The 132,861-nt window shown below is 41.3% G+C and overlaps 1 pseudogene; it reads right to left on the bottom strand.

The window, feature by feature from the left end:
- Positions 1–21,251: 21,251 nt before the first annotated feature.
- On the bottom strand, positions 21,252–77,951 carry LOC117529032 (annotated as a pseudogene).
- Positions 77,952–132,861: the final 54,910 nt, after the last annotated feature.

The following is a 132,861-nucleotide window of genomic DNA, read 5'->3' as shown; positions in this document are numbered from 1 at the left end:
CTGAATAAAAATGATTTTGCAATTTAGTTTGTGGTCACTGAAGGCAAAAACAAATAACTGCAATCAACAATTGAGGTTAATAGCTGCAATATGACGCATACATCATTGAGAAACATGTTTTGCAAGACATATTGCTCCAATCCTTTTGATGTTTAGTCCAAAGAGTCTTCAATTCAAATTTTCAAGATCCAAGATTCAAATTGCTTTACATCAATACACCACATAAGCAAACAAATCACCCAGTTTGGCACATTTCACATTCAAATACACATAAATGACCTTTGTGAAACAAATTCATATTATAAGACATGTTAAAGTAAAAAAAAAAAAGTCTTGCACGGGTTACGAAAAAAGAGTAGACTGCAGATACTGAGGAGAACCTGAACAAGGTTCCAGTTTTTAAAGTTATTTATTTTTTAAGCAGAGCTTCATTCCAAGAACAATGGAGGGGCTGAGGAGGGATTATGGGATGATTTGTCCCATTTTTATTACCTTGGGATAAGCAACAGCTGGAAAGCAGCTCCACAGCCGAGCATTTACAGCAGACTATACTGTCAGATTCCATCCACTGCTCTGAAATAATCAATCGACAGAGAACTCAAGGATTTGATTATTCACTATGAAACATTTTGGATGTATGTTTTTGAAAGGTGCTGTAGAAATAATGTTTATGTCATCATCATCACAATTATTAAATCATAATTTTTATCGGACATAAAAATGGAGCCACCAAATCGTTTCAAAGCCTTCAAATTATTTGTTACTAAATAAATAACCAATAGGATTTATAGGACACATTAATTTTCAGACAAATAGTTAAGTTGTTCTGTTTATAACACTGTCTCACAAGCCATTAGAGCTGCCACAAACGACTATTTTGATAGCTGACTAATCAACCATTATTTTTTGCGATTAGCCGACGAGTCGGATCATACGTAAATTGCAGCTTATTGCATTTTTATCGATATTGATACCATTATCGATTCCGTTTATCAATCCGATTCCCTTATCGAAGCCTCCTGTGAATTTGCTGTGTGCTACAAGTAGGCTTTACAAGTTTTCTATGTCAACAACATTTTATTGAGTCTTAAAGTAAAGAAATATGAAATTGGTCACTGGATCCTTGATCTCTGGACATAAATAAACGCTACATGGTGGATCCTTGATCTCTGGACATAGATAGAAAAGTTAGTCTGTTAGTCAGAACAACTACAAAATGGTTTCACACTGTAAATTAACTAGACCATGGATCATCTTGATACGAACCGAGACCACCTCTTTTACTCGCCAGAGGATACAAACTGATTTACCATAGTGGTGCTGACAATTTCAACAAAAAGTAGACATCATTAGGTGTTTAAGGCTGGCATTTATGGAACAATAACATGAAGCTACTGTGTCTTGTGGTGCTGCTAAGGTCAGGTGATTGCTCTGCATTCTTGCATGAGACCATTTTGGATGATCTAATGCATGCTGTGGGTCAAACACCCTCATGATATTTGCACAAGTGAGTTTGTCAAAAAATGCCATCACAGCACATTTTTGCAAATGCAGAGTGCACACTCCGGCTAAGAAAAGTGAGTGCATGACACTGTTGTAGAACACAGTCACAAACGTGAAAATCTGAAGAAATAAAATTCAAATAACTAAACCACCAGCACAAATTAAAGAATACCCAACAAACTGAGGGAAAGCCGTAAGAAGTTACACACACAATTTGCTTGTGCAAACACTTACACACAGTGTACACTATCACATCTTACAAACAGAAGTCAGCAAAGCTACGACGTTTTAAAACTATTTTCTTTTTAATAATGTGTAAACACACAAGGCAAATAAAGATTTAAATGAAAACTCTTACAGCCTACAAGCAACAGGATCACGCCGTGACTCAAATTGTTAGTGGGACCGTATGAATCTTGAATGTATTAAAGCTGAAAACTCTTTGTTGCTATACTGGAATGTGTAAGGTGTGCAAAAAAAGGTGAATGGTTCAAACCCCAACTGTGACCTGACATCCGTTTGTCCAACCTAAGTGATACTGATGAAAAACAGTGGATTTTGTTAAAAATCTGCATCCTTGTATTCTTGCCAAAACATCAACGTCAACCCTCATACTGAAGTTACTGATCAATGGCTGTTATACCCAATGAAATAAGCATGTATTAAGACATTTCTCCACATGAAGCCATGCCATAGTTCCATGTCACAATTTTATTAAAAGTACAATAAATATTCTGTCAAAGATATTGTCGTATAATCGTTAAAGCATTTGCATGAATGCCACCAGTGTGTATTGTTGGTTTGGGTGCATCATTTTTACAAGGAAGAAAGGGCCTGAGGGTCATCGGTGCTGCTGCTTATCATTAAATTCTGTTGGGCGGATGAGAGTCTACGACTCCAAGGCTGGTACAGCTGGGGGGGGGGACTGGGAATAAAGATGAGCATTTTGTCTTCATGTCATGTCAGATTTTCATGTGGAATGGTAAATAGTCCATTAAGTGAGGCATTAAAGGAAATACAGTAGTAAAATGCTGTTTTAAGTCATAAGAGGGAAAATAGAGCACCCTACTGTTTTGTGATGTCTGTTGTATGGCCTTGAAGGGGTTTTCCCCCTTTTTTATACTGTCTTTTCATCCAATTTTTATGTCATCAAATCTGGGAAACATCTGTGTCATTTTGCACCACTCTAATGGTATTCATATATGACAACAGTCCATTATTATGAAAGTTCAGATACAAATACTAGTGATCAAATTCAAGAATTGCATCACATATAAAAGCAATGCAAAATGTATTGGCCCAGAAATTAATTATTGAATTAAACAATTAAAAAAAAAAAAAAAAAAAAGCAAAGCATCCAGTTTACAGATGCCACTGTGCATCTTTTCCCCTTTCAAAACAAGACTAATGAGGCTGCTGAGGTATTAAGGGCAGAAAACCCCAGATTTCTCAAATATAGTATTTTTGTTTGTGACACTAACTATATAAATGCATACGTGAAAATTCAGTAAGGTATATCTTATATATTATATTCCAATTCTAAGATGGAACTATGCTAGTATACTAAGGTATATCTAAATATCTAAAAAGGAAGAGTAAAATAGAGTAGAGTAGAGCCACTTAGGTGTCTACTTGGCCATTCAATGCACAAAACTAGCTGTGTTTGTACATAAAAAAAAAAAAATCAATTTGGCTTCTTGAGACTAGAGCCTGACCGATATGGATTTTTAGGCCGATGCCGATAACGATATTTGGATGAAAAAAAAAGCTGATAATCGATAAATTGGCTGATTTGCCGATAGCCGATAAATCAGCCGATATTATTATTATTACTTTTTTTTAAATGAGTAAAATGTTCTTTTTTGGACCCTTAACAAAAAAGGTATGAGCTAAAAGCTGAAGCTTTGTCCTCATATTGATTAACTTTATAACAGAGAAGAATTTTCAAGTTCAAAAAATGCAATCAGAATTAAACCTTTGGGAAATTAGCAAATACATATCCTTAAAAAGAGTTGTGAAATACATCTGATCTTGTACCTCTTGTTGCTGCAACTTAGATATAGGTTCAGGATAAGGATATAGATCCTTATAAACTTGTATGCTTTTGTCAGCCGATCAGTGCAGTGTGACGGCGAACTACGGGGGCCGGTGATGAACACATTTAAGCAGTGGTGTAAGCAGCTCTCAGTTGAATGGAGTCAGAGCTCCATCTACTGGACAAACGGGGCAAGGACATTTACATTGCCGACACAAACATTATTTCAGTACTGTTCTGTTTATGAGAAATTATCAGCGTTCTATCGGCAACATTTCGGCCGATAGTGAGTACTTTGAAATGTGCTTATATCGGCCGGACGATATATCGGTTGGGCTCTACTTGAGACCTTTAAATGGGCTCTCTTTAACTAAATGGATACGCAACACAGAAAGACTGATGCTAACAAGCTCTTTTCAAACTACACCTAACTTCCACCAGCTCCTAATGTCCATCATACACATTATTCTCTGCAATGTCCATTCACGTTCAGCACAGAGCAGACAGTGACATGTATGTGGAATCATACTTACTCCCAATTTCCATCATCAATCCAGAATCCACCATCCATCCAGCAGATGGCACTATTCAGCAGGTAGCAGACAGGTCTATGGTGTACTACATAAGTAAAACTAACTTGCTTTTTAGACTGACCGGTGCATCAAAGGCAACCAATGTCGAAACAGTTTATCTTTACTATATGCTAACTTCATTTTGTGTGTTTCAAGATGATAGCATTTATTGTTCTTGAATTATTGTGTTATTGTGCAGCCATTGGCTGCATTTTATAGTGTAGGCTTTTCTAAAGCCTAAGGAAAATAGTTGTATCTGTGCTCATGAGAATCATATGAAGATAGATGTGTTTTAGCTAAACGCTGTGATCTGTGACTGTTTTGATCATTTGGAGTCATTAAAAAAACTTTAAAGTCTCCAATTTCTGTTTCTTAAATGTGAATATGATGGTTTTCTGGTTTATTTTACTAGCTTCTTTACTCCTCTGTTGCAGTAAACGGAATATCTTTGATATGTGGTGAAAGCAAGAGACTGGAGGGCATCATTTTGGGCTCTAGAAAACATTGATCATCATTTTCACCATTTTGTGGACCTAACAAGTAATTTAGTAGTCAGTTATTTTCTCAAGGTAGTTGATTATGAACATCGTGTTTGCAGCCCTCGCCTGTGGCCACCAATACCCCATGCATATTGCCCCCTTGTGGCTGTCATGCTGCAGGCATCAGAATGTGGCATTTCATAACAGTTGCACCTCGAATTCCTAAAGTTCCACAAACACCCCAATCGTACAAAACGGGAAACGGTTGCTGGCTAGCTCGTAGCTGCCGGTATATTGGGGACCACTCAGGAATGGGTTTACCAAGCCTTATCAAATTGCTAATGTGACTACTTGAGTCAGAAACACAAAAGGTAGTAAGTTCCTCGGCTGCTCTCTGTTTGCACTCGGGGTCGCCACAGCAAATCCAAGGTGGATCTGCATGTTGAATTGGCACAGGTTTTACCGCCGGATGCCCTTCCTGACGCAACTCCACATTACATGGAGAAATGTGGTAGGGGTGGGATTTGAACCGGAACCTTCTGCACTGAAACCAAGCGCATTAACTACTTGGCCACCACCCATCTTCATGAAATGGCATGTCACAAGTCAAGGGAAAATCAGACAACACGTAAGTTGCATGGCTGCATACCTTGCAGTTACATCACTCAAAAATGCAAATAATTGGAATGAACTTCAATTTACAAATGCTATGAATAAATTATGATATATTTCAAATCTGATCAAAGTTACTTATTGAAATGTCACAGTTAAGGAAAGAAGGAACTTTCTGAATTTTTTGTTTGTTAAACAGACTTACAAAAATAATGGCTACCAAAGTTTGGGGTTTGATGGCCATAGGTTCAGGTTTAGCACTGATTAAATTAAAATCTCTGCTCTGGATCCCAAAACGCAACATTTTCAGATGAGCTTGGCTTAGACTGATGGGAATCCAGCCCTGCACCCACACCCAACTCCTGAGCCAGCCAGTGCAGCGCTCAATATGAGCTGCCAGTATGTCCCTGAGCAACCACGAGATCCATTGTTGCTCAGGGTCAGGTTACAGCGTCACCATGGGGCCCCACCCGCTCTCTTGGCAGTTGACTGCTGTTTTGAACAAAGTTGCCTTCTAGTGCCAGGTTCCTCAAAATGGATATCAAGAGAATCCTTTCGGAGGAGGAGGAGGAGAAGAGAGGAATGCCCGAGGAGGGGGTGGGAGGAAAAAAAAAAGTCTCCTACACAACCATCTGCCTTGGCTGTGTCTTTTCAGCCAGTCCGTCCCAAGTAATGGGTGAGATTGTGTACTGCTTTCATCTAGTCAGCTGGGGCTCAAGCAGGCAGCGACTGAGCTGCTCAGATCCTCCTCTGAGCTGAGCTTGAAGGGCAGCCATTTTAGGAGCAGACTATGTGCGCTTAGGTGTTCAGCCAGTGCACAACATGGACCCGCAGATCCAATCCTCTTCCTCAAAGGCAGACAGCCTGTCACTGTCAGAAATCTATCTGCCAGATGTACAGTCCCGTACCCAAGCTGTCTGCCCACACGGCTCAGCAGAAAACATCTCTCTCTCTGACTTTGCTTTGTCCTTTCATTTCTCAGACATTTTCCAGACATTCCCGACTGCTTCTACATTTGCAGCTATCAGGAATGGCCACCTCCATTCCAAGAGGAGAGGGAAGGAAGGTCCAAAAAAACAAGCAAACAAACAACAACAACAAAAAAAGTGCAGCATTTCTCAACGCTCTTCAACCGTGAGGAGCTGAAGAAGTGCGGGAGCACAAATGACGAAAGCACCTGGAAGGACCTTCTGTGGTGAGGACAAAGCCACCGACTAGGCTCCCCAGATTCCAAAGTCTACAGACATTTGTTAATCACCAACCGGTCTCTCTGCATTGGTGAGCTCTGCCAGCAGTCACACCCTCTGCTCAAACTGGCTGACAGCAGCTGCTCTGTCTGAAAGAGGGCCTTTGAATAAGCCAGCATTAAGCTGATTAGGAGGACAGAGGTTTTGTCCCCAACTGTTGGTTAGTGCTACCATCTCAGACACAAAAGCACACGGCTAGCATCCCGGTTACAGATCCGGCAAACAAGCCGAGATCTTATCACCCTGGAAAGACACAAAAGGTAACGATCATCTAATTAAAAAAAAACACACTGTGGCATTGACTGCTGTGCAAATTGGACTTTTTTGTTTGTTTTGTAGAGATAAAATAACTTCTGAGACAAATAAATGTCCTTCAAGGATGTATATGTGAGTTTTGTTCTTGACATTTACCTGGCTTAAAAAAAAAGAACAAAAGACAGCCGGGAGAGGTTTCATTGTATCTGCACAGAATGTTGCATCAGAGTTCCACTGTGAATTTGGCTTCTTGCACAAACAGGAGATAGAGAACTGGAGATAAAGATGACCACTGTGTTCTGATGTCAGCAGCCTTGGAGCATTCACCACACCAGACCTGAGATCGCAGCGTAATAATATAACATTCAACTTACAGTAGCCAGTAATTGCTAACAACACCTCTCCAACACAAACACAGTCAGGAACTGCAGAGACCTGAGATCAGTACAACACTTCAGAACTTTCATCACAGACTGTATGTATACTGGTCAAAACCTCTGTGATGTCACTGATAGATTTTCTGAAAAATGAGTTTGAAGCTCAAGTGTATTGATTTTGGATGGCGCCACCTTGGCAGTGTTTCAATCCATCCAACTCCTGGGGAATCCATAAACAAGTAAAGGGGAGGAGTGTGGGCAAAAGCGATGTGACCTGGGCAGATCAGCCTGGGGTTGGCAATCCGACTTGAGTGGGATTCGAGCCGAATTCGGCTAGAGCTGGATAGGATTTTTCTAAATCTGAATGGCACTAATTTTATTTAAGATAGATTGTTTTCTATCTGGCCCAACCCACGACTTGGAGGAGGGTCGAGCCATCTGCTGCTTACTGCCGACATGTGAACGGAGGCACCTTCTCGCCAAGAAAATCCACTGGATGCACCCTGATGTCCAGACACACACACACACGGCTTGAATTCAGTTGAGCTGGATTGAGTTTGGACACGTGTTTAGGAAGAGCCAGATTTCAAAAACAGGTCTGAACGCTATCCACCTAGAAAGCAATCTGGATTGAATCTGGCTCAAGCCAGATTGCCAACCCCAGTCTTAATGTGGTCAAAGTTACCGAGCCAGCTGAGGCTAGTAGGTTAGGTAACTTTGGTTCAGGTTGGTAACACATTTTTGCAGAGTGAGCAGTGGGTCTTAGAACTGGTGTCTGCCAGTAATAAAAACTCTGACTGGAACACCTCAATAGCATCAAAGATTGTGGCACCATCAGTGTAGCTAATACAACCCCTGGCAAAAATTATGGAATCACCGGCCTCGGAGGATGTTCATTCAGTTGTTTAATTTTGTAGAAAAAAAAAGCGGATCACAGACATGACACAAAACTAAAGTCACTTCAAATGGCAACTTTCTGGCCTCAAGAAACACTATAAGAAATCAGGAAAAAAACTGTTACTTTTTTAGACCAAGCAGAGGGAAAAAAATATGGACTCACTCAATTCTGAGGAAAAAATTATGGAATCATGAAAAACAAAAGAACGCTCCAACACATCACTAGTATTTTGTTGCACCACCTCTGGCTTTTATAACAGCTTGCAGTCTCTGAGGCATGGACTTAATGAGTGACAAACAGTACTCTTCATCAATCTGGCTCCAACTTTCTCTGATTGCTGTTGCCAGATCAGCTTTGCAGGTTGGAGCCTTGTCATGGACCATTTTCTTCAACTTCCACCAAAGATTTTCAATTGGATTAAGATCCGGACCATTTGCAGGCCATGACATTGACCCTATGTGTCTTTTTGCAAGGAATGTTTTCACAGTTTTTGCTCTATGGCAAGATGCATAATCATCTTGAAAAATGATATCATCCCCATCCTTTCAATTGATGGGATAAGAAAAGTGTCCAAAATATCAACATAGACTTGTGCATTTATTGATGATGTAATGACAGCCATACATACATGTTCTCTTCAGGCAGTCATCTTTATAAATCTCATTGGAACGGCACCAAACAAAAGTTCCAGCATCATCACCTTGCCCAATGAAGATTTGAGATTCATCACTGAATATGACTTTCATCCAGTCATCCACAGTCCAGAGACATATTGCTTTAAGTTTTCTGTCTTGACGCTTTGATGTCTTCCTTGGTTTACCAGTATGTTTGCCTTTAACAACCTTCCCATGTTGTTTGTATTTGGTCCAGAGTTTAGACACAGCTGACTGTGAACAACCAACATCTTTTGCAACATTGCGTGATGATTTACCCTCTTTTAAGAGTTTGATAATCCTCTCCTTTGTTTCAATTGACATTTCTGGAGCCATGATTCATGTCAGTCCACTTGGTGCAACAGCTCTCCAAGGTGTGATCACTCCTTTTTAGATGCAGACTAACGAGCAGATCTGATTTGATGCAGGTGTTAGTTTTGGGGATGAAAGTTTACAGGGTGATTCCATAATTTATTCCTCAGAATAGAGTGAGTCCATATTTTTTCCCTCTGCTTGGTCTAAAAAAGTAACCGTTACTGACTGCCACAATTATTTTTCCTGATTTCTTATAGTGTTTCTTAAAGCCAGAAAGGTGCCATTTGAAATTACTTTAGTTTTGTGTCATGTCTGTGATCTGCTTTTTTCTACAAAATTAAACAACTGAATGAACATCCTCCAAGGCCGGTGATTCCATAATTATTGCCAGAGGTTGTATTACCAGGCTATCAATACCTGCAAATCAGTGCTAACTATGCCAACATACAAATTAAATACTACAATGTCACGCAACAGAAATACTGGAGCACAGACCTCTTAGATGGCCCGTTAGTACAATTAACCACATATACTAGATATTATCTCAGACTGCTCCTTCCCAAGTGCAGGACAAACAGACTGATAAACTACTTTGTCCCTCAGGCCATTAGACTGTACAACTCCTCAGTCAGGGGGAGGAGGAGTAACAGGAAGACAGAGGACTGGAAAGAGGAAAAGTAGTAGCCAGTAAACCATTATTGATCAGCAGGTCTGGTATTTATACTTGCAAACTGTTCTTTTTTTTTTTTTTCTTTTTACTTTCACTTTTGATACTCTGTGTGTTTCTTACCCTGTCGCTATACAATGCTGCTGGAACCTCAATTTCCCTGAGGGAGTCTTCCCAAAGGATTAATAAAGGTCTATCTAATCTAATCTACATTTTAGCATTCTAGAATCTTGAGGAGGGAGGAGGACAAAGTCACATTGTGATCTTATCTTTTGTCAATTTTTGAACCCTTCCATGCCGTTTAAAGAGGCATTTATCTTTGTGTATGTAAACTGTTGACCCACTGAAAAATCTGACAGTGAAGAAAAAAAAAAATCCATAAATCTGTCTTGGGACTATATTTATATGGAAATAAAAGTACATATTTAATTTATGGAACACAGATTGTTTGATAAAATGAAATATGCGCAATACCTCAAGTGTACCTCACAATCCAGTCCAATAAGTACAAAGTTGGATTTTGTTATAGGACAAATCTCTTTGCTGTGATTATTTTGTCAATCAAGGTGTAAATGTTGAGTTTTAATTCAAGGTGGTTTAACAAAAATGTTTCATTAGCCATTTAGGAATTTGTATCAGAGTCTAGAAGTCAATCTACAAACTAAATATAAGGATAGTTTTTTAATACAAATCATCACTTTTACGGTGTTCTTTAGAGAAGTCACTGAATATGTCTTAGACTTCATTTATATCAACCATTAAGAAATACAGAGCATGCTACTGTATAGTAAATCTGTCTGGAGTAGGCAGTTACCAAAACTGAGACTAGTGAGGGAAGCCACCAAGACACTTGTGACTATTTTGTGTCACTGTCCAGACACTTATGGAGCAGACTGTGGGTAGCAATACTAATGATAGGACAACTACAGTCATATCCAAGCAGACTTTGAAAGCTTGCTTGTCAGCTCAACCCCTGAACTTTTTTCCTCACATTCATTTACGTATGTGTTTGTCTTTAGTACAAAGTCATACTCTCCATTTTGCCATATCCTGCTTTCTGGTTCAGCTTTGACCCATTACGCTGACCAATTTCCTGCATGTACACACATTCTCTATGCAATGAGAGATTTTTTAAACATATTTCAGATGAGACGTGCCAGTGTTTTGACCTGCATTTTCCTCAACTTTACCTCTGTCTTTGTCACTTCACGTCAGGCCTACACTCCACACCATTAAACTTCAATGTAAAAAGATCAATAACTCTTTGTGTCTCAGAAGGAGAGAATCAGCCTCCTGCAATTCAACATGTGCTGATGCAAGTAAGGGCCAAGTCCAGCATCAGCGAAGAAATATTTATTTTGTCCCCAAACCTTTAATCATTCTCCTCACCAGATAAAACTGAAGTAAGGCTTTGGTTTCAAAGTCAAATATTCTCTTCTGACATTGAGTGAATGAATCATTGGGGACAACATTTTGTCTTATATTTACAGGTGTCCCATTGCGATTTTTTTTTTAACCTTTGGCATTTAACTCACAATATCGGGGTAATGTTGATTGGAACATTTTGGGTTTTTTTTAAACGCAAAAGGAGAGCTGTCTAAATAACAGCAGGAGAGAGCAAATACCTCTGATTTAAATTCTTGCTTTAACCACAGAGAAATCAGAGTGAAAAACATTGGAATCTCCTCATGTTGTACTTCCCTTGGCATGACAAGAACACTGACCTTAAAGCTGACTTCCTCACTGATAATTGCACCCCTTAAAATTCATATTGTGATCCATAAAAATCCAGATGATAAAAGGTATCGACACCAAATCTATTTACTAAGAGACAACTGTATGCATGTGTGTGTGTCTCTCTCTTGTCCAAATGGTACTTCTGAATTGAGCAAAATTTGGCACAATATTTTGACATACAGGGAGTGACATAGGCTATTGAGAACTTTAGTAGTAGCAGTAATAGTAGTAGTAGTAGTTAAGGGGAGAGATGATTTTGTACTGTATCATCACCGGTAAGTTTGCTAAAAAGTTGATGTTATACTTTTCTATTGTCTTCTTTTTCCTTTGAACTTTTTACCTCTTCATTTTTGCAAGTAACAGTAGCAGTAGCATAATTTTGTATAAATAATAATAATAGCAGCAGTTGTCTCTTCAAGAGGCAGCTTTAGTCGCACCCTAACAGTTCCCTGGAATCCGGGATAGGTGGGAGGTGATAGTTTTGTTGGTGAAGATAAAGTTTGTATTTCAGTCCCTGAGTCAAACCCAACCTGGTGCAGGTAAACAGCTAGTTACATATATTGTTGGAATGTCCAAAATGTGAAAACAGATTTTGTTTTCATGATTGTCTTCACATTAATGCTCAAGAAACACAAAAATCTTCTAAATTATCCTATCTCACAATGTTACAAACGTTTAAAAAATACATATACCCCGAATCTCTCCCAAAAGTTAAAGTTTTCCTCCTTGACCCATACCCCACCCTCCCACAAAGTTCAGTAGTTTTTCCATAATCTTGCTAACAGAAAAACATTACCACCTTTATCGCAGTAACAATGACAATAAACCTGAAGTGCCGACGCACACCTGTAATTACGCTTGCTGATCCTATGATCTAATTAATATGCTAATTACTTGCGGGTTTCTGAGTTAATAATCTCCCCAATTTGGATTACAAAATGCAGGAAATTTTCTTTGCAGCAGCATAGCTGTGGCAAAACGGTGCCAAATGCTTTGAGTGCAACTATGGAAACACATACAGCTCATACACACAGATCATACAGCTCCGAAGCAAGACTACTCAGAGGGAACACCAAAAATGTTCAGTCGGGTCGCTGCCACGACCGTACAAACTGCTGCAAACACAGACACTGGCTGGAGGGTCAGCACACCAGCACATCTGAGTCACCTCTTCCACATACGTGGGGAATCTGAAAACACTGTTTCTATTCAGGATGGAACAAAACTCACTCAACTTTGGCATCTCTTTTAACCACAGCAAAAAGGTTGATTTGTGCTAAAAATGTCGACGAGCCACTGTGTATTACGTTTTATCCAACCTCTGCTAAAAAAACACCTGTAAAATGTCCTCACGCCCCACACGTACTGTACAGACACCACAGCTTGTGAAAATTCCACCAAACATTCTGTAGTTGCTTATGGAATGCAGAGACCTGAGGCACCATAAAACTACCTAAGGAGTTTTATGGTGCCGGTAAAATAAAATAAGCAATAAGAAAAATGCTAACAAATGTAAAGCACTTCATTACAGATTGATTGTTCAATTAAATATATAAAATAAGAGTCATAAGATAAAATGATCTTGACATTGTCTATAGCTACTTAACCCAGTAAAAAAAAATATAAAAAAAAAACATTTAAAAAATTCATCAAAATATTTATGATTGCTTCATACGTATTTTATAGGTTTTCACCCACAAATATTCAAATTATCAGGAAAATTGCAAAGTAACTCTTTCATAGTAACTGTTTGGCAGTATCTGTTCAATAAAAAAATCACTTTCAGGCCAACACCTCCATAATCTTCTTACTTTATGGGGCTGGCACTGATTTTTGATCTTTGAAAAACTCAGCATCATTGAGATTACTCCATTCTTGGAGGTGGGGGTCCAAATTTGGAAGGAAAAGGAGAGCAAACCAAAAAACCATCTGTTTTATCTACCACCCCGAAGTGCAACCATAATCAAGGTTGACTTACACACATGTGCACTTAATATATTATAACTACACAATGAGTTGTGTTTGGTACGTCAGTACTTGGTGAGAATGGGTTCCGTTTTACCTTAACCCTCTGGAGTTGTCTGATGCATCTCTGCGTAAATCTCATAACCGAATTAAGTGGTCACCAGACTCAGAGTCTCTGTTTGAAAGTGGTGACTTCATACTATGTACTAGTTTTTAAATTCTGTTAAATCAGCCAAGTATAACTTAAATTATGATTAATATTTTCTGCAATGTTTTTTGTGAATATTATGGTCTTTTTGGTGTGTGTATTTGCAGAAAGCCATGGCAAAGCTCCGTCTTGCAGCAGCAGAAGCAAACTAACCACACCTTCCCCTTTATCAATGTGTGAAACAGATGACCTGATCACCAATCCACAAGGGGTGTACTGTAATACAGATTAGTTTGTTGTTGTCGTCACACCGAATGGGGTATGGATTACGTTCAGGCGGCCACGATTAGTCGACTAGTCACTAGGGATGGGTATTGAGAACCGGTTCCTTTCGGGTATCGTTAAGAATGATTCGATCCACCGACATCAATAAGCTTTGTGCTTAACGATTCTGTTATCGGTCCTTCAGAGTGGCCGTTGTTTTGGCGGGTGTTTGTAAGGAAAATGATCATTTCTCTACATTGATTACAGACCCTGCAGCAGGTCCTTAATCAACTTTTCTGCAGCGCGGCTTTGCTTTGAACCTTGAACCAATCGAAGCAGTGGTTCGCAGATTGAAGCAATGCTTCCATCGATTGCTTTGTTTATTTCTTTCTTTTGCTTAATTTTCCCCTGCTAAAACCCTAAAGAGCATACGTCTGAGTATTATTTACCTTTTCTATGTTAAACAGACCTGTTATGGTCTTCTCAAACAGTTGATAGATGTATTTTATAACTTAAAAACAGGAGCGATGCTAATGCGTTAGCATGTCTATGGCATTTTCAATGTTAAAAGTTAGCATTAGCAATTGCAGCCATCATCACGTTCGGGGCATTTGTTTTCAAATTGTAATATTCCTTAAATTTATTTTTGTTTATATATTAATAATCTAATGATTATTATATACATTTTAGAGAAAGAGACAAAAAGAACCTGAATAGAAACACAACAGAAAATATATAATAGCAACTAACAATGAATATATCCATCCAGCTTTTTTTGTTTTTCACCACTTTCATCCCTGAATATGAGTTGTGATTCACTTTTGTGCAGACTAAAGTTACTAACTGGGACTAATGTCTCGTTACGAGAAAGAAACGAGAATCGTCCTCCATTCTGTTCACACAGCTCCAAACACTGCGCGGCTCTCTGACAAGTCAAGATAGAACGATAGAATCCAGTCTGAATTAATAACTTCAAAGTGAAATACAGTTTTGTTTATTTTTATTTATGTCCAGAGATCAAGGATACAGTGACTAATTTCATATTTATTTACTTTAAAACTCAAGGAAATACATAGAAAACCTGTAAAGCCTACTTTTAGTACAAAATTCACGAGGTATCGATAAACAGAATCGATAATGGCATCGATAGATAAAATCTTATCAATACCCATCCCTACTAGTCACGTTTATGTGGGCTATCAAAATTGTCTGCGGCTAATTTAATAATCAACGTCATCATTTATTTTTTTAAGCTTTGATTTTCTCTCAAGACTGCTGCTGTATCTTCCACTGCCTTTCTGTCCTTGAAGCACATGCGCAGTAGTGGTAATCAGCTGTGATGTCACTGGAAAAATTATGCCCAAACAATATCATGGCTAGCTGGCAATGAACTCAAAAGTCTGGGGGCATTTTAACTAAATTAAAGAGAAAAACACGCAATGCAAAATCTGCAAGGCAGAAGTTGCATTCAACTGCAGTACAAAGTCGATACAGGAGCATCTGAGAAGGAAACGTGGCTGATTCTGACGAAGCGAGACAGTTGTCTCAGTAAGCTAACTGGCTAGTTACCCGCTAACATCAACGTCTATACTGAGCTACTTACTTAGCTGTAAATGTTAACATTAGTGATGATTACTTCATTAGCCTTTACATTACATTTATTTCATTAGCCTTAGCAAACATATGTTATGTGTTTGCTGTAATGTTGTAACAGTGATGTCATGTTTAAACAGGAAATGTGATAATGCAAATATTTTATAATGCTATGTTACAGTGCTAAAAAAATACGTTCCTCTTCAATGATGACTTTGTTACCAAGTAAAAATTGAATGAACTAACCTCTTAATTGTCTTCAGTGGTGTCAAAAGTACACACATTTGTTACTTAAGTAGAAGTATAGATACTGCAGTTTAAAACACTCTGGTAAAAGTTGAAGTATCAACTTGACCTCTTTACTCAAGTAAAAGTGAAAAAGTATGTGCTCCAAAACCTACTTAAAGTATAAAGTATAAAGTAACCTTTAAAAAAAAAAAAAAAAAAAAAAAAAGGTAGATGCCACTATATGAATTGAAAGCTTAATTTAAAATCTGATTCGTTCTACATGTGGCCCAAGACCCAAACCCAAATTACCCCCCAACACCACCTGCATGAAATGTTTCAATTCTAGAAGCTCTGAAATGCAATCTGGGACTATTCCAGACAATAAACTGCAGTGAGTGCAGCATCCATTTAGTGAAGAAAAAAAAAAAAAAAAACACCACAACTTTTCCTTATTCAAATTCATTCCAGTAGTATTCTGCTCTTACAAGGATGCAGCAGTTTTCTAGTTTGGCAGATAGTTCAGGAGGAAATCACTGAAGAAATTAACACACTGAAAATATGGTTGACCGAAACAAACTGTCATTAAATAAGACAGGGATGAAGTGGAGGTGTAAGAGTCACTAGGTGTCACAGGAAACACTTATTTATGTATGTATTTATTTACGTATGTTCATTGTTAGTTGCTTTTATATTTTCTGTTGTGTTTCTATTGAGGTTCTTTTTGCCTCTTTCTCTAAAATTGTATATAATAATCATTAGATTATTGATATATAAACAAAAATAAATTTAAGAAATATTACAATTTGAAAACAAATGCACCCGAACGTGATGAGAGCTGCAATTGCTTAATGCTAACTTTTAACATTGAAAACGCCATAGACATGCTAACGCGTTAGCGTCGCTCCCGTTTTAAGTTATAAAATACATCAGCTGTTTCAGAAGACCATAACAGGTCGGTTTAACCGTAGAAAAGGTAAATAATACTCCAGAAGTATGCTCTTTAGGATTTTAGCGGGGGAAAATTAAAGCGAAAGAAAGAAAGAATAACGAAGCAATAGGTCGAAGCATTCAATCTGCGAACCACTGCTTCGATTGGTTCACGGTTCAAAGCAAAGCCTGCTGCAGAAAAGTTGATTACAGGCGCACATGACGTGAATATATATTATATAAATATTAAACTGAAGCCAAGAGTAACGAGGCTGTTTGTTGTAAGGAATAGAAAGTACAGATACTTGTGTGAAAATGCAATGAGTAGAAGTCAGAAGTAGGCAGAAAAATAAGTAAAGGAGTAAAGTAACAGATACCTAAAAAGTGTACTTAAGTACAGTAACGAAGTATTTGTACTTCATTACTTGACACCTCTGATTGTCTTTATTTTTAGTTAGCACATACCTTAAACACAAGCTTGAAGCTAATGATGGTTTTATAAGAGCAGCTGCATGCTGGTGCGATAAGCCGCAATTTAAATATGATCCGATTAGTTGACTATTCGCAAAAATAATCGGTGACTAGTCGATTATCAAAATCGTTTGTGGCAGCCCTAGATCACGTTTTGAACTGGCACATGTTTTATACCAAATACCCTTCATGACATAACTCCAGAGGGAGATGGAGAATGGGGCACAGGAGGAATTGACCCTAAAACCTTCTCATTGGGAGGTATGCAGGCTTTTTATGATACTACTACTAGAATCATTTCCTGTGATCATACAATTTCCCATACAGAACAGAATGCTTTGAATTAATAAAATTCTAATATGTTAAAAGTACAACCACCCAAACCCAAAGACCCTAAGACCTTCTCTTTGGGAGGTATGCAGGCTTTTTACTATACAATTACTAGAATCATTTCCTGTGATCATACAAGTTCACATACAGTGACAACCATAATTATAAGCACGTATAATGTACATGTCTGCAATTAAAGGTTCTTTAGCGCCATTTTTTTTCTGATTTTTACCCAGATATGTCCCCACACAAACACTTTTGGGATTTCTGCTTTAAGAAAACCCTGATAATTAAACACTACAGTAGTAAATAAGACCATTCACTGCTTTAATGTAAGTCTAGATAAAATTAGAAAACTAATGAGGTGCTGACAATTCAATAGCATGGGTAATAAAGAAAAAAAAAAAAAAAGCAAAAGGACATTTTAGAATTGGATTTCTCACATTTTATATGCAAACCTGTTAGTTAACTAAACAATGTGGTTTAGAAAGACAAGAAAGCAGTGGTGATAGATGGAGCAATCTCAAGTGTCTGCAATGTCAGGAAGCAGGAACATGAGAGGCTTGAGACATACCATGAGCTGAAGGAGGATGTAGAGCAGATGTGGAAAGCAAAAACCAAACTAGTCCCAGTGGTAACAGCAGCAGTCACACTGTGACCCCCAAACTGGGGAAGGGGCTTCAACAGATTCCACGAATAACATGCAAGCACTCTGGCGCAGCAGTTTTAGAAACTATTAGGACACCACACAGAACTTCAAACTCATACAATTCATGAACTTGTATCTGTTTCATTACATTTCACTGGACGATAAGAACAAAAGCGAGCTGGACCTCATCTGGCTGTCATCACAGCTTCCTTAAATGATGTCATCACCCGGTGCTGCTTGTTTGAGGAACCCTGAATACACAGAGATGAGGCATCGATCCCACCAGGCCGATCATGCCACTGGCCTTTTTCAGAGGCGATGTGAGAATCGATAATATTCAGCATGAACGTTCTGTCATAACGTTCATCAGACGTGCCGGTGTGGAATGAAAGGGATTGAAAATGCACAAAATGGAGCAGAGCAAAGTTAAGCTGGGTGTAAGAAAGCCATTATGCATCCATCTGCAAATTGCTGCGTTTGATACCCCTGGAATATTTTATCTTAAAACGTGGTGGCATTCAGGTTTGGACATAAAAAGCCAGTATCCTGGGGAAGCATCTTTATCCTCTATCAACTGACACATTTGCATCCCAATCGTAGCCAGGCTGATGTTGTACTGTCCTTAATTTTGCTAATCAATGAAGAATGGCAAAAAGTTTAGAAAATGGTTTTTAAAATTACTTTTTTTTTGTGATTTAAGTAAGAACATTATATCTCAGACATCACATCTAAGACACCAAGTAGCAGCAGTGATATTGATTCTGCTAACACTGTTTTATATTGTGTATGAACAGAACTTTCATACAGAGTGTCACCAACAATCAACATCACAAGGTGTGCCCTTATTTTCTCACAATTAATTGGTCATTTCTCAAATTGTATTTCATCACTATTTATACCACCCTCCTTCTCCATCTTCCACTTTCGGTTCGCTGGACCTTCAGACATGTCCAGGGTACTCCAGCTCAGACCTGGGTCTTCATCTTTTGGAGATTTCCATGTCTGTAATATCCAAGCTGAGGTTCATCTTCCCAGGTTATATCTGGTTTTGCAAGCTTACAAGCCCTCCTCTCTTCTAAATTTTGTTGTATTTATACAGCAATAGTATTGTAGAAAATATAAAGCCTATTTAAACATTGCAATTCCAGGCTATATAAAATAAAATTGGATTTAAAAAAAAAAAAATCTGCACATCGTGCAACTGTTATCTGCAGGATGGTTTTCTGCAGTCCTCGCAAGTTGACAGACAATCACCATGACTTTTTCATTGCTTCTAGGAATTCTTTGTTTCTGGGGAAGGATCTGACCCTGCACTTCATACAGCCATAAATAAGATGTAGCATCCACTGGCCTGTCTTTACTGTCCTCTCTGCCAGCTTTGCACTTTCAGCCTGTTCCTCAGCCAACTGCACGACAAACCTCTGGAGTTGCATTCAAGCATTTCATTTAAACCTTCCTAATAGAGTTGGGCCAGACGTTACATACAGTCATCATGGGCATGAATGTCATTTTAATCTGGGGCTTTTAATGATGTCCCTGAACTGTTAATGACTTAAAAAAAAACAAAAAAAAACAAGAAACTGGTGCAAAAGTTAGATTTTTTGGGGGAGGGGGCGATGTTCTCTAATCCACACAAGGTCAAAATTATTAGTATAGGCTCAAATATATACATACACCCCACTAATATTTGTAAATGTCCCTTAGCAAGTTGCATCTCGACCAGATGCTTTTGGTAGTCATCAACAAGCTTCTTGCATAATTCTGGCTGGACAGATGATCACTTGTCTTGGCAAAATTGGTTCATTTAACTTTTTTTGGTTTCCTGGCACGGACCTGGCTTTTAAGCATAGTACATGAATTTTCAATAGGGCTGAGGTTAGGAATTTGAGAAGGCCATTCCAGAAGCTTAATGGTAGCCCGATTTAATCCAACCCACAACTAGTTTTGATGTGTGTTTGGACTCGCTGTCCTGTTGGAACACTCAATCATGGCCAAGTTTCAACTGTGTAGCTGTTGATTTGAGGTGACATTGAAGAATTTGGAGGAAGTCCTCCTTCGTCATTATTCCATTCACTTTGCGTAATACACCAGTGTTACTGGCAGCAAAACAGCCCCAGAGCATGATGCTACCACAACCACACTTGACAGTTGGTGCAGTGTTCTTAGGCTTTAAAGCTTCACCTTTACTCCTCCAAACATACATCTGGTCATTGTGGCCAAATAGCTCAGTCTTTGTGTCAGCTAACCATAAGCCTTTTCTCCAGAAGGCATTTAGCTTGTCCATTTGGGCAACTGCAAATTTCAGTCTGGCTTCAAGGTGTCAATTTTGGAGCAGGGGCCTTTGTTCTTGGTTGGCACCCTTTCAGCCCAATGACAATGTAAAACTTGCTTCACTGTGGACAGTAAGGCTGGTGTTCCAGCAGTTTCCAGTTCATGGCAGGCCTGAACCTTGATGGTTCTTGGTTGTTCCTGAACGTCCTAACCAATTTTCTCTCATCTGATGACAGTTTGGATCTTCTTCTAGTCCTGACACATCTGACTAACTTGCACTTATGTACAATTATTTGAACTGATGATCTTGGAATCTGCAGTTGTTTGGAAATGGCTCCCGCAGACCTTTCCGACTTGTGTAAATCTATAATTCTCCTCCCTAGGTCTTCACTGAATTCCATGGACTGGCCCAATGAATTGAGTATTTTTCAGTCCAATGGGTACTATTAAACACATCCTTTGAATGCCGAGAAAGAGAAACTATCAGGTGTAGTGAATTGTGATCACTAATGAGGAGTTACAGTAATTGGCCTTTTAAAATTTAAAAGACATTATTGAACACTCAGCACCATGTATTCAAAGACTAAGTGAATGTATGTATATATATTTGAGCCTGTATATATATTTTGACCCTGTGTGGATTAGAGAACACCCAAAAAAAAATTTAACCTTGTGAACCCAAGTCTTGCTTTTTTAAAGTCATTAATGATGTATGTTTCACAATCAATCCACCCTAGCAAAAGAACAGTTCAGGGATATCTTTAGGAGGTGATGGTCTAGTGGTTAAGTGTTGGGCTTCAGACCAGAGGATCCTTAATCCCCAAATTGCTCCTGGTGTGCAGTGAGCGCCTTGCATGGCAGCACCCTGACATCAGTGTGCAATTGCGTCTGTGTGAATATGTGAATGCGAGACATCACTGTAAAGCGCTTTGAGCGTCTGATGTGGATGGAAAAGCGCTATATAAATGCAATTTATCATTAAAAGCCCAAAATTACCATGACATTCACGGTCATGATGAGTATATGTAAACAGAGTATCGGTTCCATAATATTTGGACTTGTCCAAGTAAAAGATGAAGATCTTTATGTTAGAGGTCACAACTGCACACAGTAAACCCATAACTATTGCAAATGGAACAGCAGTAAAATAATCATGTTAAACTGCGCCAAATACACCAAACCATCATTTACCGACATGGTTACAGCATTAAATATGCAAATATGAACACTATTTACCTTAACATGCCCCTCTTTGACTTCTCCATATTGGACATGCTTCCTAAGGTGGTTGCAGATGGCTCTGAGTGTGGAGTGCACCTCAACGCAGAAGTTGCATCTGAATCCCAGGGGGGCTTTACTTATACCGGTTTCCTGTTCAGACAACAGGCATTGGCATAAGAAACTTCTATGATGTTTTTTTTCCCTTTACTCAATGCAATATTTTTCAATGTAGACAAAAAAACACTTCTGATAAATAAGCTTATTTTATATTACAATATATTATCTTTTGAGCAATGGTCTCAAATTTGAATTGTCAGAGGGCCGCTGGCCTGGTTCCATCCAACTACAGTGACCACTTGAACAAACGTATAATTAAAACCTCTTCTATAGAAGTGTAAATAATAGGTGCATACATCATGGCAGAATATTATCCTGTAAAGCACAAAACTGAATAATAAACAGCTATAGATGATATAATTAAGGCATTTAATCAAAGTGTCATAATACTTTGAATTTTAAATGCTGCTTGAGTAACGTAATGAAGACCTGCACAAGGACAGAAGCATTATTCTTCTAGCTCTCTCTGAATAATAACTTGTAATTTGTAGCCCAGTTATTGACAGAATACCATTGATAACTGTGAAGATGTGACCCGTGATAGGTCTTTATAGATGTCTCAATCATAATCACAACTGAAAAACGACTCAGGTTGGAAGCATTCTCATCGTCAAATACATGGTGTTTGTAGCAATTGCTAGACAGTAAAATATCCAATCAAAACATTGATTATGGAGGATTTAATAATACATGACAAGGTCTGAAACATCTGCTTTGTAGGACAATAAAATGATATTTGCTATTTTTAGATTTCTACCAGCTGAGATAAATAATTTAAACAGACCAATTGGCCTTTTAAAAGCTCCTACAATGATTAAAGTTTTTGAGGAATGATCAGATTTACAGATGCGTTAGCAGTTACCTGCAATTAACACTAACCTTTAGCATCAACCTCTTTAATATGCACCATCAATCATGAAATGTGTATTAACATAATATTATTCCATATATAGTGTACATATATATGGAAATACAGTAGTTGCTGGAAAACATATTCACTGCCACTTCATTTTCAAGAGATACGGTGCCCTCAAAAAGCATTGGAACATTTGGTATTTCAAACATTTTAATCTGTTTATGTTGTTTCAAATCTAAAAAAATCCAAAAAATAAAAATTTCTAAAATTATCTTCCTTAAACTCAAACTGGAGCGGCATGGTGGATTCGTCGTTAGCACTGTTGCCTCACAGCGAGAAGGTCATGGGTTCAATTCCTGCCTGTGGTCTTTCTGTGTGGAGTCTGCATGTTTGCGTGGGTTCCCTATGGGTGCTCCGGTTTCCTCCCACATCCAAAGACATGCGGGTTAGGTGGATTGGAATCTTTAAATTGTCAGTAGGTGTGCGAGTGGGTGTGAATGTGTTTGTTTGTCTGTTTGTGGCCCTGTGACAGACTGGCGTCCTGTCCTGGGTGAACCTCCGCCTTGCGCTCTTTGACTGCTGGGATAGGCTCCAGCCCCCCACGACCCTTAATTGGACTAAGCGGTTGAAGATGAGTGTGTGTGTGAAACTCAAACTGAAAGCAAATCTCTACAACTTGATGTAAATTAATTACAAATATAATAGCCAAGACGATGGGTTGCATAAGTAATGGAAAGCTTAGAGGTATAGAGGAGAATTTTCTTTCACCAAACATCAAATCTAGGCTTGCATTTCAGTACTTTCTGGCAAACTGTAGCTGAACTTTCGGCTCTTCTTTTTAAGAAAATCCTCCTCTACACCACTTCATCATGAAGCTGTATAACTGGGGATACAAGATACAAAACATGCATTGTGCACAATTTCTGCAGTTACAGGCAGAGAAGCCTGTAATTTCTTCTGGGTTGTCTGGGTGTCTTTCCTCACTCTTCTGCTTTTTGCACAGTCACTCAGTTTTTGAGAACTATCTACTCCATACTCCATAGTGTGCCCTACTGTTTGTATTTCTTCATAATTGATGTAAATGACGTTCAAGACATATTCAATGACTTGGAAATGTTCATGTATCCATCCCCTGAGTTGTCTGAAGAAAACTGGCTATAAAACTGTTTTTTTTACAGGTATTATACCAAAGTGTTCCATTACTTATGCAACCCATCATCTTGGCTTTTATATTTTAATTAATTTATATCAAGTTTTAATGATTTGCTTTTTGTTTGAGTTTAAGGAAGATAATTTTAGATTTTTTTTTTTTTGTATTTGAAATGACATAAGTAAAAATGTGTGAAATACCAAGTGTTCCAATACATTTGGAGGGCACTGTATTTGCATTTCCTACAGAACTGATACAATGCTAGCATTTGTGAGAATAAAGGTAATTTTCTTATAAGAAACATTAGAAAACAGGCAACATTCTCATGAATTTCCAAAAAAACAAAGAAAAACCAACTAATTATTACTTATAATACAGTATCTGGCAATTCAGGCTTAGTTTTTTCTACCTGCATTATATTTTTTCATCTTACACCACCTGTTATATCAGACATCCATTGATAGCATCTTTCTCAACCAGTCACTTCATTTCCCTGCCAACTCTTTTTTTCTCCTTCTTGATCCTAGTAGTATTTGTGAGTCATTCACATAACTAATATGCAAGAATGGTGCGTGAATCTGCCAGTCTAACCAGTCATTTCAGTTTTGCCTGACCTCTTCTTTTGAGTCCTAGCCTGCAAGGTATTTTTCACTCTTTAGTCTAGCCCTTGCACATATTCGCTAATGGACTGTGACATGTTGACCATACACTACATATGGACCCTGAGCTGAACACGCCTCAGGATTGCTGCATCTTTTCCTTCGACTTCAGTAAAGACTTCTTCTCATTTTACACACTGTATTTTTTGCACTGTATGCAAAAAAAAACCAACAAAAAAAATTCTGCCAAAATTGGATTTGTTTGGATAAAGAAAACATCAATGGCAGTATTTAATGAAGTCATGTCATGGTAAATGGACAGACTGTGAAGGATTATATTATGTAAGCAGAGCTAGAAGCCTATGACTACCAGAAATAGTGCATACCTGTCACAGAACAGTTAGTAGCCAATATGGCCATAAAATCAAGTTTATAATCCCTATAAGCATTTATACATTTTTCTGGGAGGATTGTTATTTTTACTCACCTTGTCACTTTTTGTCCCAGGTAGCTCTGAAGGTTTGTGTCTGCTGATGAGTTGCCTCCTCCTCTCTTGCCTCATGGCCCTCTTCTGAAACTCCTCATTATGATTCATGAGATGCTTGGCTAGAACTGGGAGAGCCAGGAACTTTAGCTCGCAGTGAGAGCACTGGTAGATCTCAGAGTCCTCATCTCCAGGACTTGGAGATACCACAAAGTCCCTCTTCAAGTCATTACTGTGGTGGTCATTGTAGTGCATAAAGAGCAGTTCAACTGTGCTGAAGGACAACCGGAAGCATTTTTGACACTTAAATGGCAGCCAGTCATCGTCTTGGTCCTGCTCAGATTCAAAGTCAGCCTCAAGCCCTTCTTTGCCTTCGTCCGTTGTCCCGCTGGCAGGTTCTTTGGCATAAATAACAGTGAAGTAGCGGCCAAGCTTGCTAGCGTGCTGCTTCTTAGGGAAGACACCTGGGTGGCGTTTAATGTAGTGTGAAACAATGCTCTTTCTGCTGAAGGCATGGAAGGAGCAAAGAGAACATCGTCGCCTATCTATCGCCAAACGTAGCTCTTCACTCATTTCTGAGTTGTCCCCTTCAGATGATAGGGGCACCATCACTTTATTAGGCTTTTCAGTCACCGTCTTGGAAGCAGCCAGACAATGGGTGTAATAGGCATCGATATCGTGGCGCTTCTGGTAATGTGCTGCCAATCCTTTCCGTATCGGGTTTGTGTATGAACACAGAGCGCATTTGAAGACATTGTTTTTACCCTCTGGCTGAGCACGAACGTTATTGTGCTTGATGCGGTAGTGGCGGGCGATGCCTTTCCTGGTGGAACAGAAATATTTGCAGAGCTGACACTTGAAGACAGCATGTTTCTCAGTCTTGTTCATGGGTAACTGGGAAAGAGCAAGGTCCAATTCACTGACCTCTTGGACTTTTGCTGTGCTCGATATATTACTGGCACTACACTCAGCTACCGGCTCGGTTTCTTTACTACAGCAGAAATTTGTCAGAGACGGAGAAAACATATCAGAGGCTGACTGATTGTGATATTTCTCATAATGGATTTTGAGCTTCTCCAGCGTCCCGTGTGTATATGGGCACATTTTACATCTGTATGCGCCATAGCCCTGTCTCTGGGTTTTGCATTTGTCATCGCCTTCATTTAAGTCAGTGATTTGTTCTATATCATCTGCAAAGTCTTCCGCAGTGACTTTCACCAACGGGTGCCTTTTCTGATAGTGAGTTAAGACACCATGAATACGAGAGTTAACATACGGACAATGGCGGCATTTATAAACAGAGCTGGGGTTTATGTCTGCTTCCTGTGCAAAATCTGCCGCCTTCACTTTCATGCCTGGGTGCTTCTTCCCATAGTGAGTAAGGAGGCCATGGAGACTGTTGTACTCGGATAGGCATACAGTACACTGATAAGGATTATTGGAAATGGAAAGACGTGGGTGCGAAGGATGAAGGCTGATTTCTCGAGGTGGGGTATCAATGACAAGTACGCCATCATCTTCTGCAGACAGGGAATTGAAAGTCACATGCTCTTTGGGAAGTGGATGGTGCACCTTTTCAGTTGAGTCATTTCCTTTGATAATATCCAGAAGTACAGATTCATCACCTTTAATGGCCCATGGATGAACTGCTTGATAGTGGCTGGTAATATCCCATATTGTGCAGCCTCAAATGCACAGTCTCTGCATTTGTAAATGTTTAGCTTCCAAATTGCTACCTTGTTGTGTAGTATCTGGCCCAGCCCACAGCTTGCTTGCCATATATGCGTATCACACATTGTGCTCTGGATGACGTCTTTGGTAATGGAGTAACACACCTTGGGGTTCAGCATGCGAGTAAATGCACCACTCACAATGATAGCCAGCCTCCAGAATACCATCTTGGTAAGCCCAGTGTAGAATGGTCATGGCTGTAGCTTTCACGGTGGGGTGCTCTTTCTTCAGATGCGTTCTTGAGGGCATAGACATAGGGAGATGTATAAGTACAGTGTTTGCACCTCAGGGTACGTAGTGGCCTAGCATTTTCAAGACTCTGAAGGAGCTGGTATTGCAGAAGAGATGCCGCTCGACTGAACCATCTGTGCGCGCTCACGCTGACTCCGGACAATTGCAGTATAAGGGCGACGTACCAACTCAGCATTGGCTTTGGTGTCCCGGTGTTTTTTCTGATAATGAATAAGAACGCCTTTTACAGTGCGGTTGCCATAATCACAGTGCTGACAAAAAAATAACTCATCCTCAGCTTTATTACCGCTTCCAGGTTTTGGGCTGGAGTTTGCTTGTTCCATCATGACCGTTATTTTGAAACTGTTTCAAAAACTGTCTTGGAGCTGCGATCTGCAATTCTTCCATTAATTTCATCAATCCAGGGGTCGGAGCACCATGCTTGATATATTTCGCTGTCACTTTAACCTCTGGATGTCTTTTTTGATAGTGGACTAACACACCAACAACAGATCTGTTGCTGTACACACAATGTTTACAGTAGAATGTCTCTTCAGCAGATCCAAGTAGTGATGTGCTTGATGGTTTTGGGGGTGTAGCCATGCTGAGGTTAAAGGAGTTGCTAACAGTGGTGATTGCTCTACTGAGATGACCTTCATGGTTTTCTGTATACGGAAATAAGATGCCTTTTGCTCTGGGTGTTTCTTCTGATAGTGGACCAAAACAGAATGCATGTTTGAGCTAGCAAATGAACATATATCGCAGTCATATAAAACAACATTTCCACCCACAGCGTCTTTCAAAGTGTCACTCTCAGTGGCAGCTTCAGGGGTCTTGGAGGCTGTTTTCATCACTGGACTGGAGGTAGACCTTGGAGTGGATGTTGCAGAATTGAAACTCTTGGGACCCGAGTTTAATATTTCCCTCAGTGTTTGTGATTCAGCCGTCTTGTGGGCTTGCTCCACTACATAGCTCGAAAAGATCATGGCATTGTTGATTTTTACTGTAGGGTGCATTCTTTGGTAGTGGGGCATTAGGCTCCTTACATTGGGGCTTGTATATGAACAAAAGCGACACATGTAAATCAGGTTTGGTTGGTTGAAGTTGAGCACGTTGCTTGCCTCAGGATGGTGATCCATGTAATGTTGGTGTAATCATTGTACTTGTGTATTCGATGTAGCATTCTAAGCACCGGAAGACAGCACTCTGGTCCTCGGGTCCAGGATGTACTTAAAGCTGAACTTGATGTAAGGGTGCATTCTCTGATAATGGGTGCTGACACTACGGGCTGACTTATTGTGGTAATCACAGTGTTTGCAATAGAAACGTGATGCTCCAGAATCATCTGCATATTCTGCATTGTCTTGGGTAATGTCCCTACCATCACTGAGGTCATTAGAGACATTTCACTGTCATCTGAGAGAGTCAATGATATAGGAATGCTCTTCAGTTTTGATTTAGGGTTGCTCTTTCTTTTTCCAATTCTGCCTCCATCATGAACTGTTGTGTGTTGTAAGCAAACACAGGGCTTGTAATGTCATGATTCCTTCCTTCTTTATCAGAATTTGGAGCACTTTCTCCAATGTCGTCATCATCGATATCATCCAAATTTATTATCATATCCTGTTGGCTTTGGCTTATCTTACTTTGAAGGTTACTAGCAATTTCATCAATTCTTGTTCTCTTCTTCACAGAGGACAAAATCCAAAGGCAAGTCATTAATAGACTTCCTGGCTCTTTTCACTGTTACTAGTGGCTTTTTTGTGGCAAGTCCTAAAATGGAGGTCTGAGTTTTCTGTAGAAAGATTGGAGAAGTGTCCACCTCAGACTCTGCCTGGTCATTAAGCTGGGCTTCAAAGACAGTGGGATCTAGGTCATCACAGTAGGAGTGTTTATGCTGCTGGTGAACCCTCAAACCTTTCAGAGTAGTAGTGGAGAAAGTGCAGAGAGTGCATCGGTGAGGGTACTGCTGTTCATTCAGTGTGCTTGCATTCCTTTTCCCGTTGACTCTGGAGCTCACGCTACCCCCATTACTGGCTCTGAACTACCGTCATTCTGAGGATCTGGACTATCATTTGTTAAGTCCAAAGTTTCCAAGTCTTGTGAATTATGGGCTTGCTTGTGTGCGGTAAGTTTGTGAGTGCTGGTACAAATAAATGGGCATTTGTCCACATTTATATACAGTAGCTTTGCCAGAAAGGGTGAATATTTTCAATGTGCCGAGAGATGCTCCGCCGGTGCATCGTGAGGAACGAGCAGAAAGGGCACTGAAATCGATTCATGTATTTTCTAAATGGTATTCCTTTTGTCTCCAGTAATTTATTATCCTCAGCACTTAAGAGTTTGCTTTACATCAGCTGACAGAGTCCCAGTGTAGCTAGGATCATCAATATCACCCAACTCTTCATCGTCATCCTCCTCCAAGCTGCTCCTAGAATCTTCTTCATTAACCAAGTTGGAATCCACATCTATGACATTGTTGGAGACATCAGACAAAGAAAACCTCCTGGATAAAATGGAGGAGCCTGTGCTGTTAGGAGTTGCAGTACTGATTTGTGCATATTGAAAAGATGAGATATCGGCAACCGACTTCCCCGGTGTGCCTTCCGGTGTTGGGGCTACCAGTTCGTCCTTTCCACGCATGTCACTAAAGCTACTTTTTGATTTAGGCGGGCTTTGAGAAGAGGATGGAGAATCTGTCTTGGGTGGTGTTAACCTTTTCTCTTCTTCCTTATCACAGGAAACTATCTTAACCTTGTCACTGTGTTCCTTCACCACATGACAAGTCCAGCTGTCTTTCTGGTCGGTCTGGTAGTCACACCATTCACAGGCAAATGTCCCCTTGGGGGGTCCACTGGTTGTGTCAGATGCCGTTCCAGTCTCGGCACGTTCCAAAGCTTTGCCAGTGTTCTCTGATGGACCTTTATTATGATACATAAGTTGATGTTTCATTATCCTTGCTTTGCGTGGAGACTTGTATGTGCAATACTGGCAGGAATAGACTTTTGAATGGTCATTGTGCATTGTAATGACATAGCCAGGCTCCTTCGCAGACTCTGAGGAGACGCTTGCATCAGAATCATCCTCTATGACATTATGCACCTTTCTGGTGTGGTTTCTTAAGAACGACTTTGATCTGAAGTAACGGACACAGAATTTACACTGGTAAAAGGCAGATGGGATTCGCCGGCCTGCTTTTGTGATACTTGGTTGGAATTCTCAGTTGAATTAGGGCCTAAAAGGGGAGAAAAATGTGACGGCTCAGATGAAAAAAACCCCAAAACTTGTTAAATTTTTACACTTTCTACTGTAATACAAACAGTATCAAGTTTTGGTGTGATATAGACACAAACATCACAAATTAAATGTCAATGCAATGTAAGTTGGTAGCCTTACTAATTCCAGCTTTAGGAGGTGTATAATCTTTGTCATCCACTTCATCATTTTCCTCTTCTTCCTCCTCATCTTCAACTTCGTCTTTTGAAGAGTCAGACTCATCTGCATCTGCAGGCTGCAGGAATGCGGTATGTACTTCCTGAATGTGGGTCTTCAGCTCATCATATGACTCAGCGCGGAAGTCACAGCCATCACACTGCAATACCTCCATCACTGAAAAGGGGGAACACTCCCTGGAAAATCAGGGAAACCTGCAAAGAGAGAGGAGAAAAAAAAATGTTCGGTGAGTAAATTTTTTTTTTTTTGCCACATTGCCCAGCCCTATTTAATAGGCAATTCTCTGTAAAATGTGAAATACTGTAACACAGCCAAAAGCAGAAACTTCAGAATTTTCAAGTGTATATAAAGTTATTCTTCCATAACACAGCCTATGCTGGATTTGGAGTTTGAATTCACACAGTACATTTGCAAAAATTTGCTACAATACAAAGGCATTTTTGAAAAACACATTCTTGTTAATGCCAAATGAAATGATGGCTGGAATATTGCCTTTTTACTGAATAAAATGATTTTGCAATTTAGTTTGTGGTCACTGAAGGCAAAAACAAATAACTGCAATCAACAATTGAGGTTAATAGCTGCAATATGACGCATACATCATTGAGAAACATGTTTTGCAAGACATATTGCTCCAATCCTTTTGATGTTTAGTCCAAAGAGTCTTCAATTCAAATTTTCAAGATCCAAGATTCAAATTGCTTTACATCAATACACCACATAAGCAAACAAATCACCCAGTTTGGCACATTTCACATTCAAATACACATAAATGACCTTTGTGAAACAAATTCATATTATAAGACATGTTAAAGTAAAAAAAAAAAAGTCTTGCACGGGTTACGAAAAAAGAGTAGACTGCAGATACTGAGGAGAACCTGAACAAGGTTCCAGTTTTTAAAGTTATTTATTTTTTAAGCAGAGCTTCATTCCAAGAACAATGGAGGGGCTGAGGAGGGATTATGGGATGATTTGTCCCATTTTTATTACCTTGGGATAAGCAACAGCTGGAAAGCAGCTCCACAGCCGAGCATTTACAGCAGACTATACTGTCAGATTCCATCCACTGCTCTGAAATAATCAATCGACAGAGAACTCAAGGATTTGATTATTCACTATGAAACATTTTGGATGTATGTTTTTGAAAGGTGCTGTAGAAATAATGTTTGTCATCATCATCACAATTATTAAATCATAATTTTTATCGGACATAAAAATGGAGCCACCAAATCGTTTCAAAGCCTTCAAATTATTTGTTACTAAATAAATAACCAATAGGATTTATAGGACACATTAATTTTCAGACAAATAGTTAAGTTGTTCTGTTTATAACACTGTCTCACAAGCCATTAGAGCTGCCACAAACGACTATTTTGATAGCTGACTAATCAACCATTATTTTTGCGATTAGCCGACGAGTCGGATCATACGTAAATTGCAGCTTATTGCATTTTTATCGATATTGATACCATTATCGATTCCGTTTATCAATCCGATTCCCTTATCGAAGCCTCCTGTGAATTTGCTGTGTGCTACAAGTAGGCTTTACAAGTTTTCTATGTCAACAACATTTTATTGAGTCTTAAAGTAAAGAAATATGAAATTGGTCACTGGATCCTTGATCTCTGGACATAAATAAACGCTACATGGTGGATCCTTGATCTCTGGACATAGATAGAAAAGTTAGTCTGTTAGTCAGAACACTACAAAATGGTTTCACACTGTAAATTAACTAGACCATGGATCATCTTGATACGAACCGAGACCACCTCTTTTACTCGCCAGAGGATACAAACTGATTTACCATAGTGGTGCTGACAATTTCAACAAAAAGTAGACATCATTAGGTGTTTAAGGCTGGCATTTATGGAACAATAACATGAAGCTACTGTGTCTTGTGGTGCTGCTAAGGTCAGGTGATTGCTCTGCATTCTTGCATGAGACCATTTGGATGATCTAATGCATGCTGTGGGTCAAACACCCTCATGATATTTGCACAAGTGAGTTTGTCAAAAAATGCCATCACAGCACATTTTTGCAAATGCAGAGTGCACACTCCGGCTAAGAAAAGTGAGTGCATGACACTGTTGTAGAACACAGTCACAAACGTGAAAATCTGAAGAAATAAATTCAAATAACTAAACCACCAGCACAAATTAAAGAATACCCAACAAACTGAGGGAAAGCCGTAAGAAGTTACACACACAATTTGCTTGTGCAAACACTTACACACAGTGTACACTATCACATCTTACAAACAGAAGTCAGCAAAGCTACGACGTTTTAAAACTATTTTCTTTTTAATAATGTGTAAACACACAAGGCAAATAAAGATTTAAATGAAAACTCTTACAGCCTACAAGCAACAGGATCACGCCGTGACTCAAATTGTTAGTGGGACCGTATGAATCTTGAATGTATTAAAGCTGAAAACTCTTTGTTGCTATACTGGAATGTGTAAGGTGTGCAAAAAAAGGTGAATGGTTCAAACCCCAACTGTGACCTGACATCCGTTTGTCCAACCTAAGTGATACTGATGAAAAACAGTGGATTTTGTTAAAAATCTGCATCCTTGTATTCTTGCCAAAACATCAACGTCAACCCTCATACTGAAGTTACTGATCAATGGCTGTTATACCCAATGAAATAAGCATGTATTAAGACATTTCTCCACATGAAGCCATGCCATAGTTCCATGTCACAATTTTATTAAAAGTACAATAAATATTCTGTCAAAGATATTGTCGTATAATCGTTAAAGCATTTGCATGAATGCCACCAGTGTGTATTGTTGGTTTGGGTGCATCATTTTTACAAGGAAGAAAGGGCCTGAGGGTCATCGGTGCTGCTGCTTATCATTAAATTCTGTTGGGCGGATGAGAGTCTACGACTCCAAGGCTGGTACAGCTGGGGGGGGGGGACTGGGAATAAAGATGAGCATTTTGTCTTCATGTCATGTCAGATTTTCATGTGGAATGGTAAATAGTCCATTAAGTGAGGCATTAAAGGAAATACAGTAGTAAAATGCTGTTTTAAGTCATAAGAGGGAAAATAGAGCACCCTACTGTTTTGTGATGTCTGTTGTATGGCCTTGAAGGGGTTTTCCCCCTTTTTTTATACTGTCTTTTCATCCAATTTTTATGTCATCAAATCTGGGAAACATCTGTGTCATTTTGCACCACTCTAATGGTATTCATATATGACAACAGTCCATTATTATGAAAGTTCAGATACAAATACTAGTGATCAAATTCAAGAATTGCATCACATATAAAAGCAATGCAAAATGTATTGGCCCAGAAATTAATTATTGAATTAAACAATTAAAAAAAAAAAAAAAAAAAAGCAAAGCATCCAGTTTACAGATGCCACTGTGCATCTTTTCCCCTTTCAAAACAAGACTAATGAGGCTGCTGAGGTATTAAGGGCAGAAAACCCCAGATTTCTCAAATATAGTATTTTTGTTTGTGACACTAACTATATAAATGCATACGTGAAAATTCAGTAAGGTATATCTTATATATTATATTCCAATTCTAAGATGGAACTATGCTAGTATACTAAGGTATATCTAAATATCTAAAAAGGAAGAGTAAAATAGAGTAGAGTAGAGCCACTTAGGTGTCTACTTGGCCATTCAATGCACAAAACTAGCTGTGTTTGTACATAAAAAAAAAAAAAATCAATTTGGCTTCTTGAGACTAGAGCCTGACCGATATGGATTTTTTAGGCCGATGCCGATAACGATATTTGGATGAAAAAAAAGCTGATAATCGATAAATTGGCTGATTTGCCGATAGCCGATAAATCAGCCGATATTATTATTATTACTTTTTTTTAAATGAGTAAAATGTTCTTTTTTGGACCCTTAACAAAAAAGGTATGAGCTAAAAGCTGAAGCTTTGTCCTCATATTGATTAACTTTATAACAGAGAAGAATTTTCAAGTTCAAAAAATGCAATCAAGAATTAAACCTTTGTGAAATTAGCAAATACATATCCTTAAAAAGAGTTGTGAAATACATCTGATCTTGTACCTCTTGTTGCTGCAACTTAGATATAGGTTCAGGATAAGGATATAGATCCTTATAAACTTGTATGCTTTTGTCAGCCGATCAGTGCAGTGTGACGGCGAACTACGGGGGCCGGTGATGAACACATTTAAGCAGTGGTGTAAGCAGCTCTCAGTTGAATGGAGTCAGAGCTCCATCTACTGGACAAACGGGGCAAGGACATTTTACATTGCCGACACAAACATTATTTCAGTAACTGTTCTGTTTATGAGAAATTATCAGCGTTCTATCGGCAACATTTCGGCCGATAGTGAGTACTTTGAAATGTGCTTATATCGGCCGGACGATATATCGGTTGGGCTCTACTTGAGACCTTTAAATGGGCTCTCTTTAACTAAATGGATACGCAACACAGAAAGACTGATGCTAACAAGCTCTTTTCAAACTACACCTAACTTCCACCAGCTCCTAATGTCCATCATACACATTATTCTCTGCAATGTCCATTCACGTTCAGCACAGAGCAGACAAGTGACATGTATGTGGAATCATACTTACTCCCAATTTCCATCATCAATCCAGAATCCACCATCCATCCAGCAGATGGCACTATTCAGCAGGTAGCAGACAGGTCTATGGTGTACTACATAAGTAAAACTAACTTGCTTTTTAGACTGACCGGTGCATCAAAGGCAACCAATGTCGAAACAGTTTATCTTTACTATATGCTAACTTCATTTTGTGTGTTTCAAGATGATAGCATTTATTGTTCTTGAATTATTGTGTTATTGTGCAGCCATTGGCTGCATTTTATAGTGTAGGCTTTTCTAAAGCCTAAGGAAAATAGTTGTATCTGTGCTCATGAGAATCATATGAAGATAGATGTGTTTTAGCTAAACGCTGTGATCTGTGACTGTTTTGATCATTTGGAGTCATTAAAAAAACTTTAAAGTCTCCAATTTCTGTTTCTTAAATGTGAATATGATGGTTTTCTGGTTTATTTTACTAGCTTCTTTACTCCTCTGTTGCAGTAAACGGAATATCTTTGATATGTGGTGAAAGCAAGAGACTGGAGGGCATCATTTTGGGCTCTAGAAAACATTGATCATCATTTTTCACCATTTTGTGGACCTAACAAGTAATTTAGTAGTCAGTTATTTTCTCAAGTAGTTGATTATGAACATCGTGTTTGCAGCCCTCGCCTGTGGCCACCAAATACCCCATGCATATTGCCCCCTTGTGGCTGTCATGCTGCAGGCATTCAGAAATGTGGCATTTCATAACAGTTGCACCTCGAATTCCTAAAGTTCCACAAACACCCCAATCGTACAAAAACGGGAAACGGTTGCTGGCTAGCTCGTAGCTGCCGGTATATTGGGACCACTCAGGAATGGGTTTACCAAGCCTTATCAAATTGCTAATGTGACTACTTGAGTCAGAAACACAAAAAGGTAGTAAGTTCCTTCGGCTGCTCTCTTGTTTGCACTCGGGGTCGCCACAGCAAATCCAAGGTGGATCTGCATGTTGAATTGGCACAGGTTTTACGCCGGATGCCCTTCCTGACGCAACTCCACATTACATGGAGAAATGTGGTAGGGGTGGGATTTGAACCCGGAACCTTCTGCACTGAAACCAAGCGCATTAACTACTTGGCCACCACCCATCTTCATGAAATGGCATGTCACAAGTCAAGGGAAAATCAGACAACACGTAAGTTGCATGGCTGCATACCTTGCAGTTACATCACTCAAAAATGCAAATAATTGGAATGAACTTCAATTTACAAATGCTATGAATAAATTATGATATATTTCAAATCTGATCAAAGTTACTTATTGAAATGTCACAGTTAAGGAAAGAAGGAACTTTCTGAATTTTTTGTTTGTTAAACAGACTTACAAAATAATGGCTACCAAAGTTTGGGGTTTGATGGCCATAGGTTCAGGTTTAGCACTGATTAAATTAAAATCTCTGCTCTGGATCCCAAAACGCAACATTTTCAGATGAGCTTTGGCTTAGACTGATGGGAATCCAGCCCTGCACCCACACCCAACTCCTGAGCCAGCCAGTGCAGCGCTCAATATGAGCTGCCAGTATGTCCCTGAGCAACCACGAGATCCATTGTTGCTCAGGGTCAGGTTACAGCGTCACCATGGGGCCCCACCCTGCTCTCTTGGCAGTTGACTGCTGTTTTGAACAAAGTTGCCTTCTAGTGCCAGGTTCCTCAAAATGGATATCAAGAGAATCCTTTCGGAGGAGGAGGAGGAGAAGAGAGGAATGCCCGAGGAGGGGGTGGGGAGGAAAAAAAAAAGTCTCCTACACAACCATCTGCCTTGGCTGTGTCTTTTCAGCCAGTCCGTCCCAAGTTAATGGGTGAGATTGTGTAACTGCTTTCATCTAGTCAGCTGGGGCTCAAGCAGGCAGCGACTGAGCTGCTCAGATCCTCCTCTGAGCTGAGCTTGAAGGGCAGCCATTTTAGGAGCAGACTATGTGCGCTTAGGTGTTCAGCCAGTGCACAACATGGACCCGCAGATCCAATCCTCTTCCTCAAAGGCAGACAGCCTGTCACTGTCAGAAATCTATCTGCCAGATGTACAGTCCCGTACCCAAGCTGTCTGCCCACACGGCTCAGCAGAAAACATCTCTCTCTCTGACTTTGCTTTGTCCTTTCATTTCTCAGACATTTTCCAGACATTCCCGACTGCTTCTACATTTGCAGCTATCAGGAATGGCCACCTCCATTCCAAGAGGAGAGGGAAGGAAGGTCCAAAAAAACAAGCAAACAAACAACAACAACAAAAAAAGTGCAGCATTTCTCAACGCTCTTCAACCGTGAGGAGCTGAAGAAGTGCGGGAGCACAAATGACGAAAGCACCTGGAAGGACCTTCTGTGGTGAGGACAAAGCCACCGGACTAGGCTCCCCAGATTCCAAAGTCTACAGACATTTGTTAATCACCAACCGGTCTCTCTGCATTGGTGAGCTCTGCCAGCAGTCACACCCTCTGCTCAAACTGGCTGACAGCAGCTGCTCTGTCTGAAAGAGGGCCTTTGAATAAGCCAGCATTAAGCTGATTAGGAGGACAGAGGTTTTGTCCCCAACTGTTGGTTAGTGCTACCATCTCAGACACAAAAGCACACGGCTAGCATCCCGGTTACAGATCCGGCAAACAAGCCGAGATCTTATCACCCTGGAAAGACACAAAAGGTAACGATCATCTAATTAAAAAAAAACACACTGTGGCATTGACTGCTGTGCAAATTGGACTTTTTTGTTTGTTTTGTAGAGATAAAATAACTTCTGAGACAAATAAATGTCCTTCAAGGATGTATATGTGAGTTTTGTTCTTGACATTTACCTGGCTTAAAAAAAAAGAACAAAAGACAGCCGGGAGAGGTTTCATTGTATCTGCACAGAATGTTGCATCAGAGTTCCACTGTGAATTTGGCTTCTTGCACAAACAGGAGATAGAGAACTGGAGATAAAGATGACCACTGTGTTCTGATGTCAGCAGCCTTGGAGCATTCACCACACCAGACCTGAGATCGCAGCGTAATAATATAACATTCAACTTACAGTAGCCAGTAATTGCTAACAACACCTCTCCAACACAAACACAGTCAGGAACTGCAGAGACCTGAGATCAGTACAACACTTCAGAACTTTCATCACAGACTGTATGTATACTGGTCAAAACCTCTGTGATGTCACTGATAGATTTTCTGAAAAATGAGTTTGAAGCTCAAGTGTATTGATTTTGGATGGCGCCACCTTGGCAGTGTTTCAATCCATCCAACTCCTGGGGAATCCATAAACAAGTAAAGGGGAGGAGTGTGGGCAAAAGCGATGTGACCTGGGCAGATCAGCCTGGGGTTGGCAATCCGACTTGAGTGGGATTCGAGCCGAATTCGGCTAGAGCTGGATAGGATTTTTCTAAATCTGAATGGCACTAATTTTATTTAAGATAGATTGTTTTCTATCTGGCCCAACCCACGACTTGGAGGAGGGTCGAGCCATCTGCTGCTTACTGCCGACATGTGAACGGAGGCACCTTCTCGCCAAGAAAATCCACTGGATGCACCCTGATGTCCAGACACACACACACACGGCTTGAATTCAGTTTGAGCTGGATTGAGTTTGGACACGTGTTTAGGAAGAGCCAGATTTCAAAAACAGGTCTGAACGCTATCCACCTAGAAAGCAATCTGGATTGAATCTGGCTCAAGCCAGATTGCCAACCCCAGTCTTAATGTGGTCAAAGTTACCGAGCCAGCTGAGGCTAGTAGGTTAGGTAACTTTGGTTCAGGTTGGTAACACATTTTTGCAGAGTGAGCAGTGGGTCTTAGAACTGGTGTCTGCCAGTAATAAAAACTCTGACTGGAACACCTCAATAGCATCAAAGATTGTGGCACCATCAGTGTAGCTAATACAACCCCTGGCAAAAATTATGGAATCACCGGCCTCGGAGGATGTTCATTCAGTTGTTTAATTTTGTAGAAAAAAAAAGCGGATCACAGACATGACACAAAACTAAAGTCACTTCAAATGGCAACTTTCTGGCCTCAAGAAACACTATAAGAAATCAGGAAAAAAACTGTTACTTTTTTAGACCAAGCAGAGGGAAAAAAATATGGACTCACTCAATTCTGAGGAAAAAATTATGGAATCATGAAAAACAAAAGAACGCTCCAACACATCACTAGTATTTTGTTGCACCACCTCTGGCTTTTATAACAGCTTGCAGTCTCTGAGGCATGGACTTAATGAGTGACAAACAGTACTCTTCATCAATCTGGCTCCAACTTTCTCTGATTGCTGTTGCCAGATCAGCTTTGCAGGTTGGAGCCTTGTCATGGACCATTTTCTTCAACTTCCACCAAAGATTTTCAATTGGATTAAGATCCGGACCATTTGCAGGCCATGACATTGACCCTATGTGTCTTTTTGCAAGGAATGTTTTCACAGTTTTTGCTCTATGGCAAGATGCATAATCATCTTGAAAAATGATATCATCCCCATCCTTTCAATTGATGGGATAAGAAAAGTGTCCAAAATATCAACATAGACTTGTGCATTTATTGATGATGTAATGACAGCCATACATACATGTTCTCTTCAGGCAGTCATCTTTATAAATCTCATTGGAACGGCACCAAACAAAAGTTCCAGCATCATCACCTTGCCCAATGAAGATTTGAGATTCATCACTGAATATGACTTTCATCCAGTCATCCACAGTCCAGAGACATATTGCTTTAAGTTTTCTGTCTTGACGCTTTGATGTCTTCCTTGGTTTACCAGTATGTTTGCCTTTAACAACCTTCCCATGTTGTTTGTATTTGGTCCAGAGTTTAGACACAGCTGACTGTGAACAACCAACATCTTTTGCAACATTGCGTGATGATTTACCCTCTTTTAAGAGTTTGATAATCCTCTCCTTTGTTTCAATTGACATTTCTGGAGCCATGATTCATGTCAGTCCACTTGGTGCAACAGCTCTCCAAGGTGTGATCACTCCTTTTTAGATGCAGACTAACGAGCAGATCTGATTTGATGCAGGTGTTAGTTTTGGGGATGAAAGTTTACAGGGTGATTCCATAATTTATTCCTCAGAATAGAGTGAGTCCATATTTTTTCCCTCTGTTTGGTCTAAAAAAGTAACCGTTACTGACTGCCACAATTATTTTTCCTGATTTCTTATAGTGTTTCTTAAAGCCAGAAAGGTGCCATTTGAAATTACTTTAGTTTTGTGTCATGTCTGTGATCTGCTTTTTTCTACAAAATTAAACAACTGAATGAACATCCTCCAAGGCCGGTGATTCCATAATTATTGCCAGAGGTTGTATTACCAGGCTATCAATACCTGCGAATCAGTGCTAACTATGCCAACATACAAATTAAATACTACAATGTCACGCAACAGAAATACTGGAGCACAGACCTCTTAGATGGCCCGTTAGTACAATTAACCACATATACTAGATATTATCTCAGACTGCTCCTTCCCAAGTGCAGGACAAACAGACTGATAAACTACTTTGTCCCTCAGGCCATTAGACTGTACAACTCCTCAGTCAGGGGGAGGAGGAGTAACAGGAAGACAGAGGACTGGAAAGAGGAAAAGTAGTAGCCAGTAAACCATTATTGATCAGCAGGTCTGGTATTTATACTTGCAAACTGTTCTTTTTTTTTTTTTTTCTTTTTACTTTCACTTTTGATACTCTGTGTGTTTCTTACCCTGTCGCTATACAATGCTGCTGGAACCTCAATTTCCCTGAGGGAGTCTTCCCAAAGGATTAATAAAGGTCTATCTAATCTAATCTACATTTTAGCATTCTAGAATCTTGAGGAGGGAGGAGGACAAAGTCACATTGTGATCTTATCTTTTGTCAATTTTTGAACCCTTCCATGCCGTTTAAAGAGGCATTTATCTTTGTGTATGTAAACTGTTGACCCACTGAAAAATCTGACAGTGAAGAAAAAAAAAATCCATAAATCTGTCTTGGGACTATATTTTATATGGAAATAAAAGTACATATTTTAATTTATGGAACACAGATTGTTTGATAAAATGAAATATGCGCAATACCTCAAGTGTACCTCACAATCCAGTCCAATAAGTACAAAGTTGGATTTTGTTATAGGACAAATCTCTTTGCTGTGATTATTTTGTCAATCAAGGTGTAAATGTTGAGTTTTAATTCAAGGTGGTTTAACAAAAATGTTTCATTAGCCATTTAGGAATTTGTATCAGAGTCTAGAAGTCAATCTACAAACTAAATATAAGGATAGTTTTTTAATACAAATCATCACTTTTACGGTGTTCTTTAGAGAAGTCACTGAATATGTCTTAGACTTCATTTATATCAACCATTAAGAAATACAGAGCATGCTACTGTATAGTAAATCTGTCTGGAGTAGGCAGTTACCAAAACTGAGACTAGTGAGGGAAGCCACCAAGACACTTGTGACTATTTTGTGTCACTGTCCAGACACTTATGGAGCAGACTGTGGGTAGCAATACTAATGATAGGACAACTACAGTCATATCCAAGCAGACTTTGAAAGCTTGCTTGTCAGCTCAACCCCTGAACTTTTTTCCTCACATTCATTTACGTATGTGTTTGTCTTTAGTACAAAGTCATACTCTCCATTTTGCCATATCCTGCTTTCTGGTTCAGCTTTGACCCATTACGCTGACCAATTTCCTGCATGTACACACATTCTCTATGCAATGAGAGATTTTTTAAACATATTTCAGATGAGACGTGCCAGTGTTTTGACCTGCATTTTCCTCAACTTTACCTCTGTCTTTGTCACTTCACGTCAGGCCTACACTCCACACCATTAAACTTCAATGTAAAAAGATCAATAACTCTTTGTGTCTCAGAAGGAGAGAATCAGCCTCCTGCAATTCAACATGTGCTGATGCAAGTAAGGGCCAAGTCCAGCATCAGCGAAGAAATATTTATTTTGTCCCCAAACCTTTAATCATTCTCCTCACCAGATAAAACTGAAGTAAGGCTTTGGTTTCAAAGTCAAATATTCTCTTCTGACATTGAGTGAATGAATCATTGGGGACAACATTTTGTCTTATATTTACAGGTGTCCCATTGCGATTTTTTTTTTTAACCTTTGGCATTTAACTCACAATATCGGGGTAATGTTGATTGGAACATTTTGGGTTTTTTTAAACGCAAAAGGAGAGCTGTCTAAATAACAGCAGGAGAGAGCAAATACCTCTGATTTAAATTCTTGCTTTAACCACAGAGAAATCAGAGTGAAAAACATTGGAATCTCCTCATGTTGTACTTCCCTTGGCATGACAAGAACACTGACCTTAAAGCTGACTTCCTCACTGATAATTGCACCCCTTAAAATTCATATTGTGATCCATAAAAATCCAGATGATAAAAGGTATCGACACCAAATCTATTTACTAAGAGACAACTGTATGCATGTGTGTGTGTCTCTCTCTTGTCCAAATGGTACTTCTGAATTGAGCAAAATTTGGCACAATATTTTGACATACAGGGAGTGACATAGGCTATTGAGAACTTTAGTAGTAGCAGTAATAGTAGTAGTAGTAGTTAAGGGGAGAGATGATTTTGTACTGTATCATCACCGGTAAGTTTGCTAAAAAGTTGATGTTATACTTTTCTATTGTCTTCTTTTTCCTTTGAACTTTTTACCTCTTCATTTTTGCAAGTAACAGTAGCAGTAGCATAATTTTGTATAAATAATAATAATAGCAGCAGTTGTCTCTTCAAGAGGCAGCTTTAGTCGCACCCTAACAGTTCCCTGGAATCCGGGATAGGTGGGAGGTGATAGTTTTGTTGGTGAAGATAAAGTTTGTATTTCAGTCCCTGAGTCAAACCCAACCTGGTGCAGGTAAACAGCTAGTTACATATATTGTTGGAATGTCCAAAATGTGAAAAACAGATTTTGTTTTCATGATTGTCTTCACATTAATGCTCAAGAAACACAAAAATCTTCTAAATTATCCTATCTCACAATGTTACAAACGTTTAAAAAATACATATACCCCGAATCTCTCCCAAAAGTTAAAGTTTTCCTCCTTGACCCATACCCCACCCTCCCACAAAGTTCAGTAGTTTTTCCATAATCTTGCTAACAGAAAACATTACCACCTTTATCGCAGTAACAATGACAATAAACCTGAAGTGCCGACGCACACCTGTAATTACGCTTGCTGATCCTATGATCTAATTAATATGCTAATTACTTGCGGGTTTCTGAGTTAATAATCTCCCCAATTTGGATTACAAAATGCAGGAAATTTTCTTTGCAGCAGCATAGCTGTGGCAAAACGGTGCCAAATGCTTTGAGTGCAACTATGGAAACACATACAGCTCATACACACAGATCATACAGCTCCGAAGCAAGACTACTCAGAGGGAACACCAAAAATGTTCAGTCGGTCGCTGCCACGACCGTACAAACTGCTGCAAACACAGACACTGGCTGGAGGGTCAGCACACCAGCACATCTGAGTCACCTCTTCCACATACGTGGGGAATCTGAAAACACTGTTTCTATTCAGGATGGAACAAAACTCACTCAACTTTGGCATCTCTTTTAACCACAGCAAAAAGGTTGATTTGTGCTAAAAATGTCGACGAGCCACTGTGTATTACGTTTTATCCAACCTCTGCTAAAAAACACCTGTAAAATGTCCTCACGCCCCACACGTACTGTACAGACACCACAGCTTGTGAAAATTCCACCAAACATTCTGTAGTTGCTTATGGAATGCAGAGACCTGAGGCACCATAAAACTACCTAAGGAGTTTTATGGTGCCGGTAAAATAAAATAAGCAATAAGAAAAATGCTAACAAATGTAAAGCACTTCATTACAGATTGATTGTTCAATTAAATATATAAAATAAGAGTCATAAGATAAAATGATCTTGACATTGTCTATAGCTACTTAACCCAGTAAAAAAAAATATAAAAAAAAAACATTTAAAAAATTCATCAAAATATTTATGATTGCTTCATACGTATTTTATAGGTTTTCACCCACAAATATTCAAATTATCAGGAAAATTGCAAAGTAACTCTTTCATAGTAACTGTTTGGCAGTATCTGTTCAATAAAAAAATCACTTTCAGGCCAACACCTCCATAATCTTCTTACTTTATGGGGCTGGCACTGATTTTTGATCTTTGAAAAACTCAGCATCATTGAGATTACTCCATTCTTGGAGGTGGGGGTCCAAATTTGGAAGGAAAAGGAGAGCAAACCAAAAAACCATCTGTTTTTATCTACCACCCGAAGTGCAACCATAATCAAGGTTGACTTACACACATGTGCACTTAATATATTATAACTACACAATGAGTTGTGTTTGGTACGTCAGTACTTGGTGAGAATGGGTTCCGTTTTACCTTAACCCTCTGGAGTTGTCTGATGCATCTCTGCGTAAATCTCATAACCGAATTAAGTGGTCACCAGACTCAGAGTCTCTGTTTGAAAGTGGTGACTTCATACTATGTACTAGTTTTTAAATTCTGTTAAATCAGCCAAGTATAACTTAAATTATGATTAATATTTTCTGCAATGTTTTTTTGTGAATATTATGGTCTTTTTGGTGTGTGTATTTGCAGAAAGCCATGGCAAAGCTCCGTCTTGCAGCAGCAGAAGCAAACTAACCACACCTTCCCCTTTATCAATGTGTGAAACAGATGACCTGATCACCAATCCACAAGGGGTGTACTGTAATACAGATTAGTTTGTTGTTGTCGTCACACCGAATGGGGTATGGATTACGTTCAGGCGGCCACGATTAGTCGACTAGTCACTAGGGATGGGTATTGAGAACCGGTTCCTTTCGGGTATCGTTAAGAAATGATTCGATCCACCGACATCAATAAGCTTTGTGCTTAACGATTCTGTTATCGGTCCTTCAGAGTGGCCGTTGTTTTGGCGGGTGTTTGTAAGGAAAATGATCATTTCTCTACATTGATTACAGACCCTGCAGCAGGTCCTTAATCAACTTTTCTGCAGCGCGGCTTTGCTTTGAACCTTGAACCAATCGAAGCAGTGGTTCGCAGATTGAAGCAATGCTTCCATCGATTGCTTTGTTTATTTCTTTCTTTTGCTTAATTTTCCCCTGCTAAAACCCTAAAGAGCATACGTCTGAGTATTATTTACCTTTTCTATGTTAAACAGACCTGTTATGGTCTTCTCAAACAGTTGATAGATGTATTTTATAACTTAAAAACAGGAGCGATGCTAATGCGTTAGCATGTCTATGGCATTTTCAATGTTAAAAGTTAGCATTTAGCAATTGCAGCCATCATCACGTTCGGGTGCATTTGTTTTCAAATTGTAATATTCCTTAAATTTATTTTTGTTTATATATTAATAATCTAATGATTATTATATACAATTTTAGAGAAAGAGACAAAAAGAACCTGAATAGAAACACAACAGAAAATATATAATAGCAACTAACAATGAATATATCCATCCAGCTTTTTTTGTTTTTCACCACTTTCATCCCTGAATATGAGTTGTGATTCACTTTTGTGCAGACTAAAGTTACTAACTGGGACTAATGTCTCGTTACGAGAAAGAAACGAGAATCGTCCTCCATTCTGTTCACACAGCTCCAAACACTGCGCGGCTCTCTGACAAGTCAAGATAGAACGATAGAATCCAGTCTGAATTAATAACTTCAAAGTGAAATACAGTTTTGTTTATTTTTATTTATGTCCAGAGATCAAGGATACAGTGACTAATTTCATATTTATTTACTTTAAAACTCAAGGAAATACATAGAAAACCTGTAAAGCCTACTTTTAGTACAAATTTCACGAGGTATCGATAAGCAGAATCGATAATGGCATCGATAGATAAAATCTTATCAATACCCATCCCTACTAGTCACGTTTATGTGGGCTATCAAAATTGTCTGCGGCTAATTTAATAATCAACGTCATCATTTATTTTTTTAAGCTTTGATTTTCTCTCAAGACTGCTGCTGTATCTTCCACTGCCTTTCTGTCCTTGAAGCACATGCGCAGTAGTGGTAATCAGCTGTGATGTCACTGGAAAAATTATGCCCAAACAATATCATGGCTAGCTGGCAATGAACTCAAAAGTCTGGGGGCATTTTAACTAAATTAAAGAGAAAAACACGCAATGCAAAATCTGCAAGGCAGAAGTTGCATTCAACTGCAGTACAAAGTCGATACAGGAGCATCTGAGAAGGAAACGTGGCTGATTCTGACGAAGCGAGACAGTTGTCTCAGTAAGCTAACTGGCTAGTTACCCGCTAACATCAACGTCTATACTGAGCTACTTACTTAGCTGTAAATGTTAACATTAGTGATGATTACTTCATTAGCCTTTACATTACATTTATTTCATTAGCCTTAGCAAACATATGTTATGTGTTTGCTGTAATGTTGTAACAGTGATGTCATGTTTAAACAGGAAATGTGATAATGCAAATATTTTATAATGCTATGTTACAGTGCTAAAAAAATACGTTCCTCTTCAATGATGACTTTGTTACCAAGTAAAAATTGAATGAACTAACCTCTTAATTGTCTTCAGTGGTGTCAAAAGTACACACATTTGTTACTTAAGTAGAAGTATAGATACTGCAGTTTAAAAACACTCTGGTAAAAGTTGAAGTATCAACTTGACCTCTTTACTCAAGTAAAAGTGAAAAAGTATGTGCTCCAAAACCTACTTAAAGTATAAAAGTATAAAGTAACCTTTAAAAAAAAAAAAAAAAAAAAAAAAGGTAGATGCCACTATATGAATTGAAAGCTTAATTTAAAATCTGATTCGTTCTACATGTGGCCCAAGACCCAAAACCCAAAATTACCCCCCAACACCACCTGCATGAAAATGTTTCAATTCTAGAAGCTCTGAAATGCAATCTGGGACTATTCCAGACAATAAACTGCAGTGAGTGCAGCATCCATTTAGTGAAGAAAAAAAAAAAAAAAACACCACAACTTTTCCTTATTCAAATTCATTCCAGTAGTATTCTGCTCTTACAAGGATGCAGCAGTTTTCTAGTTTGGCAGATAGTTCAGGAGGAAATCACTGAAGAAATTAACACACTGAAAATATGGTTTGACCGAAACAAACTGTCATTAAATAAGACAGGGATGAAGTGGAGGTGTAAGAGTCACTAGGTGTTCACAGGAAACACTTATTTATGTATGTATTTATTTACGTATGTTCATTGTTAGTTGCTTTTATATTTTCTGTTGTGTTTCTATTGAGGTTCTTTTTGCCTCTTTCTCTAAAATTGTATATAATAATCATTAGATTATTGATATATAAACAAAAATAAATTTAAGAAATATTACAATTTGAAAACAAATGCACCCGAACGTGATGAGAGCTGCAATTGCTTAATGCTAACTTTTAACATTGAAAACGCCATAGACATGCTAACGCGTTAGCGTCGCTCCCGTTTTTAAGTTATAAAATACATCAGCTGTTTCAGAAGACCATAACAGGTCGGTTTAACGTAGAAAAGGTAAATAATACTCACAGAAGTATGCTCTTTAGGATTTTAGCGGGGGAAAATTAAGCGAAAGAAAGAAAGAATAAACGAAGCAATAGGTCGAAGCATTCAATCTGCGAACCACTGCTTCGATTGGTTCATGGTTCAAAGCAAAGCCGTGCTGCAGAAAAGTTGATTACAGGCGCACATGACGTGAAATATATATATATATAAATATTAAACTGAAGCCAAGAGTAACGAGGCTGTTTGTTGTAAGGAATAGAAAGTACAGATACTTGTGTGAAAATGTAATGAGTAGAAGTCAGAAGTAGGCAGAAAAATAAGTAAAGGAGTAAAGTACAGATACCTAAAAAGTGTACTTAAGTACAGTAACGAAGTATTTGTACTTCATTACTTGACACCTCTGATTGTCTTTATTTTTAGTTAGCACATACCTTAAACACAAGCTTGAAGCTAATGATGGTTTTATAAGAGCAGCTGCATGCTGGTGCGATAAGCCGCAATTTAAATATGATCCGATTAGTTGACTATTCGCAAAAATAATCGGTGACTAGTCGATTATCAAAATCGTTTGTGGCAGCCCTAGATCACGTTTTGAACTGGCACATGTTTTATACCAAATACCCTTCATGACATAACTCCAGAGGGAGATGGAGAATGGGGCACAGGAGGAATTGACCCTAAAACCTTCTCATTGGGAGGTATGCAGGCTTTTTATGATACTACTACTAGAATCATTTCCTGTGATCATACAATTTCCCATACAGAACAGAATGCTTTGAATTAATAAAATTCTAATATGTTAAAAGTACAACCACCCAAACCCAAAGACCCTAAGACCTTCTCTTTGGGAGGTATGCAGGCTTTTTACTATACAATTACTAGAATCATTTCCTGTGATCATACAAGTTCACATACAGTGACAACCATAATTATAAGCACGTATAATGTACATGTCTGCAATTAAAGGTTCTTTAGCGCCATTTTTTTTTCTGATTTTTACCCAGATATGTCCCCACACAAACACTTTTGGGATTTCTGCTTTAAGAAAACCCTGATAATTAAACACTACAGTAGTAAATAAGACCATTCACTGCTTTAATGTAAGTCTAGATAAAATTAGAAAACTAATGAGGTGCTGACAATTCAATAGCATGGTAATAAAGTAAAAAAAAAAAAAAAAAGCAAAAGGACATTTTAGAATTGGATTTCTCACATTTTATATGCAAACCTGTTAGTTAACTAAACAATGTGGTGGTTTAGAAAGACAAGAAAGCAGTGGTGATAGATGGAGCAATCTCAAGTGTCTGCAATGTCAGGAAGCAGGAACATGAGAGGCTTGAGACATACCATGAGCTGAAGGAGGATGTAGAGCAGATGTGGAAAGCAAAAACCAAACTAGTCCCAGTGGTAACAGCAGCAGTCACACTGTGACCCCCAAACTGGGGAAGGGGCTTCAACAGATTCCACGAATAACATGCAAGCACTCTGGCGCAGCAGTTTTAGAAACTATTAGGACACCACACAGAACTTCAAACTCATACAATTCATGAACTTGTATCTGTTTCATTACATTTCACTGGACGATAAGAACAAAAGCGAGCTGGACCTCATCTGGCTGTCATCACAGCTTCCTTAAATGATGTCATCACCCGGTGCTGCTTGTTTGAGGAACCCTGAATACACAGAGATGAGGCATCGATCCCACCAGGCCGATCAATGCCACTGGCCTTTTTCAGAGGCGATGTGAGAAATCGATAATATTCAGCATGAACGTTCTGTCATAACGTTCATCAGACGTGCCGGTGTGGAATGAAAGGGATTGAAAATGCACAAAATGGAGCAGAGCAAAGTTAAGCTGGGTGTAAGAAAGCCATTATGCATCCATCTGCAAATTGCTGCGTTTGATACCCCTGGAATATTTTATCTTAAAACGTGGTGGCATTCAGGTTTGGACATAAAAAGCCAGTATCCTGGGGAAGCATCTTTATCCTCTATCAACTGACACATTTGCATCCCAATCGTAGCCAGGCTGATGTTGTACTGTCCTATTAATCCTTCAACCATGGATGGCCCAAATGTTCAAGACATCGCTGAGGCAGGTCAGAACCATCAACATTGTCACGAGATATTATCAGCCGTCTGACAAAGCTCCTGGCTTTAATCTGGCAACAAATCTGTCTCAGAAACATATGGCATTCAGAAAACTGGGTCACCCAGCTAACACAGCTTTGACTAGCAGCATTCTTCTAGCCAGTCTTCATGATGATATATAAGTTTCTCTGACAAACAGGATTTAAAGTACAAAGTACTGCCCAAGCCATGAAGGCCTCAATACACTTTACAACAAAGGAGATTTCATGGTAAAATGTTTCCCTGCATGACTTAAGATCCTATGTATCTTTTCAGATCCCTCTGTTTTATTTGCCCAAGTATCACATGAACACACTGGTAGGCAAATGGCGAGTTTGACAACTACGTCTTCTACATGTCTCTCAGCCCTTATTGTGTAAATATCACTTATATACATTATGTCTATTTTCTTTAGCCGCTTCGGTAGATAGGAAGAGTTCCCATGGGATAAAAAGCTTTTCAACCTACCATCCCTGGTTCTCAAGACCTAAGTGGCTCTACTCTATTCTACTTTCTTTTTTTAGATATACCTTAGTACACACTTGTAGAGTTCTACCTTAGAATTGGAATGTATTATAGAAGGCATACCTTACTGAATTTTCATGTTGTTAGCATGCTACAACAGAGATGTGCTAATTCCACTTACTAAATAAATAATTAAATCTTTCCAAATCAATTCAATTCACGCTTCCTAGTCAAAGTTCAGATATTTTTTTCAAATTGCAACAAACATATCACAGCGTATTTTTTCAGTTTTGAAATCCCAAACAGTGTTTTCCAATATTGTTCAAACCTTACTTCTTACGTTGGACCCCAGGTACAAACCTCTCAGCTGTCACTACATAAAGTTAGAAACTGAGATCGCACACTTTGCGAAAATGTACATTAGCAGCTAGTTTACTTTCTGAAAAAAAAAAAAAACCTGTTATCATTCATGTCCTTTTTCCCAAATACCCAAATGAAAATATGCACACCTGTTATGACAAATGTACGGTATTGTTCCTATCAAAAAAATTTGTTGGATGTGCACTAGTTGTATATTTTGTATTTTATGATGTAAACATTTCATCTAAATTTCATCAACTGATCAACATACTCGTAGTTTCCCGGTGTGGAATTTAACCATCACAAAACTTCAGCTGCTCTCGAAGAAGTCCAGAAGTGTGCAGCACATGTAACGGCGGGTATGTGCATGTTATGGATAGACTACCATCAGTTCTGCAGTTATTTTTAGCTTGCTGTTGGACTTCATGGAAGTTTTTCTTTTAGCACTTCCTCTTTCCTTGACCATCCATCATATAAACATGGCCTGATGCAAAAGAGGTCTTCATGGGGCCTGTGAGAGGAATTCTTCACCATGTTCCAGTAACTATTTAAATGTTCTGATTTCATATTTCCTGATGAAAAGCTTTCAGCAGTAATATCTGTAAAATCTCATTTTATCTGGCTGTCCCAAAGAATCTCTGTATCAGCAGATAATTACTGCTGATACTGAGTCCCAATTCGATACTTATATTTTGCTAGATAATACACGAACAATAGACACTATGGGCACTTTGAAGTTAAACAAGTATGCTTTGACAACTTAACAGCTTTTCAATCCATTCACATGCAATAAAAAAGTACTTGCAATTCAATTTACTCCTCAATGCTTTCATTTCTTTTAACAAAATACACACACACACACACACACACACACACACACACACATCAATTCCCCTTAGTGCAGCACTGTAGTTCTTCTATTCATTCGAAAGAAAGAGGCACATGATGCTTATATTTTACTTCTGACCACCAGGTGTCAGTAATGCCAGTTAAATGTGTGGTTAAGATGGAAGAGAAGGTACTAGAAGAAGACAAATCTGGATGGCACAAACAAAGAATCTACTGTTGAGTACAGAAACCATGGAGTGAAGTGGATTTTGGAAAAACAAATAAATGGACTGCATTTAAATAGCTCTTTTCCATCTGCATCAGATGCACAAAGCACTTTACACATCAATGCCTCACATTCACCCCAATGTCAGGGTTCTGCCAAGCAAGGTGCCCATTACACACCGGGAGCAACTAGGGGATTAAGGACCTTGCCCAAGGGCCCTCAGTGATTTTCCGGTCAAGCTGGGATTTGAACCGAGGATCCGCTGGCCTCAAGCCCAACGCTTAACCACTAGACCATCACTTCCCCTAAAAACAACAGGAGAATGGATGGCTTGAAGGCACTGGAGAATCTGAAGTTCACAGGTAAAGTCGACAACAATCAGCTCACATTCAAGCAGCAATTTTGACTATATATTGAGGTCATCGGAAGGCGCTTCAAGCCAGACGCAGTACCCATCAAGAATAGACAGGGTGTATTTGAAGTGAATCATAGCATAAATAACCTTTTGAAATACGTCATGATGCTGCTGGTGTGCTAGCAAATATTGGGTAGAGTGGTAGCTACTTCTCCAATGATACATCACTTAGGATCGATCCAGTGTTTAAGACATGACACTCATAATTAGTAAAGTCAATATCAATCATCCATCCATCCATTTTCTTCCGCTTTATCTGGAGTCGGGTCGCGGGGGCAGCAGCAAAGCAAAGCCGCCCAGACCTCCCGATCCACACACACCTTCCCCAGCTCCTCCGGGGGAACCTCAAGGCGTTCCCAAGACAGCCAAGAGATGTAGTCCCTCCAGCGTGTCCTGGATCTTCCCCGGGGCCTCCTCCCAATGGGACGTGCCCGGAACACCTCTTCAGCAAGGCGTCCAGGGGGCATCCAGAAAAGATGCCCAAGCCACCTCAACTGACTCCTTTCGATGTGGAATCTCTAAGGGAGCACCCAGCCACCCTGCGGAGGAAACTCATCTCGGCCACTTGTACTCGCGATCTCGTTCTTTCGGTCATGAGCCAAATCTCATGACCATAGGTGAGGACTGGAACGTAGATCGATCGGTAAATCGAGAGCTTTGCCCTCCTAATCAGCTCTCTCTTCACCATGACGGTCCGATACAGCGACCGCATCACTGCAGATGCTGCATCGATCCGTCTATCGATCTCACGCTCCATCCGTCCCTCACTCGTGAACAAGACCCCGAGATACTTAAACTCCTCCACTTGAGGTAAGGACACTCCACTGACCTGAAGAGGGCAAAGCACCTTTTTCCAGTCGAGAACCATGGCCTCGGATTTGGAGGTGCTGATTTTCATCCCGGACGCTTCACACTCGGCCGCAAACCGCCCCAGTGCACACTGAAGGTCCTGATTTGACGAAGCCAACAGAACCACATCGTCCGCAAACAGCAGAGACGAGATTCTGTGGTTCCCAAAATCAGAATCAGAATATCAATCAATAAAAAATAAAATACAATAAAATACTCTGAATGAGCCAAATAATCTTTCAGATCAGGTCATCCCTATTTAAAACCTTAGTGCATTTTAACTACATTTAAACATATTTTATCACAACCCTCAATTAATGAAAGTGGACTAGATGTAAAGTTCATAGTGCCAGCTGTTAATCAAGTTAAGGGTGATATCATTCGCTTCATTTGGCAACAACTAACAGAGTTTCATCCTAGAGATGATTACCGTGAGCTCCTACACTTGTCACTGCCGTTTCTGGGATCTGACTGCAATGGTGAGCTACACATTCAGGCTCTTGGGGCATTCCATTGAGCTAGATGATGGCAAAGCTCATATGCAGTCTGAAGATATGCATCTTTCATTCCCAGTTCCGACTGACTGCACGTAAACTCTCGTCTCTTGGCCATTTCAACACATTTGTGATAAAGGTCTACCTTAAGGCTTGGTTCACATGCATGAGTGCGTCATCTGCTCCACAAAATTATCTGCAACTACTGCGTGAGCTGGACAGCTACAAGAGGATAAACAAAGCTATTCCTAAAGCTGCAGTAAAGTCATTTTCTGAACAGTGCATTGTGACATTCTCAGTCATTTTTTGTGTTAATCTGTTTCGTTCAAAAAGCACTTAGAAGTTCTGAAGTAACTGCGAGCAGCTGCTAGTCTTCATTTTAAGTATTTCTCCAATATTGTATTTTGTTAAAACAACTGTTATTCATCATATCCACATTTCTCCAAAAATTACAAAAATTTGATGTTGTTGAGCTACCAGTAAATATTATTATAATATATCCAAATTTTGGCAGCTTTTTTCTTTCTGCATTAGGGACAAATCTGGGGGGTGGGACAATAAAAATTAGAAACTTTATTTTTGAGTGGCACACTAATGTTCATATAGCGGTCATGTTCGTCAGTTCTAACTTCCATTACTTTTTTTTTTTTAAAAGCAGCTCCTCGCATTTCTTTATTTTGCACGTTCCTTTAACTGTGGATTTTTTTTAAGTGAACATTCAAGAAACCGCCTCCATAATCCTAGATTGTCTCAAAGGACTAGGAAATACAGATACACAGCCTTTCAGATGCTGCAATCCAGAGAACTTTGCTGACCTGTCTGCAGGCTGACCTTCACAAGTGTCACATTCAGACGGCATTAAAAAGAGAAATACCTCACTACAGCAGGCCCAAACAAGGATTCTGAAAAACAAGTTCACTGCATGACCTAATCTAGGCTGCCCAAAATTGTCTACACGCAGAACTTAATAAGTTTGTATTTTATTTTCACAGTGTTCCCCATCGTTCAAATTGGCTGATTTAGTTTATCCATACTTGGGATTCCATTTGGTAAACATTCAAGTTTATGCTCTGCATCATGGGACCTCATGCCACCTTTGTAATAAAGGGCAAAGCACACAGTCTAGAAGGTTCAAGGGTTTTGAGCTTTGAACCTCAAAGTATCCTGCTGACTAAGGGTTCAACCAAGGCTTCACATCAAAAACAAGAGTAAAAGAACATCAGGAATGTCATGCTATGTTAATGAGTGATAAGTTTCCATTTTATGTCTGGGTTGCCCGTACTGCAAGGTCACACCGTGCCTGCGAGAGCCTCTCAGACCAATGGTTACCTGACATCACCCACCCAGACAGGCGAGCTTTAATACTTAATATCACTGCTCTCACTTCTTAGCAAACCAACACACATCTATTCTTGATCATGAAGATACAGGTTACAAGTTCCACTTTTCCTGCAAGGCTAAACCAAAATTCAGCAGGCTATTATGGTTAACCCCTTAATGCTCACAGGAGCAAGATATGTCCCATAAAATGATAACAATAGTTGTTATTGATTCATTCATTCATTTTCAGTCGTTTATCCGGGTCTGGGTCACGGTGGCAGCAGAGCAAGCAGCTCATTCCACACTTCCCTATCCTCGGCCAAGTCCTGTAATGCTTTCTGGGGGATCCCAAAGCATTCCCAATCCATCTGGGAAATAACAGTCTCGCCAGTGTGTCCTGGGTCTTCCCCATGACCTCCTCCCGGTTGGACGTGCCTGAAAGATCTCCTGAGAGAGACAACAAGGAAGCATCCTCACCAGGTGCCAGAACCACCTCAACTGGCTCCTTGAGATGCAAAGAAGTAGCGACTCTACTCAGAGTCCCTCCCAGATAATCGAGCTTCTCACTCTGTTCAGAAGTGTAAGTCCAGATACCCTAAGTTCTGCTGCTTGTATCCGCAATCTTATTCTTTCAAGTCATTACCCAGAGCTCATGACCACAGGTGAGGATGGGAGCATAAATCAACTGGTAAATTGCGAGCCTCGCCTCCAGGTTCAGCAACTTCTTTACCACAACAGCCTGGTACGACGCATGTTAAATAACAGTTATTAGCATGTGTTACATATTGGTGATATTAAATCTGTTGCAATAAAATGCGTCAGTTAAAAGTGGTCAGCCTCTGGATTGAAAGACTGTTCATACATAGAAAGTCCCTTCAGCTGCTCCCTTGTTTTGTGCTTGTGGCCGCCACCGCAAAATCCAAGGTGGATCTGCATGTTGAATTGGCACAAGTTTTACACCAGATGCCCTTTGTGACACAATGCCACATTACATGGAGAAATGGGGCAGGGGTGGGTTTGAACCGGGAACCTTCCACACTGAAACCAAGTGTACTAACCACTTGGCCACCATATAATTCAAAAACATATTTTTAAAATAACCCCACAACAAGTCAAATTATCTTCCCTTGAAAAAATCTGACCAGCATTATTTTCCTCCATGCACATTTTTGTATGGTGGATGTTTTATTGAAATTCGCCAACAGGTTTAGGAGGAGGGTAGCACTGTTGCATCAAAGCAAGAAGGTCATGGGATTGATTCCCACCTGTGGACTTTCTATGTGTGAGTTTGCATGCTTACCCCATGTTTGTGTGGGTTCCCTCCGGGTGCTCCGGTTTCCTCCCACATCCAAAGACGTGCAGGTTAGGTGGAATGGACACTTTAAACTGTCCACAGGTGTGCGTGCGGGTGTGAATGTGTTTGGCTGTCTATATGTGGCCCTGTTACAGACCGACGTCCTGTCTAGGGTGTACCCCGCCTCACGCCCTATGACTTCTGGGATCGGCTCAAGCCCCCATGACCCTTAACTGGAGTAAGCAGTTGAAGATGAGTAAACTGTGTTAATAATACAAGAGTGATGATAGCTTTATCTCAATTATGCCTGAGGTTGAGTGACCTGCTAAATCCATTTGACTTGCTAAAAATCCAAAGGAGTAGAAAATCTGAAATAAATCAGTTTTGAAACTTTTTGTTAATAACTACATGTGGCAATAAATTAGACATTCTATCTCACAGTGGGACTTTGATCACACGTGAACAACAGCAGCAACAAGGGCCTTTGTCATTGTACATCTATACAATGAAATTTGTCCTCTGCATTTAAACCGTCCTAATTACAGTTAGACACAATCCAACCACTAAGAGCACAGTCCAGCATCCAGGGACCAACTCCAGATGTAGAGATGCTGCCTTGGTCGGGGCAGAGAAAGAAGCAGACCCTAAATAAGCATGTTTTTGATTGTGGGAGGAACCTCCAGGGCCTGGAGGAAACCCACGCAGACACAGGGAGAACATACATCTCCACACAGAAAGGACCAGGCAGGAAGCGATCCCACGACCTTCTTGCTGCAAGGCAACAGTGCTAACCACTAAGCCACCACAAACATACTGTTACAAATATAATGTGTCTGAGAGTTCTAAATTTGTCCTCTCTTTAGAATTTTGTGGTTAGATGAGAAATGACTAAATACACAAGTTATTTCCAGCTGCAGTATTTGAAACAGTTTATGTTGAAGTATTTCACATTGTACTTGCATCTTTAAGTATTCCTTTGTTTGTTTTTTGATTCTTTCTTCTTGAACAGAGTTGCCACAGAAGATCCAATATGGGTGTGTATGTTGATTTGGCACAGGTTTTTATGCTGGATGCCCTTCCTGACTCAACTTGAGATCGACACAGAGAAAGGGTCACGCAGGTGCTGTTGAACTCGGAACCAAAATAAGATAAAATAATAATGACAAATATTCAACTGATCCTGGACTTTTGTCTTAGTTTTGTGCCAAAAAGCTGCTTGTGGCATTCGGCAGCAACAGGTTCTAAAGGTCCTGGAATGTTTTGGGGGATGGTTGCTGCATTTTTCACGGACAGGTGAGAATTGTTGCTGTATGTGCTCTGAAGAGATGTGTGTATTCCTTTATACCAAGATAAATACCAAGCATGATAGGCCATTCACACAGCATTCACTGGGAGGTGTAAATAAATGGTTCATGTGCATTGAAATAATTCATCCAGAATAGAAAGACTGATTCTGAAAAGGAATCAGAAGTGGACAAAGCACTGCAAGCATTAACCCCCAACCAATCCAACAGGTATTGCTTGTTGAAAAATAACCTTATAGGTCACAATTACTGATTTTCAGGTCTGGATGTCACAGGTAATACTGGTTCCATCCACAAATACCACTTAAGTACTCCTAGAAATTAATGTCAAAAGATGTGATTTAGGCACTGACAAAAGACAATAAAAACACCACAAATGAGTTCAGTTTTCAAAAGAACACCAATACAAAGGAAACTGAGAAAGTTATTGGCATATACCTGAAGACTGCCCGAATGCAAATATGTCTCGTCCTCAGTATGTAGTGAGAAAGACACATCGAAAAAAAAATGTGAATGAAAGAAACCTTTGAAACTCAAGACCTTGGCTTGATTCATTCAGAGAGAAATGCCTGCAGGTGGTACTGAAAGAGCACAACTCTGTAGATGAGATGATGATGAGTCCTTTCAAGGGGAAATTCGGCAGCATTAAGCAACATATCTGAGGCAAACCACACCCATGGTGGTTCAAACTGTGGCGAGGAACTGGAATCTGTGGTATGCTCTATGTTTTCGATGGGTACAGAAGGAATGTATTGGCAGTTTAATTGATTGTGTTCTAATCAAATTCAACATACCAAAGACATTGGAACCATTCTCAGGCAACAGAAGCCCAATAACAGAGTGTGACATCAAGGACCATGTTTGAATTCATTTTTTAAAAGCCTTATGTTAATGTTAAAGAAAGTGGAAAAAATAAACTCCTGGATGTGGTGCGTGAGTTGGATCCATTTTAAAGTTCAGATCAAGAATCATGAAAATCCACCTGGTAGGTTTTGTCTACAAGTCTACATTTACCATCTGTCAGCGAGAAGCTCAATATTTTCTATTAAAGCTACAGTGTGTAAGATTTTGTGCCGTTATTAGCAGGAATCAATTATAGCTGTTGATTTGTGTCTAATTAAATACCTGCAACAACAAATCAATTCATTTTCAGAAACGTGCAATGAACGTCAACATGGGAGTGCGCCCGCTCATGGAGGCCGCTAAATTGCACCTCCATGTTGATACAGTAGCCCAAAAAGGGACATATTTACACTGGATTGGAATTGCAACCAGAAGACTAAAGAAAAATTAAAAGTGAATCAGTGGCTGCTCGCCTATACACCGCCTACTGGTCCCTATTCAAAGCTAACAAGTTTGAGAACCATTTGCCTATCATAAGAGAAGGCAAGGGAGCCTGAAACCCTGTTGCCAAAAAAGTGTAAACAAAATCGTGACTGTTGACAAGCAATCTGTCACGCTACCACCAGATGACACCAATTCATACACACTGTAGCTTTATAGCAAATTACAAATTTAGCTTACATAGGTATTTTAATTCAACTTGCTGGATTCTGTTTGGAAAGACTAACAATACTGCACAACCGCTGTGTTCTTTCCTTAATTAAGAGGGAATGCGACAGGAAGTCCCCAGGCAGTTAGCTCACAACTGTAGCAATCACATGCCAGACGGTTAGCAACGGTGTTACAGCATGGTCACATTAGCTACAAGCGGCGACTTGCCATTCATTGAAAATTGATGGCAATGAACAGTCGCTCCGCCGCCAGCTAGGAAGGACCAAAATAGACCTGTAGTCCATTTCATGCAAGTACCAAGTGACGCGGCACGTGATTAGAGTGAATAGGCAGCGTAATGTCAGGTGGTTGTTTGCTCAAACAAAATTACCCAAAATGGCGGAAAACGCTCAGAAACAGTTGTGTTTCTGTATAACTCTCATACGTTTCTCATATGTTAAAGTTAGCAATGAATAAACACTTCTAAATCTGAAAATGCTGATTTTGTAACCACATTAACACCTCTGAAGTGATTTACAAGACATCTTAAGGAAATTTATGGGGCACACTCTGGGAGCGCCCATCAAGCAACAAAGCCAACTGCGTTTGTAGCTAATGTGACTGTAGCATTAATGTAATCTTGCACAGAGTTCAGCCTTTGGTTCTCGCAAAGTTCTTTTTAAAATGGCATGGCTGCTTCACAAAGCGCTAGGTAGTAACATCTGGCCTCTGTTCTACAAACAGGAGGACAGAAAGTAACGGACAAAGAGATTAAGATGAGACCATCTCCTGTGTGACTCCTGTTTTCAGGTTACCATGGTGAAAAGAAAAGAAAAAGCCCCATTCATAGTCCTTCCACTTTTTAACATCTCTTCCACATTCATAAGCATGAGCCTTCAGAGATATTTAAGTGACCTTCAAGCCTGAAATTTTCACAAAACAACAAAACAGAGGGCTGGTAAATCCGTACACAAAACCCCGCTGGGTGTGAAGGTTAGCTAGTGAAAACCCAGACAGTCACTCATTCAAAATCAAAAATGAATCTTTTTCATACGTGGAAAGAACGCCAAATGAGAAATGCATTCAATCACAGAAGTCCAAGCCCAGAAAATCAAGTAGGTCAGTGAGGCAGAATAAAAAAAAAAAACGTGCACAGCTTAAGTTCTCTAGAAGTCGACTGCTCGACCTTCTTTTAGTATAGTCACCTCACTTGGCTGCTCTCTCACTCTCGCTCTCCCGGGGCTGACAGAATTATCTTCTGCATCAGAGCTGAGGCTGAGCCAACGCTCTACACAGAGGACTCCATTTCACACTGCAGCCCCACTGTGGCCAAGGAGACGCAGCCAATCACACCCGAGTATCGGTGGCATGGCCATCCACCATTTTGTGCTCCTCAAGGTCTTTGACTGTCCTGCTCAGCTGAGTGGAGCTGCCTAGTCTCGCTCTGCTATCTTGTTACACAGATGGAAGTGTTTAGCTGTAAAGAGCACCGACCTGAGCAGACAGCTTCCCTCCTGTTGGTTCCTCTGCAGCGTGTCATGGCAGTCAGCGAAAGCAGAAGTGAGATGTGCTTTATTCACTGCTAAGATGGCTACGTGGAGAGCAGAGCTCCACTGCTCTTCATAAGATGAAGAGATCTGTGGACGGAGCCTCAAAATGTGAAAACGCTCAATGGTTTTTCCACTGAACGTCCACGGTTTTAAATGTGAGCAGTAAGGAGATATGTTTAAAAGGTCTCGTGAAGGAGTAGTCATGAAAAATTTGTTTTTAAAAATCACAATCTGGTGTTAAATATGTTTGGAGATTCACCTTAAACATTGTGCCATGTTGAAAACTACCCTCTGACAACATTTTGGCTTGAAACAATTCATTTTAAACATCTGTGACGTACGTCATGGAGTCCATATCTGGAAACCCATGTTCAGTTACACACGTCCACTTAGCTGGTCTGAGTTCTGTCCAACATGTCCATATCTATCAGGAGGCGTCACATGTTTCACATAATGGCCAGATGATCAATTTGACACTCAAGCGTTTTGGTTTTAGATGATGTCATCTTAGCGGTACCCAATTTTGTCTAACTTGCAGTCAACCCATAAATGGGTAAAGGGCAGAGACTGGACATACAAATGGACTGCATTTATATAGCGCTTCTCCATCAGCATTTATATAGCGCTTTACAATAATGCCTCACATTCACCTCAATGTCTAGGTGCTGCCATATAAGGCACTCACTACACAATGGGAGCAACTAGGGGATTCAGGACCTTGCTCAAGGGCCCTTAGTGACTTTCCAGTCAGGCTGGGATGTGAACCAAGGAGCCTCTGGTCTCAAGCCTTGCGCTAAACCACTACACCATCACCTCGCCATACACTGAATAATCCCCGTGTGACATCACCCATAGGCTTTATATACAAACACAGTAGAGTCAATTTGAAGCCAAAAAAAATAAATAAAAACTGGACAAAACCTGCAAGATGTCAACCATAGGTTTTCTTTAGTTTTGTTTATGACAGCAACAGCAGCGTTACTTCTGGCTATGTCAGGATTAATTTATTCATGCATAAAGGGGTGGAGCACATGGGTGGTTCAATGTGATGAAATATCTAAACCAGCTAAGCTAACATCTGTTCGGGTGTTTATTAAATCGTAATTTTGGGGACTGGGCGGTAGTTCTCCTCATGGCTTGCTTTGGTGTAGACATTAAACATCATGAGATCCTTATTTTCTCAGTAATAAAGGAACCTAACAGATCAACCTACCCACAGCTGCTAAAAGTGCTAACACCTTTAGCATACAATGTTTCACTCAGTACGAATATTGCAGCAGAGATGTTTTAGATGATCCCTTAGGATGTGTCACCACTGACTCAACAAGCCATATTATTCAAGGTGTTTGTCATGAAATACTCCAAATGATAGACGTTATCCACAACAGCTAGCAGCCACATCAAGCGGACACTGCATTACGGTCACAGTGAGAGTCATTCACTGAAAATCAATGGCAATGAACAGTCGCTCCGCCGCCAGCTAGGAGGGACCAAAATAGACCTGTAGTCTATTTCATGCAACTAAAAAAATAAATAATCGTTTGAATAATCGTGATTTCAGTATTTACCTAAATGATCGTGATACTGATTTTTTCCATAATCGAGCAGCCCTACTGTAAACATGGTTATTTCTGCTCAAAAAAGTTGGACTTTTTAACATGGAGTTAAATGGAAAGTGCTTGCTTTTGGAGCCAGTCAATTCCCCCACACAAGCACATTTTTCTCATTAAAAATCATGATGTTCAATTTGTCCCTTGACCCGGTTTCATAAAGCAACTTAATCTTTCAGTCTGCTAAACTTTCTTAGTCAACTACAGTTAGTTGCCCAACACCATCCGTCTAATGACCGTTTCACATTGATAGTTAAACTTGTAGATTAGCCGTCTTACCTTAGCTGACGGTTTTGACGGGCAAAACAGCCTCGCACGTGCCGTTGCCAAGAGACGGCTCCAATGTGAGACAGTCTGTTTACTTCCGGGTCTGTCTTTGTCATGAACTATCCAGCCTTTGTTTTGTTAACTGACTTTATTAACATTTTTGGACCCATATGAAAAGCAAAAAGACGTACTTAGCTCTTAGCCTAGCAGTTTCACTCACCAGTTTCTTCTTCTACACTTCTGTCAAGCCTTTCTGTGCACACAATGTTGCTCAGCATAACAGCGACGCCCGGTGGCTTGGGTGAGAACTGTCGCAAACATCACATGACAGTCATCTACTGAATCCACAGCCAAAGTGTTCCATCAAGTTTTAGTACATGATAGCTGCCATTTTTGAGGTAAAACACCGAAGCTTTTTTTTTATTTTTTTTTTTTACTAAAATAAGATTAGTCTCCTCTGTACCAGGCTAAAAACTTTAGTTGGGTAACATGAAACTTTAGCTGACTAAGCGTTTTGTGCAACAAATAACAAAAAAAAATTAGTCAACTAAGTGAGTTCATTTAACTAAACAAGATTAGACTGCTTTAGGGAGACAGGGAGACAGACACCCTCTCTACTTTTAAGATTAGGCTTAAAACTTTCCTTTTTGCTAAAGCTTATAGTTAGGGCTGGACCATCCCTTAGTTATGCTGCTATAGACGTAGACTGCTGGGGGGTTCCCATGATGCACTGTTTCTTTCTCTTTTTGCTCTGTATGCACCACTCTGCATTTAATCATTAGTGATCGATCTCTGCTCCCCTCCACAGCATGTCTTTTTCTTGGTTCTCTCCCTCAGCCCCAACCAGTCCCAGCAGAAGACTGCCCCTCCCTGAGCCTGGTTCTGCTGGAGGTTTCTTCCTGTTAAAAGGGAGTTTTTCCTTCCCACTGTAGCCAAGTGCTTGCTCACAGGGGGTCGTTTTGACCGTTGGGGTTTTACATAATTATTGTATGGCCTTGCCTTACAATATAAAGCGCCTTGGGGCAACTGTTTGTTGTGATTTGGCGCTATATAAAAAAAATTGATTGATTGATTGATTGATTTATGAAACCAGGCCCAGGTGACAAAAATCAAGCAATTAAAAGGACCACTTAGGTTTGACTTTAGAAACATAAGCCACTTTGTTTCATGTTATTCAAGGGTGATATTTTATGCCAATCTTTCTTTTGAATGCTCCCAATTTTTGACTGGGGTCGCCACATCAATCAGGTATGGACCCACATGTTGGCATGACAAATTTTTTTTTTTATGGTGGATGCCCTTCGTGATACACCTCCATATGAAAGTAGAAAGCAAGGTATACACGCACCGGCCACTTCATCAGGTACCGTGTGCAATTGCTTGTTAACACAAATAGCTAATCAGCCAATCACACAGCAGCAACTCAATGCATTTAAGCATGCAGACGTGGTGAAGACGACTTGCTGAAGTTCAAACCGAGCATCAGAATGAGGAAGAAAGAGGATTTAAGTTACTTTGAATGTGGCATGGTTGTTGGTGCCAGACGGGCTTGTCTGAGTATTTCAGAAACTGATGATCTACTGGGATTTTCATGTACAACCATCTCTAGGGTTTACAGAGAATGATCCAAAAAAAAAGAGAAGATATCCTGTGAGCGGCAGTTGTGTGAAAGACAATGCCTTGTTGATGTCTGAGGAAAATGGGCAGAATGGGTGACTGCGTGATGCCATCATGCCAACATGGACCAACGTCTCAGGAATGTTTCCAAAACCTGGTTAAATATATGCCAGGAAGAATTAAGGCCGTTCTGGTTGGAAAAAAGGGATGGTGAGGGTGGGGGTCTAACCCGGTGTTAGCAAGGTGTACCTAATAAAGTGGCTGTTGAGTATAGTTGGCGTTGAACCACAGACCTACTGTTTGGGAGGCAAGCGCGCTAACAGATGAAACGTGGGGCAACCCTCAGCAACCATGATTAAATATTCCATCTCAAAAAATGATTAAGTGCAAAATTTAATTACTAGCCCCCAGCATGATTATTTTTACAATTTTATATGAGAAGGAACAGGGAGATATATTTGGATTTCTCATGAGGTTCGTCCCTCAAGCTTAAAGATGAAAAAAAATTCTCAAAAATAGAATTCCACCAAGCGTATAAGTAGGCTACAGGAAAAATGGTTTTGCGTCATTACATAATTCTCTATGACACATTCACAATCAAACATATAAAGCTGGAACTCGTTCCTTCAGTTCTAAAAGTGAGCCAACACACAGGTTTATGCGACAAAAACTCTGACACATCAGGCAAGTGAGGGATGTCTAAGCACAGGTCTTGGAGAGAAACCAGGAAGTGTTTTTCCACAAGGACAATGACTCCAGGAAACCTTACATTCCATGCAGCCTTGAAGTCCATCTCTCCGAAGAGACCACTTCCTGACAAAAACCAATCTCCTGTAGGCTCAAATACATTCTACATTATTCCAAGTTGGACAAACGAATAACTTTAGCATGAGAGCACACGATACCACATCCACATTTCAAAGTATCGAGCAAGCAGAAAAAAAATGTTCCACTTCTTTTTAAAACAGTCAACTTCACCAATAATCAAATATCTAAATCTCTGAGTTCCCTATATAGTTGTATGGACTGGGATATTTTGACCTTGTCCTCTGACCTTGATCACTGACTGATCCAAAGCAAAATCAAGTCACTTCTTTGCATTCATAGGCCCAGTAAATCCACCAAGTTTTATAAAAATTGAATTAGGTGTTCTTGAGTTACCTTACACAAACAAACAACATAGTTACATAGAGACCAAAGTGATCACAACAGCGTACACCCCCCTGCCCCATTGTTGATGGGGAAAAAAAAAATACAACAATTATTTATAAACCGCTAAAGCCCTGAGCACTGTAAAGTCAGAAATACGTGAACCAGGGCCTGGTTTCATAAAGCGATCTAATCTTTCAGTCTGCTAAACTTACTTAGTCAACTACAGTTAGTCAACCAACATTATCCATCTAATCACTGTTTCACATCGACGGTTAAACTAGCCATCTTATCTCAGTCGATGGTTTTCACAGGCATAACAGCCTCGTGCGTGCTGTTGCTAAGAGACGGCTCCAATGCGCGACCGTTTTGTTTACTTCCTGGTTGACTGTTGTCAAGAACTATCCAGCCTTTGTTTCATTAACTGGCTTTACTAACATTTACGGACCCATACAAACAGCAGAGTGACTTGCTTAGCACTTAGCCTAGCAGTTTCTTCTTCTACACTGCCATCAAGCCTTTCTGTGCACACAATGTTGCTCATCATAACAGCGACGCCCAGTGGCTTATGTGAGAACTGTCACAAACACATCATGACAGTCGTCTGTTGCATCCTATGACCAAAAGTGGAAGAAGCTCTCCTTTTCAAGGAATACGAGTGACATAGGGGTGCTCTTGAGCGTTACAGTAAGTGGTGGTACATGACAGCCGCGGTTTTTTGAGGTAAAACACTGACATTTTGTCAGCTAAAATAAGCTTAGCCTCCTCTGTACCAGGCTAAAACTTTAGTCGAGTAATGTGAAACTTAATCTAAAAGCTTTGTGCAACGACTAATAAAAAAAAAAAAAAAAAAAAAAATCAGTCAACTATGTGAATTTATTCTAATAAACAAGATTAGATTGCTTCATGAAACCAGTCCCAGATCTATATTTAAAGGGGTGTAAGATTACAGTTTGGGTTTTTAGGGAAAGGGGGGTTGTTTGGTCTAAAAAACCTAATATAAGTTGCTGAGATCATAAAAATGGATCTTAAAGTTGTAATAATATTTGCAAATTGTGGCCACCAGGTAGCCAAGGCTTTGAAAACTATCGAAAGTGATAACTACACGGATTTCATGGGCTGTGATCAAAACTGCTACTACTATGTCGGTATCGCCCTTGTTCCACATAGCTGAGCCTCGATTATTATGATTCAAACTGAATAAAAATGAAATTTCATTCATCTTGTGGTCATCCCATTGGGTATTTGACTCTGCTTTATTCTAGAGGACAAGTAAAACTGTTAATGTCAAATCCTTCTATATATGTGGATCTGCGTGTCACAGAAGGTTTTTTTCTTAGGCTTAAAATTTGCTTACAGCAAGGTAATGTGCACATGCAAAGTCACAGAGATGTGCAACCTTGAGGATGTTGAACATGAAACATAAAACCCAAAGAACATTTCTGTTTTCACTTTTACAAAATATGACCCCTTTAAATAAATCAGACGTACTCACGTTGCCATGTACTGAAATAATTAAGCTTATCTATTGCAAGTTCTGGCTTCCTTCTTAACTGTATATAAATGGGGAACTCTGCATTCAACAGTATCTCATTCCACAAATTCTCCCAAAAATGAAAAATGATTACAAGAGAGGCCTGTGAGATGCACAGAAGGGTTTCTTGTAAGTGGCTTTCGGTGGACAACTGCCAGCTAACACTGCAGTGCTGACTTCCTTGTAAGCCTGACATGGCAGTTACTACAGTTACAGCAAGTGGGTGAGGTTACAAGCTAGCCAGGATGGCGTGTTCCAGACTGACCAAAAGAGGACAGAGAGGGAGAACGAATAAAGAAAAGTCTCACGTACTACTTCTAGATAGACCGAGATACTGTAGGTAGATGAAATGAAAGATGCAAGAGGTTCCTCTCCAGGTTTGCTGGACTGACCTCTTGAGACAACTTGTCAGCTTTGAGGAGGAAAGATGAGAGACCCATCAATATTAACTTACCACTGAGACCTCCTTTCCTAGCTCTTAAATATTTAATTGTCCTTGGACAGCTCTGTTGCTTCGCAGGCCAGTGGATCCCTTCTACAAGACCACTCCTGTTCCTGCTCAATGAAGGCCTTGTCCAGTGGCACCACACTGCCCAAGGTACGGGCATCTCCAAAGAATTCTGGACCCCCCCACCCCCTTGCAACCACAAGCAGCTCAAGGCTGACAGCGCTGGCTCACTAAGAACAGCATAAATCATGATTTTAGGCTGGAAACCTATCTTAATTTATCTCACCGGACAAACTGTCTGGTCAGCACAGCAACACGCCAGCGGTTGTCATTTATACAAACCTCGGCCGTGCTGCGTTGCGCTAAAAGGAGGATCCAAGCTGGGTAAAGATAGACAGCTGTGAGCTACAAGGTTTTTTTTTCTTTCCTTGTTTCTCCAGGCAAAGTTATAATGTTCTGCTGGAAAGCAGGGAGGAGGAACCAGTTTTTCAATAGGGCAACAACTGACAACAGAAACTGGAATGACACCTCCAGCAAGCCACTTCCTTGTTTGAAAAGTGGCTTTAAACCTCAATCTGACGATGCAGTTTAGTTTGACAAAACAGGAGAAATTAGATAAACGCGAGAAGGTGCAAGGAAAGAGGTTCTGCAGCGTGGTGGTCATGACTGAAGAGTTGCGGCTCTGTGCGTTTCTGCAGCCACGCCATCTCCTTTCTGGCTGCATCTCGTGAGCCATGCATCATGTCAAGAAAGCACTCACTGGAGCATTTCAATTTGCTTTTGTGCACCTCTCCAGCCTTCTTTACTGCCCCAGGTACAGAAGAATGGAGGAGTGCATCACCAAATGCGAGTGAGTGAATAAGAGAGCGAGACTTGAGGTGTGTGTGTGTGGTGAAGGAGTGCAAGGAATACAGTATCAGAGAGAGCGGTGAGCTTCACGGCTACTTCCTTGCAGCATATAAACTGCCACAGAGGTCCCTCTTCTTTAATCCTCCATCCACTGTGTTGAGTTTTTTTTTTTGAGTAATCCCCCCAAAAATACCATTCAAAAATGCAGTCACATAAATCCACCCCCCTTTTTTTTTTTTTTTTTTTAAATCGAAAAATATCTGCAACAGCATGCTTCACTTCTGCCTGGTCATCTTAATGCTAAACTGCAATGACAATGTGCTTTAAATGTTTTAAGCAGAGATCAATTCAAGCAATGTTCAACGCACCCAAAATGATCAGATGATTTGTTGAACATATTAAACTGAGCCAACGAGTTGCCACATCCCAAAAGGCGATGGCATAGACCCATACCAAGCATCAACCTCGGTGTTAAAAAATGAAGTCAACATGGAAGTGCCAAACATTGCAGTTCCTTGAATCAATTCCTACCCTGACGTCAGGGTTCTCGGCAGCGCAGTTGAGCATAGGGGGCCCCATGCTGTGATTTAACCAGCATAGACAGGCTTTTGTGTGTACCCCCCCCTTTTTTAAAAGGATACGTCGCATGTTATTTAACGTCCCAGTTAGCAACACAAAGTGGCCCTCAAAATGAAGGAAATAGTGTTCCAAAGTGTTATAAAGTTCAAAGTTTTCTGGGGAGGGGGGGACCCTCCTACAATACTCACACTTGCAACGCTCGTCGCGCAGCTAGGCCCCACTAAGTTCCCCCCTATGCTGTGAAAAAAATCCTTGTGAGAACCCTGGATGTCATCAAACCACACCGCAAGACGGTATACCTCCATGTTGAATGGAAAATGGCGTAAAGAAACAGATTATTTACAGCAGTTGAACGTTCCAAAATTCTGCAACCTAACAGCAAAATTGTTTTTTGTGGCGAAATCAGCCAAGGATAGGTATATCACGAGCATTGTGTGGACTGGCCTTCAGGACCCGGATTTTTTTTGCAAATGTTTTCGTAGCTGCTGGCATGCGAATATGTCCCTGATATTCAGTACACGGACATCTACAACTATTTTGTCAGGGATACAAATACTCTGTTGCGGGATCCGTGAACAACAACATCATAAAACGTGTCTCAGATCATCACAGCAAAGGTGAGTTGTTTTGTGCACAGTTTTTGTTTTTGTAAAATGGGGGCAATGAAAATCACACGCATCCACAGTGCACGGGTTAACGTGCCCTGACACTTGCACAACTTTGATCCGCACACTTGCACGCACATCGTAATGATGATCTCCATCCGCTGTGTTCCCAGCTGGATGCCATGCACTGTGCGCTGAACGCTGCATATATAAAATAACTCTTAATAGCGGAATAATCATTTTCTTTCTGAGTTGGCTGTTGAAAACACCTCTAAATGCTTCCGGAATCACAGAGGGCTTTTCCAGCTGCAGCTTTTCTCTCTGACGCGCTTAATGAGGTGGACAAAGCATTAGGAACCGTCTGAAAAGTTACTTATTTGTCATGTTTACATTGGCATGGCTTGGTAAAACAGTTGCATGTTCATCCCTTCTTGTGTGCAGCTGTAAAAGTATGTTCATGATAGATTTAAAATTATAATCGTTTAGACAAGCTACGCTCTGATGCGGTGCGCTGATACAATCACTCGCACGCTGTGTTTTTTAATTGTTTGCGTAATGTTCAAGTGAAGTTCACGTTATTAATGCGTGATGGTGATTTTGAACATTTCAAAATTTTCTTTGCACACATGCACGAACCTGCACACAGTTTGCACTGGTTTCCAGGAGTTTGAGATGAGTATTTTCTTTAAAGGATTGCCATTGTCACAAATGCAGGAGTTAGTGTGTTTACCTGCGTTCATTCACAAAATGCCGGTTTGCCTTAAACAGCCTCAGGGAGCTCCAACAGGCTGAAAACAATCTAAAACAGTTTGATTCATGACATTTTTTCCTGTTTGAGTCTAGAACTGTTTAATTCCTTCTCTCACAATGTGGACTGTCCCATTATACACACTATGAGAGCTGACGACACAGCATACAAATGAGTGCAAACAGCGGCTATCGCTTTGTTTATCATCCAGCATGCCAGTATACTGCTGGCTTCCAGGTTTGACTATGTCACATGCATGCCCTCTATAGAGCTCCATGTTAAAATGCCATACTTTACAACAGAAATAAACATATTTACAGCCTGGTACAAAAAACAGTTAAGTCTCGGTCCCACAGAATAATAAGCCATAAATAATGAGCCACGCATGGGTGTGTCAGCGATTATTTGAAGAATGGTCCATGTTTTAAGCTAGCACGTATCCGCTACTATACTCAACAAAAATATAAACGCAACACTTTTGGTTTTGCTCCCATTTTGTATGAGATGAACTCAAAGATCTAAAACTTTTTCCACATACACAATATTACCATTCGCTGGCGTTTGGCACGTTGGAGAGGTGTTCTCTTCACGGATGAATCCCGGTTCACACTGTCCAGGGCAGATGGCAGACAGCGTGTGGGTGAGCGGTTTTCTGATGTCAATGTTGTGGATCGAGTGGCCCATGGTGGCGGTGGGGTTATGGTATGGGCAAGCGTCTGTTATGGACGAAGAACACAGGTGCATTTTATTGATGGCATTTTGAATGCACAGAGATACCGTGACGAGATCCTGAGGCCCATTGTTGTGCCATACATCCAAGAACATCACCTCATGTTGCAGCAGGATAATGCACGACCCCATGTTGCAAGGATCTGTACACAATTCTTGGAAGCTGAAAATGTCCCAGTTCTTGCATGGCCGGCATACTCACCGGACATGTCACCCATTGAGCATGTTTGGGATGCTCTGGACCGGCGTATACGACAGCGTGTACCAGTTCCTGCCAATATCCAGCAACTTCGCACAGCCATTGAAGAGGAGTGGACCAACATTCCACAGGCCACAATTGACAACCTGATCAACTCTATGCGAAGGAGATGTGTTGCACTGCATGAGGCAAATGGTGGTCACACCAGATACGGACTGGTATCCCCCCCAATAAAACAAAACTGCACCTTTCAGAGTGGCCTTTTATTGTGGGCAGTCTAAGGCACACCTGTGCACTAATCATGGTGTCTAATCAGCATCTTGATATGGCACACCTGTGAGGTGAGATGGATTATCTCAGCAAAGGAGAAGTGCTCACTATCACAGATTTAGACTGGTTTGTGAACAATATTTGTGGGAAATGGTGATATTGTGTATGTGGAAAAAGTTTTAGATCTTTGAGTTCATCTCATACAAAATGGGAGCAAAACCAAAAGTGTTGCATTTATATTTTTGTTGAGTGTATGTACCTCACAGGTGCCACATAGCCTCTAGTGAGCCACGACCGACCCGTCATTTGAGCCCCGTCCAGCCTTGAATGGCTTGTGTCGCCACATATGATCCACATCAAGCCACATATGATCAACGTAGCACCATGTAATGCAACGTTGGTGCACGTTTAGAGCATGGGTTTGGGGCCACACCTCCAGCCTCCCACACTTGGTCCCTTTAAAGTGTGGGTTTCAATTCACAACATCCATTCAAGATTGTCACATTTTTAAACGCAGTCCAAAAAAAGACACTCTTGCACAGTCCGGCCGGTGTGCACCGCGTAGCAGGCTGCTGTTCACCTGTTGTTCCATTGTCATTTAATACAGTCAGTTCTTGTGTTTACCCAGCTCTGTGAGCAAAAAAAAAAAAAAAAAGGTCACTTTAATCATATACACCCACAACTATGTGGATCAATCATCCCCCCCCCCCCCCCCCCCAAAAAAAAAAAACACAAAACACATCCATAACCATAACAGCTTGAACCAAACCACGGGCTCCTAGACAGTCGCCTCTGTGCTTCTTCTTGCAGGCTTTATTTCTTCTGCAGCTTACTGTCATTTTGACACCGTGATCCAACATTTAACTTTGTGTTCATCCGTTAATGTCTGCAAAATTGCTCTTTTGCACACTGGCGTTCTGCGTAAATGCTCATCTTGAGTGCGAGTCATTGCGTCAGCGCGCCTCATCTGATCCATTATAACAAGATGTTAAATCTAACATAAACATACTTTTACAGCTGCTTATAAAGAAGGAATGAATATGCAACTGTTAGGCTGTTCCAAATATGTTCTCCACCTCAGCGCACAAGAGAGAGGCAAGAAAAAAAGCTACAAATGAAACGTCCTCTGTGATTCCAGAAGCGATTAGAGGTGTTTTCAACATCCAAGCTCTGACAGAAAATGATTAATCCGCTACAAAATAATTATTTTATTTACAGTGTCCGGCGCACAAAGCAGGTGGAATTGTAGTGCGCAAGAGGGCAGAGCCAAAATAGCCTGTTCTGTCCGTGTAGCCGCCAGGTGTTCGGATAATGGGCTTTTAACAGCCTCGTCCTCACCACAAACAAGCATCTAAAATCCTCATAGTACCTCGTACACAAACTGCCCCACGCTGTTCTTACTAAATTTTGAACTTCCAGCTGTCATCCCACAGCGATGCTGCCTACTGAGTGACGAAAAGTCAAGTGAAATTTTGTTCTTTAAGACAAGCAAGCGTACCTTGTGAGGATATGAGGATTTCCTCTTCTATGTATATCTGTGTCTTTTTCAAATCATTGTATTTTGTCCAAGCAATTTATATACTGTATGTGGTTTTGGTATTGAAAAACAAAACTGCACATTTTTCCTCCTATTTTCTGATGTTTTACAGGCCAAACTGGGAAACAATGAAAATAATCCTTAGTTGCAGCCCTACTTCTCACAGATTTAGACCATGAAATTAGGGTTAATCCAACAATTGTTGATGTAAAACAATGTTCTCAATGGGTTCCACAAAGAGCAGAGAGGGTGCAGCTTTTTGCAACCACAGACCTCTGCAGGTGATTTCACAGATTAACACCAGGGGACATTGAAATCACCTGCTGATGGGCCTGCACAAAATAAAAACCTGTACCCTTTCAGGATTTTAGAAAACCCATTTCACAACACTTAATATAACAAAAGCCCAAGTAGAAAAGTATTTGCTCAGACATTTTAGGCATTATTTAAAAATATATATCACAGAGAAACGATGCTGCAAAAATAATGAAACACTTATTAATAGAAAATAATGTACAATCAAGAATGCTTAGCACCAAGGCAGAATTTTGACATTTTTCAACCTAAGCTCTTTTTTTTTTTTAAGATGTTTTGGGGCTAATCTTTTCAATTGGGACAAAACCTACTTTAAAGCAGTACGGTACTGATTTGTTAGAATCCTAACCGACTAAATGTCCTTCAAAAAGAACTATCAAAGCACATTCTTGATGGTCCATTACAATTATCCACACGTAAAACCATATGATCTCAGATATTTGTACTAAAGCTAGAAAATATGGTCAAGTCCACAGCAGGTAGCAGCCACTGCTAACAGGTGGCAGCTTTAAACCGCTAGCATACTAGCTCTGTAGTTATGGCTTAAAGAAAATGCAAACAGTCACTCAGAAACAGGCTAATCAATGTTATTATAGAGGGCAAGATAAAAAACAATGTCAGTAAACTGCTTCTTGTCACCACTGAACAAGTGAAAATGTTATTTGAAGTGTTTGGTAGCATAGAGAGGGTTCCTAAATGTAGAAAAACTTTTTGAAATAATTGATTAGTCAGTTAGCCGCTTCCTTTAGCCTCACCATCGTAGCCTCTACTGAGCCATTACAAGTTGATTACCGATGAGGGACTCATTCTGAAAAGCTTGGTATTAAGGCAACAGCGAGACTAAGGGAAGTGGCTAACTGTGTAATGTGTCATCTTAAAAATTTAGTAAGGTAAGAGTGTACATTTACCTCCGTAGGGATCATACAGACATATCATGGAAAATTCAAGTACCTGCTCAGGTCTTGTACCAACCAATGCTCAATAGTAAACGGCTTGGATCCAGAATGGAGGCACATAAACGTGACTGTTTCCTGTTTTTAAAAATCTTCTACTTTCCAATGTAGAACTGCTACAAATGTCCAAATTAAGAGAAATATCTGATAATATAAATTACTGCTCCAGCAACTGCAAACAGCCTTAATCTGTGACCTCAACTGACACGTAGAACTTCAACCAGAGACCTCAGATTACTAGTGTAGCATGAATAAGATGTTCACTGAGAAATGGCTAAGAATTTGTTGAAGACCTGGAACATTGTAACAGGAGCTCCAACTGCAAAACACAGACTGCTCAGTCTGTTCGTATCCCAGAGACAATCTGGATAGACAGAGGTTTCTTTCCCAAAATACATCACAATCCCCTCTAGGTTTAAACACGGGACTCATTTGCGGAACATCTTCCGCCAGACTATCCAACGTGCCCATCTGTAAACAAATGTGTCAACCGCAGCAGATTCCTGCTACTCGCTCCTCCTTGAGAACCTGTTTGTCCTGCCATGCCAGGGAGAAGGAGCGCTGCCACCATTTTGATTGCTCTTCTCAGCATTGCGCAGCACACTGTGTCAAGCTCACAGTCTCCTTGTCAGCAAGATTGCACACAGTGGCCGGGGGTACTGCAGAGCATAGCACAACCACATAAAGAAACACATCGCCCTCGATGCTCTGACAGGCCGGTCACCACCATCCTTTGGGACAGGGGTGTCAAAAATCATCGCATCACAGCCAAAGCTGAGGTCTGGCCATCATCAACCTAAGAATCAATGTTGTTTAATGAATAGTGAAGGCACAGGTTTAGTTTGCAAAATGAAGACACGGTGAGGATCCTTCTGATACTCACAGCAGGAGAGTGTGTTAAAAAAGAAATTAAGTGGTCTCCTTCGTTTGTATGTTGCATAAATAAACAGACGCAAAGGCAGCAAAACTAGTGGAATCACCGGATGAATTGTGACACGAGTGCAAATGCAACCGCATAGTGCTCCTGTATTTAACATTGGCACTACAAATTCATGTGCCATATCATATTGTTATCGATACAGCAGCAGAAATTTCCTACATGTCATGTGCGCACAACAGCATCTCGAGTGCTACATTTGTTGGTTCCCCTCTGGTGCTCTGTGGGTAAGTATACCTTGCTGTGCACACCATGTAAGTCTGGCCTTTTAAAAGAGCACAGGTTTTTCCTTTTTCAGATAACTGGTACTACTTTCATACATTTATATTGCAAAACTACTATGAAATATTAGTTTTAAATTATGTGCCCATGCTGAGTACTGCATTTCATAATCATGCAAACATATCTTCACAGAATACATTAATGAAATCAACTGCAGTACTTGGAGTACACATGCCAAACAACTTTTTATTATTTGGAGCCAGATGTTACAATACACAAAATCTGTCAACAACACCACTGTCCAAATTGATGGCTGAGTGCAACAGATCAATTGGAGGAGTGTTTGTCTCAACGTATGGGGTTTCTACCTCCTTCATTTAAAAAAATGGGATTTCAAAAGAGCAAATTGCTCTTAATGGCTGATTTCAGTACAAAGAACTAAGTCAGCCTAGGCACTAGTTTTTACGTCACATGGAGGTGGACTTGGCTTGTGAGGAGTAAAAACTCAGCTCAACTCCGCCTAAGCTACAAGGACCCAGAGTTCATACTTCCACCTAGAAAACACATAAAACTATTGATACCTCTGTAAACTACAAGGGCCCAGAGTTCATACCTCCACCTAGAAAACATGGGAAACCATTGATACCTCTGTAAACTACAAGGACCCAGAGTTCATACCTCCACCTAGAAAACATGGAAAACCAGATACCTCTGTAAACTACAAGGACCCAGAGTTCATACTTCCACCTAAAAAACATGGAAAACTATTGATACCTCTGTAAACTACAAGGACCCAGAGTTCATACCTCCACCTAGAAAACATGGAAAACCATTGATACCTCTGTAAACTACAAGGACCCAGAGTTCATACTTCCACCTAGAAAATACGTAAAACTATTGATACCTCTGTAAACTACAAGGACCCAGAATTCATACCTCCACCTAGAAACATGGGAAACCATTGATACCTCTGTAAACTACAAGGACCCAGAGTTCATACCTCACCTAGAAAACATGGGAAACCATTGATACCTCTGTAAACTACAAGGACCCAGAGTTCATACCTCCACCTAGAAAACATGGGAAACCATTGATACCTCTGTAAACTACAAGGACCCAGAGTTCATACCTCCACCTAGAAAACATGGGAAACCATTGATACCTCTGTAAACTACAAGGACCCAGAGTTCATACCTCCACCTAGATAACATGGAAAACCATTAATACCTCTGTAAACTGATAGTGGAGGGCGATCACAACTCAATGTTAAAGATACAAAAAGCTACACAGATGTGACTCACCACCAAAATTTAACCAAATAAATTGTCATCTTCTCACAAAGTTTCATCAAAATCCATCCACCACTTTTTAAGACATCATACCTCCAGACAAACAGACTCTGGACTGGACTGAGATCACGCAAAAGCAACACTGCTGTAGTTTTATAGCTGATGCTCCACTGTGAGAAAAGAAGCTTTTCTGGACCAGTAAATGTTTGCATACATCACAACAACACAGACACACACGCGTCCATTCCTTGCACAAAGGTAAACAGTAAATGCCCAGAAAGACGTATGCATTTCAGAGAAAGTGAGGTTATCCCTTAACCTAAGCCTAAAAACCAAATAAGTAATTTCAAAGGTTGCTCAGCACCTGACACATCAGGTTTAGGGCTTTGTTGGAGTACAAAATCACCCAATTTGCATATGTTGAACTGTTAGAAGCTTGATTTTTGACTCAAGTTTTATGTGGTACCGTCTAAAACGGGGTTACGGGGATCCCTACATTATTGGCAACAGATCAGAAGGTTGTCCAGGGCTGTATCTGGCCCCCAGGCCTCAAGTTTGACACATGTGACTTTATATGCTTCATACCCTACCTACCGATAAACTCCAATTACCTTCAAAAGTAATTAAAGCACCATAAAAAAAAGCTCCATCTCGCATTAACACACACTTAAATTGACTAAAACAAGCTCCAACACTTTCATTTCAAACAAAAACCCCTTCAAAACAAACATCTGGAGAACTTCCATTAGGAAACTATCTACGAGAACCTCGATCCTCCCCTCCTGTGAAGATATTTTTGTTAAAATTAACTAGCTGAAGCCTGCATGAACATTCCTGGAAAAAAAAAAAACTGACACAAAATCCTCAAATCTATCCTCCAAAAAGCAAATGATCCTGGATGGAAAACAAACCAGAAGCAACCCAAGTCAACCTCACTTTTCAGACTTCTGCTTAAAGTTGAGCAGAAACAACAACACGAGGTTCTGAATGCTTGAGAGCAACCTTTGTTCTGGGGGGGAGGTGGTGGTGGTGGGGGCTCCTGCTGGGCTCTCCTTGGAGACTCATCTGCCTTCCTCCATTTTATGGTGAAGCCCTGCTAGCAATGACACTACCTGACTTGAGATCAGTGACAGCAAAATGTGCATCAAACCAAAAATTTTTGTAAAAGCAGTGCAAAAAGGGGGGAAGACAATGAGTCTACAATTCACCAGCCGCGAGAGATCTGAAGCTCCAACCCCATGGAGAAGCAGATTTCTTTAAAAAGAAAAAAAAACCAGGAGGAGGAAGAAGAAGGAGGAGGAGGGAGCACACACTGGACATGGCTTCTTTCATGGAGAGTGTGCCAGCTCCTGTTTGTCGCTAATGGAGGCTGGTTGGAAGAGAAGAGAGCGAAACGCGCAATGGATCCTCCATGAAACCAGCGCGCAACAAACACGCAAACAAACACAGGAGAGGTTTGACCGCACAGCCAAACCAATAAATCCCCTGACCCAGACATGTCAGAATAACAAAAACACGCAGGCACCATTTCCTTGTGTCACTTTGAACCGAAAGGCGACATGGCGAGGAAGCACGGTAGGATACAAAGTGGGAAGCGAGGAGGAGATCCACTTGACTTTGGCTGCTGCGTGGGTTCCAACCGCAGCTCACCGAGTTTAAAAAAAAATTAAGAGAAAATCTCACCCGGCTTCCGCTCCTAAGTGGACCTGGACTAAAAGGAGAAGACCAGCTCGTCCAGATCGCTCGCGACGCGGCGCTCTCCAAAATTATATCCCATGATCTACCACGGCGACGTTCTCGCAGACCTTGAAAGCCCCAACCGACAAAACTAAAAAAATAAATAAATAAATGAAATACACACACGCACAAAGGAGGAGAAAAAGGGGCAAAAACTCACTGGTACGATCTTCTTCTCGAGCGATCCAAGCCCAGAAGTTGATTTTGACGCGTGCGCCCCGGTCGCTCTAATGGATGATCGCCATCTTTCCTGCTTCTCCTTCGCTGCAGCTGCAGATGACCTGAGATCCGTCTGTCTCTGAGTAATGAGCAACCACCAGCGCACAGACAAGGAAGACAATCTGCAAAGCGAGCTGCAGCTGCACAAAGAAGTTTTGGAGACGAGCAAGCACCAGAGGGTGCACAAGAGTTTGCAATGAAGCGAGAGCGCATCAGCGGCATGGACAACGTCTGCGCCCGAGAAGAAGCTCATCCTTCATCTGGACTTGGAGGCAGATCCTGATCAGACCACCACGGCAAACACATGCGTCAATTTTCTATATGCAGGCTTTCCATAATGTGGCATGCGCGCGTCATGGGGTTATCTGCAGTTCACTGATGATGCTCAAGATGCTGCTGCACACATCACCCGCAGCCACACAGCTGATTAAACCCGCTTTTAATTGTGATTAATTTCAAAATAATAATATAAAATTATATATATATATATATATATATATATTTTTTTTTTTTTTTTCCTGATTCCTGTCTCCAGCTTTTCCACATTCCCAAACCAAAGTGAAACAGTGAATAAAGCTTGATGGCAGCATGTGTTGAGGGAAACATGCTTGTGTTTGATTACATATGTACATATGATTGTGCTCCTCCTGCTGCTCCTCCTGAGTCCACCAGCTCCTGTAACAAAGAAGGAGCCCCAGACAAAAGGTACAGCGGGGTCCTGCTTGACATGGGGTGGGGGTTGATCAGCAACAATGTGCACGTGGGAGGAGAAGTGCATCATGGAAGCACCTCAGAACACCTATATATATATAATATATATATATATATATATATATATATATATATATATATATTATATATATGATATATACACTCATGAGCACCTTGCAGAGGTTGAGATCAGTGCTGTGCAAAAGTTTTTATGCACACTAGTTTTTTTCCCCCCTTCATCATCCAAAAATAAATTTGAACTGACCAATATTACTATTGCACAAATAAATAAACAGCAGGTTATTCATCTCATTTCTACATTTAAGGGGGAAACAAATTGTGGGTGTACTGCTCACTATGAGATAATTAGAATTACAATCCTAGCTATATATATATATATATATATATATATATATATATAATATATATATATATATATATAGATATATATATATATATATATATATATATATTTTTTTTTTTTTTTTTTTTTTTTTTTTTTTTTCTAGTGAGCACCTTGCCAGAGGTTAATTGAGATCAGTGCTGTGCAAAAGTTTTATGCACACTAGTTCCCCCCCTTCATCATCCAAAAATAAATTTGAACTGACCAAATATTACTATTGCATAAATAAATAAATAAATAAACAGCAAGTTATTCATCTCATTTCTACATTTAAGGGGGAAAACAAATTCTGGGTGTACTGCTCACTATGAGATAATTAGAATTACAATCCTAGCTATATATATATATATAGACACACACAACATACATTGGCAGCACGGTGGCTGCAACTATTGATTGCTTTTGTGGTGACTTAATGTGTATCTGTCAGTTGCCCCCTTAATCGTTTAGTCCATAATAAATGTCAGGTTTATTTCTATTTAAGAAGCTGTAAATTGAGTTCTTTCAGGTTTTTGTTTCGCGTTGCCACAGCAGATCCAGCACGTTTTGGACTACTTGCAACTCCATGGAAAAGACCATCTTGAACCACTTTCAGCTTTGAAAGCATGTGCGCTGACCACTGAGACACAATGCCAACATGCATGAAAACTGTGAAGAATACTGGCATTTTTCCTTGTTGACAGGTTTTAACAGACACTTCCAAAAATTTAAAGTAATCATTTTTCTTTTAAATGATTAATCAGTTAATCATTGCAATTGCAGCAAAAATAAATTCTCTTGCCCTCTTATTGATATGATTGTCTTATCATCTGTATGAAAATGGTAATGTTATATTTTAAAATATGTATATTGAAAATTTTATACAACTTCAAATCAGAAAAAGTTGAGAAAATATGGAAAATGCAAACTGAAAAAAGAAAGTGTAGTTATTCTCACATTCAATTTGATTTATATTTCACTGAAGATGTATGAACCCAGTTTCATATTTTGTGGGGTCAACTATATTTCATTTGGCAACATATATACATCCTTGCAATTAAGGTGTCCAGCCTATTACAAAAAAGCTGAGAAAGTGCAATTTGGGGCAAGTATGTAGGTTAAAAATAAATAAATAAATAATGATGCTCTTTTAAACGGGTCACGTCAACAGCTGATTGTAATCATAACTTGGTACAAAAGTAGTCTGTAATTAGCAAAGATGGGTAGAGGATCTCCAGTTTGTCAACAAAGGACCATCCATGTTGTTATCAGCAACAAATCCAAAAGCCATGGGGTTGTGTCGTACCCTTGGAAAAGGTCATTTAAACTTCTGTATGGCAGCAAACTACATTGAGTTTTTAGAGCAACATAAACCCTCAAGATGATGATATTTCCAGGGACATCCATGCATTTTTCAATAAGACCAAGAATGGAGGAACTTAAGGTCATTCACACGTTCCTCTGCTTCATTAATTATGTGTAGGGGGAGGTGATGTCTTCTTTTTGTTCTCCTCTTGGTGTGAAGGACCATGTTGTTTTCCTGTATCACTCAGCATGTAGCCTGTCTCCTCATTGTCTGAAATCAGCCCCACTACAGTTGTCATGTGCAAATTTTATGATGGAATTGGAGGGCAAGATGGGACTGCAGTCTTGGATGAACAGTGTGAAGAGCATGGGACTCAGAACACAGCCCTGTGGTGTGCCTGCATTCAGGATGGATGGTTTGTGAGAAAGTCAAAGATCCATGCACAGTGAGGAACCAAGGCTCAAGGAGAGGAGTTTATGGACTACCTTACGCAGGATGATGGTGTTAAATGTGGAACAAAAGTCCACGAATAGCATCCTTACATAACTGTTTGGATTCTGTAAGTGTGTGGGGCACACACAGAGCAGCGTGGGGAGCTGTTCTCATGGCATCTTCTGTGAAGTGGTTTGGTTTGCTAAACAGGCAAACTGATGCTGGTCCACATCAGGTGGGATGATGTCCCTGATGTTTGAGAACACCAGCTTCTCAAAGCACTTCATGGCTATCTGTGTTAGCGCCACTGGGTGATGGTTATATATATATATATATCTGTGTGTCAGATAAATGAAAAATAGCACATGGCTTAGATCCTGTGGCTTTGTTTTATCAATTCTGAATGGATTTTTAAAATAATCATAAATATTATTGAGTCATTTTCAACTTTATTACAAAATTTAAAGTTAAAACCATTTTTATTTATTCACTCACTCACTCATCTTCAACCGCTTAGTCGGGATCGGGTGGTAGGGGCAACAGCTCCAGTAGGGGGCCCCAGACTTCCCTTTCCCAGGACACATTGACCACCTCTGACTGGGGGATTCTCTCCACCTAGTCCTGGGTCTTGCCCGAGGTCTCCCCCCAGATGGACGTGCCTGGAACACCTCCCTAGGGAGGCGCCCAGGAGGCATCCTTACCAGATGCCCAAACCACCTCAGCTGGCTCCTTTCAATGCGAAGGACTCTGAGCTCCCCACGGATGACCGAGCTTCTCACCCTTTCTCTAAGGAAGACACCAGCCACCCTCCTAAGGAAACCCATGTCAGCCGCTTGTACCTGTGATCTAGTTCTTTTGGTTATGACCCAACCCTCATGACCATAGGTGAGAGGAGGAATGAAGACTGGCCAGTAGATTGAGAGCTTCGCCTTTCGGCTTAACTCCATTTTCGTCACAACATTACGGTAAAGTGCATGCAATAGCGCCCCTGCTGCGCCAGTTCTCTGGCCAATCTCACACTCCATTGTCCCCTCACTTGTGAACAAGATCCTGAGGTACTTGAACTCATTCCCTACTCGGAGTCTACAATCCATCAGTTTTCTGCTGAGCACCATGGCCTCAGATTTAGAGGTGCTGATCCCCATCCCAGCTGAGCCACACTCAGCTATGAACTGACCCAGTGATTGCTGGAGGTCACAGGCTGATGAAGTCAACAGGACCACATCATCTGCAAAAAGCAATGATGAGACATTTTTATTTCTGTATTTTTAATTACCTCTGGGGCAGATGTGGTGGCCAAGTTCTTAGTGTGCTTGTTTCCAAAAGCAGAAGGTTCTTAGTTTAAGGCCACATTCCCCATGGAATGTGGAGTTGAATAAGGAAGGGCATCCGGTATAAATCATGCACCAAATCAACCAGCAGCTCCATCTTGGATTTTTTTTCTTTTTTTATGACCCTGAGTGAAAACAGCAACATGTTGAAGGGACTTACTGTTTTTAATAGTCTCTTACGGCTCACCTGCTGTACGGTCACGGCCCACCGAGGGGCCACGGCCCACACGTAGAGGGTCACTGTTGTGTTTGATTTTTTTCTTCATCAGTGAGTCAACATAAAATAAACATGAAACACAGTTTTTATAAATGTAATATTCCCATCCAACCTAAAATGTTGATCCACTGAAGCAGAAGAAAAAACCCACCTAAAGTACATTTGTATTCATTATAGAGTCTGTGACAGAGTGATGAGTGTGAAGCTGGAAATGAAGGGGTGATGATGACTGTCATCCGTACATATGCTCTGCAAGTTGGGTGTGAGATGGAGGAGAAAGAAGATTTCTGGAATGTGTTAGATGAAGTGGTGAAAATTGTACCCAAGCAACATTAGAGTGCACCTCAGTGAGCATGTTGGCAAGATGACAGAGGGTAATGACGAGGTATCGTGTAAACAAGAGGAATATAGAACAACAGATGACGGTGGATTTTACAAAAAAAAAAAAAAAATCTGAAATTTTAAATTGTAATTCTGCATCTTCAATTCAACCTCAGTTCAAAATACAACTCAAATCCAAGAAATGAAATTCAGAGTCATTCTGAATTTTGTCTAGTCCTGATAGATACCTCGTTTAGTATTACCAACACAATGCGTTCTGTGTAGGTTCTTAGTCATCCAGGTGAAGATCAGAAGCTAGAGGTGGGCGGATCGATCCTAATATCGATACCATCGCTGGTATTGATATTGAACGATCCTCATGTAAAAAGATCGATACTCAAGCTTTTTTTCACTTCTGCACGCACTGACTGCTGCGCACGCAGATTCATCAAAGTCTGCTCTCTGTCTGTAAGAGCAGCGCTGCGCTGTGTCACATAACACGGAGCAGCGCACCCTTGTATTGTGGTTTGTCAGCCCTCTACCACAGGAGATTTTGTTTTAAGTTGTGTTGAGTGATTTTTTTTAAACAAAAATGTTGATTGTATTTTGTTGTCAAGTACAATGTTTGGCGAAATTCTATCCTTGGTCTTTTGGATCCTTTGGATCTATGAAGCTTAAATATGAAAAAAGTATCGGTATCGATATCGGCGAAACTGGGCCTGTATTTACTTGGTATCGGATCAATATCAAAATTCCCAGTATCACCCACCTCTAACGGAAGCTTCCTCAAATTTAGCCAAGGCAACTGGACCTCTTGTTTAGCTGGGAAGTGCTGCACCACTCATCCAAATGGCTTCATCAGTCTGCGATAAAGTGCTAAAGGAACAACCTGGGTGAAGCTAAAGATGCATGATATGCAAGCCTTTACTGACCATATCAACACTTTGACCCCAACATCACCAGAGAGGACAATATGCTTTTCCTTTCTGGATTGCGCTGTATATGTCAAAATGAACCAAAGTGCAGAACCAGGACATAAGAATCTGACAATCTCATATTTAGTCAGAAAAGCTAAAAAGGATTTTTAGGGAACTCCACATTTCTGTTTTCTTCAAGCCCGCCCACAGACGGAGACAGAGACTAGACCACCTGAAAGATTCCGTTCCACTGCAGAAGAAGTGCCATGTGGTGTATGCTGTCCAGTGAAGTGAAGAGTGCTCTGACCTCTGGAGAAACCAAGCAGGCATTACACAAAAAAGGGTTGGCCCAGTAAAGTCCGTGCAATTCTCCTGGACAGGACTCAGCTGTATTCCTTCCACTTAATGACAAAGGAGAGTCCTTTGGCGATGATCAAGTTCATATTTTGGACTGGGAATATAGATGGTTTGTGAGAAGGGTAAAGGGAGCCATCCATGACAGAAATGACCCATTGTTGGAGCGGACCTGTTACTACAGTATCACACAAACCCAAAACATCAACATGAAACTGTTTAACAATTTACCTCGGTCACATCCCACACGTCCATTGATGAGAGAGGGAAAGATGACCAGGACTCAGTCCAGTTCTCAGATTGACCTTGCCTTTAACACAGAGATTGAGCCAAAGTAACAATAACAGAGAGTCTCTGGGTTCACGCTGAGTTTGCCCTAGCAATCAGGCTCTGAGCAGGAATCCCGTCTACCTCTTCCTGAACCCATATATACTATCTGAGTTTCTTTCTAAACATTGCGCCACTACGCTAAGATGTTGTATTCTTTCTTGATTTGTACACATCTCCTCCTGCTCGCAGTGCAGTCTTTTTTCTTCTTGTATCCCAGTGCTGATCATGACCTAAAAAGTAAATATCATACACACACACACCCCCCCTCCCAATTGCCGATTGAGCTGCATGTGTCACCCCTGCCTGAAAAAGAAAAACAACTTGACCTCATCTCCTGATTGCCCAATAAGACAAACAAACTTGGCCGTGTCTCAGTTACATGAATCATCAGAAAAATAGAAAAAACATATTTTCATATCACATCTCAATACTGGTTTATCAGCACTTTTTAGCACGTAAAGGTACAGTGGTTTGATTCAGGTCACAATAGAAAGACAAGCTAGCATAAGAAAAAGAAAATGTAACTAATATAGACTAAAATCTGTTGTGTGGGCCGCTGAAGAGGAGGTACTGCTGGCCCACCACCACCAGAGGGCGCCCTGCCTGGAGTGCGGGCTCCAGGCACCAGAGGGCGCTGCCGCCTCACAGGAGCAGCCAGGGTGACAGCTGTCACCCATCACCTGCGACAGCTGTCATCAATCACCGGATCTGCAGGGATATATCAGCAGGACGGCATCTCCACCTCATTGCCGAGATATCGCACTACCAAGGAGGTAACGAACTCAGCCAATCATTCTGTTGATTAAAACCTTAATACCTTGTTGCTTGTGTATAGGACAGCTGAAGACTGTGTTGGACGTTATTGGATAAGTACTCACATTCCTACACTGCAGTATTGTATCTGACGAGAGGTGGAGGTGGTGTTTCCACCCTACGTGTTGCTGGGTGCAGCCGCACCCACATCTGACTGTTTCTGTTCCTCGCCAGCAGTACCGGATCCGACGAGCGGAGGCAGTGGCCACCTGGGAGTTCGGGACTTGGCGGCTCCAGTATTCCCGGGGTTCGGTGGCGGTGGAAATCGGGTGGTTCCGGTTCGACTTGGACAGACGTCTCCTACCTTCGAGCCTGCCCACACGACACCATTGGAATTCGGCTTGTTCCCGAAATTGTAATCAGTTGTGTTTGTTGTGCAAGTTTCACAACAGTAAAGCTTTGTTATTTGACTTTCTCCATTGTCCGTTCATTTGCGCCCCCTGTTGTGGGTCCGTGTTCCTACACTTCACAACAGGATATCTCGGCCAACGTCATGGATCCCGAGGGGAGTCAACCGGCTGTTGAACGGCCAATGGAAGAACAGGGCGCACAGGCGTCCGCAGGAGGAGTGATCGGTGAGTTGCAGCGAATCCTCACTACTTTCACGGCTCGGTTGGATTTAATGACCGAGCAGAATATCCTCCTTAACCGCAGGGTGGAGGCTCTCGCCGCGCAGGTGGAGGCGCGCCCTCAGGGCGCTGCTGCAGCTCTTCCTCCTGTCGATCCTGTGCGTAACAGTGACGTTCCACAGGTCGTTCAACGACCCCCCCCCACCTTCCCCGGAAGCATACATAAGCCCTCCAGAGCCGTACGGAGGTTGTGTGGAGACGTGCGCAGACTTTCTTATGCAGTGTTCGCTCGTCTTCGCACAACGTCCTGTCATGTACGCGACCGATGCTAGCAGGATAGCTTATGTAATAAACCTGCTTCGCGGTGAGGCACGCGCTTGGGCTACAGCGCTCTGGGAGCAGAATTCACGGCTCCTTCAGACATATGATGGGTTTGTGAGGGAGTTCAGAACAGTGTTCGATCACCCTAATAGAGGAGAGACTGCTTCAGCCGTGCTACTGTCAATGAGACAGGGGCGCCGGAGCGCAGCTGCCTATGCAGTAGACTTCCGCATCGCGGCTGCGAGGTCCAGCTGGAATAGCACTGCCCTCCGCGCGGCCTTTGTAAACGGACTGTCATTGGTTCTTAAGGAGCACCTGGTGGCTAAGGACGAACCGCGGGATTTAGATGGGCTTATCGATCTCGTCATACGATTAGACAATCGGTTAGAAGAACGCCATCGGGAACAAGACGAAGGGCGTGGCCGGGCACGCGCCGTCCCTCTCCCTTCCGGTTCCGACCGTGCTCCGCCTTCCCCACGCTCCACAGCCCCTGCATTCCGTGTGGTTACAGCTCCCCCTGCTGACGAAGCTATGGACACGAGCAGGGCCACATTTAGGGCACCAGATACACAGAGGAGGCCGGCCCGCTGAGCTTGTTTTGTTTGTGGCTCGATAGAGCACCAAGTGAGAGACTGCCCCGAGCGATTAAACACCAACGCCCGCCCCTAGAGACTGGGCTGGGGTGGGCCGAGACATTCACGTGGGACACACCCACATTGCCACACGACTCCCAGTTACGATCCTTTATGAGGATTCAACCCTGAAGGCCCCAGCACTGGTGGACACGGGCTCTGAAGGGAATCTGTTGGACAGCAGATGGGCCAGGGAGATAGGGCTCCCTCTGGTGGCGCTTACCTCGCCTGTGCAGGTACGAGCACTAGATGGCTCCCTACTCCCTCCAATCACGCACAAGACACCACCTGTAACTCTGGTGGTGTCAGGAAATCACCGGGAGGAGATCGAGTTTTTTGTGACTCCTGCCACCTCCTGTGTGATTTTAGGGTTCCCCTGGATGTTAAAACACAATCCCCGGATCGATTGGCCGTCCGGGGTAGTGGTTCAGTGGAGCGAGACCTGCCATCGGGTATGTTTAGGTTCCTCGGTTCCTCCCGGTACCCAGGCTAAGGAGGAGGTCAGAGTCCCGCCCAATCTAGGGACGGTGCCGGTGGAGTACCACGACCTTGGAGATGTGTTCAGTAAGGATCTGGCACTCACCCTTCCCCCCCACCGTCCATACGATTGTGCCATTGATTTGGTTCCAGGCTGTGAGTTCCCGTCTAGCAGGCTGTACAACCTCTCACGACCTGAACGCGAATCAATGGAGACCTACATCCGGGACTCGTTAGCCGCCGGGTTGATCCGGAATTCCACCTCCCCGATGGGTGCAGGTTTCTTTTTTGTGGGTAAAAAAGACGGTGGACTTCGTCCATGCATTGATTATAGGGGACTGAACGAAATCACGGTTCGTAATCGATACCCGTTGCCCCTGTTGGATTCAGTGTTCACGCCCCTGCATGGAGCCCGAATATTCACCAAACTAGATCTTAGAAATGCGTATCATCTGGTTCGGGTCCGGAAGGGAGACGAGTGGAAGACGGCATTTAACACCCCCTTAGGTCACTTTGAGTACCTGGTCATGCCGTTCGGCCTCACAAACGCCCCCGCGACGTTCCAAGCTTTGGTTAACGACGTCTTGCGGGATTTCCTGCACCGATTCGTCTTCGTATATCTAGACGATATACTCATCTTTTCTCCGGATCCTGAGACTCATGTCCGGCATGTACGTCAGGTCCTGCAGCGGTTGTTGGAGAACCGGCTGTTTGTGAAGGGCGAGAAGTGTGAGTTCCACCGCACATCTTTGTCCTTCCTGGGGTTTATCATCTCCCCCAACTCCGTCGCTCCTGATCCGGCCAAGGTTGCGGCGGTGAGAGACTGGCCCCAACCCACTAGCCGTAGGAAGCTGCAACAGTTCCTCGGCTTTGCTAATTTCTACAGGAGGTTCATTAAGGGCTACAGTCAGGTAGTTAGCCCCCTGACAGCCCTGACCTCACCAAAAGTCCCCTTCACCTGGTCGGATCGTTGCGAGGCCGCGTTCAAGGAGTTGAAACGGCGCTTCTCGTCTGCACCCGTTCTGGTGCAGCCCGATCCTAGTCGCCAGTTAGTGGTTGAAGTGGACGCCTCGGACTCAGGGATAGGAGCTGTGCTTTCCCAGAGTGGGAAGACCGATAAGGTCCTTCACCCGTGTGCCTATTTTTCCCGCAGGTTGACCCCGGCCGAAAGGAATTATGACGTCGGCAATCGAGAACTCCTTGCGGTGAAAGAGGCCCTTGAAGAGTGGAGACATCTGTTGGAGGGAACGTCCGTGCCATTCACGGTTTTCACTGACCACCGGATCCTGGAGTATATCAGGACCGCCAAGCGGCTGAACCCCAGGCAAGCCCGCTGGTCACTGTTCTTCGGCCGTTTTGACTTCCGGATCACCTACCGTCCCGGGACCAAAAACCAGAGATCGGATGCCTTGTCCCGGGTACATGAAGATGAAGTCAAAACGGAGTTGTCGGATCCACCGGAACCCATCATCCCGGAGTCCGCTATCGTGGCCACCCTCACCTGGGACGTAGAGAGAACCGTCCGGGAGGCCCTGGCACGAAACCCGGATCCCGGAACCGGGCTAAAGGATAGACTTTACGTCCCACCAGAGGCTAGGGCTGCAGTCCTGGACTTCTGTCACGGCTCTAAGCTCTCCTGTCATCCAGGGGTGCGAAGAACCGTGGCAGTTGTCCGGCAGCGCTTCTGGTGGGTGTCCCTAGAGGTCGACGTCCGGGATTACATCCAGGCCTGTACCACCTGCGCCAGGGGCAAGGCCGACCATCGCAAGGCTTCGGGACTGCTACAGCCGCTGCCCGTGCCTCATCGCCCCTGGTCTCACATCGGCCTGGATTTTGTCACGGGCCTCCCGTCGTCCCAGGGCAACACCGTCATCCTCACGATAGTGGACCGATTCTCCAAGGCGGCCCACTTCGTGGCCCTCCCGAAGCTCCCAACGGCCCAGGAGACAGCGAACCTCCTGGTCCACCACGTCGTCCGGCTGCATGGGATCCCTACAGACATCGTCTCCGATCGCGGCCCCCAGTTCTCCTCGCACGTCTGGAGGAGCTTCTGCCAGGAACTGGGGGCCACGGTCAGTCTCTCATCCGGGTATCATCCCCAAACCAACGGGCAAGCAGAACGGGCCAATCAAGAGATGGAGCAGACCCTGCGTTGCGTGACAGCCGCGCACCCGGCGGCCTGGAGTACCCATCTGGCCTGGATCGAGTATGCCCACAACAGCCAGGTGTCTTCAGCCACCGGCCTCTCCCCTTTTGAGGTGTGTCTGGGGTACCAGCCCCCGTTGTTTCCGGTGGTTGAGGGAGAGGTCGGTGTGCCCTCGGTCCAGGCCCACCTGCGGAAGTGCCGTCGGGTGTGGCGTGCCGCCCGTTCTGCTTTGCTGAGGGCCCGGATGAGGACAAAGGCCCATGCAGACCGTCGGCGGACCCCGGCCCCTACGTATCGTCCTGGGCAGGAGGTGTGGTTATCAACTAAGGACATTCCACTTCAAGTGGCCTCCCCGAAACTACAAGAACGGTACATAGGTCCCTTTAAGATTCTCAAGGTCATCAGTCCCGCCGCAGTGAGGCTTCAGCTTCCGGCCTCACTGCGGATCCATCCCGTGTTTCACGTGTCAAGGATCAAACCACATCACACCTCACCCCTCTGTACACCGGGTCCGGCACCACCTCCTGCCCGGATCATCGATGGCGAGCCGGCTTGGACTGTGCGCCGGCTCTTGGATGTCTGACGGATGGGCCGGGGCTTCCAGTATCTGGTGGACTGGGAGGGGTACGGCCCCGAAGAACGCTCCTGGGTGAAGAAGAGCTTCATCCTGGACCCGGCCCTCCTGGCCGACTTCTACCGCCGCCACCCGGACAAGCCTGGTCGGGCGCCAGGGGGCGCCCGTTGAGGGGGGGGGTCCTGTTGTGTGGGCCGCTGAAGAGGAGGTACTGCTGGCCCACCACCACCAGAGGGCGCCCTGCCTGGAGTGCGGGCTCCAGGCACCAGAGGGCGCTGCCGCCTCACAGGAGCAGCCAGGGTGACAGCTGTCACCCATTACCTGCGACAGCTGTCATCAATCACCGGATCTGCAGGGATATATCAGCAGGACGGCATCTCCACCTCATTGCCGAGATATCGCACTACCAAGGAGGTAACGAACTCAGCCAATCATTCTGTTGATTAAAACCTTAATACCTTGTTGCTTGTGTATAGGACAGCTGAAGACTGTGTTGGACGTTATTGGATAAGTACTCACATTCCTACACTGCAGTATTGTATCTGACGAGAGGTGGAGGTGGTGTTTCCACCCTACGTGTTGCTGGGTGCAGCCGCACCCACATCTGACTGTTTCTGTTCCTCGCCAGCAGTACCGGATCCGACGAGCGGAGGCAGTGGCCACCTGGGAGTTCGGGACTTGGCGGCTCCAGTATTCCCGGGGTTCGGTGGCGGTGGAAATCGGGTGGTTCCGGTTCGACTTGGACAGACGTCTCCTACCTTCGAGCCTGCCCACACGACACCATTGGAATTCGGCTTGTTCCCGAAATTGTAATCAGTTGTGTTTGTTGTGCAAGTTTCACAACAGTAAAGCTTTGTTATTTGACTTTCTCCATTGTCCGTTCATTTGCGCCCCCTGTTGTGGGTCCGTGTTCCTACACTTTCACAACAAAAATCACCATAATATTTTTACACCATCTCAGAGGGGTCACCTCCTAGCACATGTCCATATTGTAGGATAGAAAATGTAAGCATAGAATGAGCGCAGGTGAGCAGTGAAGAGCCAGTTATCACTAAATGAGACTATGGTTAAGTCATGTGTGGTGTTTGGGTGTACAAACCATGTGTGACCGCAGGACCTTTGTGGCCTGGACGGCGGTGGGATCAAACCCAGATGGCTCGCACTAAAGACCATTCCTCTACCAGGTCAGCCAAAGGGGAATTCCCCGTTAGCCAAGCTAGCAGGGACGTCTTTTCAATCAGGACCCGGGATGTTCATCCCGTTACATATCTCCCCACCATTTTTGACTTCGTCCTGAAGTCACAGGTGCATTTAAGCATGTTCTGTGACCACCCACATCCTGTTTGTGACACCAGATTGTGACCGCAGGACCTTTGTGGCCGGGACGGCGGTGGGATCAAACACGGGCGGCTCGCACTAAAGACCATTCCTCTACCAGGTCAGCCAAAGGGGAATTCCCCGTTAGCCAAGCTAGCAGGAACGTCTTTTCAATCAGGACCCGGGACCTTCAACCCACTACACATGGAAATGCAAGGGTAACATACCAGTTGGCCTACTCCCATTTCATCTACTTTCATACCATCCATTTTGTCTGCTGCATATATTGCACCCATTCCCATGTTACATAAATATAAAAGACAACTCAAGGAATAATTGTGTAAAGAAATTTCTCATAAACACAGGAAGAGTGTTATAAGTAACATAAATTTGGCGTATTACTTAGGAGTAGACATAATGGGAATAAATGAAATATAGCAGATAGACAAAATTGGAACAGACCAATTGGGAGTAGGCTAACAGGGAATGTGTGCTGCTAGGAAATGGGAATTTCTGAGTAGGCGAAATGGGAGTAGGCCAACTGGGCATAAATCAATGTAGGCAAGAGGTCACTAAGATTTTTTTGGCATCCTGACAGTCATAGAAAGGATGGAGGAGCTTTCATGCTAGCTTCACCAGCTGTGGTTAGTTTAGATCAATGGAGAAAATTTCAATCCTGGCCTGAGCAAATGGCATTACAAAGTCTGCGGTGGGAATTTTCTCTCAGGTAAGTTTGGTGAATAATTCTGGAATGAGTTAGGTCATGTAAAATGCAATAACGCAGCAATTGCGAGCACTGAAATGGTGAAATTTCGGCCATTTGTCTCTCTATTTTACATTGCATTTTGTAGACTTTGATTTCTTTTTCTTCACCTATTTCTGATCATCAGAAACATTTGCACAAATAATTTACTGTTTTCTAATATCTTTACAAATACTGTGAAATTTAGCTCAATTTAATTTTAAGATGCCCCAAATATACCATAGTGAAGGCATCATTAACTTGGCTAATATAACAGGCTCAATGGTCCACGGCACAGGTCAAACCTTAAACATAAAATATCTTCAAAATAATCCACAACAGTTTATCTCAAACAACATATAAAGTGATTTTAATCCTCAGACTTTAATTGTGATTGTGGGTTGATAATGCAATGCTTCCGTGATGCAATGTGACTTGCAAGCTGTTGAACAAAAAGTGGTGATTTTTTTCATACTTATGAGCTGGCAATCTGTTGGGAATATAAAATTGAACATTGTCTGCAAAACACATTGCTTTCAAAACTTAAAATATTTTTTCATGACAAAAAACAAAACAAAACAAAACAAAAACAAAACAAACAAAACCATCCAAACTCCAGTCAAGAGCTTCTACATCGTAAGGATTGATGCTGTCAAACGACTTTAACTTCTCCTTGGAGTGAACAAATGTTGCTTCATTCGCTGTAGCGTGCATGGGGCATTGAAACAGAGGTGTTTACCGTATTTTGAAAAGACTTTTTGAATGTTCCTGCTTCGTCTTTGGTGTTCGTGTGCAGCGGCTTGCCTGACAAAATGGTGCTTCATGGGTAACCCAGAATGGAAAGGGATCTATTGAGAGGCAGGGCAGAGGTCTGAGACAACACCTTTCCACAACTCACAATGTTCTTCTTTCATCTCTTCCCAGAAAGATCAGAACCATTTCACGCCTCCCCCACAGGGACATTAGAGGAACAACCCTCTGAGGATGGAGTGATTCTGACAACCTCCAGTGAAACCAGGACCATTGTTCACTCTTACAATCCTTTGCAGCTAACAATGGAGGACCCCACCCTGGAGAATTACGCTGTTATCCAAGACTGATGAAATCTCTTGGATGACTGGTGAAATGCTTCCCGGCTAAATAAAAAGTCCAGTTGCCTTGACTAAACTTAATGCATTGTGCACTGCACCAGTGTCACACATTCATTGTTCACTTGCTCATTATTCAAGCTGCCAGCGTGTCTTCATTGATTCTGAAAAAGTTCAAAATTACTAGTTTCTGGAAATGGGTTTACTGGGTTTTGTGAACCATCTAAAAGGTAGACATAGTAATGTATGCAACTTCCATCAGATAAAAATCCTTATCATTTGAACTTCTCAAATGTTAACAAGAATGGCGCACATAGGAGGACTATATCTAGTGCTGGAGATGTAACCTCAATTTAATTTCAATTTATTAAACTTATAGATCACCAAATCACAACAGCGTCGTCTCAAGGTGCTTCACATAAAACTCAACAATAAAAACTGCAACAAATTAAATAAAAATAAAAAAATCAAAGAGCATGATCAAAAGGTTAAAAGCATGATAAAAACTTTAAAAGATAAAAAATAAAAGAATAAAAGCACAGTAAACAATATATTAATCATATAAAATAGAAAACAAATGTGTCTTCATGCGTGACTTAAAAGTCTGCACAGAGTCGTACTGCCTCACTAGTACATGGAGATCATTCCACAGGGCATGATAGGAAAAGGCTCTATTTCCCACAGACTTTTTATTCATCCTAGGGACACAGAGCAATCCTGCGTCCTGTCAGTGCAGAGCCTGGGCCGGTACATAGGGCTTAATTAGATCCGCCAAGTAGTGTGGTGCCAGTCCGTGAACAATTTTATAGGCCAGTAGCAGGACCTTAAAATCTGATCTCACAGAGACAGGAAGCCAGTGAAGAGACGCCAAAATGGGAGTAATGTGGTCAAACCTTCTGCTTTGTGTCAAGAGTCTGGCAGCAGCGTTTCAAACCAATTGAAGACCCCTAATTCTGGACTGCGGCAACCCAGAAAATAAAACATTGGAATAATCCAATCTAGAAGAAACAAATGCATGTATCAGGGTCTCAGCATCAGCCATAGACAGGACAGGATGGATCTTCACTATATTTCGCAGATGGAAGAAAGCGGTCCTCGTGATGTCTTTAATGTGGAGGTCAAAGGACAATGTAGGATCAAAAGTTACCCCAACATTCCCCACTTTGTCCGTATGATGTATAACATATGAACCTAAACTAAGTACTATCTGGTGCAGATGTCTCACTGGACCAAGAACCATCATTTCAGTCTTATCAGAGTTCAAAAGCAGGAAATTGCTAGACATCCAGCTTCTCACTGAAGCAAGGCAATCCTCTAGGGATTTTATATGAATGAGATTACGAGCAGTTATCGGCATGTACAATTGAGTGTCATCAGCATAGCAATGAAAGGCAATCCCAAAACACTGCAGAATATGACTGAGGGGTGCAGAAAACAGGTATATATATATATATATATATATATATATATATATATATATATATATATATATATATATATATATATATATATATATATATATACACACTCAACAAAAATATAAACACAACACTTTTGGTTTTGCTCCCATTTTGTATGAGATGAACTCAAAGATCTAAAACTTTTTCCACATACACAATATCACCATTTCCCTCAAATATTGTTCACAAACCAGTCTAAATCTGTGATAGTGAGCACTTCTCCTTTGCTGAGATCCATCCCACCTCATCCCACCTCATCCCCCCCCCCCCCTCACCAGTTGCTATATACATATACAGTATATGTGCACTCATAACAAAAAATACCAAAAAAGAAAAAAAAAAGACAAGACAGACAAGCAGAGACAATATAGATCAATCAGTAAACTAAAATATCTGTACACAGCAGAACAAACAGCAGTATAACGCACAGATAAAACAGAAGAACAGTAACAAAGTCAGTTAACCTAATTTATCATACTATAATAAGTAATTATATTGTTTTTATAAAGTCTTTTTATGCCAGACAAAGTACCAGATAATTTAATACTTTCAGAACAGTTATTCCAGATTTTAACACCTTATACGGAGATGAAGTGACTTTTTCCAGAAGTTCGAATCTTTAAGCTGTCAAAAACTAATGTTCCTCTCAGATGATAACAGGACTCCCTCATTTTAAACAGTTCCTGGACATGCTGAGGCAAGAGTTTATTGTTAACGTTATACATGGTCTGTATCGTAACATAATCAACCAAGTCCAAAAATTTCAAAATGTGTAAACAAGCAAAGTGGGTTTGTTGGCTCACAATATGGTTTTTCACTTATAACTCTTATAGCTCTCTTTTGTAAGAGAAATATTGAGTTTGTATTTGTTTTATATGTGTTTCCCCAAACCTCAGTGCAGTAGGTCATGTTTGGGACAAGCAATGAATGATACAGCGTAACCAATGAATGCTGGGAGAGGAAGCATTGTGCTTTGTACAGAATCGTGATAACTTTTGACATTTTGGATTTAACATAATTTATATGAGTTTTCCAACTTAATTTGATCGATAAAAACTCCAAGAAACTTGGTTTCGGTTACTATTTCAATTTCAGCATCATTCAGTCATTAACTACTTTAGTGAGTGCTGTCTCCGTGGAGTGATATTTCCTAAAGCAGACTGCAGTGGCTCAAAGAGATTATTCTCAGCAAGGTGTTATGTTTCGGACGCGGTCGGAGCACCGACCCAGCGTTTGAAGGACCAAGCATAAAATAAGCAGAGCACAGTTCAAAGGATAACAGAATTTAATAAACATAACAGTGACATGCAGTGCTCAAACAACTAAAAAAGTCCGCGGTCTGGTGAGGTGGAAACACGGCGCGCTCTTAACAGCGCAAACGGTCCGGAGCCACAGCAGTTCGGACCCAGGGACCCCGCCGACACCCCCCAGGTGGCCGCGACAAACCGAGTCTGTGAAGAAAGAAAACATGAGGTGAGTCCAACTCCACACAGAGAGACACAACTCAAAGGTGCACGCAATCAGCAAACACTTCCTGGCTTAAATCCATACATCAGCTTCTCACCCTGCAGGCACGAAACAACTCAGTTCAAATCTCCACTGCAGCAGAAGCTGATTAGACAATTAGCATAACCTGAGAGCTCAATAACACAAGGTGTGAGGGACACCCAATCCACTGTCATTACTTCATAAAAGTCACCAAAACCAAATTACCTCAGGAAGTGTGCTGAAGAGCATGAGACCTCACCCAATCCTCCTTCACAGACTGTGGCGTCAAACCTGGAGCGGTCTCTGCATCCGTGATGGTGAGATTGTTCTCCTGACGTCGATCTCACACGTCTGCTCACAAGGTCGAGTCTCTGGCAATCACACACTGTGCATTCAAGGTTTAAATGCAGCAATCTCTGATTATGACAAAATACACCACAGCTGTGAGTCCTGATGACCTGCACGTGATAACAAGCCTCAGGTGTTCAGGGTGAGGTCCTGATGCTCAGCCACTCAGTCCTGAATGCATACCACCTGGAGGGAGAAACAGAAAACAAAAACCAAACCAGCCAAACACCCCAGCCCACAACACAAGGTGGTCCACGAGATGCCCCAATACCACTTTTTCCAGAATTTTAGAGCAAAATGACAGATTTGATATCGGCCTATAATTTTTCAATACACCAGGGTCAAGATTAGATTTCTTAAGTAATGGTTTAATCACTGCAGATTTGCAACATTTAGGAACAGATCCAGAGGTTAGTGAGAGAATAATCATTTCCAGCAGGGCTGGATCCAGAGTGAAAATCTGACAGATGTATTTTTGCCCAGTGATAAAAATAAAAATAGTACGCGTCTTGTTATTCAATAATCTTCATTCTTTTATTCGTGTGCAACATACACTGTCACACTTCTTTTAATATATTTATTATACTTCATGGACCATAGTGAACTCTTTTTATTTGTATAAATATGATGTCCTAAAAAAAACCAAAACACTATAACAAAAATTGACTGTAAACAGGATCAAATTTATTGCCAAAATCTTTCAATTATACCTGAATCTATATATGATTTTTTTTTTCAGTTGATAAAATCAATAAAAATATGACTGCATATATTCTTAATAATGTTGAGATACAACAGTTCACAGAAGATATTTTCCATTGATACAAATCAAAATTAGAAACAGTCCAACAGGTAACAATATGGTCTCTCTCGCTCTTCTAAGTCCCTGTTAATAAATGATATAATAATTGATCAACATATTGATTTATTCTGCCTTACAGAAACCTGGTTACAGCAGGATGAATATGTTAGTTTAAATGAGTCAACACCCCCGAGTCACACTAACTGCCAGAACGCTCGTAGCACGGGCCGAGGCGGAGGATTAGCAGCAATCTTCTACTCCAGCTTATTAATTAATCAAAAACCCAGACAGAGCTTTAATTCATTTGAAAGCTTGACTCTTAGTCTTGTCCATCCAAATTGGAAGTCCCAAAAACCAGTTTTATTTGTTGTTATCTATTGTCTACCTGGTCGTTACTGTGAGTTTCTCTGTGAATTTTCAGACCTTTTGTCTGACTTAGTGCTTAGCTCAGATAATTATAGTGGGCGATTTTAACATCCACACAGATGCTGAGAATGACAGCCTCAACACTGCATTTAATCTATTATTAGACTCAACTGGCTTTGCTCAAAATGTAAATGAGTCCACCCACCACTTTAATCATATCTTAGATCTTGTTTTGACTTATGGTATGGAAATTGAAGACTTAACAGTATTCCCTGAAAACTCCCTTCTGTCTGATCATTTCTTAATAACATTTACATTTACTCTGATGGACTACCCAGCAGTGGGGAATAAGTTTCATTACACTAGAAGTCTTTCAGAAAGCGCTGTAACTAGGTTTAAGGATATGATTCCTTCTTTATGTTCTCTAATGCCATATACCAACACAGTGCAGAGTAGCTACCTAAACTCTGTAAGTGAGATAGAGTATCTCGTCAATAGTTTTACATCCTCATTGAAGACAACTTTGCATGCTGTAGCTCCTCTGAAAAAGAGAGCTTTAAATCAGAAGTGTCTGACTCCGTGGTATAACTCACAAACTCGCAGCTTAAAGCAGATAACCCGTAAATTGGAGAGGAAATGGCGTCTCACTAATTTAGAAGATCTTCACTTAGCCTGGAAAAAGAGTCTGTTGCTCTATAAAAAAGCCCTCCGTAAAGCTAGGACATCTTACTACTCATCACTAATTGAAGAAAATAAGAACAACCCCAGGTTTCTTTTCAGCACCGTAGCCAGGCTGACAAAGAGTCAGAGCTCTATTGAGCCGAGTATTCCTTTAACTTTAACTAGTAATGACTTCATGACTTTCTTTGCTAATAAAATTTTAACTATTAGAGAAAAAATTACTCATAACCATCCCAAAACATATCATTATCTTTGGCTGCTTTCAGTGATGCCGGTATTTGGTTAGACTCTTTCTCTCCGATTGTTCTGTCTGAGTTATTTTCATTAGTTACTTCCTCCAAACCATCAACATGTCTATTAGACCCCATTCCTACCAGGCTGCTCAAGGAAGCCCTACCATTAATTAATGCTTCGATCTTAAATATGATCAATCTGTCTTTATTAGCTGGCTATGTACCACAGGCTTTTAAGGTGGCAGTAATTAAAACATTACTTAAAAAGCCATCACTTGACCCAGCTATCGTAGCTAATTATAGGCCAATCTCCAACCTTCCTTTTCTCTCAAAAATTCTTGAAAGGGTAGTTGTAAAACAGCTAACTGATCATCTGCAGAGGAATGGTCTATTTGAAGAGTTTCAGTCAGGTTTTAGAATTCATCATAGTACAGAAACAGCATTAGTGAAGGTTACAAATGATCTTCTTATGGCCTCAGACAGCGGACTCATCTCTGCTTGTTCTGTTAGACCTCAGTGCTGCTTTTGATACTGTTGACCATAAAATTTTATTACAGAGATTAGAGCATGCCATAGGTATTAAAGGCACTGTGCTGCGGTGGTTTGAATCATATTTATATAATAGATTACAATTTGTTCATGTAAATTGAACAAACAAATGAAGGAAGCAGTTCTACAGAGTTTAGGTCAGAGCTGCGTGTCCTCAGAGCGAGCTGCAAAAAGTTTGTACCTGAGTTTTCAGAGGTGGTGTTTGTGGTTGCCATCTGCCACGCCGGTGTTTGCCAACCCGGACAGTGGGAATACCACCTCAACCGGCAACTTAGCCCCGCGACTGGACAGCAACAATGTCCGAGGCCCGCCCAACGTGGTGAATTCACTGAGGCCGCGCGCTGCGTCATTAGAGCCGCGTGTCACGAGTGCCGCTTCCCCGAGGCCTCGTGCAGCCACCGTGGATCCATCAGCGCGGAAACACCGAGGCCGCGCGGCACCAGCGCAGTGCAGATCCATCCCGGTGACAAACAACGCAGGCTGTTAACATCGGCGATCGACAAGCTGCTCATAAGCCGACCATGGGGCCTAAGAAGGTTCTGACAGCGGAGGAAGGTGACGATATTAAAAAATCTCTGGACTTTCTATCAGAGGAGATTTCTGTTGTGAAGCAGCAACAGAAATCAATCATGGATCTGGTGGAGGAGGTGAAGGCATACGGCTCCAGAATGCCGAGAAAGACCGGCATCTGGTGCAGCTGGAAAATAGAGTGGCTGAATTGGAGCAGTACACCAGAATTAACGACGTCATCATCACAGGTCTTCATATCAAACCACGGTCCTACGCACGGGCGGTAACAGATGAGAGCGGAGGGGAGCCCAGTGAACAGGAGGTCAGCTCTGTGGAAAAACAGGTTGCTGATTTCCTCCTATCTAAAGGTATAGAAATGGATTTAAATAACATTGAAGCGTGCCACCCTCTGCCCCGGAGAAATGACGGTGATAAACGAACCGTCATCATGAGATTCATCAACAGAAAACACAAAACAGCACTGTTAAAACAAGGAAGAAAACTGAAAGGGACAAACGTATTCATCAATGAACATCTCATCAAACGGAATGCCGACATCGCCAGGAAAGCACGCTTCTTGAAGAAACAGGGAAAAATCCAGCACACATGGACTTCAAACTGTAAAATATTCATCAAACTGAACGGATCACCAGAACAAGCAAAAGTCATGGCAATAAGGAACATCGAGGGTCTGGACAAATATGACCAATAAGGTATGAGGACACAAACACATCACAACACCATGACACAGACCAGAGGAACCTATTCATCTACTACATCATCTACATCTGGAGACAAGAAGGATATAACTCAAAGGATTGCTGATCATGGAAAAGTAGAACTGAGAACATTTAAATACACAGACCACAATGTACTGGACTTGGAGCACGATATAGACCCGGACAATAATTTCTTCTCAAATATCAATGACAGTTGTTGCTATTATACAGATGAACAGTTTAATCGGATCATTAGAACGGATAACAAATTATCAATAATCCATTTCAATAGCAGAAGTCTATATGCAAATTTTAACAACATTAAAGAATATTTAAGTCAGTTTAAAAAAATATTTAACATAATTGCTATATCAGAAACATGGATCAATGAAGATAAAGGAATGGATTTTGAACTGGATGGATATGAATTTAATTGTGTAAACAGAAAGAATAAGAGTGGAGGAGGAGTGGCTGTGTATGTGGATAAGAACATGGATTATAAAATAGTAGACAATATGACAACTGTGATTGATAACTTATTAGAATGTATAACTATTGAAATATGTGAAGAAAAAAAGCAAAAATGTATTAGTCAGCTGTATATATAGAGCACCAGGATCTTGTATTGAAACATTCACTGACTGTATGGGAAAAATGTTCTCAAAAACTAATCAAAAAACTGTGTTCGTTTGTGGTGACTTAAATATTGATCTGCTCAATCCAAATAAGCATAAAATAACAGATGAATTTATCAGTATAATGTACAGTATGAGTTTATATCCAAAAATCACCAGGCCAAGCAGAATTACATCCCATAGTGCTACCTTAATTGATAATATATTCAGCAATGATATTGAGAATAACACTGTGAGTGGATTATTAATCAATGACATTAGTGATCATCTACCAGTTTTCATCGTTTATAATAGAAACCATCGGCGGAATCAGCCAGAGGAGAAAATAAAATACAGGCGAGTGCGGACAGAGGAAAACATGAACACACTAAAGAAGGATTTACAGGAGCAAAACTGGGAAAAGGTATACAGTGAAAGTGATGTTGATAGTGCATATGAAACTTTTTTTACAAATATTTACATCATTATATGATAAAAATTGTCCAATTAAACAAGACTACAGAAAACAAAAAATCCAAGCTCGACCATGTATGACGAAAGGGTTACGAAATGCATGTAATAAGAAAAATACACTGTATAGAGAATTCATAAAACTAAAGACTAAAGAGGCAGAAAATAGATATAAGAAATACAAAAATAGATTAACTAATATTATATGAGTATGTAGGAAGGAATATTATAGTAACATATTATATAATAACAAAAACAATATTAAAGGAATATGGGATATATTAAATAGCATTATCAAAAATGGTAATAAAAAACAGAGTTACCCTCAGTATTTCATTGATAATAATGTCAAGAAGGAAAATAAGGATGAGGTAGTCAACGGTTTTAATAATTTTTTTGTAAATATTGGACCAAGCTTGGCAGAAAAAATTCCCGATTCCCAACCTGAGGATTGGGATAATAATCTCATAGAAAGAAATCCCTGTTCAATGTTCCTCACAGCAGTGGATGGAAAAGAAATTATAGACATTGTGAATAATTGTAAATATAAAACATCTACCGATTTAAATGAAATTGATATGGTGGTGGTAAAACAGGTCATTGAATGGATTGTAGAACCATTAACATAATCTGTAACTTATCATTTCAAACCGGTAAATTTCCCAATCAAATGAAAATAGCTAAGGTTGTGCCGCTGTATAAGACTGGGGATAGACACCACTTCACAAATTATAGACCTGTTTCTTTGCTTCCACAATTTTCCAAATTATTAGAAAAGTTATTCAATAATAGATTAGACAAATTCATAAATAAACATAAATTACTTACTGATAGTCAATATGGATTCAGAGCACATAGTTCAACATCACTTGCATTAATAGAATCAGTTGAGGAGATTACAAACGCCATAGACCACAAATTACATTCAGTTGGAATATTTATAGACCTTAAAAAGGCTTTTGATACAATCAATCATGACATATTAATCAATAAACTTGAACAGTATGGGATTAGGGAGTTGGTGTTGCACTGGGTGAGAAGCTACTTAAGTAACAGAAAACAGTTTGTGAAGTTGGGGGAATATACATCATCATGCTTGGACAATGCTTGTGGCGTCCCACAGGGGTCAGTATTGGGTCCAAAACTGTTTCTAATTTATATAAATGATATTGTCAATGTTTCCAAAATATTAAAATTAGTATTATTTGCAGATGACACAAGCATTTTTTGTTCAGGGGGGGATTTGCAGGAGTTACTGAGGAGGATCAGTATAGAAATGGGAAAATTGAAAATATGGTTTGACAGAAACAAATTATCATTAAACTTAAGTAAAACAAAATACATGTTATTTGGCTATTGTAATACAGACATACAGGTTCAGTTACAAGTCGAGGGGGTAGATATTGAAAGGGTACATGAAAATAAGTTTCTAGGGGTGATAATAGATGATAAGATAAACTGGAAGACTCATATAAAACATATACAAAGTAAACTGTCAAGAAGCATTTCAGTTCTAAACAAAGCGAAACATATTCTGGACCACAACTCACTCCGCATTCTTTACTGCTCACTGGTTTTACCATATTTACAGTACTCTGCAGAGGTATGGGGTAATACTTATAAAGGTACAACACAATTACTATCAGTAATGCAGAAAAGAGCTATAAGAATTATTCATAATACTGGCTATAGAGATCATACAAATCCACTATTTTTACAATCCAAATTCTTAAAATTCACAGACTTGGTTCATTTTCAAACAGTACAAATTGTGTATAAAGCAATAAACAATTTACTTCCAGCAAATATTAAAAATATGTTTTTTAACAGATCAGGGGATTACAGTCTGAGGGGGAAATTTAATTTAAAGCATCAGTGGGCACGAACAACATTAAAAGGTTTCTGTATTTCTGTCTGTGGGGTGAGGATGTGGAACAGATTGGGAGTGGGGCTCAAGCAATGTCCAAGCATGAACCAGTTCAAACAGCGGTACAAAAATATGTTTTTTTCTAGGTATAGGGAGGAGGAAGGGTAATGAGGGTTAGGGTGTTTTTGTTTTTTGCTTCGGCTTGTAAATATATAGTATTTTGTATGTAAGTAGGTATGTGTAGGTGTATATTTATGTTTGTGTATATATATGTATATATGTATATGTGTGTATATGTGTATGTATGTGTATGTATATGTGTATGTATGTTGATGTGTGTATGTATATATATATATGTGTGTGTATATATATATATATATATATATATATATATATATATATATATATATATGTATATGTGTATATATGTGTATATGTATGTGTATATATATATATATATATATATATATATATATATATATATATATATTGATATCGGTTTAGGTGTGTAGGAATCTATGTGTATATGTGGCAAAGGGTATTACTGGTTGTGGGGAAGAAGGGGTAGGGATAAATAAGCTGATGCTTCACCCTACCCCTTTTCGGACATGTTGGGTACACAGTAGGAACTTTTTTGTTGTTGTCTTTACTGATCTATCTTGTAATTGTTGTTGTATCAAATGTTCGAAATAAACAGTTTTCATTCATTCATTCATTCATTCATTAAATGGGGAATCTTCTTCATAGACTAAGGTTAATTATGGAGTACCACAAGGTTCTGTGCTAGGACCAATTTTATTCACTTTATACATGTTTCCCTTAGGCAGTATTATTAGACGGCATTGCTTAAATTTTCATTGTTACGCAGATGATACCCAGCTTTATCTATCCATGAAGCCAGAGGACACACACCATTTAGCTAAACTGCAGGATTGTCTTACAGACATAAAGACATGGATGACCTCTAATTTCCTGCTTTTAAACTCAGATAAAACTGAAGTTATTGTACTTGGCCCCACAAATCTTAGAAACATGGTGTCTAACCAGATCCTTACTCTGGATGGCATTACCCTGACCTCTAGTAATACTGTGAGAAATCTTGGAGTCATTTTTGATCAGGATATGTCATTCAATGCGCATATTAAACAAATATGTAGGACTGCTTTTTTGCATTTGCGCAATATCTCTAAAATTAGAAAGGTCTTGTCTCAGAGTGATGCTGAAAAACTAATTCATGCATTTATTTCCTCTAGGCTGGACTATTGTAATTCATTATTATCAGGTCGTCCTAAAAGTTCCCTGAAAAGCCTTCAGTTAATTCAAAATGCTGCAGCTAGAGTACTAACAGGGACTAGAAGGAGAGAGCATATCTCACCCATATTGGCCTCTCTTCATTGGCTTCCTGTTAATTTTAGAATAGAATTTAAAATTCTTCTTCTTACTTATAAGGTTTTGAATAATCAGGTCCCATCTTATCTTAGGGACCTCATAGTACCATATCACCCCAATAGAGCGCTTCGCTCTAAGACTGCAGGCTTACTTGTAGTTCCTAGTGTTTGTAAGAGTAGAATGGGAGGCAGAGCCTTCAGCTTTCAGGCTCCTCTCCTGTGGAACCAGCTCCCAATTCAGATCAGGGAGACAGAGACCCTCTCTACTTTTAAGATTAGGCTTAAAACTTTCCTTTTTGCTAAAGCGTATCGTTAGGGCTGGATCAGGTGACCCTGAACCATCCCTTAGTTATGCTGCTATAGACTTAGACTGCTGGGGGGTTCCCATGATGCACTGAGTGTTTCTTTCTCTTTTTGCTCTGTATGCACCACTCTGCATTTAATCATTAGTGATTGATCTCTGCTCTCTTCCACAGCATGTCTTTTTCCTGGTTCTCTCCCTCAGCCCCAACCAGTCCCAGCAGAAGACTGCCCCTCCCTGACCCTGGTTCTGCTGGAGGTTTCTTCCTGTTAAAAAGGAGTTTTTCTTTCCCACTGTTGCCAAGTGCTTGCTCACAGGGGGTTGTTTTGACCGTTGGGGTTTTTACGTAATTATTGTATGGCCTTGCCTTACAATATAAAGCGCCTTGGGACAACTGTTTGTTGTGATTTGGCGCTATATAAATAAAATTGATTTGATTTGATGTCCATGACTAAATATACTAAAACAAATACATCACAATTGTACACATATCACAGTTGTAATATGTGCACACTTTCTCTGCTTGTCTCATTATTTTCCTGTTATTTACAGGACAATTAATCTGGCAACAGTCCTCTCGTGAGCCTGTTACACTGTCATGGTTTAAAATCCTGCAGGGCAGCAAGGTCCCCCTGCTCAAGCCAACACATGTCCAGGCCCGTTTGAAGTTCACCAGTGACCATCTGGATGATCCAGAGGAGGCATGGGAGAAGGTCATCTGGTCAGATGAGACCAGAATAGATCTTTTTGGAATCAACTCCACTTACCATGTTTAGAGGATGAGAACAACCCCAAGAAAACCATCCTAACCATGAAGCATGGGGGTGGAAACATCATACTCTGGGGGTGCTCTTCTGCAAAGGGGACAGGACGTGCTGGCATCCTGTCCAGGGTGTAATCCGCCTGACGACCTATGACTGCTGGGATAGGCTCCAGCCCCCCCCGTTACTCTTAATTGGAGTAAGTGGTTGAAGAGGGATGGTCGGTAGCGAGTGAAGTCACCCCACTGCGGACTCACCCTAGGTGAAGTCACCCCACTGCGGACTCACCCTAGGTGAAGTCACCCCACTGCGGACTCGCCCTAGGTGAAGTCACCCCACTGCGGACTCGCCCTAGGTGAAGTCACCCCACTGTGAACTCGCCCTAGGTGAAGTCACCCCACTGCAGACTCGCCCTAGCTGAAGTCACCCCACTGCGGACTCGCTCTAGGTGAAGTCACCCCACTGCAAAGCCCCAGGTGAAGTCAACCCACTACAAACTCACCCCAGGTGAAGTCACCCCACTGCGAACTCGCCCCAGGTGAAGTCACCCCAGTCCAGGTGAAGTCACCCCACTTTATTCGGTGAGGTCACCCCTCTCCAGCTATCCATGCTTATTTTTTTAAATAATTAAGAATGACTAGATTACAGTTAGGGACGTATTAGAACTGGCGAGTGCTCCCTGCTTCTCCCATCACTACCTGACAGTTACATTCCTCTACCTTAAAACATCCTCTCACTAACAGAACATGAGTAAGAACAGTGTATTATGCCACTGGTGTGTATAAATAATTTATTATATGAACATATCAGAACTGAAATATTGTGTTACTAGAGTGGGGTGACTTCACTATGAACTGTTGAAGATGAGTGAGTGAGTGGGTCCTATTGTTCGGTCTCACAATGCTATTGGGTCATATATATATATATATATATATACATATATATATATATAGGTTCTGCCCTCAGCTCAGGACGTCACACAACCTTAAGATTTTTGATTGAGCATCATCCCTTCGACAATTTGGCTGACTGAAGTAAGTAAAACGCTTTCAATATTTTTTGTTGCGTTTATTACAGTGTCTAGAACATATACATATGTAGTTATTGTGGAAAATGTGCCCTACATTTTTTATCTAGAGCTTGTTTTGTAATTGTTGCAATAGTATAACATTGGGTGAATGTGGTAGTAAAAACAAATGTGACCGGAAGACCTATCTTTGTGGCCAGGACGGTGGTGGGATTCGAACACCAGACTGCTCGAACTGAAGACCAAAACTCTACCAGGTCAGCCAAAGGGGAGTTCCGTGGGATTCGAACACCAGACTGCTCGAACTGAAGACCAAAGCTCTACCAGGTCAGCCAAAGGGGAATTCCCTGGTAGCCAAGCTAACAGGAACATCTTTTCAATCTGGACTTCACCTTGCTACATATTTCTCCACCATTTTTGACTTTGTTCCAAAGTCACAGGTACATTTAAGTATGCTCTCTGACTACCCGCATCCTGCAAACAACGCCAGTTAGTGACTGGAAGACCTATCTTTGTGGCCCGGGACGGCAATGGGATTTCAAACACCAGACTGCTTGAACTGAATTCCCTGCTAGCCAAGCTACCAGGAGCATCTTTTCAATCTGGACTTCACCTTGCTACACAAGCCTGTTTTTGAGAGCTTGTTTTGTAATTGTTGCAATATTATAACATTGGGTGAATGTGGTAGTAAAAACAAATGTGACCGGAAGACCTATCTTTGTGGCCGGGACGGTGGTGGGATTCGAACACCAGACTGCTTGAACTGAAGACCAAAACTCTACCAGGTCAGCCAAAGGGGAATTCCCCGGTAGCCAAGCTAGCAGGAACATCTTTTCAATCTGGACTTCACCTTGCTACATATTTCCCCACCATTTTTGACTTTGTTCTGAAGTCACAGGTGCATTTAAGTATGCTCTGTGACTACCCACATCCTGCCGACAACGCCAGTTTGTGACTGGAAGATCTACCTATCTGGCCGGGACGGTGGTGGGATTCGAACACCAGACTGCTTGAACTGAAGACCAAAACTCTACCAGGTCAGCCAAAGGGGAATTCTGTGGGATTCGAACACCAGACTGCTCGAACTGAAGACCAAAGCTCTACCAGGTCAGCCAAAGGGGAATTCCGTGGGATTCGAACACCAGACTGCTCGAACTGAAGACCAAAACTCTACCAGGTCAGCCAAAGGGGAATTCCGTGGGATTCAAACACCAGACTGCTCGAACTGAAGACCAAAGCTCTACCAGGTCAGCCAAAGGGGAATTCCCCGGTAGCCAAGCTAACAGGAACATCTTTTCAATCTGGACTTCACCTTGCTACATATTTCTCCACCATTTTTGACTTTGTTCCAAAGTCACAGGTACATTTAAGTATGTTCTCTGACTACCTGCATCCTGCAAACAACGCCAGTTTGTGACTGGAAGACCTATCTTTGTGGCCCGGGACGGCAATGGGATTTCAAACACCAGACTGCTTGAACTGAATTCCCCGCTAGCCAAGCTACCAAGAGCATCTTTTCAATCTGGACTTCACCTTGCTACACAAGCCTGTTTTTGAGAGGAATGTCTTGAGAAGAACAATTAAAATTTTCCCAATATAACTTTAAACTACACATGATTCTTGCTCTTAGGCTTACATTAGATTACATATATTATTGTATTAGAAACTAATGTGCAAAGATGTATTGCCAAATCTAATCATTTTCATTTACGTGGAATGATTTCTAACCACATTCACCACTCAGTATTTTCCCCTTATTACAGAAAGCAGGACTTTCTAATGAAGAAATTCTATTTGTGCATGTCTGCCCTGTGTCTTGACTATTGATAAGAAAATGTTCCCATCAGAATCAAAGTGGTTGTGGGGGCTGCTTGGAGAGGCATTTGTTGCATTGTTCTGGAACAGGTGTTCATGAACGTAAGGTGTGGTTAAGTTGGAGGCTACAATTGGTCTGTGTGTGACCAGTAGCGAGGATGACCATCTTCAGGCAACGCGAGCCCAGTCACAGCAGGTAGACCTGGGAAGAGACCATGCTCAGGTGATGGGAGTCCAAACGGTCCCTCTTCCAAGAAATCATGTGCACACTGCCCCACTGGATGTGCGCAAGGACCTAACTGGACATTTCAAGTGACATGTCTCTCGGTATCTTACAGTATGTCATCTCATTAAGAATTTTGTCATGGGGGGCATATGTTGTCCTCCATGTGATTTTAGGTTGAGAAATGACTTGTACAGAGTTGTGTGGGGTCTACCTAAAATATAAAATTACAATGTAGTACTTGACAAATGGGTGATTCTTAGACTACGACTAAGAATCGACTACTTATTATGTCCTTTGATCATATTGTATGAAAAACAGAAAAAAGGGGAAATTTCACACTTTTATAGTTATCTTTACAATGAAAGTGTGTTAAGAAATTTGTTCTAGTAGTCTATGATGACTTTTTCACCTTTTTTCAGCATCATTATATGCAAATATTGCCGTTTTGTGCTTGTCCCACACCCAGACTTTTGATCTTCAATGATAAAAATGAATGGTAAAGAAACGTTTTTTCTAATGTTTTAAAATATCTCTGAATAAAATATCAGTAAAATAATCAAAACATAATTGGTCATACAACTGTTGTGATTTTTTTAAACAAAATGTAGTTGTCCCACACTATTGCCGTAATTTCCACCACAACACTGTAATGTCCCTTTAAACAGTTTGTATGAAAGATTGTTTGGGTAGTTTCTATGGAGATAAACAGTGACATCAGAGCACATGTATATAGCGCCAAATCACAACAAACAGTTGCCCCAAGGCGCTTTATATTGTAAGGCAATGGTGTGGTGGAAATTACATTTACAAGGACAATAGTGCCCGTAGTTAAAGAATCACCCAAATATATTGATAAGGAGTTATGTTTTTGTGCACATGTGTGTTTAGAAAGCTCCAATTTTTTGATTGATTGTATTTTAGATTTTATTTTTTAGCACTTTGTGAAATGTATTTCTTCATTTACATTTTCAGATGAGAGGATGTTCGCTCTCCTTGAGAAGGTCATGGAGAGTCTGGACCGGCATGAACAGCTGCTCATGCAGATGTCAGAGCACCAGCAGGTCGCGTTGCCTGTAGATGCGAAAGTTGGTGAGGAGACTCTTCTACCACCATCACCCTGCCAGAGACGGGATGCTCTCCAGGAGCTCAACACCATCCTGGAGACTTCTCTCCAGAAAGAAACCGGTAAGCAAAATGTTTGAAAGCTATGTCTCTTAATATGTGTTATTTTTCTGTCCTATTGACATCTGAATACTCGAATCCTGTTCAGTAAGTTTGAAGATGACAAACATACTGTGAATATGAAATTTAGTCACACAAAAACTGAGAATATGGTTTGAATTTTGATCCAACAGATCAGATGATGATGATACCTAAGTTGTATGTATACAGAGCCAATTAATTCTCTTATTTAGCGATGTGATTTTTTTCACCTCTGTTTTTCAGATAAGCATCAACAGCCTCGTTGGTGGGGCCGTGACAGCAGTGTGCGCCAACTCTTTGAAGAAGATTGTGGGCCATGAGGTCAGTAAAGGTGCACTGACACTAGCTGAACGCACTTGCACGCACGTCGTTGTGATGATCCCTTAACTACACCTTACTAAAAAATTGTTCATGGACTGGCACCTCCCTACCTAGCTGACCTAATTAAACCTTACGTACCGGCCCGGGCTTTGCGTTCTCAGGGTGCAGGATTACTTTGTGTCCCCAGGGTGAATAAAAAGTCTGCAGGTCACAGAGCTTTCTCTTATTGTGCCCCTGTTCTGTGGAATGATCTCCCTGTGTCAATAAAACACTCAGATTCTGTGGAGACTTTCAAGTCCAGACTTAAGACGCACTTATTTTCCCTTTCGTATGGATAGCATACTGGCATAGTATAGTTCTATGCTTTTTACTCTTTTAATTCATTTTATTAGGAAACGGAGCGTGCCGCGGCCTCAACTTTACCTAAATTCTGGGTCTGTTTGTGAAGCTTAGGGCTAGTGGCCGGCGATCACCTTAGTATTTCCTGTTTTTCTTGTTGTTTAATGCTGGCAAATTATACTGTTTTTCTTGTCTTTCTGATGCCTGATTCTGTTTTTCTCTCTGTTTAAGGCGCAGCTCCATCCAGAGATGGGTGTGGTAGTTGTGCTGGAAACCCTCCTGTCCTGTGCACCAACAGCATTTCTTGTATATTAATTTTGTGAATTGTTCTGTAATTTGTGTCTGTAGCATGGCCCAACCGAACTTACAAAAAACTGGCACAGATGTAACGAGATGGCGACCTGGAGATTGTTCTTTGATTTACAGGCGGAGACACATGAGAGGAATCAAATTTGTTCATGACACTGACACAGTTAATCACGTTTGACAGGTGTTGGTGTTGCCTCTTGCGAGGATCAGTTATGAATTATGGATTGCGCGAGGCCTATTTTTGTGGAATTTAATTGAATGCTTCAGATCAGAAATTATGTTCAGTCATTCTTTGTGTTGCACTCACGATGGATGTCACCCATGCTCGTGCTCAGCCACAGAATGTCATTAAAGCGGGACGCAAGCGGCGGATATAACACACACATACATGCTCATTTTCAACTGCTTAAACAAGATCGGGTTGCAGGGGGACTGGAGCGTATCCCAGCAGTCACAGGGTGTGAGGCAGGGTACACCCACACACACACCTACGGACAATTTTAAAGTTTCTAGTTCACTTAACCTGCACATCTTTGGATGTCGGAGGAAGCCAGAGCACCTGGAGAAAACCCACGCAAACACGGGGAGAGCATGCAAACGCCACACAGAAAGGCCACAGGTGGGAATCAATCCCATGACCTTCTCGCTGTGAGGCAACAGTGCTAAGCACTAAGTCACCGTGCTGCCTGCAGCGGATATAATACATGACAAATATAAAAAACATTGTGTAATGTGCATAAGGTGACAGATGGAATCCCATTGTAGTGACGTACACAGCAACACCTATTCCCAAAACAATGTGGCAAATGATCCAACAACGTCCTCCTCCTTTATCGTTTCCATTTGATGATTCAGTGTTGGTTTAAATCACAAAAACTACCTGCAACCTTCTTGCTGTGAACGTTTTTTGATGTCTCCACAAATCTATGGAGGAATTTCTCCAGAGGGAACCATGTGTGAAACACACCACAGTGTGTCGTGCGTGTGCCAGGTAGCAGCCGGGGTTTATCACGCTGTTAGGACATATGGTCGCTGCCGCAAATCTGATTCATGTGGGAAGGCCGCAAGGCCAGCGTACAGTGTAGGACAGACAGCCTGCACCAGGACAACCACACGGCCCCGGCCTCCCCCACACCCCGTACCGGGCCTCCATCCAGCACGGCTAAAAACAGACGAGCGGCCGCGGATTCAGATGGGAGAGCTGCAGTCAGATCAAAATTAATTACAATTTTTAACAATAAATTTTAAAACCAAGCAAATCCATTGAAGATTAGCAGTTTCTGTTTAACCTTTATGTTTTCTGCCTGGTTTATTTGTTGTGGTTGTTCTTGTTATCTTAGCAATGTTAATATATTTTATGCAGCTCCAAATCAATTTATAATGAATATTTTAACATCTTCCACTGATTTCCACATGATTGTTATTTGGGCAAACAGTGCCCCTGCCTGCACTTTTATTCATTTAAAGCTACAATGTGTAGGCTCTAGTGTCATCTAGTGGTGAGGTTGCAGATTGCATTATGCTATCACCAATCGTACCCTTCATGTTTTCACTTTTTGTTTTTTGTTTTTTTATCATAAACAATTTTCACAAAAAAAGTGTGTGTACAGCTGATTTCTCTCATTTTTTTTTTCCTTCTTCAGTCTTTGGCCACACAACAAAATGTGAAAGGCAGAGTGTCTTTGGGACTACTGTATCTACATGGCTGCGTTCACGAGGGAGCTCACTCCCATGGAGATACAGTGATTTGCAAAAGTATTCAGCTCCTTGGTATTTCACACATTTTAATTTGTTTATGGCATTTCAAATACAAAAAAGTATGTCAGGCTTCTCGATATAAAAATTTGCTACAGAGGAGGGTTTTCTTTCACCAAAACATCAGATCTAGGCTTGCATCTCACACATACCTTCTGGCAAATTGTAGCTGAACTTTCAGGTCTTCTTTTTAAGAAAACCCTCCTCTATACCACTTCATCATGAAGCTGTATAACTGCCAGGGTTGCCACAGTTACTTTGAAAAAGTAATCCAATTACTGATTACTCCTTGAAAAAGTAACTTAGTTACTTTACTGATTACTCAATTGTAAAAGTAACTAAGTTAGATTACTAGTTACTTTTTTAGTTACTTTTCCCAGCTGCCGACAACAACCCTCTGCCACCTCAACATGACAATGATACCTGTTTTGCCAAAACTCACTTTATAGTCACCCTTTCTTGACTTCAATGAAAATAAATACTTGTTTTATAAAAAGTAAAATAAACACCTCTTTCTTGACCTCATATTTAACTGTTGACAGCACTGTAACAGTAAAACTTGCAATTTCGAACCTACATTGTTTATAAATGTAACTATTAAATTCTAACATTTAAATTCTCTCTAAACATTTTACTTGTCGAAATTATTATTATTTTAAGCAATATTAGTAGTTGTAGTAAAAAACAGCTTCAAAACTGGACCTTTAATCTAGGGGTGTTGTGGGGGGGGGGGGGGCACATCCCTGCCCCACGCCCCCATTCCATCTGGATTCGCCCCTGCTTTGGCGTTTGAGCACAAAGAATGGATAACATTTATTTATGCAGAAAACATGACCAGATTTACAGGTAAGAAAGTTTTATTGCATTTTCACATCATGTGGTCCTCAGAAAGAGAGTTTAGGTGCATTTGAGTGGAAAATAGTGTTGCTGACACGTCGCGGAGGATCAGCTGTTTTTAACGAGCAGATACAGAGCGGCTCAGCTCAGAATTCTAAATAGAGGAAAAAAAAGTATAAAAATGTCTTTGTAAAGCTCAATGCAGGTGTGCTCATCACCGCGCTTTAAGAGGTGAGGACGAGTCGTAGCTGCTGCAAAAAACTGTGGATGAAAAGCTCACAGCTCAGTGAAAGTGGGCAGTTTAGTTGAACCCCGACCTCCTGCCCACGGACCAAGTTTAATGCTGCTGTCAACCCACAATGAAAAATAATAGTAACACACAGTGACATGGAGAAGTAACTTTAATCTGATTACTAATTTGGAAAGATTAACGCGTAAGATTACTCGTTACTAAAAAAAGTGGTCAGATTAGAGTAACGCGTTACCGTCATCACTGATGATACAAAACTGCTGATACAAAATGCAAAACATGCACTGTGCACAGTTTCTCCAATCACAGCCACAGAAGCCTGTAACTTCTTCTGGGTTGTCTGGGTGTCTTGGTGGCTTTCCTCACTCTTCTCCTTCTTGCACAGTCACTCAGTTTTTGAGAACTGTCTACTCCATGCAGATTTAACATAGAGTGCCATACTGTTTGTATTTCTTCATAACTGATGTAAATAAAGTTCAAGATATATTCAGTGACTTGGAAATGCTCATGTATCCATCCCCTGACTTGTCTGAAGAAAACTGGCAAGTAAACTGATTATTTACAGGTATTATACCAAAGGGGCTGATTACTTATGCAACCCATCATCTTGGCTTTTATATTTTTAATAAATTCATATCAAGTTGTAGAGATTTACTTTCAGTTTGAGTCTAAGGAAGATAATTTTATTAATTTTTATATTGAGAAACCTGATTTACTTTTTGTATTTAAAATGCCATAAAAAAAAATTAAAATGCATGAAATACCAAGGGGCTGAATATTTTTGCAAACCACTGTATATAAAGAACTCATTCTGAGCTTATGAAAGCACATTATATACCACCTAAATAGATCCTTGTCATTTGATAGGTGGTTTGTATGTCACATGATATTGATCATTCGTCGCATTTGCCATTTGGTTCCATTTACCATGCAATTTCGGTTCCATACATTTTGTACCATTGCATGTCATGACCACCGCGCACTCACACTAGCAGCGACAGTGCTTATCTTAAAACCAAACATGGCGTGGTTTGTTTTGGTGGCAGACGACCATTTGAACAAGTTTATTGATGGTGGTCAGTCTTCTAACACAAAAAACAAATCCACTACACCGTAAGCCGTCTGTAGGCATTTGTAGTATTCGCTGGGACGTCTCTAGCTGAAGTAGAAACATTCTGATATTTGTCACTGGACTGAGGAAAGCAGATGGCAGTCTCTACACCAAGACATGAATGCACAGCATCAGCTACAGATTACATCGTCATTTTAAGATGAAAGATGTTGATATTACCAAAGCTGATAGGTTTCATCATTTGGATTGGATTGCTATTTAAAGTAAAGGTGCACTGGCACGTACATGACTTTGATTCACGCACTTGCATGACCTGTGTCATGCAGGAGAGTAAACTCATCTTTAATGGGTGCAGACTGAACGTGAAAGGAGCGCCGGCGCATGCAACTGTGCAAAGAGAATTTTGAAATGTTCAAAAAATACTTCACACATAAATGTCATGCTACGTGGCACGATCTGCTCGCCAACACGACGTGCAAGTGCAAGTCAAGTGGAGTAAAGAAGTGAACAGAGCAAGTGGTGATGTCAGTGGATCGCACCAGAGCGCAGCTCGTCTGAAGGATTATAACGAGATGTCAAATCTATCATAAACATACTTTAACAGCTGCAGACAAGAAGGAGAGAAAATGTAACTGTTTTACCAAGCCATGACAATGTAAACATGACAAATAATTACCTTTTTAGACAGCTCCAAATGCTTTCTCCAGCTCATTCAATGGTGCTGCTGTGATTCAGGAAGCGATTAGAGCCGTTTTCAACAGACAACTTACAGAGAAAATGAGAAATCAGCTACGAAAGAATTATTTTATATATGCAGTGTCCAGCGTAGAGTGTGTGGCAGGTGATGGAACAAAGCACGGCATCCGGGTGGGATCATCACAACACTGTGTGTGCAAGTGTGTCAGTCAAAGTCATACATGTGTCAGTGCACCTTAACTTGGAGATTAAGGACATACCTTTTGTGATTGCCTGGTTGGATGGGGATTTGAACCAGAGATCCTTCTGGGTTAAGGCGAACACTTTAACCACAGCCTTCACTTTAGTACTATATGTTAAGTCAATTACAATGTCTACTTTTTCCCCATATAAAGTTATTTACACAGATTTATTTCAGTTTTTACTCACTGTGTTAGCTTTTCACTGAGTTACCAGTTTATGTACATGAAGATGAATGCCTCTTTAAACAGCATGGAACATTTGACAAACTTCCAGAGGTTTGTGGTATTACTTTTAAATGCTTTGAATGTCTAACTGACAATAATTTGGGGTTAATTGGGAAACTTTGGTTGCATGTAAGGGCTGAACTGAAGAACCAGTGCTTTCTTACGTTTAAGAGTGGGGGTGGGTGGAATTAAGCCAAGACATCTGGAGAAAGATTTTTGACCTCCACAAGTCACACTCCACATGTGGAGCCATCTCCAAAAGCTTCATGCTACGACAATAAAGTCTACAGTCTAATACACAAAAATATAAGAAGCCAGGGAGCATTGACGAAGAAGGCCCAAGTTAGCAGCCAGAAATAAATGAACTTTAGTTCTGAAGGTCCATAGGATCACAACTAAGGAACTGAGAGCTGGAGGCATCAGATAAAAATGTGATATTGTCCACCATTCATAAAGCACTCCATCACATGACCTCAAAGCCTGCTGAGCAAAGAAGAAGCCATTACTTCAAAATCAAACTTAAAAAAAAGCTTACAGTGGATCACCAAGACAAATAGCCTTTTACACTGATTTTTTTTTTTTATATCAATTTTGGATTAATGTGTTGCACATTTCCATACACAAAATGTGACCCACTGATTAAAATCTTAAATAAAATTCACATTTAGCTAATGTTATGTCTTAATACATGTATTGTTTGATAAAATGGAATATGTGTAATATAGCCAAGTTAAGAATTATTTAAAGGAGTCATGTTGTGCAAATTACATTATTCTTAGCACTGGAGTAGCAGTCAACATATAGCCTTCTGTGACATATGTCACAGAAGGCTTGACTGATACATTTTCTGTAAAACACTGAGGTACTTGTTTTTTATTTAAAGCGACAGACATAAAAACAGGTTGTTTCACACAAAATAAGTTGTTTTATACGCATCTCCTCAATGTCTTCGTTGCGTCTTGGGGTACAAATTTTAATATTTTTAAAGGCACTTGGTGACATATTAGCTTGCTCGCAGGCCAAATAAAATGACCCCTTTAGGTAACATTAATAGTTAAATATGCATAACAACTGGACCTCATTACATCCCCCAAGGATATAATAAAATCACCAGCGTTTGTTTATTTATTTGTCTGACTATTAGCGAGATTACATCAAAACTACTGCATGGATTCTCACCAAATTTTCACCACAGATACATATCAGACCATGGAAGACTCTATTAAGTTTTGGAGGTGATCCAGATCTGGATCAAGTTACCCATTATATAGTCTTTGGAGGATAACATCAAAACTACTTCATAGATTCTCACCAAATTTGCACCACAGATACATATTTGGCCATGGAAGACTCCATTACATTTTGGAGGTGATCCAGATCTGGATCAGGATTCTGGATCAAATTTCATTTTATACTGGCTTTGAAGGATTACGTCAAAACTACATCATGGATTCATACATAATTTGCGCTATAGATCCATATTAGGCCATAGAAGACTTCATTAAATTTTGGAGGTGCTCTGGATTTGGATTCGGATTCTGGATCAAATTTCACTTTATGTAGGCTCTGAAGGATTACGTCAAAACTACGTCATGGATTCTCACCAAATTTGCACCACAGATACATGTTTGGCCATGGAAGACTCCATTGAATTTTGGAGGTGATACAGATCTGGATTGGCGGACATCAGAAATCTCTGATTGCTCTGGTTTTCTCTAGATTTCTGATTCGGTTAAATACCTCTGATTTAATAACTGATATTTGAAGGATTCAAATGCAGCACTTGCTATCTGCAGGTAAAATGCAGCAATGTGAAGACATTGCACAAGTGGAAGACATATTGTGGAGTCCTGCAGAAGAGGTCTGATGTGTGTGAGATTTTCTTTTCATGGACAGCCATCTATACTTAATAATATGGTTTTATTACAGGTAGTGTCTTTTTGTTGGCGTCAAATTGCTCACACAAATGAAGAGTAAATACCCAAGCAATCTGAGCCAGTGTAATTCTGACGCTCTGTCTCGTCGCTATCATGTGAGAAAGACGGTTAAATGAAAGTACGCTTCTTTAAAAATAATAAGGTGGTTTTCAACACATCTGCTCACATGAAATGGCAAAGTCAGTTATTTCAAACAGGTGAAATGAAACACCGGTGATACAGATAGTTCTTTATGTGAGATTGTGATGAAAGAAACTGCAATACGTGTGAATGGTTCTTTCATCAGCATCTGTGTCTTCTCATTAGAATAGCTTTTTTGTTTCCCAAAAAATTACAATGCGGATACAATGAAATGTACAAATAACAAAGCCGTGTAAGCACTTAAAGGGGAAAGAAGCAGTTTAATGTGTTGGCAGTTGCCTGTAATGAGGACTTTTAGGAAGATGTACAATTCATCAAGCTGACCATGAATAATTAAAACTGCAATTAGATAAGGTTTACAACGCATCTGAAATATTTCAACATAACAATAAATGCCGTCTCAGCAGCAGCCTGTACCGCACGTTAACACTGATCTGGATTTCTGATATTTGCATGTTGTGAATGGATTTTCTCTGGGTTTTTCTCCTTCCTAGATGCAAATCAGGTGAATTGGTGACTCTGAATTGCCTCAAGGTATGAATACATTTGTCTGTGTAGTCGCCCCGTGACGGAATAGTGACCTGCAAACAGAGTTTCTGCCTGCTCGATGCCTGTTCAATTCATGCACAGCCAGTCTCCAGGAAAATGTAGACATAGACAGAACAGAATCTTAAAATATGTTATTTTTCAGGTGGCCTGAGCTTTTACTTGTGTGGTGTGTAATTTCAACAAAAAAATGTCCTCCTGAAGAAGGTAACAGGTGGTGTGATGATAATGGTGTATTTAATGTATACAGTAAAAAAATCTGCAGTGAACAATAGATATATACCACAGTGTAATCTGAATATAATTTTCAGAAGACCCAAATGTATGACCTTTGGAATGTGTACAATTTATATATTTTCTAAAGAACAGTTTCTGACAGATGATAAAGAGGAGTGAGGGTAAGCACTGAATATCAGTGACTTTGCAGCATATGTTTTATGGCAGTACGTGTGACAAGCAGAGATGTGCACGGTAGGGATGAGGCACCCGTTAATGATCGAGGTGATAAACAGGGTGATCGAAGAGATCAGATGATGATCTTCACGAAGGGCAGTGTGACCTGTAATGAGAGTAGAGATCAGGTTGAGATGAGCATAAACAGGTACACTCTGGAGAGAAGGAGAATGAAAATCAGCAGGAGCAACATGGAGTACATGTGACTGGGAGGGAGGGTAGTGTGGAATGGTGCAGCTACAAGGAGTAGAGCTGGAGAATGTACAGTAGATGAGTTTAAATACTTGGGTTCAACTGTGCATAGGGAGGTGGTGGTGTAATAGTTTGCAGATTGGAATATGACACCAGTGGAGTCCCTTGATTGAGAGAGTGGTGTCAACTCAGAACATGGTGCCGTTTTGGTTCCAACTGCGCTGAACTACTGAATGAACCTTTAAAGTTTTCAACATTTTTTAACCATTTAACCACATACAGCAACACATCCAGGTACAGGTACTATCAAAATAAATATAAAAATAGTTAAGCTATCAAATTTGCATAAATGTACAATTTATGATGATTTATTTAATTAATTTAAAGCCTGATTTACGCTTCTACAGCTCTGTAACTCCATGTCATGCAATGACATGCGTGACAGTTTTAAAGCGGCTATACTAAATTACGAAATGGGGCAAAATGGAGCCTGATAATCACGAAATGGAGGTTAGGGTTAGAAATGTTAAAATGTAATGGAGCAGACCGACCCAGACTGACTCCAAATATAATTAAATATGAATTAATTAAGTACTTTTATCTAATTATTTTTAAGCGAAATGGGGACTGATAATAATGAAATGGAGGTTAGGGTTAGAAATGTTAAAATGTAATGGAGCAGACCGACCCAGACTGACTCCAAATATAATTAAATATGAATTAATTAAGTACTTTTATCTAATTATTTTTAAGCAAAATGGGGACTGATAATAATGAAATGGGGTAAAATGTAATGAAATGGAGCAGACTGACCCAGACTGACTCCAAACATGATTCAATTAAGTACTTTTATTTCTTTCTTTTTTTCTTTTTTTTTTTGCGAAATGAGGACTGATAATAATGAAATGGGGTAAAAATGTAATGAAATGGAGCAGACTGACCCAGACTGACTCCAAATATGATTAAATTAAGTACTTTTATTTAATTATTTTTAAATAAAATGGAGACTGATAATAATGAAAGGAGGGTCAAACTTAGCAAAATGGAGCAGACTGACTCCAGATATGATTCAGTTAAGTACTTTTATTTCTTTTTTTTTTTTTTTTTTGCGAAATGAGGACTGATAATAATGAAATGGGGTAAAAAATGTAATGAAATGGAGCAGACTGACCCAGACTGACTCCAAACATGATTCAATTAAGTACTTTTATTGAATTATTTTTAAGCAAAATGGGGACTGATAATAATGAAACGAGGGTCAAACTTAGCAAAATGGAGCAGACTGACTCCAAATATGATTCAATTAAGTACTTTTCTTTCTTTCTTTTTTTCTTTTTTTTTTGCGAAATGAGGACTGATAATAATGAAATGGGGTAAAAATGTAATGAAATGGAGCAGACTGACCCAGACTGACTCCAAATATGATTCAATTAAGTACTTTTATTTAATTATTTTTAAATAAAATGGGGACTGATAATAATGAAACGAGGGTCAAACTTAGCAAAATGGAGCAGACTGACTCCAAATATGATTCAGTTAAGTACTTTCATTTCTTTTCTTTTTTTTCTTTTTTTTTTTTTTGCGAAATGAGGACTGATAATAATGAAATGGGGTAAAAAATGTAATGAAATGGAGCAGACTGACCCAGACTGACTCCAAATATGATTCAATTAAGTACTTTTATTTAATTATTTTTAAATAAAATGGGGACTGATAATAATGAAACGAGGGTCAAACTTAGCAAAATGGAGCAGACTGACTCCAAATATGATTCAATTAAGTACTTTTCTTTCTTTCTTTTTTCTTTTTTTTTTGTGAAATGAGGACTGATAATAATGAAATGGGGTAAAAATGTAATGAAATGGAGCAGACTGACCCAGACTGACTCCAAATATGATTCAATTAAGTACTTTTATTTAATTATTTTTAAATAAAATGGGGACTGATAATAATGAAACGAGGGTCAAACTTAGCAAAATGGAGCAGACTGACTCCAAATATGATTCAATTAAGTACTTTTCTTTCTTTCTTTTTTCTTTTTTTTTTGCGAAATGAGGACTGATAATAATGAAATGGGGTAAAAATGTAATGAAATGGAGCAGACTGACCCAGACTGACTCCAAATATGATTCAATTAAGTACTTTTATTTAATTATTTTTAAATAAAATGGGGACTGATAATAATGAAACGAGGGTCAAACTTAGCAAAATGGAGCAGACTGACTCCAAATATGATTCAATTAAGTACTTTTATTTCTTTCTTTTTTTTCTTTTTTTTTTGCGAAATGAGGACTGATAATAATGAAATGGGGTAAAAATGTAATGAAATGGAGCAGACTGACCCAGACTGACTCCAAACATGATTCAATTAAGTACTTTTATTGAATTATTTTTAAGCAAAATGGGGACTGATAATAATGAAACGAGGGTCAAACTTAGCAAAATGGAGCAGACTGACTCCAAATATGATTCAATTAAGTACTTTTCTTTCTTTCTTTTTTCTTTTTTTTTTGCGAAATGAGGACTGATAATAATGAAATGGGGTAAAAATGTAATGAAATGGAGCAGACTGACCCAGACTGACTCCAAATATGATTCAATTAAGTACTTTTATTTAATTATTTTTAAATAAAATGGGGACTGATAATAATGAAACGAGGGTCAAACTTAGCAAAATGGAGCAGACTGACTCCAAATATGATTCAGTTAAGTACTTTCATTTCTTTTTTTTTCTTTTTGCGAAATGAGGACTGATAATAATGAAATGGGGTAAAAATGTAATGAAATGGAGCAGACTGACCCAGACTGACTCCAAACATGATTCAATTAAGTACTTTTATTGAATTATTTTTAAGCAAAATGGGGACTGATAATAATGAAACGAGGGTCAAACTTAGCAAAATGGAGCAGACTGACTCCAAATATGATTCAGTTAAGTACTTTTATTTCTTTTTTTTTCTTTTTTTGCGAAATGAGGACTGATAATAATGAAATGGGGTAAAAATGTAATGAAATGGAGCAGACTGACCCAGACTGACTCCAAACATGATTCAATTAAGTACTTTTATTTAATTATTTTTAAGCAAAATGGGGACTGATAATAATGAAACGAGGGTCAAACTTAGCAAAATGGAGCAGACTGACTCCAAATATGATTCAATTAAGTACTTTTATTTCTTTCTTTTTTTTTTTGCGAAATGAGGACTGATAATAATGAAATGGGGTAAAAATGTAATGAAATGGAGCAGACTGACCCAGACTGACTCCAAATATGATTCAATTAAGTACTTTTATTTAATTATTTTTAAATAAAATGGGGCCTGATAATAATGAAACGAGGGTCAAACTTAGCAAAATGGAGCAGACTGACTCCAAATATGATTCAGTTAAGTACTTTTATTTCTTTTTTTTTTCTTTTTTTGCGAAATGAGGACTGATAATAATGAAATGGGGTAAAAATGTAATGAAATGGAGCAGACTGACCCAGACTGACTCCAAACATGATTCAATTAAGTACTTTTATTTAATTATTTTTAAGCAAAATGGGGACTGATAATAACAAAATGGGGTAAAATGTAATTAAATGGAGCAGACTGACCCATTGACTGAAGGCTGAAGATTATTTGGAGTCAGTGCGATTCACTGTTCCATTTTGTTACATTTTACCCCCATTTCATGATTATCAGTCCCCATTTCACTCTATTTCATCCACTTCATATTTTAGTATGGCCCGTTTTAAAGTTCTCCATCTCTGGATTATGCTTTATTATGGATTAATTTGACCCTCAACAACCTTTTCTTTCTACAATCATCACCTCTAAATCAAAGGTAAACTGTACAATTTCATCTTTTTCAGACTCCGTGTTGTAATATTGCAGACTTTTCTGATCCATTTGTAATCTGCGTGTGCACTGCAAAAAGTATTAAAATATAAAAGAGTGAAAGCAGAAAGTGTCAAATCACAGCTTTTTGTGTCTGATTTAACAGGTGCAGTCCAGGCTGCAGATCTGAGTCTGAGCACGGTGTGAAAAAAATAAAGGTTCGGAATCACGGAAATTACTCTGGTCCCACTTTCTTCAAATCGGTGAGTGTCAGTGCTGAACTTTAATTGGTACCTCTGTTACTTTGCACATTCAGACTGCTCTGGGGTTTTTAATGGAAATACATTGCGACTGGGCGGGACATTTTATCCGATGTGAGTGAAAAATCTGTTATATATGGTGTTTATTACATTACCATCCCTGGTTCTCAAGACCAGGCACCTAAGTGGCTCTACTCTACTCTTTTCTACTCTTCAAATTTATTCATTTATATAGCGCCAATTCACGACAAAATCGTCTCAAGGTGCTTCACAACATAAAAACAGTTAAAAATTTAAAACACAATAAAAACAACCATAAGAAAAAAAACAGCAGTAAAAAAGTACAAGATTAAAAACACATCATAACACTAATGATAAAACAGGGAAAATAAATGAGTCTTTAAACGTGATTTAAAGGTCTCCACAGTGTCCGACTGCCGAATGTGTGCCGGCAGATCGTTCCACAGAGCTGGGACACGATAGGAGAAAGCTCTGTGACCGGCAGACCTCTTATTCATCCTGGGAACACACAGAAGTCCTGCACCCTGAGAACGCAGGGCCCGAGCTGGTACATAGGGGCTTATCAAGTCAGCCAGATAGGGAGGTGCAAGTCCATGAACAATTTTATAAACTAAAATCAATACTTTAAAATCCGATCTTGCAGAAACAGGAAGCCAGTGCAGGGATGCCAAGATTGGCACAATGTGGCCAAACTTTCTGCTCCGTGTCAAAAGTCTGGCAGCAGCATTCTGAACCAATTGAAGACCCCTGATCCTGGACTGCGGTAAGCCAGAGAATAGAGCATTACAACAGTCCAATCTAGAAGAGACAAACGCATGAATTCTATTTTACTCTTCCTTTTTAGATCAAATCAAAACAACTTTATTTATAAAGCACTTAAAAAAACAGCTGCAGCTGAAACAAAGTGCTGTACACAAGGGGACATATAAAATGTAACAAACCACAAAGTACACAAAAAAGCCCCCCCCCCCCAAAAAAAGATATTTAGATATACCTTAGTATACTAGCATAGTTCCATCTTAGAATTGGAATATAATATATAAGATATACCTTACTGAATTTTCATGGAAAACAATACAAAAACATTGGGACTTTTTTGTCCAGTGACTGCGAAAATCTGGTTTATACAATGATTTAGGTGAGTTGATTGAACAATAAATTTTCAGCGAATAAATAAATAAAATTGCTGGATTTACATGCACACAGTAAATTTTGCAGAGTAAAATTTACTCTGCTGAGATAACATTTGGGCTTGGTCCCACTCTAAATAGAGTAAAATACACTCTATTATAGAGTGAAATCAGCTCTATCGACCGTCTTGTCACATCAAGGGTTTCTACTCCAACAAGAGTTGATTTTACACTGTGATAGAGTTGCTTAGCTCTGTGATCGAGTACATTTAACTCTATTTGGACTGGGACCAGATGTTATCCCAGCAGAGTAAATTTTACTCTGCAAAATTTACTGTGCAGGTAGATTAACAGCGAACGCTATGTTGAACCCAAGATGGCACCAAGAGTCACGTGAGCATTTTTTAAATTTCCACTCGTCATGTTGCTATTCTCTCAATCAATGGACTCTAGACGTTTGCTTCCCAACTGCAGTCCCAAATAACACTTCAAACAGGGGTGCCGGAGAGGTGGAGAGACACGTGCTGTGGGCCCTGGTGGAATTAAGCTTCAAACTTTCCTTGGCTACCCATGTTAAATAAGAACCTCTTCTTCTTTTCTCAAAGTAATGCAGAGTGTGGTACAGTAGAGAGGTGACGAAGACACTGCAGGCAGGGTGGAGTGGCATGTGAGATATCTGTAAGCGTTAAAAAGGAAGGGTTGCAAGACAGTAGTGAGTCCAGCTCTATGTTTCATGGCTTCCATGACAGATTTGTGCAAAAGTTAAGTGATATTTTTAAAAATTTAACAAAACACTATAGCAAAATGACAGCCTTGAGTGATGCAATGTGACTGTTGCATTTTGTTCTCTTGCAATAACTGTAATTGCAATAGTCACGACAAAGAAAGGATTCAGTAAGTCTGGCTAAATATTGCCATTTAGTTGTTTTTCAAATTTAATATTAACAATTCAATATTAACTTTATTTTGTATAGGGTTAACAAGCTCTTCATCACATCCTCTGTCCACACATATTGTATTTCAAGTATCGTGTGACCTGTTATAACAGAAAATCTTCCCATTGCAGTTTTGCAGATTACCTGAAAAGCCACCTCACGCAAGTCTAAAAATCATTTTTTGCGATATCTGAGTTAAGTTGGTTCCACTCCTCTAGCCAAGGCAAAGGAGTCGGTATCGAGTTATCTGGTCACATGACTTTTAGTCAGGATTCTGACATTTTGCTGATTGGCTGAGACACGCCGCTCTCTGATTGGCTGCAGCCTTTGTTTACAACATAGCACTGATACCACAGTCTCTGGAGGAGTGGAACCAACTTACATTTTCAGTGGTTACGCCACAGCCAATCACAGAGCGTGGCATGATAGCCAATAGCGGCCGACGTATCAGATGGACCAGTCACAGTCATGTTTTCAAAAACACGCTACCAGTCTCTTTGTATAAGAGACTGTGGTACCAGTGCTATATCTGAGCCCCCCCTCCTCTCCCCCCCAAAAAATTTCCATTAAGTGTATTTTCAATTCAGTACTTCAAATTTGGATGGTAAATGTTTTGTAATTTTGTGTTTGTAGCATGGCCCAAGCAGAGGGTCACCCCTTTGAGTCTGGCCTGCTTGAGGTTTCTTCCTCAGAGGGAGTTTCTCCTTACCACTGCTGCTCTGGGGTTTGGTAAGGTTAGACCTTACTTGTGTGAAGCACCTTGAGGCAACTCTGTTGTGATTTGTTAAATTGAAATTAAATGGAAATCCACCTAATGAATGATAAGATAATGAATGAAGAGATCAAAATGATATCACAGAGAAAAAGCCTCGGAGTCAGGCTGTGAAGGCTTTTACATGTGCCGAGGAAGTTTGGAGGGTACATCAGGAGAAGGATGCTGAGGATAGAGCTGCCAGGAAAGAAGAGAAACAGTAGGTCCAAAAAGAGGTTTATGGTTGCAGTGAGAGAAGAAGGTAGTTGGAGTGATAGAAGAGGATGCAGAGGACAGAGTGAGATGGTCTGCTGTGGTGAATGGTAACAGAAGTTACCACTGGCTCATTGGGGAAGTCTTCACCCAAATTCAAGCAAATTCTGGTGTGGTTGTGAGAATGCATTCAACCCAATGGACCAAGTATCCAAACCATATTATGAGTTATAGAATTGAGCTCAATGACCGGAGTAATTTGTTTTACCTAAGTGCCTCACCTGTAGACTCCGACTGTGCTTTCTGGCTTTTAATGCCTCTCCCCAGTTTCCCTGTAGTGCAGCAGATAACTATTTCAGGTGAATCTTTCAAAGTCTTTTATGCACCGACTTAGGCACAAGTATTCATTGGGGATTACTATGTTGACAATGCACATGGGGTTACTCAAATTTTCAAAATGACACCCATTTTCCAAGATGGCCCCATGCTTGGTATATAAATTCTGATATACATATGCACAGACTTGCCCAATATCCTATATCAATATCCTACCATCAGTATCTTAACCTTGAATTATCATTTTTTTTTTGACCATGTAGAATCCAAATTTGTAATTCCAGAAACCATTTCTCAACTCAAGCAGAATTATTTCAGCTTTCCAAGTATGTGGTTTACCAAGCAGTCTGCATATGGAGCCAGTTGACGGTCAAACAGATAGATGGTGAGCTACCAATATATAGATCTGGGCTTGATTCCAGGTCACGTTGCTTTTCTAAACTTCATCAGCATTATCACAGTCTGCTCAGCTGTAAATGAGTTGGCTGGGGAAGTAACCTGGGATGGAAGGGTGTCCCATTCAAGGAGGAGTTGGAACTTTCATCTGTTTTGTGCCATGATAGGCATAATCTAAAATAGGTCTGTTGGGAAAGTGTAGGAACACGGACCCACAACAGGGGGCGCAAATGAACGGACAATGGAGTAAGTCAAAATAACAACGCTTTACTGTTGTGAATGTGCACAACGAATACAACCAATTACAGAAATGGACAAAAGTCAATACACAAAGGTGTCGTGTGGGCAGGCTCGAAGATAGGAGACGCCTCTCCAAGGTAAGACTGGAACCACACGGCTTCCTCCGCCACAGGACCCCGGGAATACTGGAGCCGCCAAGTCCCGAACTCCCAGGTGGCCACTGCCTCCGCGTGTCGGACCTGGTACTGCTGGCGAGGGAAAAAGAACAGTTAGATGGGGGCGCGTTTGCACCCAGAACTCCGAACGGCAGGAAAGGTACCTCCACCTCTCGTTGGAACAGTAAACCAATAACTAGCTCAGTCAAAACTGTGTACTCAGTAGGCTTTGATATGTTACCTCTCTGGTAGAAACGATATCTCGGCAATGAGGTGGAGATGCCGTCCTGCTGATATACCCCACTGATGATTGCCGTCAGCTGTCTCAGGTGATGGGTGACAGCTGTCACCGAGGCTGCTCCCATGAGGCGGCGGCACCCTCTGGTGCCTGGAGCCCGCACTCCAGGCAGGGCGCCCTCTGGTGATGGTGGGCCAGCAGTACCTCCTCTTCAGCGGCCCACACAACAGGACCCCCCCCTCAACGGGCGCCTCCTGGCGCCCGACCGGGCTTGTCCGGGTGGCGACAGTAGAAGTCGACCAGGAGGGCCGGGTCCAGGATGAAGCTCTTCTTCACCCAGGAGCGTTCTTCGGGACCGTACCCCTCCCAGTCCACCAGATATTGAAAGCCCCGGCCCATCCGTCGGACGTCCAACAACCGGCGCACTGTCCAAGCCGGCTCGCCATCGATGATCCGGGCAGGAGGTGGTGCCAGACCGGGTGTACAGAGGGGCGAGGTGTGATGGGGCTTGATTTTTGACACATGAAATACTGGATGGATCCGCAGTGAGGCTGGAAGCCGAAGCCTCACTGCGGCGGGATTGATGACCTTGAGAATTTTAAACGGACCTATGTACCTGTCTTGGAGTTTTGGGGAGGCCACTTGCAGTGGAATGTCCTTGGTGGACAACCACACTTCCTGCCCGGGGCGATACGTAGGGGCCGGGGTCCGCCGCCGGTCTGCATGGGTCTTCGCCCTCATCCGGGCCTTCAGCAAAGCAGAACGGGCGGCACGCCACACCCGACGGCACTTCCGCAGGTGGGCCTGGACCGAGGGCACACCGACCTCTCCCTCAACCACCGGGAACAACGGGGGCTGATACCCCAAACACACCTCAAAGGGGGAGAGGCCGGTGGCTGATGACACTTGACTGTTGTGGGCGTACTCGATCCAGGCCAGATGAGTACTCCAGGCCGCCGGGTGCGCGGCTGTCACACAACGCAGTGTTTGCTCCATTTCTTGATTGGCCCGCTCTGCTTGCCCGTTGGTCTGGGGGTGATACCCGGACGAGAGACTGACCGTGGCCCCCAGTTCCCGGCAAAAGCTCCTCCAGACATGCGAGGAGAACTGGGGACCGCGATCGGGGACGATGTCTGATGGTATCCCATGCAGGCGGACGACGTGGTGGACCAGGAGGTCCGCTGTCTCCTGGGCCGTTGGGAGCTTCGGGAGGGCCACGAAGTGGGCCGCCTTGGAGAATCGGTCCACTATCGTGAGGATCACGGTGTTTCCCTGGGACGGCGGGAGGCCCGTGACAAAATCCAGGCCGATGTGGGACCAGGGGCGATGAGGCACGGGCAGCGGCTGTAGCAGTCCCGGAGCCTTGCGATGGTCGGCCTTGCCCCTGGCACAGGTGGTGCAGGCCTGGATATAATCCCGGACGTCGGCCTCCAGGGACGCCCACCAGAAGCGCTGCCGGACAACTGCCACGGTTCTTCGCACCCCTGGATGACAGGAGAGCTTAGAGCCGTGACAGAAGTCCAGGACTGCAGCCCTTGCCTCTGGTGGGACGTAAAGTCTGTTCTTTGGTCCAGCCCCGGGGTCCGGGCTTCGTGCCAGGGCCTCCCGGACGGTTCTCTCTACGTCCCAGGTGAGGGTGGCCACGATAGTGGACTCCGGGATGATGGGTTCCGGTGGATCCGACAACTCCGCCTTGACCTCGTCTTCGTGTACCCGGGACAAGGCATCCGACTTCTGGTTCTTGGTCCCGGGCTGGTAGGTGATGCGGAAGTCAAAACGGCCGAAGAACAGTGACCAGCGGGCTTGCCTGGGATTCAGCCGCTTGGCGGTCCTGATATATTCCAGGTTCCGGTGGTCAGTGAAAACCGTGAATGGCACGGACGTTCCCTCCAACAGGTGTCTCCACTCTTCAAGAGCCTCTTTCACCGCAAGGAGTTCTCGGTTGCCGACGTCATAGTTCCGTTCAGCCGGGGTCAACCTGCGGGAAAAATAGGCACACGGATGAAGGACCTTATCGGTCTTCCCACTCTGGGACAGCACAGCTCCTATCCCTGAGTCCGAGGCGTCCACCTCAACCACTAACTGGCGACTAGGATCGGGCTGCACCAGAACGGGTGCAGACGAGAAGCGCCGTTTCAACTCCTTGAACGCGGCATCGCAACGATCCGACCAGGTGAAGGGGACTTTTGGTGAGGTCAGGGCTGTCAGGGGGCTAACAACCTGGCTGTAGCCCTTAATGAACCTCCTGTAGAAATTTGCAAAGCCGAGGAACTGTTGCAGCTTCCTACGGCTTGTGGGTTGGGGCCAGTCTCTCACCGCTGCAACCTTGGCCGGATCAGGAGCGACGGAGTTGGGGGAGATGATGAACCCCAGGAAGGACAAAGAGGTGCGGTGAAACCCACACTTCTCGCCCTTAACAAACAGCCGGTTCTCCAATAACCGCTGCAGGACCTGACGTACATGTCGGACATGAGTCTCAGGATCCGGAGAAAAGATGAGTATGTCGTCTAGATATACGAAGACGAATCGGTGCAGGAAGTCCCGCAAGACATCATTAACCAATGCTTGGAACGTCGCGGGAGCATTTGTAAGACCAAACGGCATGACCAGGTACTCAAAATGACCCAACGGGGTGTTAAATGCCGTCTTCCACTCGTCTCCCTTCCGGATCCGAACCAGGTGATACGCATTCCTAAGATCAAGCTTGGTGAATATCTTGGCTCCATGCAGGGGCGTGAACACCGAATCCAACAAGGGTAAGGGGTATCGGTTACGAACCGTGACTTCGTTCAGCCCCCTGTAATCAATGCATGGACGTAATCCGCCATCCTTTCTCCTCACAAAAAAGAAACCTGCACCCATCGGGGAGGTGGAATTCCGGATCAACCCGGCAGCCAAAGAGTCCCGGATGTAGGTCTCCATTGATTCGCGTTCAGGTCGTGAGAGGTTGTACAGCCTGCTGGACGGGAACTCAACGCCTGGAACCAAATCAATGGCACAATCATACGGGCGGTGCGGGGGAAGGGTGAGTGCCAGATCCTTGCTGAACACCTCCGCAAGGTCATGGTACTGCACCGGCACCGTCCCTAGATTGGGCGGGGCTCTGACCTCCTCCCTGGCCTGGGAACCGGGAGGAACCGAGGAACCTAAACATACCCGATGGCAGGTCTCGCTCCACTGGACCACTACCCCGGACGGCCAATCGATCCGGGGATTGTGTTTCAACATCCAGGGAAAACCTAAAATCACACGGGAGGTGGCCGGAGTCACAAAAAACTCGATCTCCTCCCGGTGATTCCCCGACACCACCAGAGTTACTGGTGGTGTCTTGTGAGTGATTGGAGGGAGTAGGGAGCCATCTAGTGCCCGTACCTGCACAGGCGAGGTAAGTGCCACCAGAGGGAACCCTATCTCCCTGGCCCATTTGCTATCAAGCAAATTCCCTTCTGAGCCCGTGTCCACCAGTGCTGGGGCCTTCAGGGTTAAATCCTCATAAAGGATTGTAACTGGGAGTCGTGTGGCGATGTGGGTGTGTCCCACGTGCACGTCTCGGCCCCCCCCTAGCCCAGTGTCTAGGGGCGGGCGTTGGTGTTTAACCGCTCGGGGCAGTCTCGTACCTGATGCTCAATCGAGCCACAAACAAAACACGCTCCGCGGGCCTGCCTCCTCTGTGTGGCCGGTGCCCTAAATGTTGCCCTACTCGTGTCCATAGCTTCGTCAGCAGGGGGAGCTGTGATCGCACGGAGCGCAGGGGCCGTGGAGCGTGGGGAGGGCGGAACGCGGTTGGAACCGGAAGGGAGAGGGACGACGTGTGCCTGGCCACGCCCTTCGTCTCGTTCCCGACGGCGCTCATTTAACCGATTGTCTAATCGTATGACAAGATCGATAAGCCCATCCAAATCCCGCGGTTCGTCCTTAGCCACCAGGTGCTCCTTGAGGACCAATGACAGTCCGTTTATGAAGGCGGCGCGGAGGGCAGTGTTATTCCAGCCGGACAGGGTCTACGGGAGGGAGAGCCGCAGCGGCGCCCGGAGGGCGCGCTTCCACCTGCGCGGCGAGAGCCTCCACCCTGCGGTTCAGGAGGGCGTTCTGCTCGGCCATCAAGTCTAACCGAGTCGTGAAAGCGGTGAGGATCCGCTGCAACTCACCGATTACCCCTCCTGTGGACGCCTGTGCGCCTTGTTCTTCCATTGGCCGTTCAACAGCCGGTTGACGCCCCTCGGGATCCATGACGCTGGCCGAGATATCCTGTTGGGAAAGTGTAGGAACACGGACCCACAACAGGGGACGCAAATGAACGGACAATGGAGTAAGTCAAAATAACAACGCTTTACTGTTGTGAATGTGCACAACGAATACAACCAATTACAGAAATGGACAAAAGTCAATACACAAAGGTGTCGTGTGGGCAGGCTCGAAGATAGGAGACGCCTCTCCAAGGTAAGACCGGAACCACACGGCTTCCTCCGCCACAGGACCCCGGGAATACTGGAGCCGCCAAGTCCCGAACTCCCAGGTGGCCACTGCCTCCGCGTGTCGGACCTGGTACTGCTGGCGAGGGAAAAAGAACAGTTAGATGGGGGCGCGTTTGCACCCAGAACTCCGAACGGCAGGAAAGGTACCTCCACCTCTCGTTGGAACAGTAAACCAATAACTAGCTCAGTCAAAACTGTGTACTCAGTAGGCTTTGATATGTTACCTCTCTGGTAGAAACGATATCTCGGCAATGAGGTGGAGATGCCGTCCTGCTGATATACCCCACTGATGATTGCCATCAGCTGTCTCAGGTGATGGGTGACAGCTGTCACCGAGGCTGCTCCCGTGAGGCGGCCAGCAGTACCTCCTCTTCAGCGGCCCACACAACATAGGTCCTTACGGTGGAATTATCTGCTATTCTCACAAATGAAGCAGAGTACTCCCTGGTTAGTCCATGGCTGGGAGACTACTTTGGAAGACCCAGCCCTTTTTTAGTTTCTCCACATAGAAATGGTGATTAGGTTAGATAGAACTTTATTAATCCCTTGGGAAGACTCCCTCAGGGAAATTGGGGTTTCAGCAGCATTGTATAGCAGCTCACAGGGTAAGAAGCACACAGAGTATCAAAAATAAAAATAAAAACAATTTGCAAAATGTAAATTCAAATATAAATACCAGAAATACTGCCTGCTACTGGCTTACTGGTTACTACTGTTCCTCTCCTTCCTGTCCTCTGTCTTCCTGTTACTCCTCTTTATCTGTTTGGTATTTACTGTAGTGACCCCGAGCCCCTTGGTTGGGGGGGACGAAGCCGAAAGACAAATGACAGCAACCACCAGTTGACAGATTATCTGATGCACCACTCTGTGCTGGGTTACGAGATCGTGATCTACAGTGTAACGGCAAACATTACCTGCTGTAGTTACACAAACAGCAAAATGTTCCACGTCAGTTGACTGAAATGCCAACGATTTTTCAGATGGCACATTTGTCCAAATATGACAGAACCTTTGCTGCTTAGTGATTTGTGTTGCACTTCCACACTCATTTGACTACGATGCTCTAATCTGTAGATGTTGTCGCTGGATGTATCACCTTTCTAAAGGCTGAGAGATGGCCCCGCCACTCCGGTTTATCAATGGCCTCTTTCAT

This window comes from Thalassophryne amazonica, chromosome 17 (genome assembly GCF_902500255.1).
Source record: "Thalassophryne amazonica chromosome 17, fThaAma1.1, whole genome shotgun sequence".
Classification (NCBI taxonomy): domain Eukaryota; kingdom Metazoa; phylum Chordata; class Actinopteri; order Batrachoidiformes; family Batrachoididae; genus Thalassophryne; species Thalassophryne amazonica.
The sequence above is the reverse complement of the archived record's forward strand: the minus strand, read 5'-3'. Positions and strand labels throughout refer to the sequence as shown.